Source organism: Podarcis tiliguerta, assembly GCF_965153285.1.
Source record: "Podarcis tiliguerta genome assembly, chromosome: 12".
In the NCBI taxonomy this organism is placed as follows: domain Eukaryota; kingdom Metazoa; phylum Chordata; class Lepidosauria; order Squamata; family Lacertidae; genus Podarcis; species Podarcis tiliguerta.
The window spans coordinates 18652783-18796961 of record NC_139545.1 but is presented as its reverse complement, the minus strand read 5'-3'; the positions used below and the strand labels follow the sequence as shown (position 1 = coordinate 18796961).

At 43.4% G+C, this 144179-nt stretch overlaps 1 protein-coding gene and 1 long non-coding RNA gene across 7 annotated transcripts in view; both read left to right on the top strand.

Moving 5' to 3' along the window:
* Positions 1 to 49075: 49075 nt before the first annotated feature.
* Positions 49076 to 117175, top strand: LRRC3B (leucine rich repeat containing 3B). Of its 6 annotated transcripts, none has more exons than XM_083405184.1 (3): positions 49076 to 49235; positions 110396 to 110567; positions 115922 to 117175. In XM_083405184.1, the coding sequence occupies exon 3, from the start codon at positions 116087 to 116089 to the stop codon at positions 116861 to 116863; it is 777 nt and encodes a 258-aa protein (XP_083261310.1). In that variant the 5' UTR covers positions 49076 to 49235; positions 110396 to 110567; positions 115922 to 116086; the 3' UTR covers positions 116864 to 117175. The 6 variants fall into 6 exon arrangements, with proteins under 6 accessions (XP_083261310.1, XP_083261313.1, XP_083261314.1 ...); XM_083405188.1 differs by lacking the exon at positions 49076 to 49235 and adding an exon at positions 49297 to 51241; XM_083405185.1 differs by lacking the exon at positions 49076 to 49235 and adding an exon at positions 49776 to 50255.
* Positions 117176 to 140000: 22825 nt separating this feature from the next.
* Positions 140001 to 144179, top strand: part of LOC310660543 — an 11994-nt gene continuing 7815 nt past the window's right edge. The window contains exon 1 of the long non-coding RNA XR_014503497.1: positions 140001 to 140068. This is a non-coding gene — a long non-coding RNA (uncharacterized lncRNA). The remainder of the gene's footprint in view (positions 140069 to 144179) is intronic.

Genomic DNA, 144179 nt, shown 5'->3' with positions numbered 1-144179 from the left:
ATGGCTTTGCAGCCCCCAAGCCAACAGTGCTGACTTGGGCCCAAGACTGTGGCCACACCCTTGGCCACAGTGGGCCCCAACAGAGGCCCCATGGTGGAGGCGCAGGCAGTGGTGGGTTGCGGCAGTGTGTGGCACATGGTGACAGGCAGAGTCACCCACAGCAAAAATAAAAATAAAAAATTGTGGGTGCCTGGGGGCCCCTGGATTTGACACCCGGGTCACAAGTCGTATAGGCTAGGATCTATAGAATCATGTGTCTATTTCAGACCACTCAAATTTGTATTTCTCATACAGCTGTTCCCAGTATCCTAGGGTTGCCAGTGAAAATCCAGACACAAAAGGTTTTGGTTTTGGCCAAAGTCTTGCAAAGTTTTGCAAAATCTCAAAAATACGTCTGAATTTTCCGAGACATTTTTTAGCAATTTCCATTCGGGCGTTGTTTACGAGGGCCGAATCCCAGTTATGTCTGGGAAATTCCAGACATAGGGCAGCCATACGATAGCCTAGAACAAACACTTGGTAGCTAGCAGGATTTGCAGAATTGTGATGATGTGCTTGTGGTGAAAGATCTATTCCTCAAAGAAAGAAAGAAAAATAATAATAATAATAAAGGCTTGAAGTAGCTCTTTGATCCCACCCCGAATTAGCACCTATTTACATGAACAATCATTTGTAATCAAAGACCATCAGTTATTTGAATAGTGGTATAACCCTGTTAGAAAACCAATTAAAAAGGGGTTAGCAATAAGGTCAGGAAAACATGTTAGAAATAAATACAGTGCTGTGCTTAAATTGAAGCTTTGTGCAAAGGTGTTCATACCTGCAGGCGGAACTAAGGGTTGCTTTTAACATGATGAAAGAAATGTCTTGGAGGGGGAAAGAAGTAGAGTGGTGGTGCTGGATAAAAAAAAGAGGGAGGGAGAGGCAGGCAATGTTATTTTCTTGTAAACAGTACTGCTTTTTGTTGTTGTGGCTGAAGGGAATTGGAGGATGCTGGTACCTTTTCAGTGTGGAGTATTTTGAAATGCTGAGGTGCATAATATCCCCTGCTTAAAATGGATAAGGTAAACCATAACAACCCTTTCACTGTTCTGCTCACCTCTGATAGCAGCAAACACAGAATTTAAAATAACAATATTCTGTTTGTAGCATGTGGATGACAACATCCATTTCTATCCATCTTATGCACTGTGGCGCCTGAGTCGAAACGTGAAAATGTTGTCTGTTGTCTGTTGCCCCATGGTAGCTCCTACAACTTCCTGACCCAGGTGCCCTTGCCTTCCTTGTCTCCTTTCTTCAAGTTGGATACCAGTGCTGTTTTGTCCGTGTTCCATCCCTGCCGTCCTTCTTCCTTTGGAAACAGCCAGCCTGCCTCTTTCCTTATTTTCAGGAACCTGGTGGGACACTGCTGCAGCAGTAGCTTCCCAGCAACAGAGTTGCAGCCCCGAGCAAGAGGATGGCTAAGGTGGTGTCAGGTTCAGAGTTGTATAGGTGGCACCAGATTGTCTCCACCACTAAACCTGCACAGCTCCAGCCTTACCTGGCAACCTCAAGGTTAGATTACTGCAATGCGTTATACGTAGGGCTGCTTCTGAAGATGGTTCGGAAACTTCAGCTGGTGCAGAATTCAGCGGCCAGGTTGCTCACCGGAGCCAGACGATTTGAGCATATTACACAGATCCTGGTCTGACTGCACTGGCTACCAATTAGTTTCTGGGCCCAATTCAAAGTGCTGGTTTTGACTCATAAAGCCTTAAATGACTCAGGACCGCAACACTTCAAGGACTGCCTCTTCCCATATGAACCTACCCGGACCCTGAGATCATCTTCTGAGGCCCTTCTTCATGTGCCTCCTTCTTGAGAGGTCCAGAGTATGGCAACATGAGAATGGGCCCTCTCTGCAGTGGCTCCCCATCTGTGGAATGCTCTTCCCAGGAAAGTTCGCCTGGCACCTTCATTACACACCTTTAGGCACCAGGCAAAAATGTTCCTTTTTAACCAGGTCTTTGGTTGATTTGATTTACATCCTATGCCCTTTTAAAATGTGTGTGGGGGGTTTTTTTTGGGGGGGGGGGATTGGGTTTCTGTTTTTATTTTTATTAGTTATTTTGTGGTTTTATATCTTGATTTTATTCTGTGAACCGCCCCCAGGTATAGGGCAGTATATAAATAACAACAACAACCAAATCCTCCCTGCCTTTTCTTCCCCAATAAATAGCAGGGATTCCGCTGCCAGTAGGCTAATGTTGCAGTACAGGTGAGACTTTTTTTTTAAAGCATCACTGTGGATCCAACAGAGTACATTTCAGTACTGTCAAAAGAAGGAATGGATTTGCCCCCTGCTCCTTTTATACCTTCTTTCAGCCCTGCTGCTCTCTTCATCCCAATATGAACTAACCATGGAATTTCATTTAGTAATAACAGCCCCATCCTACATGTTTACTCAGAGGAAAGTCATGCTGAGTTCGGTGTGTCTCACTCCCATCGCCTAAGAGTGAACCAAAAATCGTTAGTTTTCTGAGAGATTCTCCAAGGCTTCTATTTTTGTCTCCACCCATACTGTTGGTGAATTTCAACTTTACCCAGAGAACATCCGATTAAATGTCTCCCCCCCACCCTCTGTCAATTTTGATGTCCACAAATAGGATGGAATTTTTTCCCCAAGGCTATTTTTGTTCAGCCCTGGTTTCAGTATGGTTAGTAATATTCCTTAAGATGCCGTCATATTTTGAACTAAATTTGGGGTACCTGCCTGGGCAAAACATCCACAAGCTGTGGAAGGAAGCACACCAAGAGTTTCATTAAAGTTATGAAATATATTAAACTAACCAAGCATGCTTCATCAAATGACATCATTCATGCCTCTTGAGGGGCATCAAAGCTTAGTCCCAAGGAACTTCCTAGATGTATGCAGAAAACTTGTTTGTGGTCCATATGCAAACAAGGAGGTTGGAAGGATGGCTGCCATTTTGCTTTAAAAATATTACTTTATCTAAACCTGAATACGGTTCTGCCACAAGGAAGAATGCAGTGGGTGTTGTTGTTTTTTTTGTCACCAAAGGATACGGAATCTGTCCTACCTGGGACAAACTTTACTTATATTTTTTATCTATCAAATCTATTTTGCCTTCTTTTTCAAGTTGAAAAGCCCCGAGCAGCTGTGTTGCCAGAAGGTGAAAGATAACAACTGATTGCGCTCATTATTCATCGCAGTCTTTGTTTTATGTGCCATTTGTGAGACATTTCCTTAAAGAACCGCTCTCGCCAGTAGTAGGCAACAAAGCATGTTGTGCCACCTTCCTTTAGCTTTTATCCAGCGATACACTTCTTCTGAAATTTACGGTTCAAATGGGGATTAGAGAGAAGAGCGCAGTATGAAAAGGGATTTTCTCCTAACTAATGCAATGCCATCAGAAAGTCTTTCCACGGGATTCACTACTGCTGATATTTTTCAGCCTCCTTGCATTGTACCACAACACAACCGTATACGCTCCCTTCGTGCACCTGACCTTTCAAACACTCATTAAATTTAATGAGTTTAAAGCGAGAGTGATAAAAGGGAACTTGCCAAGCCAAACTCATTCGGATTTTTATTTGTCCAAAACACATATTGCAACCAAGGGAGACAGGGGATTTAAAGATTTATCTTGCACTTTCCCGCATGAACCTGATAGTGTCTAGATCTCCTGTGATATAACTGTTGCTGTTTGTTTGGTGTGTGTTTTTTTGCTTTGCTTTGGCCTTTCCCCAAAATGAAAGGGCAGCCAAATCTTCAACCCTTTTTCAAAGCTTTAAGCAGCCTTTCAGTGTCGTCCCTTAATCAGCTGGCTGACGGGTGGTGAAGTTTTCAATCCCTGCAGCACTCCAGAAAGCTCCATCCCTCTCTATCCATGTGTACCAGCCAGATCCAGATGGACAATGCAAACAATGCTAACTCTCTTTATTTCTTGTATTTAATTTCTTTATTTAACATGCCACCCATTAACTGACGTTTTCTCTGGGCAATTTGCACGTTCTCTGGGCAGTTTGCTAAAGGTAAAGGTACCCCTGCCCGTATGGGCCAGTCTTGACAGACTCTAGGGTTGTGCGCCCATCTCACTCAAGAGGCCGGGGGCCAGCGCTGTCCAGAGACACTTCCGGGTCACGTGGCCAGCGTGACAAAGCTGCATCTGGCGAGCCAACGCAGCACACGGAAACGCCGTTTACCTTCCCGCCAGTAAGTGGTCCCTATTTATCTACTTGCACCCGGGGGTGCTTTCGAACTGCTAGGTTCGCAGGCGCTGGGACCGAGTAACGGGAGCGCACCCCGCCGCGGGGATTCGAACCACCGACCTTTTGATCGGCAAGCCCTAGTCGCTGAGGCTTTTACCCACAGCGCCACCCGCTACATTAGAGCAATTTAGAAGCCTTGATCATGCCTCAACCAAATCCAGGGCCAGTCCTGCTGTTATACAGAGTGAGGCAACCACCTCAGGCGGCTAAGGCTGAGAGACATCAGCAGAGGTCGCCATCTGTTTTTCCTGAGGCATTTGCCTCTGTTGGATGGTAGAGCTCTGCATGGCCATTACTTGTCCTTGGCCCCCTAAACTGGTCTGGTGCCTTAGGGTGTGATGGAGGATGGCATCTGCATGTTGTGTGGGAAGGAGCCGCCATTTTGCCCTTTGCCTCAGACACCAAAATGTCTTGGGCCTGTTAGCATCTATCAGATGTTTGAAACAGTATTGGAGATAGGGTGATTGTATTAGAAATCATAGAGTTGTAGAGTTGGAAGGTCCAACCCCCTGCAATTATTATTATTATTTATTTGTTGAATTTATATACCGCCCTATACCCAGAAGTCTATATCAACTCATATTCCCCCATCCAATTTGAATCTTTACTGGACCCTGCTTAGCTTTGAAGACGTGCTAGCAATTTAATTGCATTTCCCATGGTTTGTTGTGGGAACCAGTTGCCGTTAAATAAATATAGAAACACAATATGTTCCTGTAAATAGGTCCTCTGAAGGAAAGAATAATAATGCCTTCTTTCTTTAGGTGTATCACATTCCATCGACAGCTACACTTTGAGAGGGATGGGGTAGAGACAGAATAGACTGGCCAACTTAAAGAAGAAATCGTGTTAGAGCCATTCTTCTAAGAATCTTGCGCAAATCCAGACAAAATTAAAATAACTGTGGGCCGATACAGAATGCTTAAAACATGGGGCCGAATGCAGAAATGCTGATTTGCTGTTTATTCATCAAATACACTTATTTTACCCCCCCCCCCTTTTTAGAAGAAAACAAATACTTCACCATGAAACTGAAAATAAACGATGCCTATGTAAAACTGCCCTAGAGTGGAATCCACAGCCACTGCTTTTTTAAGAGATTAATATTGTATGGGAAATGCAAATCACCAAGCTACAGAGATTTACAGCATTAGTTACTGGGGTAACAGATTTTTTTGTTTATATGGGAAGCAGAACGGAGTAAAGCCCAAACCATCAATTAATCAATTATTCTTCCAGTGTCAGCTGTAGCTCCTCACACTATTATTGGATTCTGTTTTAGCAATTGCCATGTAACCAGTGAGCTAAATCTGCTTCAGGCAGGTGAAACACCATTTTGGAGACTTCCCTCCCTAAACCCACCTGCTTCCTTTCAGTCAAGCCTGTGGAAGAGATTAGAGACAAGAGGCAAAAGATAAGAGGAATCCACCACAGCTTCATATTCAGAACTTGAAGGTGTTTTGTTTTTTTAAAAGGAGATTTTTCTTTCTGATATGTATCTGATCTGAGTTCTTAGCTGCTTGGTAAGAGAGCATAAAAAGCCAGTTTTTGTAAATGGAATGCTGATGGGTTGTAAAATGTACGTGAGGGGTGGTCATATGGGAAGCAGTCTGGGGGGCTCTGACATAAAATAGTGAAGTGTAGGTGGGTTCCCACGAGGCGAGATGCAATGATAACAGCATAAACTTTTATTGAACTAACAGAACTGGACAACAGGGGCAAAGCAACTGCTTATATACATTTCTGAAGGCCTGGGCCACTCCCACTCCCAACGTGATTGGCTGTCTAAACTTCCAAGCTGCGAATCATGACTCAGAGTTTAAAGGCCAATGGCAGAGGCCCAAATCCTGAAATGTTCTGTGATTGGATATCATGTATCGAATCAGAGCACAGGGGCTCAGAATCCTTAGTCCAGACTCAAGCTCAGGCAAACAAAGACCACTTGAATATATAACAAATACAGTGATACCTCGGGTTACAAACGCTTCAGGTTACAGACTCTGCTAACCCAGAAATATTACCTCGGGTTAAGAACTTTGCTTCAGGATGAGAACAGAAATCGTGCTCTGGCGGCGTGGCAGCAGCAGGAGGGGGACTAAAGTGGTACTTCAGGTTAAGTATTTAATTTGTTCTAGAGGTCTGTCCTTAACCTGAAACTGTTCTTAACCTGAAGCACCATTTTAGCTAATGGGGCCTCCTGCTGCCATTGTGTGATTTCTGTTCTCATCCTGAAGCAAAGTTCTTAACCCGAGGTACCAGTGGCGTAGCGTGGGTTGTCAAGTAATTTGCGCCCTCTGACCCGTGGATTTTAGCACTCGAGTTGGAGAGCTGCGAGTGCGAGCGCCCCCCCAGATGTTGCGGCCGGTGCGGCCGGGCCTCCCTGCACCCTCCACGCTACGCCACTGCAAGGTACTATTTCTGGGTTAGTGGAGTCTGTAACCTGAAGTGTCTGTAACCTGAAGTGTCTGTAACCCAAGGTACCACAATAGTATCTATTCTGTGGTGTTGTCTTGGGCACAATCTATATGCAAATGACTCGAAATGAATCCTTTCTATTAATTAACAGCTTGTGATCTGTCATAATTTGGGCTAGAAGGATCTATCAGTTTTGGTTTTTTACGGTTTCTCTTTTTTCTGGTCTTTAAGTCATTTCTCCACATTTCTGCAACAATTTGTGTGGGTTCCCCCCCCTTTTTAAAATAGTCATGTTAGCATGAATTTCTCCTAATTAACTTACATAGTGACCTGTAATTAAAACCTATACAGTAGTACCTCGGTTTACGAACTTAATCCGTTCCGGAAGTCCATTGTTAAACCAAAACTGTTCTTAAACCGAGGCGCACTTTCCCTAATCAGGCCTCCCACCGCCAGTGCCCTTCCACCGTTTGGATTCCATTCTTAGACTGAGATAAAGTTCGCAAACTGGGACACTACATCCAGTTTTGTGGAGTTCGTAAACCAAATCATTCGTAAACAGGACTGTTCTTAAACTGAGGTACCGCTGTATTCTCTAATGTCTCCGATGACCAGTCTTTCAAGAATATGGGCTTCGGTGCCAGAGTTATTGCATGCTAGCCCTATATTTCACAAATAGAGATGATGAAATCTTTAGCACAAAATGTTTTATTACCATTTTGGCTATGAGTTACAGATAAATCATGTATCGCAGGTGCAGGATGAACAGCAGGTAGAATTTATTAGTGGATACTTTGGAAGAAATACACAAGCTCAGCGAGCCGAGCTATTCTGCTGCCCAGAGAATTCAGTCCCGCTAATTTTGCAGACTAAGCTAGTTAGTCCTCTTCTCTTTTCATTTATATGGATACCATTGAAACAGATGGGGGATGACCATCCTTTGTTAAGCAGATGGCTTGTAGTAAAAAAATAAAATAAAAAGTAACAAAAGAGAGGCAAAGTTTCAGACTAGTGGCCAAAGCATGAAATTTTATTAAAATGCAGAATATGGCCAATGTATTTTGACATTGGTCTTCCTCAGAGCAAAACAACAAACAAGTAGAGGTGAAAAATAGTCTCCATTTGGCATAATTTTGGATCTGTTTTATGGGTTGTTGTATGGTTTTTATTGTAATGTGTTTTTTATTTTGTAACTCTGTCGGAGACTCCTTATGCGGAAAACTACTCATAAATTTAATGAATGTGTGTTTGTGTTTGTGTGTATGTGTGTGTATGCATACAGTGGTTCCTCGGGTTAAGAACTTAATTCGTTCTGGAGGTCCGTTCTTAACCTGAAACTGTTCTTAACCTGAGGTACCACTGCTGCTGCTGCTGCTCGATTTCTGTCCTCATCCTGAGGTAAATCTTAACCCGAGGTACTATTTCTGGGTTAGCAGAACCTGTAACCTGAAGCGTCTGTAACCCGAGCTACCACTGTATAGACAAACACAACATTTTCCCATTTTGAGCACTGTTTTCAGGCCGGGCGGGGGCTGGAATTGCCACCTGTTGCAGGTATATCAGTTTATGGCTATTTTGTTGCATTTTTGTGAATAAAGCAAATATTACAAATGCACATACATTTCCAGTGTTTCCTTATCCAAAGGAAACTTAAATTATATCTTCAGTCCCAGGAAGCGGCTTTGACTGGCCGGCTAAACCAGATGAGCGAAGCTGATGGGTCTTAAACCCTCAGTGAGTTAGGACTCCCCCTTCATGCGAAGACAGGCTCCAGGGGACTGAGTGGACCAGACCAATAGTGGGTCCAACTGTCAAGAAGGCGGTTTCTGAACATGTTGTAGAGGGAGATGAAGGGCAGATGGGGCTTGTCAACCAAGCAAGATAGCCCATCTAGGAGAAGGAAGAATCTGATTCTAAAAAATGAGATATAAATGTAAGAAAACAAATTACAAAATAAAATTAAATATATAGTTTTGGGGCTTCTTGGCGAAAACAAAACACTGGCTTATCTTAACCACCACTGTTGTGGTGCTTGTTTGAAAAGGGGTTCCTTCATTTAAAGAGTTTTGTAGTTAGGAGGACAGTTGACATTTCTTCTATTTGAGCAACAAGTCATAAATTTAATGGGAACTCAAGCCCCAAAAATGCCAAGAAAACACCACCCCCTGAAACCATCATAACCCCACTGGCATCTAAAACAGGAGTTAAGAAAGGTGTCCTAAAAGCTAACTACCCAGGCCATATGACCCCCTTGCAATTTAAGCAGTGGTAGAAGCTTTTAATCATCCATGTGAAATATGTTTGTATTTCCATAGATGATTTAGGAACACTGATTAGCATTTTCATGCAGGGATTATTATTATTATTATTTATTTGTACACCACCCATCTCACTGGGTTGCCCCAGCTACTCTGGCTGGCTTCCAACATATATGAAAACATAATAAAACATTACACAATGAAGAGAGTTAACAGCAAAAATAAGAAAGAAAGAAAGAAAGAAAGAAAGAAAGAAAGAAAGAAAGAGAGCAGTCCTTGCTCTTAAGCTTTATTGCTTGTTTCCTGACTTCTATCTTGCTGAGTGGTGCTTGGGCCATCTCAGAGCAGAAACCGCTGGAACACAGCTCTCCTGTAGTTCTCCATTTTGAAAAGTAAAATTGAGTCACAAATGATCAGGGCCTGTTTTATTATAAGAACACAGATTTACAGTAAAAGACATACTTCCAATATAGACTCTCTGCCTGTAGCGAGAAGCGGGGGAACAAATCAAATTCTAACAAGGCAGTCAGTAGATGAAATCTCAATTGACATTGTAGGTGATTTTCCTTGGGTTCCGCTTTGGTAAATAAAGTCATAAAATGTCACATCCTTTGCTGAGTTTCAGAAAATTGTGACAGAGACAAGTGCAATGCATGACTCACGTACCGGTGTACATTTCAATTCCGAATGTTAAAACTTAACGTTAATTAAGCAGAGTAGCTTTGTTTAAGCATTTGGCAAAAGCCCCTCCCCCCTGCTTCTGAAACTAAATGGCAGTGCATTGTTGCATGTTCTTCCGGCATTACAGTGGTACCTCAGGTTACATACGCTTCAGGTTACATACGCTTCAGGTTACAGACTCCGCTAACCCAGAAATAGTACCTCGGGTTAAGAACTTTGCTTCAGGATGAGAACAGAAATTGTGCCCCGTTAGCTCCAGCCAACCTGCCCAGTGGTGAGAATCAGATGCTGATGGTGGTTGCTCGTGAGTAACCAGGCAGGACTCCGACCTGTTATAGGTTTTATTGTGCAGACTATTTACAGTGCAGATCTACAAAGTTCATGTCCGTCTTAGTCACTTGCAGAATCCAGGAGTGGCCCCTTCCGGCTTCTCCCCCAACATAAGAACTTTGGCACCCCAAGCCCAGTGGCGTAGCGTGGGCTGTCAGCACCCGGGGCAAGGCAAGTAATTTGTGCCCCCTAACCCGTGGATTTGCGCCCCCTAACCTGTGGATTTGCGCCCCCTAACCCTAACCCCCAGATGTTGCGCCCGGTGCGGCCGGCCCCCCTGCACCCCCCACGCTACGCCACTGCCCAAGCCTCCTCCTCCACTCCTTGCATTTCACCCCTGTACGCAAGCTGGGCGCCGGAAGTGGCAGTGGCATGCGTCCCTCCTGGTCAGCCTGGCAAGGTGAGGTGCTGGGGCTCTCAGCAGCATCCTCAAGCCCTTTCCTCACTTGGCTTGCCCCTTCCCTCTCTTCTCCACTGGAGGTGTGGCTTTTCCCACCGCTGGAAGAGCTGCTCAGGAGTTTTGGAGGCTCTCTGTATCCCTGCCTCCCTCCCCTGTTCCGATGGTAGTCCCCTGACAGTGAAGTATGATGGGAGTTGTAGTCCTTCAATATCCAGAGGGCCACAGGTTCCTCCTCCCTGTTTTAGGGATACCTGAGTTCCATCAACTCTCTTTTTAGAAGCTTATTGCAGCCCACATGAATTTTTTAAAAAGGGAACTTTGGACTTGTGCCAAAAAAAAAAGTGTCAAGAAGAGGCAAGTATTTAGGAAGTATTCATATTTTGTGTTTAAACTGATCCAGCAGCCAGTTCATTTCCCCAGGGAGCCCTGGGAACTGTAATTTAGCATCCTCATGAGACTCCAATTCCCATGACAGATAAAAATGACACAAAAACCTATATAGTGCAGATATTTCCTTTGTTTACTTCTGGAAGGCTACTAAAATTTTGCCTTTAGGCAGCTGCTAGAAATAGTGCTGTAAAGATGGGTGAATATATGGGGGCATTGTAGTCTGCAGTCAGGGCTGCTGTCCCTAGAGAAATGACGCAAAACATAATATATATAAACACTTTGTCTCTTAAGCTGCATGGTAACAAGATTTACACTTAAGCAGTCGCAAGACACCAATCTAAAACATGTTCATGATCTGCATGGAGCCCACACTGGTTTTCTTGTAAATATTGCCCCCTATCTGGCTGCAGTTTGACCAAGGAGGTGTTTTGTGGTGTGTGTTTTTTTGCAGTAAACAGTATCTTTAAGTGCAAAAGCAGCCAGGAAAGTGTGATTTTCATAATTAGGTGATTAGGAGAAGATTCTAGATTAGACTCCGGTGGCTGCATTTTCTCCAAAATAAAATCAGGTTAAACACATGACTAACTTGATGTGTAGCTTGGCTCTAAAACATGTCTGCCCCCACCCCATTTCTGACAAGTGGTTTGTGTTGGAAGTGTAACAGCAGACATCATTCCATGTGCAATTTAAGGGTTAATTCTCTTTATACTAAGTCAGCTAGCCAAGACAGGGAGAAGAGGAGGTGTTGCTTAGCACTCAGCATGTTGTTTAGCATGATGTTTGCTGAGGTAACTCTTGCCCTGATTGGCTCTGTAGTTCTGAGGGAGTTTTCCCTCTGTATGTTTCATTGTATGTCACTCTACTTTGATGAAGGCATCCAAGAGAGAAAGGCAAAATCTCTTTGTTCCTTTCTCCTCATGTTATTGTTGAGTTTTCTCAGTACAGTGGTACCTCGGGTTACATACGCTTCAGGTTAAATACGCTTCAGGTTACACACTCCGCTAACTCAGAAATAGTGCTTCAGGTTAAGAACTATCAGTTTCTAGATATAAAAGACAAGAGCAAGAACTGCACTGTTCTGTAGTGTGTGTGTGTGTGTGTGTGTGTGAGAGAGAGAGAGAGAGAGAGAGAGAGAGAGAGAGAGAGAGAGAAATGGTACAGTGGTACCTCGGGTTACAGATGCTTCAGGTTACAGTCACTTCAGGTTACAGACTCCGCTAACCCAGAAATAGTGCTTCAGGTTAAGAACTTTGCTTCAGGATAAGAACAGAAATCGTGCTCCGGCGGCGCAGCAGCAGCAGGAGGCCCCATTAGCTAAAGTGATGCTTCAGGTTAAGAACAGTTTCAGGTTAAGTACGGACCTCCAGAACGAATTAAGTACTTAACCTGAGGTACAACTGTAAAGGGTAATCAGGATTCATTCTCTCTCTCTCTCTCTCTCTGTGTGTGTGTGTGGACTGTGTGTTATTTAAGTGACCCTGCTAATAGTTTGTACCATTCAAGCAAGATTGTAATGTGACAATCATATGCATGCTCACTTTGAAACAAGTCTCACTGAGCTTAGAATCATAGAGTTGGAAGAGACCACAAGGGCCATCGAGTCCAACCCCCTGCCAAGCTTAGTATGACTTATTTCTGAGTAAACCTGCATAGGATCACACACTGTCGGAACAACTGTTCTTAAAATAGCAGCCTGGCTTTTGCATTTCAGACAACATGAGGATTCACTGCCTGTAAGAAAATAAATGGTTGCTGAACTGTAGAAGTGCTGGCTCTGGATGTAATCTATTCTTGTAACTTCTTATAAACAACAATGACAAACTACCCTAGATTAAAAAATACTAACACTATTCTGCATACAAAGTTTTACATTACTTAAATAAGCTAAGCTCACAAGCTCTTTAATCATATATACTGTCACTGTTTTCAGAAAGCACATTCTCCAACAAAGACTGAAGGGGAAATTTTTGGATTCCCCCCCCCTCCCCAGACACATTATAAATGCAGATTGTGGGTTAATTTTTCTCATAACTGGACTCTAGTTCTCTGTTGATTTTGACATGTGAAAAGGCTGGTGGTTTTAAAGTGGTCAGAAGCGGAGCACTTCAAAAACAAACAAACTACTACCTGATATTCTTGTGCTTTACTTAACCACCTGTCATTTTGACAAAGCCATTCATAGTTACAAGCCATTGCAAAAAAAAAAAGAAAAAATGAAAAAATGAAAAAACAACAGTTCTCCAAACCACATAATGCTCTTTAGAACACAGTACCCAACCACATCCTTCCACGTATATGTTTCACTGGTATAATTATGGTTTTCTTATAATTTCTGTAATATTCACAGAAGATACACACACACACACACACACACACACAACAGTGACTGGGAGACAAGTGTGAATGGAGGCAAAATATTTGCATGCATCTCCTGAATTAATTTGGATAAGCAGGGATTTAGGGTAACTAAGCTTCAGGTATGTTGAATGCAAATTACTGGCATGACATTATATGCTAATATTCTTGGCTTTGCAGGCTTCAGGGATGTTGTGCTGGTGTAAACAATTGTTCTTTTAGAAAATGGGAATGTGCTCATACTTGAAATGTAAAAAAAAGTAGATTGTAAATCAAACAGGGTAATTGGGGAATGGAAGAGAAGCAATGGAACAAAAGGAATGTTCTTAGGTACTCTTCTTGTGTGATCAGTTTATACCTGAAGATGGAGTGGGATTGTGCAAACTGGCCACACACCCAGCGGCTGTACATTTGCTGGCTGTGAGGAATCCAGCTCCAGTTCATAAGAAATGGTGCAGAACAACCAAGAACAAAAAAACTCAACTCCAAGAAATCTATTTCCCATGCTGCACAGCCATGACATGACAATTTGACAAAAAAAACTTTTGTAAGTAGGTGCTGTCATGAAGAAGCCATGGTCCCAAATTCCTTTATGTCCCTTAATAATGGGTCACAGAGCAGACCTGTCCCGTTGATCAAAGGATGAGAGGAGATACATAAAAGGTTATCCCTAATGTACTTGGATCATGTAGAGCAGCAGTTCTCAACCTGTGGGTACCCAGATGTTGTTGGACTACAACTCCCATCATCTCTGAGCTCTGGCCTTGCTAGCTAGGGTTGATGGGAGTTGTAGTCAAACAACATCTGGGGACCCACAGGTTGAGAAAGGCTGATGTAGAGCATCAGTGGGCTCCTTTATGGTCCTCTAGATCAGGGTTCCCCAAACTTGGGCCTCCAGCTGTTTCTGGACTACAACTCCCATCATCCCTAGCTGGCAGGACCAGTGGTCAGGGATGATGGGACCTGTAGTCCAAAAAACTCTGGAGACGCAAGTTTGGGAAACTCTGCTCTAGACGTTAGAGTCCATTTTCCATCAGCACCAGCCAGTGTGGGCAATGATGAAGGATGATAGGAGTTTTGGTCCAAAAACAGCTGGAAAGTCAAAGGTTTCCCATCTCTAGTGTATGGCAACACTTTGAACTGGGCCTGGCAGCTAATAGGAAGCCTGAGCAATTGTGCCAGAATTGGAATGAACTACTTCCTGCATCCTATCCTTATTAAAAGACATACAAGCACTTTACACCTGGTATGGCTGGCGAGAGTATAATGCCAAAGAAGAAATCTTTGTAATTTCTTCCAAAGGAAGATATTTTGTGGATCTTAGTGAAGGGCTGTTCGCATTATCAGCCATCTTAAAATAACCCTCGAATAAAAGCCCTTTCGCTCTTTTCAGTCTCTGATACAATCTGGTAGATGCTCTCCGAACTGAATGGCTCACAGTAGTTATTAATATAATCACTGGCGTGAGTGACCTGCAGGTTCCTGTAGGGCACCTTGCCCATTCTTTTTCCTGTCTTCCATATTTTGGTTTCTCTCCTGGCTTCACAAATCTCACATTGTAGTTAATTCCTTGGATGCCACATACAAACTCAGTTATTAGATGTCTGGTGAGGGCTGATGAGTATTCGTTTATTGTGGCTCCTCCAGATGACATATTTATTTGAGCATTCATTTTAATTTGTTTGCCCAAAGCTTACAAGGAGGTTAGACTGTATTTGACTATTATGTTGTGCATTTGTTCTGATTTGTTTGTAGGGAGGTTATACAACAATGAGCAACCGTTCTGATTTGCTTGCAGGGTGTTTCTTTTAACCATTCATTCACCCCACACTTTTCATTCCTTTTCCCCATCAATTTCCTAACCACTACACGTTTGGGCATTTAAAAAAAAGGGGGGGGGAGTGGATTTTTTGGGCTGAAGTGACAGGGCAATTGAACCCCCTTTAATTCTGAAAACCTACATTTCTTGTATAATTCAAGTTAGCAATATATTTATCGTAATATTCAAATCAGATTAAGGGACATTGCAAAACAAAACATTGAGTCAGCTGTAAATAAAATTTGCTCCCCAAAGTTTTATGGTTTAAATACAACAGATAATGGGGTCACTTGTATTTCAAAATTAATAATTCCAGTCCAATGCAGGGCCTTTATGCTAGCCCGACTGAACGTTTCCTCCTCAGCTTTTGTCAAGGTCAGATATTTAAACATCCTCGGAAATGATAGACATTGTGGATGTTTTTTGAATGTGCTGGACACAGTAGAACATATTCTTTTGTGCGGTCCATTGTACAACCAGCTATGCAAATGTGTGCTATTCCCATTTCTTGATAGTCCAACATCACAGCACAATGAAAATACAGTATCAGATTCTATCTGTCTGACATTAACCCGGAAGTAACTGCAAGGGTGGCTGAGTTTTAAACAGTATCTTTTAGAGTGGTGAATGGCACTATTTAGTGGGAAGAAACTCCCAAGAAAATCCTCGATATTGCATATTTTTACATGGCTGTTTATTTCTATATATTTTAAAATGTTATATATGGATGTTTTATTTTTATTTTTTATTGCATTTTTAAAAATTACAAAGAAAGCATATATTAAACATTACATACAAATCTTAGAACCAGAAAAGAAAAAATACCAAAAAAGCAAGAAATAAAAATAAAATGAAATGAAATAATTTTTAAAAAGTAAGAAGGGGAAAAGAGGAAAAGGAGAATTTTTTAATTTTTTTTTTTAAATGATCAAGTACACTAAATTATTCAAAGGATACAAAGAGTGATTTGATTCTTCTATACACCAAGTTACAGGAAAGAGATTACATTTGTACTCCTTATTTTCTTTCTTTCTTTCCAGTCACTTCTGTTCCGGAAAACTAGTTTGAATCCCTTCTGTGTTGGTTGACTTCCCTCTATCTCTTTGCGGTTTCAGTACTTTCCTTAAGCAGCGAGTATTCTGTATTCATTTGTTAACATCAATTTATCCCATATAACTGTGAAAATAATCTGAGCACAACCAAGTATTATTTTTGGAACCATATTTTACCAGGTAGTTTTTGAAGCAATCCCATTCCTTTTTTACCTTATCGCCTGAGCGGTTTCTCATTAGGTCTGTCATTTTGGCTAGTCTGAGGTACTCGCACAACTTTAATTGCCAGTCATATTTTGTTGGTGTTAACTCACTTTTCCAATATTTCGCTATTAGCACGCTGGCTGTAGAGAAACACTCTCTTATTTTCGTTTGGAATGCTTATTGTTAGAATGCCTAATAGGAAAGCTTCAGGTTTCTTTAAAAATGTGTATTTAGTATTCCTTTTAGTTCCTCATAGATCATGTCCCAATTTTTTTACATATATGGATGTTTTATGATGGCCTATATTTGTAACGCCTAATAAAGGTTTGGCAAAGGAAGTACATTTCCAGTGCTTAAATCCCTCCCACAAAGACTGAAAGTCTGGAGGCAGCCTTGGAAGGCTTAAAACACGTCTGAGGCAGCCGCCCTGGGTGGCAGAATCCCCAAAGGCAGTGGCCCCATGGGTGCACTGGCCACCCCACCATTGGCAGACAATGGCAACTTTCAGTGATATCTCACCGGAACCTTCCACCACCATTTTGTGGGCATCGCCACACAATCTAGGCAAGGGAGGGTCGGGTGGCGGGGCAGCATCTTCTCATTTTACCTCAGGTGGAGAAACAGGATGGGCCGCCCTGCTAAAGATATCCCCACCCACTTGAAATCCACCCTTCAATTAGCCAAGCCTTGCTGACCCAGTATTTATGACAGATTTGAATTTTCTTTTTCTTTTTCCCGGAACACTAAGCTCTTTTCGATTTTAGTGGTAGTGTTAATTAAAAATTAAAATAGCTCAAGGTGTATGGACAAGCTGCTTGTAAAGCAATTCTGACAGATCGAAGGGCTGCAAGATGTAAATTATTGGCCAGTTCACTTTCAGAAAGAAATAAAAAGTGGAATGCTGAAGTCAGGTTCTTAAATTTCAGTTTTAATATACCTCAACAAAACGATCTTATTCCAGAGTTTGCCATGTATATGAAGTTCCCAGTGAAATACCGTAATTACTCTTACCTGTAACATTACATTTTTTTAAGACTAGTGGCTGACGCTGCAGCTTGCATTGCTCACCAACCCCACCTATCCCCCCACCCCCATTTGCCAACCCCCACCCTTTGCACACCACCCAACCCTCCCAGCCCTTTAGCTCCTTTGGCCACCAGACGTCCCCCAACAGGTCCTTCTTCCCTCAGCTGTCCCCATGGCGTCTTCAACCCCCAACCACCCCCCACTCTGTTGCCAATCCCCATCCCTCCACAGTTGACCCCAAATTCCCCCTTCCTCATCCCCTCACCAATCGCTCCAGTCCCATGATCCTGCTCCCAGTGCTACTTGCAGAGCATGAGGTAATGGTGAGGTGAAAGTTTTTGCCCCTTCTCTCCACGCCGCTGGCAGAAGGAACAGGGCACCAACACTGGGTGATAGACTTTCTCTTCTTGACTCCCCAGTACATTTCCAAGCACAATTCAAAGTGTTGGTGCTGACCTTTAAAGCCCTAAATGGCCTCGGCCCAGTATACTTGAAGGAGCGTCTCCACCCCCATCATTCAGGCCAGACACTGAGGTCCAACTCCGAGGCGGTTACGGGGGTTACCTCACTGCGAGAAGTGAAGTTACAGGGACCAGGCAGAGCGCCTTCTTGGTAGTGGCGCCTGCCCTGTGGAACGTCCTCCCATCAGATGTCAAGGAAATGAACAACTATCTGACTTTTAGAAGACATCTGAAGGCAGCCCTGTTTAGGGAAGTTTTTAATGTTTGACCTTTTATTCTGTTTTTAATATCCTGTTGGAAGCCGCCCAGCATCTTGGAACTGGGATGAGTTATGGGGTGATTGGGGCAAACTGTGGGTGGGGGTGGTGACAGTGATTAGAGGCCCTCTCTTAGCTGAGCTGCCCATTCATAGACAAAGAGTTCCCCTAAAAATGTGGTCCATGGACCACTAATGGTTCGCAAGCTTCATTCAGATGGCCCATGGTGTGTTTGGGAAGAACACTCAATCTGAATTCTATGGGATTGAAATTTTCATATGATAAAACAAAACATACAAAATTTAAGCAATAAATATACAATTAAAAGTCATGCAGGATATATCACAATACATTAAAATTGCTATAACAGGCAGAAAAATCATGAAGTGGTCCACCAAAACCCTCAAAAAGAACTAATGAAAATACGCAAGGATTCTCTTGACTTGAGATCCTGCAGTACAACCAACTACATGATGTTTTCAATTACATGCCACAGCAACTTAAAGACAGGTAACTTTATATGCACTTTGCTTTTCTATGTTGCGTGTTCATGTAGCCACCAATCTCATTTTTGAGCAATTGAGTAGTAAACGCCAAAACTGCAAATGGTACCTCAGAATCGACCATCCAAGGTGGACCAGCTATCCCTAAGAGCAAGGCCAGTTTGCAGCATCCTTTCTTCATGTCTGCAAGCCTTCTGAGAATGCATTCTTAAGACGGATGAACACAACTGACTTCAGTGCATATAATGCCTTTCCATTTGCAAACAACCTCTAGGATTTAGAAACGCCATCAGTCACCAGCTTATACGGCGTATTCTTCTTGATTTGTGTGTGTGACAATCTGCCAAAGAGATTTCTCCGTGGAGAAAGAGTGAGGTGTTCCGTGAAGGCTGGCTTTCTGCTTTATCCAGTTACTGCGTGTATAAGTGCAGTTTTTATTTTTAAATGCCTGTCAAGAAAAGCTCCAGCCTGCCTTGTGCTACTACACGCATCCTTTGATTTGCAGCTCGTTCTGCTGATATCTTTGCTCACTCCGAACTGAAGAAACAAACAGGCTGCTTTGTTAAACAGCATTAGAGAAAGGTCATTGTTTAATTGAAATAAAATATGGGCCCAGGGCGGTGGCCATCGGCACAGTCGCACCGGGGGAGCAGGCAATTTCTTTCATGCTCGCTGTGACTATTTTAGTATTCTCCTCCTGAGCAGTTATCAATGAGTTCTTGCTGCTTGTTTCCAACTCGGCTAGTTTTTGGATGAACAAAATCCACTGTTAGGTCAGATAACCTCACGGTTCTATGACTCTGGTTGCAAAACATGCACTTTCCTTGTTGTTGTTGTTTAGTCATTTAGTCGTGTCCGACTCTTTGTGACCCCATGGACCAGAGCAGGCCTGGCACTTCGGTCTTCCACTGCCTCCCGCTGTTTGGTCAAACTCATGGTGGTAGCTTCGAGAACACTATCTCATCCTCTGTCGTCCCCTTCTCCTTGTGCCCTCCATATTTCCCAACATCAGGGTCTTTTCCAGGGAGTCTTCTCTTCTCATGAGGTGGCCAAAGTATTGGAGCCTCAGCTTCACGATCTGTCCTTGCCTTTGTTGGCAAGGTGATGCCTCTGCTTTTTAAGATGCTGTCTAGGTTTGTCATTGCTTTTCTCCCGAGAAGCAGGCGTCTTTTAATTTCGTGGCTGCTGTCACCATCTGCAGTGATCATGGAGCCCAAGAAAGTAAAATCTCTCCCTGCCTCCATTTCTTCCCCTTCTATTTGCCAGGAGGTGATGGGACCAGTGGCCATGATCTTCGTTTTTTTGATGTTGAGCTTCAGACCATATTTTGCGCTCTCCTCTTTCACCCTCAATAAAAGGTTCTTTAATTCCTCCTCACTTTCTGCCATCAAGGTTGTGTCATCTGCATATCTGAGGTTGTTGATATTTCCTTAGTTCGCTAGAAACAAACGGCATACATGTAAATATGTTGCTTGATGTCCTGCTGCATTAAGCTTTGTCTGAGCCTGAAAAAAATGGACTCTCTTGTGCTTTTCCCCTGCTGTTCGCTCTGGCAGCCATGAAGGAGCCTGGCCTGGGTTCAGGTTTCTGTTTATTAAATCATAATCATGATAATGATTCCCTTTTGAAAAACCTGTTACAAATTAAAATCAGAATAGATTTCCTTTGCTGCGCTGCTAAGCCTCAGCTATTGCAGTATTGACAGAGTGCAGTGAAAACAGCGCAGCAGTAAATTAGTCCCATTTGCTTTCAAGCTGCCTAACGTAGCTCGCTTCTGGGGTAAACAAAGCTTGGAAAGATACCTTCAGTGGAGTTTAGAATCCAGTGACTGCCAACATCACCAACCATGCAGTGCAGAATAAAGTGCATTCTTGAGTATGCATAAAGAGACTACAGGCAAAAAGCTGTGTTCTCCTCTTCTGCTGCCCCCCTGCTACATATGTGGGGAGGGAATTGTGCAGACCTGCTTTCTCTTCCCAGAAAGGCCTTCCAGTGTACAGTGGTACCTCGGGTTAAGTACTTAATTCGTTCTGGAGGTCCCTACTTAACTTGAAACTGTTCTTAACCTGAAGCACCACTTTAGCTAATGGGGCCTCCTGCTGCTGCTGCGCCACCGGAGCACGATTTCTGTTCTCATCCTGAAGCAAAGTTCTTAACCTGAAGCACTATTTCTGGGTTAGCAGAGTCTGTAACCTGAAGTGTATGTAACCTGAAGCGTATGTAACCTGAGGTACCACTGTATATCTGGAGAAAGCAGACTGTGATCTATACACAGTCTGTAAGCCATCAAACTGGAGAACCAGGGTAATCACATTTTTAATGCTTCCTGCGGAAGAAGCATATACAAATAGCAGGAAGGACAACAGAGAATAAACTGGGCTGGACCATCTCGCCCTAACACACATTTTTTTATTTGCAGTGAACTCGTTTTCAGGTGGGTGTTGATTCATCCCACCCTTGACACCTCCTGTAGGGTTAAATGGCACAACCCACTCTATGGTCTTAGGATTCTTGCAACCTCATTCTTTTCTTTTTCTTTTAAACTCCCCCCCCCCCCATTTTATAATGAAACGAGTCTATCCTGTTTTCTCAGTTAAAATCACCCCAAGGTGTTATTTGTACAGCTAAGCAAAATCCCACGTACCTGTATGGATTCCTCCATGGGCAAACAACAGCTTCTGGGGAAATTTTAATCAGGAAAATGGAATGTGCGGGAACAAATTAGCCCTCACAATTCAATTTTGGAAGCCACTGCTGCTTTGGAAGCTATTTATTTTAATAACCATGGGAAATCTGGCACCACACCTAGTTTGGCTTTTGGTAACATCCAAAATATCACCAAAAAGTCTCATCTAGACTGCCCGACTCATGTCTCCTCACTTCTTTCTGTTCAAACGAACTATACTTTTAAAGTAAATTCTCCACCTTCCAGTTCCATGATTTTTGATAGAACATCATGTCTTCTATGCAATGTCTTTTTGAGACTTGGTATGCAAAATAGCTCCTTAGTCGTTCCAGAGATAAAGATCATAATTGTCTGCTCACCTTAGAGAAACAAAATTATATAGTATGACCAGCTGAGTGGAATGAGTAAGGTGAAGAATTTTGCTTGACTAAAATTAGAAAAATCTATGGCCTCTGTTATCAACAGGATGAATATAAATAAAAGTATTCAAATTGTTCTAATCGGAGGTGTTTTTGAATTGGATTTCATACCTTTTCTCTTCTAACAGCAAATTTATGGACAGCAACATCTTCCATTATCGGCATTAGTTTTTACAAAGATGACAGCATTATAAAATGTTTCCCACCCATTTTTTCTTTCCCTTTTCTCTGCTGAGTTCATTCTTTAGTTCCTATTGCTATTGGATCAGTTTGTCTAGACCACAGGAAGCAACAAAAACAAAATTACAATAAGAACAGAAGATAAAGACTCGCTTATCACAAAAAACCACTTTTCTCATTATTCTTTTCTCTCTGTTGGCTAAAAGAAATTCTGTCCCCAATTTGAGAAATAGTCAGGGTTCAGTGCAGAGACAGTACTGGATATATACAGCACTGAAGCAAGTAATACAGTAAATCTGCAACTATCTCTTACCACAAATACAGAATCGTCAGCAATAAGTTTCTTTTTTCCTGGTTGGGTATCCAGAACAAATACATTCTCCAGTGATGTGGAGTCTGTGACCCTTAAGATATTGTTGGATTCTAGCTTTCATCAGCTCCAGCCAGCATAACCAATGGTCAGGGATGATGAGAGTTAACGTAGGAAATTGCTTTATACCAAAGGCGCCTACAGACAGGTGTATTATTGCTGTTGCATGCAGCAACAAGTGTTTTACACTTCCCGTGTACACTGGTACCTCGGGTTAAGTACTTAATTCATTCTGGAGGTCCGTTCTTAACCTGAAACTGTTCTTAACCTGAAGCACCACTTTAGCTAATGGAGTCTCCTGCTGCTACTGGAGCACAATTTCTGTTCTCATCCTGAAGCAAAGTTCTTAAACTGAAGCACTATTTCTGGGTTAGTGGAGTCTGTAACCTGAAGCGTATGTAACCCGAGGTACCACTGTAGATTTGTACTGGACCGTGAGCTCCTCTTCCTGCTACATAAATGTTCACCAATACTCCTGCGTTATTGACGCTGCCTCCTTCGGCTATCCCAAACCATAGTTTCCATCCCTGCCATCTTCCCACTATTCTTTCAAACAGCAGAAGTTAGTTTTGCGATGATGCTATGCCGCCACGATGGAGGCAGATTTAGGGCGGTGTGCCCTATATGGGGAGAGGCAGTCCTTGGGATATTGTGGTTCCTGAGCTTTTTGTTTTGGTCACAAAATTAAGCAGAACACTAGGGGGAGAAAAGCCGTTAGTGAGGCAGGGTCTCGTTTGTGGATTAAATTTCTCGTTACTGCCAATTTCTCATTGCTGTTAGATAACTTCACTGAGCTAAGATTAACATTTGTCCAGAGAAAGACATATAGCCTTAGACATGTAGCATTAGGGAGATTAGCTTACACATTTATATTTGATATATGCATATTTTTGTCGAAGGAGCTAAATACTGTAGTCATTCGATTAAAAATATAGGAGAGAATTTATAGAAGGACATAGTTTGAGCACTGTTCCCATGGCAACGACATCGCTGGAAACTAACTTGCGCATGGTAAGAAAAACAGTTTCCAAGTCAGATAGTCAAACACACCTAAACTGGGTTAGATCAGGGAAGCCAGTGTGGTGATCTACCCCTGTATTAGATGATAGGTAAAGGTAAAGGGACCCCTGACCATTAGGTCCAGTCGTGACCGACTCTGGGGTTGTGGCACTCATCTTGCTTTATTGGCCGAGGGAGCCGGCGTACAGCTTCCGGATCATGTGGCCAGCATGACAAAGCCGCTTCTGGCAAACCAGAGCAGCACACAGAAATGCCGTTTACCTTCCCGCTGGAGCGGTACCTATTTATCTATTTGCACTTTGACATGCTTTCGAACTGCTAGGTTGGCAGGAGCAGGGACCGAGCAACGGGAGCTCACCCCGTCGTGGGGATTCAAACTGCCGACCTTCTGATCGGCAAGTCCTAGGCTCCGTGGTTTAACCCACAGCGCCACCCGCGTCCCTCTTAGATTATAGGACAGGACAAATAATTTGTTAAAGGTATATCTCATCTTTCTTCCATCATGGAATCTAGGTAACATATGTTTCCTAATTAGGCACTAACTAGTCCCAGACCTGTGTTGCTTCAGCGAGGGTGCTAACATCACATGTGCCCATCAGACTCTGTCGTGTTAGCAGAATCATAGAGCGATTACAATGACTTAACCCACCCCTCTTCTGCTAAGGCCTGGGGTCTTTGCTTCTAAGTTCTCAGGTGCTGTGCTGGACTCATTGCTCTGGGAAAGGTCACAGTACTCTCTTAGCTGTAAAGCCAGCGAGTGGAATGGCTCGGAACACAGCTGTAATTATTAGGAGACAGATGATATATGGGAGACAGATGAAAAGTGGGAGGACGTGTGCTGCCTCATTCCTCTCGTAATTTTGGCAGCTTTGTAGTCGCTACAGATCCGTTCGGCTTCCTTGGGCTCACTTCTGCTGGTTGTTCATCTGCTTTGAAATGTCTTGAAACTGGCGGTACTGATGGTGGACCCCTCATGTCAGTTTCTATTGCATTAAAAAAACAAAAACAAAACCCTTATGATTTCAAAATTATAGACCTTTCTTAGTTTGTATATGTTATTCAGAAGTCCCTTTCTGGGTATCTCTCTCTCTTTTGACAAGGTAATAATCATAAATAAATAAGAATAAAAATATGCACGCCACCGCCAAGACCATTCCATTGTAACTATCCAACCTCCCAAAATTTCAACACCTCTTGCAATGGTTTGACCCCTTTCTGTTTTAACAGTACAAATTCTAAAAACACCCTCCGTATCGCCTCAAAATCATTTCTCCTGCATATTCCCCATCTTACCTTAATGGCACATGTTAATTTATCATTAATAGCTATATCCCACACCTCTTTATGCCATTCTTCCAATTTATATTCCGCTTGCCCCTTCCATTTCCTAGCTATAATATAATTCGTGCAGCTGTCAATAAATTTGTGCCTGTGAACCTTCCACCCCATCATAAATTGATAATAATGCTACCTCTGGACTTTTGGTCAGCTTTAATCCGTTGGTATCTCTTTGGTCAGGTGGATGGCAACAGAGAACAGAATCTTTTCAGTGATGGTACTCTGCCATTGGAATGTACTTTCCAGGAAGACTTATCAGTCCATCCTGAGAACACCAATGCTGAAGGGCAGGATTAAAAAATAAGCAAACTAAAATCGATGGATTAAGAAATAGTCAAGGTAGACCCACTGAAATCAATGGATTTATATGGCTCAGCACTGCAATACCTGAAGGACCGCCCTATCCCCATATAAACTGTCCTGAACATTCATCCTCTAAGGCCCTTCTTCATGTTCCTCCTCCGTGTGAAGTCTGGAGGGTGGCAACACAAGAACGGGCCTACTCTGTGGTGGCTCCCTGTTTGTAGAATGCTCTCCCCAGGGAGGTTCGCCTGGGGATAATAATACTGACCTACCATAACGGGGGGGGGGATGCGGGTGGTGCTGTGGGTTAAATCACAGAGCCTAGGACTTGCCAATCAGAAGGTCGGCGGTTCGAATCCCCGTGACGGGGTGAGCTCCCATTGCTCAGTCCCTGCTCCTGCCAACCTAGCAGTTCGAAAGCACGTCAAAAGTGCAAGTAGATAAATAGGTACCACTCCGGTGGGAAGGTAAACAGCGTTTCCATGCGTTGCTCTGGTTCACCAGAAGTGGCTTAGTCATGCTGGCCACATGACCCGGAAGCTGTACTCCGGCTCCCTCGGCCAATAAAGCGAGATGAGCGCCGCAACCCCAGAGTCGGCCACAAATGGACCTAATGGTCAGGGGTCCCTTTACCTTTACTTTACCATACAGGGTTGTTGTAAAAACCACCGTGATGATGTATATTAAATGACCAGCTAATTCCTATTAGTGAGAGGCCTCAGTGGGACAAATTTGAGTGTGTATCTCCTGGCAGTCAGCCTTTGACAAGACCTCTAATAAAATAAGAATATTAAATACGTCAAGTATAATGCAATCATTATAGTGTAACAGACGCTGGTGGATTGCTTTTAGGATTTCACATAATGCAGGGATTTATCCTGGGACACATACATTCAAAGAATGATCCTCAAGTATTTTATTTGCTTCTCTTGCAGAATAGAATAGCTGAGGAATACAACTTAATGATTCGACACATAGATTCTATTGACAGGGAGCTGCAGTAAATTCCCAGCCTTTGGGGAGACATGCATCATTGAGATAAACAATGATTCGTAATCTGTGTGGGTGAATGGAGGAATCAAAAAAAATGAAGAGGGCCACCCGTCAGAGGGATGCACTATTAGTTTATAAAAACATACACATATAAATGTAACGTCTCTTTTATATTTCACTGTGTACATCATTTAGAATCACTTACACGAATAGCAAACCCAGGTGCCAAGTTATACCAATTACATTGCCAACACTGAATCAGTAAAAAAAAAAAAAAAAACCACACACACAAGAGAGAAGGGTTAGCATGCTCAGGGGACCCTCAAAATTTGCAGGGGAAGAGGAAAAAATGTTTCAGGGGGAAAACCCTTAATGGGGCAAAAAAATCCCGCTTAAGCATTTTGCCTCCAGGTATTTTTCTGTTAGGGACGCGGGTGGCGCTGTGGGTAAAACCTCAGTGCCTAGGACTTGCCGATCGCATGGTCAGCAGTTTGAATCCCCGCGGCGGGGTGCGCTCCCGTCTTTCGGTCCCAGCTCCTGCCCACCTAGCAGTTCGAAAGCACCCCTAAGTGCAAGTAGATAAATAGGGACCGCTTTATAGCGGGAAGGTAAACGGCGTTTCCATGTGCTGCACTGGTGCTGGCTCGCCAGAGCAGCTTCGTCACGCTGGCCACATGACCCGGAAGTGTCTTTGGACAGCGCTGGCTCCCGGCCTCTTAAACGAGATGAGCGCGTAACCCTAGAGTCGGACACGACTGGCCCGTACGGGCAGGGGTACCTTTACCTTTATTTTTCTGTTCAATATTACCCTTCCAAATCTGTTTTGTTGTTGTTTTTTTAATCTTGCAGGCGGAAACCCACAGAGAAGCTGCAGGGATCCTGTGTCTTTCCATCTGTGGATTAAAAAGTTCCTTGGAGCGGGTGGCTTTGAGCTGAAAAATTCCAATAGGCAAAGAATCAGAGCTCCTTCTCTCCATAGCCTTCCTGCTTTCAGATTAGCAGCCTGCCTAGGCTTACTTTGAATCTTTAAAAAATGCAAAGGAAAGGATATCGTAATTTGAGCCTATCAAACTAGTTCCTAAAGTGAACCAGTTTATGGTTTTGATGATGGAAACAGAGAACTATGTTTAATCTATGGCCTACCTGAAAGATGACCAAGCGATGAAATAAGAGGTAACTTCTAATTAGATGTTGTGTGTTGATAGAAGCTTTTAAAAATTATTCTTAAAGCTGATTTTACTGCTCGCTTGCTTTTTTCACATGGAGGTTGTTTGTTATGGGTTATTCTGCAGTGCCTACTGGGAGACTTCCTCACATTCAGTTTTTGCTGAATTCCAAATAGACTCCCAGGGGAGATGCTGAAGAGGCCCTGTTGCTTGAAACAATCAAATCATTTGACAAGAAGCATTGCCAAGTACCCTGTAGGCTACAGCCCTGTGCTAGCCAGGGAGCAAGAGCTGATCTGTTGGGTTTTTTCCCCCCATTGCTTGTTTCTGAAATTTCGGAAGACAGATTTGCATGAATAACGCATAAGGGGAGAAATAGCAAGTAAGTGCCTTGCTGTTGTGATACATTTTCTTTCCAGCAGAATTCAATGCCATGGGCTCACGTTCAAGAAAAACTGTCAGCGCTATAAGACAAAGGAGAAGGCAAGCGGGATTAGCAACAAAATGTGTTCAGCAGTGGTGTGCAGTCTGTGAACTAGGGGGAATAAGCTAGTCCCCTAAATGTTCCCCTGGTGCCTCTTTCTCACAGCCCAGGAAGCTTCTGCCCAACTTAGGAAAGGGGGAGCAATACTAACATGGGTCCAAGAGCCCTCACGACATCACACGTGCTTCTCCATCTCCCAAAGGTTTGGACTTGGACTTGATATCCCACCTTTCACTCCCCTTAAGGAGTCTCAAAGCGGCTAACAGTCTCCTTTCCCTTCCTTCCCCACAACAAACACTCTGTGAGGTGAGTGGGGCTGAGAGACTTCCAAGAAGTGTGACTGGCCCAAGGTCACCCAGCAGCTGCATGTGGCGAAGTGGGGATGCGAACCCGGTTCACCAGATTACGAGTCTATCGCTCTTAACCACTACAGCATGCTGGTGCCTCTGGCCCCAACTCTTCCCCTACGAAAAATTTCACTGTGCACCACTAGTGTGGAGTGCTCCACTTCAGGACGCCATCCATCCAGGTAGGCAGGCCCACTTTGAGGACACTCCATTCCATTCCATTCCATTCCATTCAATTCCCCTCTCTCCGCTTTTCCATTTCCCTCTTCCAGCTGTGGCTCACCAGGTGGGGCTGAGGAGCTACTTTGCTAATTTCCCAGCAAGTGGATCACTTTTTCTTATTGGGAGGATCAGGGGACGAGGCAGTCCAATATGGTTCAAATGCGCTTGCAGGAGCATCCAGTTGGCTCTGCTGTTGCTTTTGCGCTGCGCTTCACCCTTCTCTCTCCTGGTAAGAAACAGTCACCCACCCGCTGGGAAGCTAGTGTAGTGGTTTTGCCTCAGCCAGCAAGCTGCTTATGTCCAGCATTCAGTGGCTACTGAGCATGCCCAGTTCCCACTGGGCTGGTTTTGGGGGCCCTGCAACTCTTTTACTGTAATTTGGCAGTTTCCCCAAGTCTGTTGATGCCTCCCTCTTATGTGTGGGAGCTATTTTGGCTACATAATGATCTGCACTCTGAGAGCTGAGTTCACTCTTAGCATATATGATGTTCACAGAGAACAAGCCATTTTACACACTACAGAGAATGAGGTGCTAAATGGAGGTGATGGTACGCTCTGAAATTTACCACTCCAGACTGCATGTAGGTGGTCATATTTTTAAATGCCCCTCTACTTAAAAATCTCCCAGATGTCTCAAGTGGTAAGAATTTTTCCTGTGTGAGTCCACATTATAGAGAAAGACCAGTCACTGATCTTCCAACACCTTTTTGTGAACTAAGAACAGATATGTGTGTGGCCTAATTTAAAGGAAAGCCAGCACATGTTCTGAAGGAATTTAACCCCGTTTCCAGGTATAAATCAACCCCCACTCAAGCTGCTATTTGCTCGAAGGTGGAAAACACAGGGACTTGAATTATCGCTGCCCCCACTTTCAGAGAGCATTGTTGAGTATGCACCTGGTTTAGATTGAAAGAGTGGGAAAGGGTTAAACCGTGTTGCTTTTCTGATCAAATTGGCACCCCAGGACTGCATTTAGTATAAATAAAAACAGTGGGAGATCACTCATTGATCTCCTCTCATAGCAAGTAGTTAGCCCTTGCACTAGTGGTACAGGAGTCTGTTTGCCAGCAGTACATTAATTTGTACCCACTCCACCAGACCACTGTGAGATGCTTCTGACTACATGGGAGGAGCCTATGTTTCAATTTCTCCTCAATGCTAGTGTTGACTATTCAAATCTGTGGTGTGTAGTCAGTGGACCAGGTTCGTCCCATAAATGTTCCCCTAGCACCTCCTTCCCAAAGCTCAGGAAGCTTCTGCCCTGCTTATGGAGAGAGATGTGATGTTCACTCGTGTGACGGTCCTCCATAATCACCATCACATACTGACTCTAACTGTTCACCTATGAAAATCACTGCACACCACTGATTCAAATTGCCCTCTCTAGCTTTCTCCCCCTCTCTCTCTGCCAAACTTGACCATAAAGAGGGCAAGATGAGGCCATTTCCCCCCGCAATGAAATATCAATGGCATAGTGTGTACCAAGAACCGCTGAGCTTGTCCAAAGCTACTGAAATCATGGGATTTGGTGCAACAGACATATTTCCCAAGCCGAGCTCATAGAAGTTGGAAGTGGTACATTCCAACCTGTGAGACTCCAACAGGTACACAATTCACACACTTTTAACTTCAGGATTTGAGAAAATTATTTTAGTACACCATTCCTAGAATGGAACTTGGGTTATGTTCACATTACGACTTACTGTGACTCCAGCATGCTTCCTACCATTGGGTTTTTTTAAGTCAGGTTCACACAACATTAGCCACAATCCTTTAGCTTTTAGAGAAATACTCTACTTTGATGTGCTTTTTCTCAAACCAGTTTCCATGTGATTTGAAAATGGAAGCCGTGGTTTTGTTGTGGTGTGGGCAGTTCATGCAGAGCCAGTGTGGTGTAGTGGTTAAGAGCGGTAGACTCGTAATCTGGTGAACCGGGTTCGCTTCCCCACTCCTCCATGTGTAGCTGCTGGGTGACCTTGGACTAGTCACACTTCTCTGAGGTCTCTCAGCCCCACTCACCTCACAGAGTGTTTGTTGTGGGGGAGGAAGGGAAAGGGAGATTGGTAGCCGCTTTGAGACTCCTTTGGGTAGTGATAAAGCGGGATATCACATCCAAACTCATGCACAGATGATGGTGCATGCAGAGATGAATGTTTCACTGAATTGGAGGCATCGGGTGAAGCCTCTGGTGTGAACAGCAGTGGAAGAAAGCGACTTGGAAAGGCAGCAAAGGAAATCGACCTCACAGCTTTTCAAGCTGCCAATGTGAACATACACTTGGTTAGTTTTTTTTCTCAGCTGAATAGCACCAGCGCAAGATTTGGCTGCTAGAACGATACACTCGGGGCTAGTTCAAAGATACAGAAATTGTTCGCTAACATTTTAGGGGGAAACAGTGCATTCTGAATAGCAGATTTTTGCTATACCGCTTCCATCCACTTTATTCTGCCGTTCTTTATATAAAATCTAATTTATGTACTGGTACATAAGTACAAGTGCTCACGACCCCTTGTCAGACAATAAATTAAGGGGAAAGTAATTCCAAATTGAAAATTAATTCATTCAAAAATAGGCATGCATGTGCATGTTTGTAGGCTGTTACGGTTTCTTCAGAAAGCTTGCAGTGCAGAAGGCGAAAGCATTTTTTCATTCAAGTGACTGTCGCTACTTCTCCTAAACATTGCTTAAGGCTCCTCTTTTATTTCACTAGATTCCACTAGGATAAAAATATAATAGTTCACACCCTGGTATGCACTCTGTAATGAAAAAGGAGTTCATATTCTATAAATATAATTCATGTGCCAGGACAAATCAGTTGTATTCTTACAAACGGCCCTCTAAAGGCATGCAATATATCCCCAGTTTATTGTGCTTTTCACAACAGTGGGATCATAACTCAGAAAATGCGCTCCGGCATTAATGTTAAATATGAATATTTTGACCCCGCACAGCAGCCACCTGCTGCCTGTATATAGGAATGGATTAATAATGGTCAATCCTGCTGCCCGCCTCTTAAGATCAAATCATTAAGTCCTCACCCAGAGAATATTCCCGTTGAACACTATTGGGCTTCCAGAGTGTATAATAAATCCGACAGTACATTCTTGTGATTTGTTTATTTAATTGTTTGGGACAAGTTATATGTGGGAGGCCGGGATCAAGAATGAATACTCCCCCGTCCCAGCTAAAAAAATGTCCCTGCACGTAGAATACGTGGATGCTGCAGAGAAGGGCTTCAGAGTAGCCTCTCGCCCGATATATTAGTTTTCTATTTGCAAGGGAGTCATTTGGTATGAAGGAGCATTAACTCATGCAACCTATTACCTGTCGCTTGAAGTGATACAGGCCAGGAACAGGTTTAACCACTTCATCTACTGTGTGTGTGTGGGGGGGGCTTTGTTGCTTTCATGTGTTAGAACATGAACAAGAAGAAAACTTCACGTGTGTGGAGGAGAAAACCAAATCAAGTCTGCGATGGCACACCTAGCCAGCACTAACCTTCATTAGAAGGAAATTCCATGATAATGACCAGCAAATAACACACAGGGCATATACATAGTAGCAAGTCCACAACACAGTGGTGTAGCATGGGTTGCCTGTGCCCGGGGCCACGTGGGGGCAAGGGAAACGGACAGAGTACATATGCACATTCAGCTGCCTAATGGCATCTATGTCACCCAGGAGATCACAGCCACAGAAATAAGAAAAGAAGAGTTGTTCCATTGTCTGGAGAGGCCACTCCCTGGTTCATGTGGAGAAGCCATTTTCAATGCAGCCCAGCGAACGAAGCACACAGCTGTATTGAGGCAGCACTGGGTGTTGGAATTTGGTGCCCCTAACATTTTTTGTGGCGAGGGCAACCAACCCTGTGCTTCCACCACCACCACCACCATGCTAGGCCACTGCCACAGCAAACACAATCCAGCTTAAATCAATGTGTTTCTGCAGGGCTGGCACGAGACGTGTACGCACCCCACCCATTCCAGATGCAAAAACTGACTGCATTGGCAGTTGAATCTTACGCCGACAATAGGAACTGGGCAACAGCATCTAGCTGAAGGGAACTGCTAGTTTAGGAGGTACTGTGTAGGCAAAGGGAATGGCCGGTTGTGTGTGTGTGTGTGTGTGTGTGTGTGTGTGTGTGTAAGAATGCACACATAGCAAAGAGGCAGCTGCCTTACTCTGTTGAATAGTATGGTCAACACTGTGTTAATGCATGCCTAACACAGGCCACATTTACACTCTAGAGTGGTACCTTGGGTTAAGTTCTTAATTCGTTCCAAGTGTTTCTGGTTGTGTTTAGTTTTGATTCCATCACTTTTGAGGAACCATAATGCTGCTTCATATTTAGCCCCAAGTAAAAATAATTTGAAATAGTTGGGAAATTAATGGTATTCCTAATTAGTACTGCAACTAATGGTGTGATAAGCATTCATTTGAAACTACATTAATGAAAGACATCTCCTTCCCTCTAGCCCTCTCCTCTAGATTTCTGTCTGAGCTGACTTATAAAATGAAAGAATTAAAACCTCCTAGCAAGCAACCTTAATTAATCTCTTGTCTTTTTTTCCCTCCTAAAGGAGATGATCTGATTGGAGATGCCACAATGAAAAACAATCTTTCTTTTCTCTTGTGAAACTGGAAAGGTTTATTCTCTTCATTTTCAGAGCTAGTAAAGATTTTTTTTAGGAGCTTTATTTAAGAAGCCTGTTACCAAAATTACTCTGGAGAGTTTAGACTGTGGATTAGATTAATGAGGTTTTAACTAAAGAAAGAGAAACGTGTGTAGCTTTTCTCTCTATCACTGAAGTGACTTTTTTCAGAGGTTTCTTCCCCACAGAACACCAGAGGCTGCTTATCTTAGAGAGGAATTATACATCTATTTTTCCTCTCGCACATGCACACACACAAATGAACACCCCTGACCAAAGCATGTAAACCAATCTGCACTGAAGTTCTTTTGTGATGTTTACAAATAACCATTGGTTCAGTGCAATGCAATGCCATAAAACATAATGTTGTGCCAGCGTTGCAAGGGCTGTTAATGCTGCAGAGACGCTGCTGTTTGGTTGTTTAAGGGTTTTGTTGCTAGTAGGGATGATGCATGGTATAAATTCAATTAGCATTTAAAGACAAACCTACCCTAATTTGTGCTTTCTGAAACAATACATAAACTGAAACTCAACCGTCCTTTCAAATGGTCTCTGCTCCATCTTTTGCAATGCAGTTCCCCAGCTAAGCAATATGTCTAAAAATGCATATACTGGCATAAATGTGCATCAAAAGCATATATCAGTGAAAATAGTAGACAAAATGCATTGTATTAGAGGAAACTGCCTTGCAAAAATTCGTCTGTTAGGCAAAATTGCATACAAAAATATGTTTATAAGGAGAAATTTGCAATAAAATGGTGGCGAGGGTCAGGTCTTGACATTCTGCTTCATTGGGGTTCTTATTGTTCTGCCTAGGAACAGATCTGAATTCCATTGTGTGCATTGTCACCCAATGCACTGTAATTCAATGTAAGGGCACTTCCAACATTTCCATTATCTATGTTTTTATTTAATTAATTTATCAGAATATTTATTAGATAGATGCTAGATGATAGATAGATAGATAGACAGATAGATAGACAGACAGATAGATAGATAGATAGATAGATAGATAGATAGATGATAGATAGATAGATAGATAGATAGAGACAGACAGATAGATGTAGGTGTCAGCATCCTTCTCTTTTAGGAGACAATGGAAGAATGTGCCTTTGAGGGTGAAGTCAAGCTGTTGGAGAGTTACAGCGCCTGCTGTGGCTGTAGAGACTGACACAGGACAGACATGTTTTGTTGCAGCTGAGACAGAGGATGGCAGAGGTTTACAACAATATAAAAACATAAAACCAGACAGTAAAATCATAAAAAGTTAAAAACAAGAAGAACAAAAAATAAATACATAAATAAACATTATAATCTTATACTTTAATAACATGGACCAGACTTCAGTGGTAGACTATTTGCATTTCATGTAGAAGCCTCAGAGGCTGGAGCCTTGCAGGTAAGGCGGTGGAGTCCAGAAACGTCTTGCCAGTTGAAGCAGAGCTATTATGCTGGTTTCCTGGCAGCTGCGTCACTGTTGCTTATTAGGAGGGGGAGGCGCAGGGATGAGGCAGCACGGAGGTTGCTGCAGTGCAAACACATCTTGCAGAGCAGCAGATTGGCTTTGCTAGTGTGTTTGCACTACAATGACCTCCCTGCCACCCCTCCCGTGCCCCTCCTGGTAAGCAACAGTGGCCCAGCTGCCAGGAAGCTAGCGTAGCAGTTCTGCTCCTTGTATGTAGTGGAGAACATTAGTGCTGGCTTGGGGGAGGAACCTGATGAATCAACAGCAAAAGCTCTCACACCAAGCAGACATTTGCTCAGGGCGGGAGAACTGCTTGGTGGTAAAATGTACAGTGGTACCTCGCAAGACGAATGCCTCGCAAGACGAAAAACTCGCAAGACGAAATAGTTTTTTGTTTTTTGAGTTGCTTCGCAAGACGAATTTCCCTATGGGCTTGCTTCACAAGACTTAAAACCGTCAATGCATTCCTATGGGAAACCGTCAATGCATTTCCTATGGGAAACCGTGCTTCGCAAGACGAAAAATTCACAAGACGAAAAAATTCGCAGAACGAATTAATTTCGTCTTGCGAGGCACCACTGTACGTTAGATAGTAGGTCCCAGGGCTGATTTCTGGTAACTTCAAGTGGTGGTTGTTTTCCCTCCAAAAGGACTCAGTGGTATGTGATGTGAAAGACCTCAGCTTGATGTCCTGCTAGGAAACCTAGGAAGGGAGCAAATATTCTGGCCTGGTATACAACAGGCCCAACACTGTTTATTCAACGCCACTTCTCATTATCTGAACAACTGCAAGTTCCTTAGGCTGATCAAATGAATTACATTGCCCTGTGTTTTAAACATTAATCCTATGAATTTTCATAGCCAGTGGTGAGGTTCCAAATAAACATTAGAGTAAACAGGCAACCCAACCAAGTACGCTCTTAAAATAAGTGATGTGGCTCTCCAATTTCACTGAAATGTGTGAGAGGTGAAAAACTACAGATTGAAATGATTGGTTTATTTGTTGTTGTTTAGTCGTTTAGTCGTGTCCGACTCTTCATGACCCCATGGATCAGAGCACGCCAGGCACTCCTGTCTTCCACTGCCTCCTGCAGTTTGGTGAAACTCACGTTGGCAGCTTCGAGAACACTGTCCAACCATCTCACCCGCTGTCGTCCCCTTCTCCTTGTGCCCTCCATCTTTCCCAACATCAGGGTCTTTTCCAGGGAGTCTTCTCTTCTCATGAGGTGGCCAAAGTATTGGAGTCTCAGCCTTAGGATCTGTCCTTCCAGTGAGCACTCAGGGCTGATTTCCTTCAGAATGGAGAGGTTTGATCTTCTTGCAGTCCATGGGACTCTCAAGAGTCGTCCCAGCACCATAATTCAAAAGCATCACTTCTTCGGCGATCAGCCTTCTTTATGGTCCAGCTCTCACTTCCATACATCACTACTGGGAAAACCATAGCTTTAACTATACGGACCTTTTTTGGCAAGGTGAGGTCTCTACTTCTCAAGATGCTGTCTAGGCCTGTCATTGCCCTTCTCCCAAGAAGCAGGCGTCTTTTAATTTCGTGGCTGCTGTCACCATCTGCAGTGATCATGGAGCCCAAGAAAGTCAAATCTCTCACTGCCTCCATTTCTTCCCCTTCTATTTGCCAGGAGGTGATGGGACCAGTGGCCATGATCTTCGTTTTTTTGATGTTGAGCTTCAAACCATATTTTGCGCTCTCCTCAATTGCTTTTATGTGGTTTTATAGGAGGCTAGTACGGGTTCACACACAAGTACAAAAAACAGAACAATTCATCGGAGTCAATTTCTCTGTATTTCCAACAGAACTGCTGTATTTGACTGACAGCAGTAGTTCTCTTTTAATTCCTAAATAATTGTGAATGGCCTTGCAACCCAGCTGAATGGAGGATCTCCTTTTCATTCATTTCAGCGACAGCAACTGCCTACCCCTTTCTCTTTGATTTTGTTTTAATCAAAGCCACTTGAGACAAAGAGTGATAGAAAAATTGGATTTGCTGGCAAACTGATGGGTTGTCAGGCTCAACCCATTAGAAGGCTTTTTAATCAAGATCCAAAATGCTTTTCAAAATGGAAAAATGATTACAAAAATCCCCGAGAAGAGACAATGAATTATTAAAATGTATATTAAAAAGCACTTGCCTTCGTAAGGACACCTCCCCTATTTGTTTTATAATTGTGAATTATTATATAATGTTTGCCCTATGCAGTTGGAGAGATAAAAACATAAAACAAATGTGAACAGAATGGTGAGCTGAACTGCTGGCAGAATGACATTACTTCCTAGACTGCTACAGCACTTTTATTCTAGAATGTTTCCAATTATATTTCATTCATGAAAACCTTGAATCTTGATTTATTACACTGAATGAGTACATCTTGCCAAATCCTATACATATAAATTTTCTATGATATTCCAGCAGTCAAGAGGGGGGAAGTGTACATTCTGATATTTATAACATTTCCGAGTCTGTCGCAGTTTAGATGAAATAAGAAATTGCAATAACTATATAATGGAAATAGATGTTTCCCGTCTCCTCCTTTTAGCTGTGCCAGGGGAGAGAGGGAAGCATATGAGCCTAAAGCTCATTCATGTAATGCTAAACTATGGTTTGGTGTTCCAACCAGTTTTCCCAATGAGAGTCAACCAATCCACAACATACATAAAATATGGTGGACATCAATGAATGTATCAGGGTGCAAATCAGTCATTCCTTGTTCTTGATGGAATGCTAGTTGTACAGTTTCTGTATCACTGTACTTTTGCTCCTAGATTCCTCCTAGATTTTCTTCACTATGCCACATATTCCATTTGCTGCAACTCCTCTACCGACTTCCCAGAGCAATGACCAGTGCCCAAATCCTTATTTTGGCAAGGTTTATTCCATCCGTCTGCATCTTCACGGTCTGCTGCTGAATCTTTAGCCTTCTCCCCCATTTCCCCAGTGTCGTGTCAACCTGTCCTCGTCACGCGTCATTTCAATTCCCCAAGCACTTTAGAAGCACAGGTGTGCCTTTCTTGGCTCCTGCTTTGGGTTAACCACAGTTTAACACCCCCACATTTAGAGAGCCAAATTCATCTGTCAGGGAGTGTCAGTGCTCTCTGGCTGGCTGGCATGTTGCAGAAGGTGAAAGGCATCTATTGCAAAACTAAGCGGAAGGCATTCCACGGGTCTTTTTTTCAGTGGAAGTCAAGGAACCAAGCCAAAGACGACAAGCAATTCATTGAGATCTTAAAGGTTTGATTAATTTCCAAAAGAGAATGTATCCTCAACAAGAAAATTTCTATAGTTTCCACACTGGCAATATTAGTCAATGTTTTAGGGTTGCTGATTCTCCATAATGAAATGAGCTGTTTCATTATTGGCCTGTATGTTGTGATGTGCAACTTGCAGCATGTTTACTTAGAAGTAAGTCCCATTAAAGAAATAAGTCCCCTTGAAGTAAATCGGCCTTCCTTCGAACTAAGGGTCGCCTTAATTGATATATGCTCTTGGCATATATCTTAACAGTGTACACTAAGCGTTACACTTCATTATAAACAAATAAATAGTGAGGAGCGACATTGCTAATACCAACTGTTAGTGTTGTTTTGATTTTAAAATTGGTCTGCACATTTTCTTGGCTAATATAAACATCATGTCTCCCTTGTTTAGCCTTAAAAATCAAAACGGGAATGCAGAAAATCCAGCATCCCATTGTCTTAGATGATAAATTGTTTGTCAAGCCTTCAGAAACATGTAACTTTAATAAAATTGAATCAGTTTCCTTTCTATTTGTTTAAACACACATGTAATAATAAACTCCAGAAGCCAAGGAATCCTGGGGCTTGGTAGGGGGACACATTCACAGCACACTTCTATACATGTCTATCATCATCATCATTACTACTACTACTACACTACGAGTAGTAGTAGCTACTATTACATTTTTAATTGTACACTGCTTATCTGCCAAAACGAATTCTAAGCAGTTTGCAGGTTTAAAATATGCAATAAAACAAATCCACTAAAAGCACCCATGATTTAAAAATGCAATAAAGCAAGCCAGTTCAACAGCATAACAATTAAAATATTTAAACCCATTAGATCACAAGTTCAGTTGCCATACTTGTTCAGAATTAAGTCCCATTGGTTACACAGCAATCTTTGCATCTTTGTGGGAGGTGGGGAGGTTGATGCCTCCCCCTTCAGCAATCCTAATGCAGGAGGGGAAATGTTAAAGTCTGTGTGCATGTGAAAGGAAGATGAGAGTGGAGGGAAGGATATGCCATGGGCTTCTTTTTTTTTAAGCCGGAACTTACCAGAACTCAGTTCTGGCACCTCTCAGGTGGGTGCTGTTGCGATTCTAAAGCAGGCTTCCTCAACCTCGGCCCTCCAGATGTTTTGAGACTACAGTTCCCATCATCCCTGACCACTGTTAGCTAGGGATCATGGGAGTTGTAGGCCAAAAACATCTGGAGGGCTGAGTTTGAGGAAACCTGTTCTAAAAGAACAAAGGAGGTGCTCTGGGTAAGTTCTGGCACCTCTTTTTCTAGAAAAAAATAGCATTGAATATGCCTCATTGTGTATATTCAATGCTATTTTTCTAGGGGGGGAAGATGTCTCATTGTGTATGGTGGGACGCGGGTGGCACTGTGGGTTAAACTACAGAGCCTAGGACTTGCCGATCAGAAGGTCAGTGGTTCGAATCCCCTCGACGGGGTGAGCTCCCGTTGCTCGGTCCTTGCTCCTGCCAACCTAGCAGTTCGAAAGCACGCCAGTGCAAGTAGATAAATAGGTACCACTCTGGCGGGAAGGTAAATGGCATTTCCGTGCGCTGCTCTGGTTCGCCAGAAGTGGCTTGGTCATGCTGGCCACATGACCCGGAAGCTGTACGTCGGCTCCCTCGGCCAATAAAGCGAGATGAGCACCGCAACCCCAGAGTCGGCCACGACTGGACCTAATGGTCAGCGGTCCCTTTACCTTTACGCCTAATTGTGTATAGCAGGAGGGGGGCAGAGGTTTTGGTGAATGAATGTGTGTTTAAAAATGAGAGGGAGTCAGGGAGAATCCCAGCACTGGTCTCAACCACCACTGAGTTTTGCCCCACCCTTGAAAATGAAGCCTTTGCTCCAAAAAATGTTGCCCGTTGTATAGGTCTGCAGCCTCGCTTCCTTTGCACGTAGCTTTGCGTGGAAATCATTCTTTTTAAAATGCCCTTGTGAACTACGAAATGTGCGCCCACACAACGGAAACGCTGATCTGTGCTGCGTGTATTCTGTCTTGCACTGTTTATGCTGCTGTTTTAAAATAGCCATAGCCATTCTATTATAGACAACCTCGATAGCACCCCCACCCCCCGAAAAAAAGTCAAAGACATTTGCAGAGATAATGGGACTGCAATCAGCAGCTGTCCATAGTAGAGGCAGTATGCATTATCATGCCACCTGTTCCAATCCAAAATGTGATCCACGCGACGGTCACCTCCAGACTGGATTATTGTAACTCGCTCTACGTGGGGCTGCCCTTGAGACTGACCCAGAAACTCCAGCGGGTGCAGAATGCCGCGGCGAGACTCCTTACAGGGCCCTCTCTGCGGGATCACATTCATCCGGTGCTATACCAGCTGCACTGGCTCCCAATGGAGTACAGGATCAGGTTTAAGGTGCTGGTTTTAACCTTTAAAGCCCTATACGGCCTAGGACCCTCGTACCTACTGGACCGCCTCTCCTGGTATGTCCCATGGAGGACCTTACGGTCTTCAAATAAAACATCTTGGAGAAATCAGGCCACAGGGAGGTTAGGCTGGCCTCAACCAGAGCCAGGGCTTTTTCGGCTGTGGCTCCAATCTGGTGGAACGCTCTTTCACAAGAGACTAGGGCCCTGCGGAACTTGACATCTTTCCACAGGGCCTGCAAGACAGAGCTGTTCCACCAGGCCTTTGGCCAAGGCACAGTCTGACCCCCTCTGTCCTTCTGTAATCTTCATAGAAATTTAGCACAATGATTGCCATTAGATTCTGAACTGATTTTAGAATGTATTTCAATTAATTGACTGTGATTTTATGTAAACTGTGCTATTTTTACTGTTGTTAGCCGCTATGAGCCCGGCTTTGGCTGGGGAGGGTGGGATATAAATAAATAAATAAATTATTATTATTATTATTATTATTACTAAATGTTTTTCCTCCACCCTGCGTAAGTTGAGCGAAATACACACCCAATGTTGATACCTCCCAGGACATTTGCATTGGGAAGTTCTTACCACCGCACCATATTTATGTGCAGAAGAAGAAGAAGAAGAGTTTGGATTTGATATCCCGCTCTATCACTACCCGAAGGAGTCTCAAAGCGGCTAACATTCTCCTTTCCCTTCCTCCCCCACAACAAACACTCTGTGAGGTGAGTGGGGCTGAGAGACTTCAGAGAAGTGTGACTGGCCCAAGGTCACCCAGCAGCTGCATGTGGAGGAGCGGAGATGCGAACCCGGTTCCCCAGATTACGAGTCTACCGCTCTTAACCACTACACCACACTGGCTTTGCAACATAATGGGACCTGGCTATAGAGGCTAGGTTGAGTAATAAAAATGATTAATACTATGATTGATTGACTGAATCATTCTTCCATCTTATCTCTGGGGCTTAGCACAAATTGCAGTAGGGTTGGTGGGGTTTTTTTGTTTTATGTTTTAACAACCCAAAAGCCTGTAAAACTACTCCATATAAACCAACAGATAGAAATGTCACAGGAGCCAACCATTTGTTACAAATCCCAAGTAGCAGCTTAACCCTGGAATTGTAATCCACCACAGGCATGACTGAATCTCACAATGCTGTTGCCTATAAAAGCTCGCGGTGCAATAAATTAGGTGGTCTTTAAAAGCGCCGTGACACTTTTTGCTATCTTCTAAGACCTTGGAAGTCTCTAATAGAAGCAAAATACCATTCTATGTCCTTGTTATTTGGACACTTCAAAGATGTTCCTCCTGGACAAGTTCTATGGACGGCGGAGAACAAAGCCATAGGAGGGGAAGCCATTGCACAAAGCATTTGAGAACTGGAGTTTGGTGGGTCCAGAGGAAAGACAAATGGGCTTGATTCCTAAGCTTCTGGTCCACGAATGATGGGAGTTTCTCTTCATAATAGGTGAGCTTCTGTTCAGGGAAGATGTGGTTCCATAAATGCAACTCTCCTGCTCTACGCATATAGTCCCCTCCATTCACAGAGCCACAACAACATAGGATCCTAACTGTGCTCCCTTACAAAAATATACAGGGAGGTAGGAACCACCTGACTTTAGCGTGGGAATCATAAAGCAGTGTCAGTTCTTCAGAAGCAGCAATGTACCTTTGCAGCTCCCCAAGTTCTTTATAAAACTGTCCCCCCCTCCTCCCCTTGTAACATTCAAAAATATGCTCCCCCTTTGACACAAAATGCACTTTTGCTGGACAAGTACTTTTGACAGATTAAGCATGTTGCTTTCCCTTCTGAGATACATGTTGTAGGCAGATAAAAATATTGACATGGACTGAGGGTACACAATAAACATCTCTTTAATTACCATTGCAACTCTGGGGAGTCTTTCAAACTGTTCTTTCTTTAAGAAATTTTTAATACGTTTTCTTATCAAACTGTTCTCTCTTTAAGTAATCTTAATATTTTCTTATCAGCCCAAAGGGGCGATAAGCCTGGGTTGAAAGAGGACATCTTCACACGTATCTGACCCCAGGAAAGCACTTGAATGTGTGTGAGAGAGTCATGTTCTCTTACCAATATGTAGAGTGTGTATCCTGGATCCCTATGTGACTAGAGGGATTCGTCCCCCCCTTTGTGTGTGTGTGTGTGTGTTCGCTTGCTGCATATCTCAGAGGCGCTGTGTAGACGAAAGCACTCACTTTGTGCCTTCAGTGTGGTACCATGGTACGGAAAGATCCCAAGCTAAGCTGATGTCATGACCCTGTAATCTAACTATAAACTTCCCTTGTTTATTACCACAGACTAGAAGAATGTTAAGTGCACTCATATAATCCCTGCGTAACATCCCCTATCTATCATAGGTTGCCATGTTCTTGTGCTCTCTCTATCTATTGATGCGTATGTATGTATGTATGTAACTCTACACATTGTATGTAATATGTGTGACGCTTAAACGTAGCCCACGTGCATCCAATCAGCACCAAGCATATATGGTGCAATAGAGATAATATACAATAAAAGGGACGCTCTTAGCCTCAAGCTTTGAGACGCCTCCCACATGGACACCTTCAACTCGTCTGCCAGTTATTTCCAACCCAACACCAATACATGTGTTTCCACCCATGGATTTAGTCTGACCAAGCATATCAGCCATATGAATATCACTGGAATCTTTCTCCATATAAGATTATGGCCTAGGTTGATTTTATTAGATGGCCCCAACCTCTGCAGCTTTCTTCAGTGTGTGTGGGCTGGTCAATAGGAAGGGTTAGTTCATTAATGCATCAGCCAGCATATGAATTTTATAGCACCATTAGAAGTGAGCAGATTAATCCTCTATTAAAAAGGAATATAAGTTTAACAGCAAGAGAGAAGGTCATTTGGCTGCTCTTCACATCCTAGAGTATGGGCAATGTTTGCTGACTTCTACACACAGCCAAGGTGACTAAAATGAATGGACTGCACTGCTTAGTTCCTTAATTAGCCCATTAAACAATTTTAATGAATATTTATAATTTTTAAGTCTCTGCTATCATCGACACAGATACTTTTGCTTTGGTAGATAAAAAGTATTTATGGAGCCCTGATATTCCATTGAGCAAAAGTTTCATAATTGATTCTTAAATATTTATAAATTAACATTATCTTAATATTGAAAGTTGAAAACTGTGAGGTATATTGCATTCCTTCCTCATTTTTATGACTATGTGCATATTATTGCTTCTTACTACACTGAGAAGCCAGGTGACCTCTTCTTTTGACCTATTAAATACATATTCTTCTTTTTAAAAGGAGGATCAGCCTTTTCATTTTCTAACAATGGTGTAAAAATCACATGCTAGCTAGTGCGATACTGCACAGAAGCTCCCAGGTATGCTATCTACAGAACTGTCCTCAAAAATTAACTCACTCTTCCAGTTAAAACCCATTCCGTACTGAAAGAACAAAAGCACCAACAAACACTGTAATAAAAGAAGCAGAATTCTCATTTTTAATCTGAGGCATACACTTGGTCAAGCAACATGTGCCTTATTGACACCTCATGACGGAATGGGGCCAGCTCACACAAGCTGAAGTACAGAAGGTGATTATGCAGAATCTGGAGGATAGAGTGGTCATGTGATTTCTTCACATTGTGATTTCTAAGACATCAATGGACGCAGAGCGTCTTGGACTGCATACAGACATGTGTGGTAGTAAGCCCAGTGGAACATTCCTGATACTTCTATTACCAGGGCTTTCCCCCCAGCCAGAATTCACCCGAACTCAGTTTCAGCACCTCTCAGGTGGGCACCATTGTTATTATAAGAGAACATGGTGAGTTCCGGCACCTCTTTTTCTATTTTTTTTTATATATATATAAATTTTTATTAATTTTCCAATACAATTGTATAATTTTATCCAAATTTTAACAAATTTCTCTTTTTTGACTTCCTTCAGTTTCTCTGGTAATCGTCCGTAATTACTCTTCAATATGCATTCCCTTCATTGTATTGCCATTTATCTTCCCTCCTTTTTCTATTTTTGACAATACCTCTTAAACTTTTACAGTGCTTCTTGAAACCCCACTAGCGTTGTTGGCACCTCTTTTTCTAGAAAAATAGCACTGATTACTATCATTGCTTCTAGGGGCTTTAGAAGAACCTCAAAGGAAGGGAGGATGTTTAAAATGCCTTCCGGCAACTCCTGGAGTCCTTATCTGGCTGGGATATAAGCTTGTTTTCTGGGAGTGTGTCTTTTTTCCGTATTATTTTTTAAAAGCTCCTACTCACTCTGCTGAGGCTCACAGGAGACCTGCTTCAGGCGCCATCTTCTTTCTTCTTCCCTGGGTGGACTCCCCACCCTTTCACTATACAGTGGTACCTCGGGTTATATACGTTTCAGGTTACATATGCTTCAGGTTACAGACTTTGCTAACCCAGAAATAGTACCTCGGGTTAAGAACTTTGCTTCAGGATGAGAACAGAAATTGATCGGCGGCGTGGCGGCAGCAGGAGGCCCCATTAGCTAAAGTGGTGCTTCAGGTTAAGAACAGTTTCGGGTTAAGAACGGACCTCTGGAACGAATTAAGTACTTAACCCGAGGTACCACTGTATATGCACACATGTTGCCACAGGGAGTCTGTGAATACAGACAAATATATAAGTAAAATTTTGAAGGACCAAACACATTGTGTGCAGTATTATTATTATTATTATACTTGATTCATAGACAGAATATTTAAAATCCTTCCATTGTAGAAGAACAATTGTGTGGGAAGGTGAATTTCTTTTGATTCAGTAGCAAACACATTTGCCCTGGAGCCAGCTGAGAAGACACTTGATTTTTCACCCTTTATAATGGTGCTTCGGCTTCTCAACCAAATGTGGAAAACAGTAGCTTCCCAGGCTCTGCGAGAGAAAAACACAGAAGCTGGGCAGAGCTTCCATATCAAATGCATTTTGCAGTCTTTTTCTTTGTTTCACAATCTGGAAAACGAAACCAGATGCTCGAGCTAGATTTCAATGCTTGTACAGTATCCTATTGAACTTGCAACTGTGTTTTGTTTTTTAAGCAAATGTGTCCAGCACTCTAATACTGTATTGTCCCCATTCCTCATGAAAGTAAATAACTTTCCTTAACTTCTATGGGAGAAAGAGGGGCAAATCTGCCCCCATAAGAAACTGATGACCAGATAGCTATATTTGGAGAGGTAATTCCTGCACCCCACCTATTTATCAAAGGAGGGATGCCCTGAGAATTAGAAGTAAGCCCCATGCTTGAATTGTTTGCAGGACTGAAGCAGGTTTTGCCTGCTATAAGCAGTCCATCCTGCCTTGATTCTGCTTGCACATCCAATTCCCATTGCCCCCTGCTACCCCAACCCTGCTACCCCAACCCTGTGGGGACGCGGGTGGCGCTGTGGGTTAAACCACAGAGCCTAGGACTTGCCGATCAGAAGGTCAGTGGTTTGAATCCCCGCGATGGTCCCAGCTCCTGCCAACCTAGCACTTCTAAAGCACATCAAAGTGCAAGTAGATAAATAGGTACCGCTCCGGCGGGAAGGTAAACGGCGTTTCCATGTGCTGCTCTGGTTCGCCAGAAGCGGCTTAGTCATGCTGGCCACATGACCCGGAAGCTGTACGCCGGCTCCCTCGGCCAATAAAGGGAGATGAGCGCCCCAACCGCAGAGTCGGTCACGACTGGACCTAAAGGTCAGGGGTCCCTTTACCTTTACCTTACCCCAACCCTATATGCCAAAGGGAGGAAAAAGTATTTTGGGAACAGGAACATAGTAGTAGGAAGTGGAAGGCTGCCACAAATATGGAAAAGGCTTACCGGGCCTCTTTCTCAACTCCTGGCAAGCAAGATGCTAGCAATCTTTTCATGACCCATACCCACTGAGATTCCTAGTGGAAAATTACATTGGCCAGTGAGAGACGTGGCTCTCTCCCCTTGGAGGTCTTCAAACATTTGGAAGGAATGCTCCCACTTTATTTCATCCAGTTGCTCATCCATCACTAGTCCCATCTTCAACCTCTTTAACTTTTATTAAACTGAGAAAGCAAAATAGCTGCAATTGAGAAGACCACAGGGGGTTACAAACCTGTCTCCCATCTGACAGTAAGAGCTGTTTGACCGTGAAAAGGACTCCCCTTCATTGGTGGCTTTTATGCAGAGGTTCAATGGTCATCTGTCATGGATTCTTTAGTTGAGATTCCTGGGTGCAGGGGGCTGGACTAGATGACCCTCAGGGTCCCTCCCAAATCTACAGTTCTATGATCTCAATAGTAGGTGATCCACAGAAAGGACTTTTTTTTTGTCTATACCTCTGCCGCAACCCTATAAACCTCTTCTGCAAAAGTCAATGGCAGCCACTATGAGACTCACCCAAAGTGCTTCTTCATTTATAGAAGACGACTGGGGACTAGCTGTGAGTGTTTTGGATAATGAGATGAAATACATTCCACAAACCCAAGTAATTTTAGTCCTGCGGTATATGATGTAGCTTCATATTGTAGTACAACACCCCAGTCTCTGAGCAGTTTGAGATTTCAGGGTTTCCAGGATCTGTTTTTCCTTTTGGAAATGAGGCACAGCAGAAACTGCGGTGTCTTTATGATATATGGTTTATTTACACATATATACAACCTGAGCCTATGGAAGGGTTCGCAGCATTAACACCTCAAAAGGATCTCGTTTCTCCCATAGCCACAGCTTTGGATTCAAGCAGAAATCAAACATTGTTCTGACTTGCTCTCCAGCTCGCTGATTTTGCTTCTAGCTCACGTCACGGCAAAACCCTCTGCCCTCAACTCTGCCTCTGTCTTTCTAACTACCTTGCACATCATCCAGGCTATCACCTCACCAGGAGGCTAGCTTGGCTATTCCAAGAATCATAAGTCTTGATCAAATTTTAACATTTGCTAAATCCAGGGATTAGAAGAGTCTCAACATACAGCCTAACATCCCAAACTGATGACTATCTTTTCTTAAAGGTGCAGAAGAAGTTGTTATCTGTGCTTAGAGGATGGGTGAAGAGGATAGAATATTTGGACTAGGCAGATCATGCATTCCAGAGATCACCCACCTTGCATAATAGCTCTGATGTGCCTTAAGTTTTAATGACTTTGTATACTGGGTTTAGGAACTAATTAAAGGCAAATTGGGGGGTGCATCTGGTTCCCCAACCCCCACAACTGTGGCAAAAACCTCATTTTGACTTTGACCACGGAAGCAGTAACAGAATGTTATTTTGCCTAGCACAGCAGGATAGGACGTTGATATATAAAATGTATTTACCCAAAATAAAAATTATCTTGAACGCTACAGATAGCTGGTGAACTGCCTTAGCCTACATTATGTTAGATTTCTCCCTGCAATGATCAATATCATACTCTTGAACTGTACTCAAATACAGTAATTATGTTCCCAGCACGATAATTGGTTCCTGGGCAGTACAATATTTGTTGCTTGTAGTGCAGCGTGTCTTCAAAAAAGCTACCCTTTTGATTAGTAAAAAAACCAACCATTTTGCTTTGAAACTGAATCCAGCAGTTTACCTTTGAGAATTTCCTTCTGTCTTAAAATTCCGAGGATGCTAGTGTCTAGAAGCTACAGCGATCTGAAGGAACAGCAAAAATCTAAAGGTTATGACATCTAAATATCTTAAGCGCTCAAGTTGCTGCTGTTTGGGCTTTGATTGAATTGATTTTTGCGCCCACTTTTATTGTCCTTTTAACTAGTACTGTAATATTTTGTTCTTTTGTGAGGTCACATTCAGGGGTGCCAACTTGTATAAAATATTGGGGGGCCCAGACAAGCCCTGCCCTGTATCCTGATTGATCACATGACATGCGACACGCACACCACTTGAATAGCGATGCCCATCAACTTTTTCAGGGGTGGTGGGGGGGGAGAGCCTTCAAATATTTTATGGGGTGTGTGTGAAGCCCCTAGGAGTTGGCCCCTCTATTGGTCACATTCAAACCATACCTTTAAAGCCACATGGCTTCCCCCAAAGAATCCTGGAAACTGGTTTGCCAAAGTTGCTGGGAACTGCAGCTTCTTTGAGGGGCAAACTACACTTCCCACAATTCTTTTGGGGCGAAGCCATGTGATTTAAAGGTATGTTGTGAATGTGACCCATAGGAGTCAACTCCTGGGGTTGAGATCCCTTCACCCCAATAAAATATTTGAGCCGCGCCCCTCCCACAAGTTGATGAGCACTTTGATTCAAATATGATTTAAATGTGTGGCATGGTTGTGATTAGAGTCTTTTGGGGACGTTTTTGTTTGTGTGGCTTTTCCGTTTTTGTGACTGTAACTTGTTCTTCGTTTTACGGGACTCACTTGTGACTTTGTTTTTATGACTTGTTTTTGTGACTGTGTGGAACCCAGTACAGCTACTGATTGACTGATTGTGTGACTGCGGAAATGGATAAAAGCCCCCACCCCATCCAAACAATGACTATCATCAGTGCACGTAAGGGGGGGGAAATGAATTTTAATTATCATCATCTACAATACTCTTGGGACGCGGGTGGCGCTGTGCCTAAAACCTCAGCGCCTAGGACTTGCCGATCGCATGGTCGGCGGTTCGAATCCCCGCGGCAGGGTGCGCTCCCGTCGTTCGGTCCCAGCGCCTGCCAACCTAGCAGTTCGAAATCACCTCCGGGTGCAGGTAGATAAATAGGGACCGCTTACCAGCGGGAAGGTAAACGGCGTTCCGTGTGCTGTGCTGGCTCGCCAGATGCAGCTTGTCACGCTGGCCACGTGACCCGGAAGTGTCTGCGGACAGCGCTGGCTCCCGGCCTATAGAGTGAGATGAGCGCACAACCCTAGAGTCTGGCAAGACTGGCCCGTACGGGCAGGGGTACCTTTACCTTTACAATATTCTTATTTATTTTATAGTACAGTACATTGATCACTGCTTTCATTTTATGGATCAATGGTCTCGTTAGATAGTAAAATTCATGTTAAATTGCTGTTTTAGGGGTTGTTGTTTTTTAAAGCCTGGAACGGATTAATTTGTTTTGCATTACTTTCTATGGGAAAGCATGCCTTGGTTTTGGAACGCTTTGGTTTTGGAACGGACTTCTGGAACGGATTAAGTTTGGGAACCAAGGTACCGCTGTATCTGAAAAGTAGAAATAAAAAAATTAATTAATTAATTACATACGCCTGAGGTAATAATGCTATGCAGAAGCGAAGAGGGAGAATTTAGACCCTATTTGTCCTAGAAATGCTGACCCCGAGCCGGGCCTTATACCCCGCTTAAGCCCTTCCTCTAGCCCTCCCTCGTGGCGGGTTTTTGGTTTTCAGCCACTGGAAGGCAGAGTCTCCTTTGGCCCCACGAGAGCCTCGGAGCTGCTTCTTTCGGCAGGCAGAAGCGAACGGGATCCGTCCACGAGTAGCCATTTCTTCCCTTTGGAAAAAAAGCGCCCACTCCTTCTCTTCTGCTTATATGGTCAGGCGGGCAGGCGCAAGATTTGGGCAAAGGAAGGTAAGCCGCCGCCGCCTGTTGCATTTCCTGCCCGGGATTGGCGCGCTCTCTCCGCCGCCCCATGGCGACCATTGATTCCCAGGGAAGGGCTGGGGGGGTCGGTCGGGGTTGGGGGGAGCCTGACGCCTCTGAATGCATTATATAGACAAGCGGATCGGAATTCGTGGCAGGCAAGGATTCAACGGCGTCGTTGCCTAGGCGTCGTCCCCTCTCCGCCCCCCCCCCCCCAGCACCGTAACAACACGCCTTTTAAAGTTGATAAAAATGGAAAAACGCGGAGGGAAGCTTCGGGCGCAGTGCGCTTGGGCATGGTGCGCGCGGATTTAATCCGGTGCCCAAAGGATTGCGCACGAGGCGCCACCGCCACGGAACCGAATTCTCCCATCCGGCGTCAAATCCACCCCCCCCCCCACACATCAAAACCCCATTTCCTTCTCGCTTTCCTCCCCTCCCCCCACCCACCCCAACAACTCCCGTTTTTAAACCGGAATGGAACTGAGCCTCGATAAAGCTGCCTCATTGGGAAATGAGGCTGCTAAATCTACATTTTTCTGGCTGGTACCGATTCTATAGTTCGGTGGGCAGCACGTAGTGTTTTCCACGGGGATCTACACCCAGAGGGGACCGTGGGGTGGGGTGGAGGGGTGTTCCTGAATGACAAGGCTGCAAGTGCAACAGGAGCAGGAGTTTTTTTGGGGGGACGGGAGGTTGGCCTTAGCAGGTGCAGAAGGAAGAGGGTCGGACGCCCAACCCCAGCAGCAAGTCTCTTTACTTCCGAGGAGATCCTTCCTCCCACCCACTCACCCCTCGCCTCCCCCGGGGTGCCTGGAATGAAAACGGAGCTGCCCAGATTGAGTAAATCAGGAGTAACCGCGGAGTACATGGCAGCAGAGGACGTGATCTCGGAGAAGAGAGCGCGGCCGATCGGCGGGCGGGTCATGGATTGACATGCCCGGGTGGAAGAGAAGAGATCGCTGCCCGAGATCGAGAACCCTTTCCCGGGCTGGAGGAGGAGGAGAGGTAGAGGGACCTGGTGAGATCAGGTGCCCATTCAGGAAGCGGCACAACGGCCTCGCCTCTTTCGCGCCCAGGCTCCCAGGAGCAAGGCGAGGGCGGGGATCGCGCCAGACACCCGGAGTCCGTGACTCTCCGCCTGCACGTCCCAAGAAACTCTCGCGGCCGTGGAGCTGGGGGAGGGGGGGGGGATCTGGCCCGCCCAAAGCAAGTCATCGCCCCGATCGCGTCTCCAAAGCGCCCTCCCTGCCAAGGGCAAGAAGCCCCCCATGGCTGGGGAGGGGGGCTGGCTGCCCAGTGTAGGAGCCCCCCCTCGATCTCCTAGGCGGCAGCACCTGTAGAGCACGAGGCGATCGAGTCCACTCGATCCCACCCCTTTCCCGCAACCTCCCCACGGCTCCGCAGAGCGAATCGAAGTCGTGCATGTGCTCCTGTCTCTCGCAAGGCGCTGCTCTGCTTGGTTTGCCACGCCCGGGTTTGCAGGACGCCGCCGAGCTGCTGGGGCCGCCGCCGCCGCCGCTGATCAGCATTCGGGGGGCGATCGGGGAAAGCGATCGGGCGATCGGGACGTGCCCTCCGGCTGGCCAGCGCCGCGCACCATGAGGCGAAGAGCGAGCGAGCAGCCGGCGGGGAGCGCTTGGCGTTGCCTTGGGATTTGGCCACACTGAAAAAAAAAGGCTGCTGGTGGTGGGGGAGACCCAAAACCAAGCGGGGAAACCCTTTTAATCCGGATCGGTTGCTACGGAGCGGACTCTCCTCCGGGATCGTGGGGAGGAAAGGCTCTCTATCTCTCTCTCTCCCTCCAATGCCTCGCTTGCGTCGTCCCCGGGAAGGCGCGCAACAAATGGCAGCCAGGGCTGTGATCCGGGCTGCGGTAGCAGCAGCAGCAGCAGCGACTCCCAGGTGAGGCGCAAAAGGCTCGGCACGCTGCAGCTCTCCATGCCCGCCTGCGCCTCGCCTTCCACGCCGCCTGAGTCACCCCGCTGCACTCGGTAAGGCGCTCGAATCCCCCGTCCCTCGGGTCCCCCCACCCTCTGCCAACTTCACTTTCATACGCGGGGAGGGGGGGTAAGGTGTGGTGTGTGTCCCCCCTTTTTCTTAAAATTTGTTCAGTTCCCCTGCTAACCCCTTCTTCCCTTGGTTGGTGACGCCTGTAGTAGAGGAGGAAGGGTGGGGAGTTCGTATCCCAAAGATCAGAAAGGGGTGATATAGTGGCATGCCCTGGCTGGGACACTGTGGTCTTGACCTTAAAATGTGGCACTAGGGAGAGAAATTCTATGGCTGTGCATAGTAGAGGTTCTCAGCAAGTAGGAACTGGCTCTGTCTGTGTGTAATGCATTGCTATGTATGTGTCTCAAACTCCCCACCCTTGGTGTATTGATTATATTGGCACACAGCTAAGCTGTGCCAAATGAAATGTGTGCTTTGGTCCAGTGTTTTGCTAACTTGGGAGAGGTGAGCAAACTGGCAAACTACCTAAGAAATAGGGCAATGTAAAATAAAATCTAAAATGCCACACAAGAGGTAGTGGGAGCCTGTTTTAGAATACAAACAAAAGTATATTGATCCCACAAAAGGAAAACGTTAAACCGAAAACTTGAGGCAGAACAGATTCTGGTGATATTGTAATATTTCCATGTCTTGTGTGGTGCATGTTGTGGCCTGTTGAGAACTCGAATCTTGGAAATGTGTTGTGATGGGATACAGGATGGTTTGCATGCTTAACTTTTGCGTTTGACTTCCATTACTGGACTGTAAATTACAGATGTGAATAAGTGTGTGGTTTGTTGACAAAGACCAGAATATATAACCTGTTTTATAAACTGACTCTCTCCTACTTCAGCCACGACCAGTACAATATCAGTTTCTGATATTTCTGTATTAGGTCCAGTTTAGTACAGCCAGAATAATTGGAAGAATAATTGGACCAGTTCTGCATTCCCTATTGCTTCAAATAATATTTGATAGCGAAATATGTGTTCAAATAAGTTTGCTGGGTTTTGTTTTGCTTACAGAATCCAAGATCTTCTCTTAAAAGAGTAATGATATATTGTAAAGGGTGAAATCCAGGTTCCTAAATGTGAACGGGAGCTTTGCCACTGACCTCAAGAGGCTATGGGCTTACACTCAGAATTAAAGTTGGACTTGGTCCTTCTGACCTCTGAAAACAATGAGTAATATTCTGTTTGTCTTCCAGCAGAAAAAAACACACCAGCTACAGCATAAATTTCCATTGCCTTTAAGTTGCTAAGAACTTCTACCTCTTGGGAGACATTTAACATTTTGTGCTGTTTGGGCCTTGAGTGATCTATTTTCCGAGTGAGACTGCAGAAATCATAATTGTAGCTTTTTGATGTTGAGAAAGATGATTACTAGTAAGTCACATGTTGTGCCAGAAGGAGAAGGCAATGGAAATAAAGATTTAATTGCAATAAATGAAATAAGCATTTCTGATGAGCTTTGATTCAAATGAAGTAAGGATATATTCAGACGAAGATGGGATTGGTCAAGAGTTTCTCTTCATAGTGCTTTAAAAAAAGGCCTCAAATCTAACCTTAACTGCAAGAAATAAGTCTATATTCAGATGATGAACTGTGATTTAAGATGGAGTAAAATAAAGATGGGTTTGGAGTTTGTAGTGCTTTAAACAGGGAGTTGGCTCAAAAGTGTCAGGTGTCTTGGGCCAGTTTGTATCTTTTGTGCTTGTCATTGTATATTGAACCAAGCTAAAGCTGTAACTGCTTACCTGAGAGCAAAGCCTATTGAACTCAATAAGATGTGCTTCTGAGTAGATCTGTCAAGCAAACGTTTGGGGTATAAATAAATTAATAAATATTAGTATAATGATTATAGATTGCACTGCAAGTCGCTCAAATGGGAAGCATCTGAAACAGCTTTGGAAAGCAAGGCCATCTGTAATGGAGGGCTTGTTTATGTGATCATTTATCCTGGGATCACAAGCCATTAATTCACTTTAGCTCTTGGTTTGTTTACGCACTCAAGGGATGAACTGGAAGATAAAGTGAGTTGTGAAATCACATAGTCAGGAACTGTTGACTTCCTGCTCTTTTAACCCAGGATAAGCAATTGTATGAACAACAACAGAATCGTTATTTGTTCTGTGCAAACTCTGGTGGAGTGTTTTGCTCTGTGCAAGCCCCATGTTGGTGCATTAATAACCTGAAATTATTAGTGAGGTGTATTGCTGATTAGCTCAATCAGCAACTAAGGATCCCAGGTTAACAGTCCTAAGCCAATACCCTCAAGAAGCTCAGAAGCTTTATTAGCATGCCATCGGCGATTTGAAGGTGAACAGAAGCCAAGTGAAAATTTCAGTCCTTCCTCATCTGAAGACAAAATATTGGAAACTACTGAAAAATTAAAGATGATCACATTTCCATTTGACACTAAAAAAGGGTAGCATGCTAATTCATATTTAATGTAGTTTGCCTACTTTTGCAATCACATAAGTCTGCTTTGCCTTATTTATGGGGAAATTTCCTTGGCCTTGATGAGTTTAGTTACTTGACCAAAAAATGAAGGATATAGCAACTTGCCATGCATATCAAAAAGATACTGGCTCAGTTTGCACATAACACTAAGTCAAACTTTGGCCTAGTGTGAACGAGCAAGCATGCTTGTACACACTTGGACAATTACAGCCACTTTGCTACTCCTATGTTGCTGCTGCACTGGAGGGAACTAAGCCATGGTTTACTTAGCATGGCATGTAAACCCTGGGCTCATAGTTTGTTTTCCCCAAACAAGAACAAACCTTGGCTATCATTTGTGGGTTATTTGGAGCTCATTCATGCTATAAACCATAGTTTATAGCTCAAGATTATTTGTAAACAAGGCTAGTGTTTGAAAAAATGAAGGCATGATCCAACCAAGTGAAGTATTTTTCAGTCCCATTGATTTCAGTGGGAGAGTCAAACATATACTTAAATCATATGGGAAGTTAAAGTGTTTAGCTTTGTCAGGATTAGACCCTTGGTGAGGTTTTGTTGTTGTTGTCAAACTGCAGTATGGGGAAAGGGGAAGAATAACACTATAGAGTTGTTAAATGCCACTTTTGAAATATTTGTGTATCCCTTTGTCTGATTTCCTTGATTCTAGAGACCAGAACAATAAGAATATTTCCGCATATTTCACTGGGCTTGGAGTTTACTCCATAAAAAGAAAATGGGGAATTGGTCGTGTGAATTTTTTAAATGGTAGAGGCCCTACAGAATATCAGCTGAATTCAATGAAGTTTCTAGAATTTCTAGCAAGTGATTTAAAAACCATACAAGACAATTTCTAAAGCACTGGAATTTATTTAGCAAATGCATTTTGAAAGCTTTGGTAAGGCAAGAAGTCATTTGCTTTAATCTGATGAGGAAATATGTTTGTGTTCACCTAATTGGGTGTTCTGGGGACCAGTTTAAAGCATTCATCTGATTGATCCTTCATGGTTCTAAATCTTGTGGAGAACCTACACAAGACCAGGCATTTTGGTCTGCAGACATTTGCCTCTGAGTCAGGAAGGATGATGGCGAAGTTGGTTGAGGGATTGAGCTAGCAATCTCCTCCCCACTCTGTGATGGATTTAGAATGTCTGGTTGGAGCTGTCTCAATGGAGGAATGAAAACAGCAAACAGTAGTTCAAGTCTGATCATATTTATTTCGGAGCAGACAGCTGTTGCTTCATGGGCATTATAATTTGGCTCTGTACAGAGTGTGTCAGCAAGAGGTAGGGCCTCATAGACATTTATTTCTGTTGTAGATAAATGCGCTTCCTCCTAATGAAAACAGTTCTCTCCTCAGGCAACCACTTACCAATGAGGCCCTTGTTACAGAGTTCCATATCACTCAGTGATTTAAGCTTTGCATGTTCACAATGATGCAACATTAACTGAAACATGTTCTGCTTGAAAAATACATTGGGTTGGATCCCTAAGTTAGCTGCACTTAGTTCCCACTGACACCAATGCTCAAATAATTATCTTACATGGGAATTACTTCCAGGTAAGTGGGACAGGATTGCCCGGGTATAGAATTTTAGCCTTTTGTCTGGGCGCAACCTATTGCTCCTGGTGGTGCAGTTTTGCTGAATCATTGGGAACCGTTTTGCGGATGCTTGTGGCTTTCAGTGGATCCGGACTTTTCAATTATGCCATTCTTCACATTTAGTTAAAATAGCAACAAGATAGAAATCTTGGTTCACCCTCCCCAGCACTGTAGCCACCTGTTTTGGGACGAAGCCACTGATTTCCAGTCATCCTCTCTCCCATTATCCCACCGGTGAAAAGTTCTGTCAGAGCTGACAGCACCATCTGTTTGGCAGGGAAGACCCCTGCACGCGGCAAATCGTGTACAAACTTTGAATTGCCCTCCCCCACCCCCGTATTCAGAGAAAATACACAGAGAGAATAAATTAAAATACTTCTGAGGGTCAGTCATTTGTGACTACATATATGAGTGTGTGTGTGTGTTTACCTACAAATAAAAATTGATGTTAAAATACTGCTGCAAACCTTGGACAAGTAGAAGAAGAAGAAGAAGAGTTTGGATTTGATACCCCGCCTTTCACTCCCTTTAAGAAGTCTCAAAGCGGCTAACATTCTCCTTTCCCTTCCTCCCCCACAACAAACACTCTGTGAGGTGAGTGGGGCTGAGAGACTTCAGAGAAGTGTGACTGGCCCAAGGTCACCCAGCAGCTGCATGTGGAGGAGCAGAGATGCGAACCCAGTTCCCCAGATTACGAGACTATCGCTCTTAACCACTACACCACACTGGCTCTCAGTACAGCTCTTGACAAACACAACTTGGACCTGCTTTTGTTCAGGGAAATTCTTTGTTCATCCAGTCCTTACTGAAATATAATTTAAGCTGCATCCTGTTTGAATTTAAGCTTTCAGTTATTTGGGAGCATTAACCGATGTGAAAAGCATCTTTTTTCCTGATCACATTTCCTGATACAGTATTTGATTCCAGGTCTTGATTTAGAGAGTTGTCAAGCCAAAAGCTTGTTATCATCAACGACTAAGGGGGGGAAATGCCAATGTTCAGAGCATACAATGGTTGTTTCTAATTCTGGCCAGTGCAATTCTATGGGCTGAGCTGCACCCCAGGCGTCTGTATTTGGTTGAACAGGGACAGCGTTGGAATGATAGGGTGGGACCTCATATTTTTGGCTTCTACCTCTCCAGAAGGATAACATTTCCATTCTTCACATTATGATGGCTCTGTGTCATGAGTACGATTGTGAAGGCATGTCTCATTCATAGAAAATATGAAAGTGCCTTATGCTTAGTCACTCATTGGTCCATTTTGCTCAGTAAATGGACACCAGGTATCTTCAGCCTTTTCAGACCCGCCTTTAATCCAAGCATGCCTTTGGGGTCCCATTTCTTAATATTTGCATGGTGGCAGCGCTTCCGTTGCAACTCAGTTAGTGGGTCCCAACCCACCAGTTGAAAACCAGTGGTCTACACTGTTTGGCAGTGGCTTTCTACAATTCTGGGACGCGGGTGGCACTGTGCGTTAAACCACAGAGCCTAGGACTTGCTGATCAGAAGGTTGGCGGTTTGAATCCCCGCGACGGGGTGAGCTCTCGTTGCTTGGTCCCAGCTCCTGCCAATCTAGCAGTTTGAAAGCACGTCAAAGTGCAAGTAGATAAATAGGTACCGCTCCAGCGGGAAGGTAAGTGGTGTTTCCATGCCCTGCTCTGGTTCGCCAGAAGCGGCTTAGTCATGCTGGCCACATGACCCAGAAGCTGTACGCCTGCTCCGTCGGCCAATAAAGCGAGATGAGCGCCGCAACCCCAGAGTCAGCCACGACTGGACCTAATGGTCAGGGTTTCCTTTAGCTTTACTTTCTACAATTCCAGTGTGGAATCTTTCCCAGGCTCCCTGGAGATGCTGGGGGTGAAAGTTGAGACCTTGTGCATGCAAAGCAGATGCTCTCCTGCTGTGCTACATTCCTTCCCCTCCCCGCACAGAGTGATCACAACTCCAGAGGCAGATTTAGGGGAGCACGACCAGTTCCCCCACATCCTACCGGTAGCCTAGTAAGCAGAAGGAGGCATGAGGGCTCTGGCAGGGTCCTAGAGTCCTCCTGCCTCCATCTCAAAGCTTTCCCAGCTTTAGGAAGGAGGAAGGAGGGCTCTAGGATGCTGCCAGAGCCCCACGCCTCCTTCCCAAAGTGACTTTGTGGAGGCACCCCAAGGGCTATGGGGTGTGTGTATCAAATTTTGGCCTTGCACAGGACACTGTATTACCAAGGCCTGCCCCTGAGAACTCCAAACCACTGAGTCTCCCTACCAAGGGAGTAGTGGGCGAAATGACATCTACCAATACTCGTTCTGCTTTCAGGATAGAGATTATTTGAAAAGGGTAAAGGGGGGGATGTATGAAAGATGGGCAAAAGGAGGATTAAGTAAATGCTTGGCTAGGTAAGAAGAAAAGGGGGGAAATATGGCCTTTATGTATTGTGGCTAAGAAGTCACAGTAGCAATCGGAGGACTAGTCATCATAGTTAAGTAGCTTTCCCTTGGGATCCTGTGCTTGCAGTCAATTGTTTTGCTTAATTATCCTTCCTTAGATTGGGCCCCAGGTAGGTTTCTGCTAAAATCAAGTAAAAAAAGGAACAGCCACGAGCAATATTCTGGCAACAGCAGGGTGATATTTGAGGATTTCAGAGTAGTGGCTGGAGTATTTGAAGCCGCAGCACTAGCAAATGAAAGACGGGAGAATCTGTGTCACATTGGTAGATATGCCAAGACAGAGCCAAGAGACCTGTTTCCCCCAATATTGGATTTATTAGAAATTGAAAGCACAACCTTATGAGATATTACTTTTTTGTTTTTAACTGCTCTGTGGTGCACTGCTTTGGAGACCTTAGTTTGCACATTCATTCTTCTTTTTATTGAAGGATAAATTCCAGACAACAGGGTAACAAGAAAGCCTCAAAGCGTTTCTGACCTTCTGGAGTCCCTCGCCAAGAAAAAGGAGAATTCCGCCTGCTTTTGTGCCTTGGTTTTTCCCTTTAGTGCACAGGCTCAGCTCTGGAGCTTGTGGAGCAAGCACCTCTGTTTCCTACAGAACTTATCAGTTTTTATGCACTTGTAATTCAAACACAAAGCTTCTGGGTTAAAGGCGGTGGCTTCTAGGCAGACTTGCGCCCCAACACTGAAAAAGGAAGCTCTTAAACGCCGATGTGAATGTTACAAGATGTATTCCTGTTGCACCGCGCTTCTTAACAGATGGCTTACCCTTCAGTCACGCTGTGGCCGAATGACGGCATGTTCTGCTATTGTGGATCAAGTCATATTGCTGCTGGCTGGTGGTCACCCTGCCCAGCAAGCAGCATGTGTATTTTTAACAGTGACATAGAACACAGCCACATTTTATTTAATTTATGTATGTTGATTGAGGACAGCCGCAAAGGGCAGAGACTTTTGCAGCAATGGGGAAGCCTTGGGGTTTCAAACCAAGGTACACAAAAATTGGTGGGTAGGGAGGAGGGACCATGTGGTTTAAATGTTGCTCTCCCTGCTCTAGTCTCAGGCTTACTTCACGTGTGGAAAGCTTGTAAAATGTAAGGACCCACCAAACTGTTACTACCCTTGCCTTGACATGTGTCACTCTCTATATGGACTATGGCTCTGTGTTCAAGGATGAAGCCCTTATGGAAAACAAAACCAAAAAACGGGGTGGAATTTAGTGTAAATGTTCTAGGGGAATTATTTTCCACTGCAACCCTGGCTCTGTTCTGCTGGAAGAGAGGCTGCTTATATCAGGCATTGCTGGCCCAGATATTAACGCATTTTCCAAATAGGCAGGCATGCAGTGCAAGTACCGAAAGCAGCAATCCCTCTTGCTGTTCTGGCTTCTGGGATAGCTGCGCAGCCTGCATTCGCTCCATAAGACGCACACACATTTCCCCTTACTTTTTAGGAGGGGAAAAGTGAGTCTTATAGAGCAAAAAATACGGTAACTTCGGAATGTTTAGTCAAGGTAATGGAGTTCCCTTGTAAAGGACCGACTGAGATAGCATCAGAGCTTTTCTAGAAATGAACTCTTGGCAAGGGACTTTGCTGTGAGTCCTAGAAGACCTGCTGCCTGCCTTAGAGGCCTTTTCCCATCAGGCTTGGGAAGGCAGCCTTGACTGACTCCAGCTACAAAAGCAGAGACTGCTGAACAGAGTCTTGGGCTGGGGTTTTGTTGGGGAGTGGGTTTGTTGCTGTTGCTGCTGCTTTTTGTATTTTTGTTTTGGATCTTATGTTTTATGTGGAAATGGTTTGATTTGGTTGTGTACTTCTGCTATTTTGTTTATTGTTAATGACTACTTTTGCTACCTTTGTAATTATGTAATTGTTTATATGTTGTAAGCTGCCTTGAGTTTGGTTTTAACTTTGGGAAAGCAGCATCATAATAATAATCAGGGCTCCTTTTTTCAGCTGGAGCTTACAGGCGCTCAGCTCTGGCACCTCTCAGGTACCATTCTAAGAGAACAAGGGATAAGTTCATGGTGAGCTCTGGCACCTATTTTTCTAGAAAAATAGCACTGATTATAATAATTTGCTATTGATATGGCATACAAATGACATGATTGATTGATTGATTGATTGATTATTGGGAGAGTATAGCAAAATTCCAGTGTGATAGTTGATTGTGGACAGTTGACTGTGGAGGCTGTTTTGGGGAAAGAAAAGAAGCAAAAGTGATGCTGTATTTAGCCACAGAGGCTACAGGGGAAAACTGGATTGGGGGGGGGGTATTGCATAGAAACTGAAAATCCATCAAGAGAAAATGAGGGTTGTACCGTTCCTTCCATATGCTCTGTCCAGTGCAGGAACTATTCACATTAGGCTAAGCTCCAAAAGAGAAAGTAAAAAAGAGGAGACTGTCATTGGCTACGGCAAGGCTTTCCTGGACAGTGTCCGCTGGAATGGGAGTGCAGAAAAAGAGAACCAAAGCCAGGATTCCTGATTCAGCCAAGCTGAGTTTATTCCAGCTAGATCCTTTTGTGGGAACACCTGGACTTCAAGGTTTCGGAGATAAAAGGCCAGGCACCCATCAAAGAAATATAAAACTGCTTCTGAAATCAAGTCACTTCTGCTGCCTTGTGGAGTTTCTCTGGGAATATCTAAGGGGAATCTTGGGGTCTGAGAGAGACCCAACTATAGCTTTGATGACAAAGACTCACCATAGAGTAGGGCAATCATGCCATGCTGATTTCTAGAGGCGATTTTCTTCCTCCTGCTTAACAGAGGGAGGGTCTAGGCTTTAGATGGAATTAAGTTAGTCGCGCTGTGGGTTAAACCACAGAGCCTAGGACTTGCCGATCAGAAGGTCGGTGGTTCGAATCCCCGCGACGGGGTGAGCTCCCGTTGCTCAGTCCCTGCTCCTGCCAATCTAGCAGTTCAAAAGCACGCCCAAGTGCAAGTACAGTGGTACCTCGGGTTACATATGCTTCAGGGTACATACGCTTCAGGTTAAACACTCTGCTAACCCAGGAATAGTGCTTCAGGTTAAGAACTTTGCTTCAGGATAAGAACAGAAATTGGGCTCCGACGGCATGGCGGCAGCAGGAGGCCCCATTAGCTAAAGTGGTCTTCAGGTTAAGAACAGTTTCAGGTTAAGAACGGACCTCCGGAACGAATTAAGTAGTTAACCCAAGGTACCACTGTAGATAAATAGGTACCACTCTGGCGGGAAGGTAAATGGCATTTCCGTGCGCTGCTCTGGTTCGCCAGAAGCGGCTTAGTCATGCTGGCCACATGACCTGGAAGCTGTACGCCGGCTCCCTTGGCCAGTAAAGCGAGATGAGCACCGCAACCCCAGAGTCATCCGTGACTGGACCTAATGGTCAGGGGTCCCTTTACCTTTACAAAACATACTAGAGATTTCAGGGCTCTTCATAGCTAATCAATAGGTGATAAAGTGTGGCTTTTACTAGATTAGGAACTGGAGGAATGCTGGTCATTAAGCATTTCAGGATGTTTCCTGCTAATGTTTGCTTGTTTCTTAAGTATCTTCTTTAGCTTACGCTTCACAAAGTGCTCCTAGGATTGGTTGCAACATAATTGAAACAACAGCAGCAAGAACAACAAGAACAACTTTTTATTTCTACCCTGTCCATCTGGCTGGGTTTCCCCAGCCACTCTGGGTGGCTTTCAACAGAACATTAAAAACAGAATAAAACTTCAAACATTAAAAACTTCTCTAAACAATTTTAAGTTAAATGCAGGTTAAAAACACAACATTTAAAGTTCATCCATACAAACACCCAGAATCGTGGCAGAAGCCAGTGAAACAGATTGGGCATTTGGGCAACGGGAGAAGACCTAGGTGTTGACTCCACTCATGTTTCTAGGTATGGAATGGGGAGAAAATTCCTTAGTCAGGATGCCACCACAGAGTAAACCCTACAGTGTGACACCGCCTGGTGTATATCCACTGTGGTAGGGCAAAGCAAAGGACCTGGGAAGGCGGATACAGGGAGATACGTTCCTATATCTGGATCCTAATTTGTTTTTCAGTATCTTAAATGAATAGGAAGCCACTGTGTATCTTTCAGAATCAGTGTCATGATCCCTGCTAACTCTTCCAGTCAACATTCTGGCAGGTGTGTTCTCCAGTAACTGTAGCTTCCAGACCATTTTCAATGTGTAAGGTGCATCTTAGTAAGCCAAGTGGGAGGTTATCATAGCATGGGTCAATCTGGCTAGGTTATCTCAGTCTACAAATGGCCATAGCTGGTGAGTCAGTCACAGCTGGTGCAATGGCACTCTGTACTTCGGAAGCTACCTGAGTGACAAGCCTGGATCAAGGAGTACTCCTAGTCTATACACCTGCTCTTTCAAGAGGAACTCAGCTCCATCTAGAGCAGCTCTATCTATCTCATTGGGATTCAGCCTCAGTTTATTACCCCTCATCCAGCCTATTACTTCCTCCAAGTACAGGCCCAGTACCTGCATTACTTCATCTGACTCGCATGACAATAATAATAATAATAATAATAATAATAATAATAATAATAATAATAATAATAATTTATTTATACCCCACCCATCTGGCTGGGCTTCCCCAGCCACTCTGGGCGGCTTCCAGCAAAATATTAAAATACAGTAATGCATCAAACATTAAAAGCTTCCCTAAACAGGGCTGCCTTCAGATGTCTTCTAAAAGTCTGGTAGTAGTTGTTCTCTTTGACATCTGGTGGGAGGGCATTCCACAGGGCGGGTGCCACTACTGAGGAAGCCCTCTGCCTGGTTCCCTGTAACTTGGCTTCTCGCAGTGAGGAAACCACCAGAAGGCCCTCGGCGCTGGACCTCAGTGTCCAGGTAGAACGATGGAGGTGGAAACATTCCTTCAGATATACTGGACCAAGGCCGTTTAGGGCTTTAAAGGTCAGCACCAACACTTTGAATTGTGCTCGGAAACGTACTGGGAGCCAATGTAAAAACCAGACCCCAATGGCCTCTCCAATTTCAGTAGAGGGGTTTGACAGGAAACTTTCAAATGCACCTTCTCCTACTTTGCTAGGTCCTCATGAGTATTTGTCTTCCTGGGCAAAATGCAGCTTTTTGAGTAAGGTGCTTGGGCGAGGACACACAAAATGACACTGCAACAGTGCTCTCCAGCAAGAAAATTGAGCCCAACCCACCAGCCTTGCATGGTGGCCTGCCACCTTGACAGCTGTCTCATTTTTGTAGTTCTAGGTATGCAGCAAAGCAGGAGGATTAGTGAGGCCCTCAGGCAGCTTGATGGACCATATGGTTGTTAAAGGTATGCATCTAAAAATGAGGAAATGCGTTGATAGGTGTTTTCAGCTCATACGCAGAAAAAGAGGTGCCAGAACTCACAATGAAGGTATACAAAGAGTAGAACCTCATCCAGGTTGATGAGGAACTCAGAATGAACTTCTCCCTCATTCTCTTAGAATGGCAATGGCATCCACCTGAGAGGTGCCAGAACTGAGTTCCGGCTAGTTCTGGTTGGGGGGGGGGGGAGTCCTTCTTATGTGCATGCTTGAATCAGGAGAGCTCTTATACCTGTATAAGGTGGAGAGCCTCAGGCCCAAGGCCTAGAAGTGGGCCTTCAAACTGCTTTATCTGGCCCTCAGGCCTCTCCATAGGCCACATCACTTTTCCAGGTAGCACCCCTCAGTTGTGCTCTGCACTCAACTTGAACTTCTCTTGCCTGTCTGGAATGGAACATTGAGCTTAATAATGCCTCTTGCTTGCAGTGTGTATTTATATCTGTAGAAAGAAGCCTCTACTTTTAGCATGGTGGGAATGTATCCTACTGTAGAAAGATAATAATAATAATAATAATAATAATAATAATAATAATAATAATAATAATAATTTTTTTATTTGTACCCTGCCCTCCCCGGCTGGAGCTGGACTCAGAGCAGCTAACATCATATAAATAATACAATATGCATAAAAACAAGCAACCAATCAATTAAAATGCACCCCAAAATTAATTCAAATAAATTAAAATTAAAGTTAAAACTGAACAAATGACAATCCTCAGGTTAACACTGAAAGCTGTTAATACTCGCCAGGACCAACTGTTTCCACTGGTATTATAAGGACCCGTGAGCAGGCTGGGAAACCTCCTTCATGCTTGTTCTTATACCAAGAGAAAATGAGTCAGACTGACCCCTGACCAAAGGCCTGGCAGAAGAGCTCCGTCTTGCAGGCCCTGCGGAAGGATGTCAAATCTTGCAGGGCCCTGGTCTCTTGTGAGAGAGCGTTCCACCAGGCCGGGGCCACGGCAGAAAAGGCCCTGGCTCTGGTCGAGGCCAGTCTAATAGATAATAGATGCAGTGGTGTAGCATCAGTTGCTGGCATCCGGGGCAGGCAAGCTGCCAACGCCACCTGAGCACCCCCACCCCCCCACCCCCCCACCAGAGCCAAGGGAGCCCAACCAGCCGATGCGGCCCTTGGCAGGTGAATCCACCCAACGTCTGCATAGAGGAGCAGCAGGCTGCGCCATGCTGGGGTTGCCCCTTGCTTACCCCCACTTGTGCCCGCTCACCGTGGGCCTGAGCTGCTCTGCTGCCTTCGCTTAGGTGGGGTGGGGATCCCTGTGGAAGTCAGTGCCTGCATGGGGGCACCTGGTTGTGCCCCCTCAGAATTTTGCACCCAGGCCCATGGTCCCCCTGTCCCCCCTCCACTATATTGCTGAATAAATGTGCCCATTGTTCTTCCCCAATTTTGACACTGGTTCTTCCCATCACCAGAATGCGGTCCCTGCAAGGTTTGCCACAAGGAAATGTGGCCCTCAGTCTGAACAATGTTTCCTACTTGTGAATGAATGAATGGATCTTTATTTGCGTCGGCCATCGGCCATAGCAATAAAACAACAATGTGGTATACAAATAATAGAAATAAAAAGTCAATTATATAAAATACATTTTAGGGTTTTGAATCAATAGTCACATAGTGAATCTAATCAGTGGCGTAGCGTGGGTTGTCAGCACCCGGGGCAAGGCAAGTAATTTGCGCCCCCTAACCCGGGGCAAGGCAAGTAATTTGCGCCCCCCCCCCACTGCACTGTCCCTCCCCCAGATAGTCCCTCGCTCTCTCTCCGCACCGCACGCCTGGCACCCTCCCCTCCACAGTGGGCGGCGACCCGGCGGCTCGGATCGGATTCGCACAGCCAGCACTGCAGTGAGAGAGAGTGAGTGAGCCAGCTGGGGCAGAGAGCTGCGAGTGCGAGCACGCCCCCCCCCCCCAGATGTTGCGCCTGGTGCGGCCAGCCCCCCCCTGAACCCCCCACGCTACGCCACTGGATCTAATTCTAATTGCCCCAACTAAAAACCTTGCAACCTTTGCTGTCACCTTCTCATCTTGATCTGCCAAGAGACAGGACACCATGGCAGTGGTTGGGCGACTCAGAATGGACAATAAAAGAGGGGTGAAAATCTCATTCCTCAAGTCTTTATAAAGAGTGCAAGCCAGAAGGGCATGCGCCACCGATTCGGGACTGCCATCTCCACAGGAGCATAAGTGTTTTTCGTGTGGAATCTGTTGGAATCGTCCCTCAAGTACAGCCGAGGGCAATACATTCAATCTTGCGAGAGTAAAAGCGCGTCTATATTTTGGAATTGCTAGGTTATGCAGATAGGGTGCCAGAGAGTCAAAATGGGAAGGTAGAAAATAGTCATACCATGGGCAAAATTTCCTTATTGTGGCCATGTTGTCCATTGCTCCGCAGATTTTAATTGAGATTTAATAGTTTTTCCTACTCATGTGTTACACGTTCCGTTTTTGGAAACTAGTTTTGGGGAGGAGGGGATCCTGTCTGACTTATACATATACTGGGACAAAAGTAATGCATTTGTATTATATATTTCTTGGCACTGAATATTAACACTGTATTGTCTCGTGTTTTAAATAAGCATTAGCTTGCTCTTACTGCTAAAACAAAACAAAATCAAATTCTTGGGTGTTATTGATTCTCCAGCAGACATTATGTGGGAACACTGTTTTTGGTGTTTTTAAAGGGTATGGATTTTCAGTGCTCGATGTGCTTCACGTACATCATCTCTGTAATTCTGGTAACAAGAATTGGAAGGCCAAAATTTGCAGCTCCATTTGACAGATAGTAAAAGTAAGAGGAAGTGGAGGTCGAGTTGTTGAGTCCGCAGCTGAGTGGAGTTTAAAATGGCTGTGGGAGGGGAGGGCATAGACCTAAAGCTCATGCTGTAAAGCACCACAAAGTAGATTAATCACGATTAACGAATAATTGTCCACGCTTAATTGCATGCAGATTGTACAGTATGGTGTACGTTAGCTGAAATGTCAACCTGGAGTGGTTGTCTGGCCTTTGAATATGGTTGCTTTGTTTGGCAAAGATGAGCTGATGTTGTGAGGGAAAAGGTTGGCCTTCATTTTCTTATAATTTATTCAACCATTCTTCCCAATAATTGTGTAGGCCCTTATTTGTGGCAATCTGTGATGTGGCCAGACAGGATGCCGGACTAGACCACTGGCCTGATCTGTTCTTATTTAGAATTGCACACTGGAACAGTTCAGCTTTTAGAACTGTAGAAACCTTTTGTTACAGTTCCTATTGAACTGTGAATCTGTCGTTTTAGACTTTTGAATGTGAGGCAATAATGAAAAACATGGAATTTGGCCAGTGTACAAATTCTCCCTTGCAAGAGTCTACTGCTTTGTTAATTTTCAATTTGAGCCAGTCTGCAAGTCTATCAAGAGTTTTCTGAAGACTTCTTTTACACCAGCTTAAGTTCCAGTTCCCTGTCAAACCCCTTTCTCCCCCTAGAGCTCGGTTTATCGCTTTCCATTTCCTCATTATATTCTCATCAGCTGTGCCTTAGCTGCTAATTGGTCTCTAGGCACAAACATATCCAGCAGAAAAGTCCCACAGAGGGGTAGGATTGGGCTGTTGAAGGATCTTTTCTTAGTATATGCTCTCTTGGAAAAAAAAAAATCCCCACCTCCAGTCAGAGGGGTTTTCAGTAAGATACAGGAGCACCAATATTTGACTGTTTACCCTGGGGCATTTAAATGAGGATAATGGGGAAGCTCTGATGGTTCTGTAAAGTAGTAAAAGCACACGAGAAAGGTGAGGAAAGAGGAGAAAGAATAAAATAGCAGAGAAGAAAGCTTCTTAAAGATAATTGTAATGGGCACAATTCTACTAAAAACAAACACTTCTAAATCCTGTTGATTTTCAAAAATTACATTTTTAAATGTACTTAAACTTTCCCCTAAATCAGTGGGGCTGGAAAATGTTTAACTTTGACTTAATAACAATAACAACAATAAACTGCCTTTCATGTGAAGATCAGTGGGTAGTTCACAACATACTGTATTTTTCGTTCTATAAGACGCACCAGACCACAAAACACACCTAGTTTTTGGAGGAGGAAAACAAGAAAAAAAATATTCTGAATCTCAGAAGCCAGAACAGCAAGAGGGATCACTGCGCAGTGAAAGCAGCAATCCCTCTTGCTGTTCTGGCTTCTGGGATAGCTGCGCAGCCTGCATTCGCTCCATAAGACGCACACACATTCCCCTTACTTTTTAGGAGGGAAAAAGTGAGTCTTATAGAGCAAAAAATACGGTAAAAATACAAAATGGGAACACAAAATACATAATACATAAAATACATAATAAAGACATAATATTTTTTTTAAAGCTACGGCTGTTATTTCTGATAGGTGACTGCAGTATGTATGCTATGGGGCCACTGCTTTTGAATGTCCAGTGTCTAGTCTGTTTAAAGTTTTTAGGACAGGCAGCAGATTTCTGATTAGCATACTGCTTATGATATTCTAAAGATATTTTAATAGGAGATTTATATATCTATAAGAATATTTATAAACTGTCAAAGTCGTGTACATTAAGATACCATATTTTTTGCTCTATAAGATACTCTATTTTTTGCCATCCAAAATGTGTGTGGTTTTTTTCCAGAGTTCATTGCTTTTTAGAAAGATCACTAATTTTAGCTTCTTGAAGGTTCTGTTCTGTTGATGAGCCAGCCTTTTCCTCCTCCCCCACGTTCCTTTTCGCTCGCCGCTAAACGAAAATCCAGAATCTCCAAAGTAATTGCAGATAAGTGTAGGATAAATTGCCTTTTTTGTGTGTGTTCAAGAATGAGGACGGCTTCACACATGACATTTGTGTGTGCCATCTGGGTGAAAACAGTAAAAACATTTAATTAGCAGAATGTACAAGTCTTGGAAGTTGCTGCCAGTTGTAGATTCCTGTTGCGTGTATACCCAGTGGAATTAATCTACAGTGGTACCTTGGTCCTTGAACTTAATCTGTTCCCGGGAGTCCTTTCAGCTCCCAAAACCATTCGAAAACCAAGGCACAGCTTCCAGTTGGCTGCAGGAGTTTCCTGCACTCAAATGGAAGCTGTCTCGGACGTTCGGCTTCCAAAAAAACGTTCACAAACTGGAACACTTCCGGGTTTGTTTGGGAGACGATTTGTTCAACAACTAAGCCATTCGAGAACCAAGGTACCACTGTATGTATGTTTCCTTAAAGACTGTTTACAATACATCTTTAACATGTGGTTGTTTCTTGGCCCATCCAAAGGGAAGCGAGAACTGTGTAAGAAAAATCCTTCGTTAAGTGCCCTTGACAGAATTTGCCGACCGAGTCTGCTATGCTATCTGGTATTGAAACTCTGCAGGCCAAGCAAATGAAAGGAATATGGCAGTTTATGAATTGACCTGTACTGGGGTTTATGGCCTGTGGCAGTTGCTAATCAGTTCATAAAGATTTTTAAACTGCAGTGGTATTTGACTGTTGGATCTGAGCGAGTCTAATCATGCCATAGCTTTAGTGGGAGAAAGAGCTGATTAAAACACACACGCAGGAAAACCGTAGATGTTCAAAGTACTACATTTGCGTTAATGTTGCGAGTTATTGGAGTCTGATTGAGCCTGTCCTCCCACAGCTTAATTGCATTAATGCAGGCATAGGCAAACTCGGCCCTCCAGATGTCTTGGGACTACAACTCCCATCACCCCTAGCTAACAGGGCCAGTGGTCAGGGATGATGGGAATTGTAGTCTCAAAACATCTGGAGGGCCGAGTTTGCCTATGCCTGGATTAATTCAACTGTAATGTTGACTTCCTGCAAATCGTGGTTAGCCTTCCTCATAGCCTATTGATTTAGCCGTTCATTGGCACCAGTGTTAATTGAAGGCAAAGTTAGCTAGGGTTTAAGTCAGGGCTCTGAACCTGCAGATTGATATCAGTCAAGCTTCTGTTGAGAATATCTGAAATATTTCCTCTTTTTGTATGTAACGTTGTGATAGCTGTTTGTAATTTTCATTCTGTTTGTTTACCAATAATGTGAGTTTTGTATGTTTGGCAGTTAATGTTTGGTACCATTTGGGTTACCGTAAAAGCAAACTACAGTGGTACCTCGGGTTACATACGCTTCAGGTTACAGACTCCGCTAACCCAGAAATAGTGCTTCAGGTTAAGAACTTTGCTTCAGGATAAGAACAGAAATTGGGTTCCGGCGGCGCGGCAGCAGCAGGAGGCCCCATTAGCTAAAGTGGTGCTTCAGGTTAAGAACAGTTTCAGGTTAAGTACGGACCTCCGAAATGAATTAAGTACTTAACCCGAGGTACCACTGTACAACAGTTGCATAGTTCTGCTTTGTGAATAAGCCCACAAAAGTTTTTAGCCTGCTGGGGGCTGACAGAGGAGAGGCAGAGATCTCATTTGCATTCATCCACTGCCTTTCTGTGATGGATACAAGGGAAGGGGCTTTCCTCTTCTGGCTTCCTACTTAGTTTTTGTGTTGGCCACTGAGAGAAAATAGAACACTCAATTTCTGCCCCGGTGGTTTGCTCACTCGGCTGCATGGAATTCCTTGTCGCCTATGGCTACCAGGCCAGGGCTTAAATCCAAGGTTGGCATTGGTACTGCAGCTCATATGACCTTAATGCATTTTTTAAAGTGCAATTATGGGGCTTGGCAAAGTCATAGCAGATGAGATGACAAACTGCTGCAGAAACGCCATGATCTTCCTGGTATGAAAATACATAAAGTATGAGCTTCCAAAGGTTTCTCTATTCTGAATTCTATGCAGATAAGCCACCAGCTTCTTCAGAAGGTTCGGAACTTGTCTGATTGAAATATAACTTTACCCTTGAATAGAGCATCCTTTCCCCCCCTGTTATCGAGAGTACTATTTTTTTAATAAAAAAAACATAGTTGGTTTTCATTGATCATGATATATTATTGCATATTTAAGCGGGGGTCAAATTCTCCCTGTCCTTGTCCTGTTTCACTGTGCATCTTGCCAGCAAAGCTGTTTTTAATTAACCACAAGTTCAGCAAGGTTACTCCAATGCAGAGAGGTTCTCTGGAGGCAGCCAGCCATTTGGATACAAAGAACTCTATCTGGGATTTATGGTAACCAATTCCCATATAGCCCAGGATCTATGTGTGCTTCAGCTTGATTTGGGGAGTTGATGTAGAATGAAGGTCAAAATTGGGTTCATGTTGTAGCTGGAGGGTATGCATGCTATTTTTACTTTTACTTTTTTTGTTTACTTTTTTAAAAAAATTACCTAGCCCACCTTATCTCAGCAGGACAGATTTCAGCAAATCTTCTACAGCAAGCAGGGATGGACTTGGGGTAGAAAACCATGTATAAGCAACCTTTCCTGACCTGAGGCTGGTGTAAAGTCAGAAATAAATTGCATATAATAGCTGAAAAACCCACTTTCTGCGAGAATGATATCTCTTTCCAAATCCATCTTCTGTGGACCATTCCTTTCCCCTTCCCAATAAGCCCAATAAGTAAGTTCCTTGATTCAATAGGTCTTATTCCCTAGGAGTGAAAGAATGTGCTTAGGATTCCAGACTTAACTTCTGAGCAGCTATTCAAAGGATTGTGCTGACTGGCATTTTCAAATGCCATTTAGAACTGTGAAGCATAGAGTTGTCTTGTCCTGTCGGAAACTGTGGGCGCTTCGTTCTCGCCTAAATTACCCGTAGCTTATTTCAAACGTCTCGTATCGTTGCGCCACTTCCTTTCGGAGTTTTGCTTTCGTATGAGGAGATCAGCCGTGCATTAAACGTCTCCTGCTCTCTTGAGTCAAAATGGCATTCTTCAGTTTCCATGGATGGCGATCCTGTTCAAACAAACAAGACTTTTGTGAAGGAAGGTGGCGAAGTGAAACAAAGTGTAATAAGATGCAACATCTCAAAACTGCTGGTACCAGCAGGAATACTTTTTTATCTCCTGTATTTTTTGAAAGACATCCAAAAATTTGTTTCTTTGTGCATTCTTCCTCCCCACCCCCCCACACTCCAGCTGAATCCATTTATATAGTGAACTACTTTTTTTTACCAGCCCTTAATTAAACCTGCGGAACAGGGAATAGAAATTGAGATCTGTATTGTTTTTATTCTCAGTTTTTAATTGTCAGTGGGTAAGAGCAAAGGAAGACAGTACAGTGGTACCTCAGGTTACATACACTTCAGGTTGCATACGCTTCAGGTTGCAGACTCCACTAACCCAGAAATATTACCTCAGGTTAAGAACTTTGCTTCAGGATGAGAACAGAAATCGTGCTCTGGTGGCATGGCGGCAGCGGGAGGCCCCATTAGCTAAAGTGGTGCTTCAGGTTAAGAACAGTTTCAGGTTAAGAACAGACCTCCAGAACGAATTAAGTACTTAACTTGAGGTACCACTGTATTTAAAAACTGCCATATTCACAGAGTTGTCGCAAGGATTTACAGCTAGATAACACGTGTGTGAGCTGCTCTGAACACTTCAGAGTTCTTTACAAATCTTGAGGCAGTTGGAAGCATGATCAGGGGATTTGTACCTGCGCAAAGGCTTTTCGTGTAGTTGGGAATGGGGAAAGCATGCTTTACTGTTTGGAAAAATATATATATATTAGTAGATGGAACTGGTTCCTGATTCAGATTACTTCAATTCGTTTGTCGATTCTGAACATTCTGTTTAAGGTTTTGTCATCACTTCCGCTTCCTCTCTGTAGACAGTTGCACCACAAGGATACTGGCAGCCTTATGAAAACGTGAGATATGAAATGAAAAGGGGCAGATTCCACAGTGAGCAGAGGAGAGCAGGCAGTTCATCCCTGGCAGGAAAGCAAGCGTCATGGCAGCAAGAGGAGAGGCCCACTGCTATTTTCACTAGGCGGAACAACCAAGAGGGCCATTTTGTTTCACACAGCCAGTGTTGGAGAGGTTGGACTGAAACGCAATAGCAGACCTTGAGCTTTAGCCCTGTATGGGGGGAAAACCTAAGACCGTGTCTTGACAGTGGTCTGGCGAAAGGTTAAACTGCTGCATGCAGACCCAGCCCCAAACATCGCCATCTGTATCTGCGGCTCTTTTAGAGGGTCTGAAAGAGCATACAATTGAGCTGGCCCTGGCTTAGGGTCAGAAGAAGCACATTAGGTTCAATTTGGGGCCTTTTATGCATAACGAATGGGACGTGGGTGGCGCTGTGGGTTAAACCACAGAGCCTAGGACTTGCCGATCAGAAGGTCGGCGGTTCGAATCCCCGCGACGGGGTGAGCTCCCGTTGCTCAGTCCCTGCTCCTGCCAACCTAGCAGTTCGAAAGCACCTCAAAGTGCAAGTAGATAAATAGGTACCTCTCCGGCAGGAAGGTAAACGGCGTTTCTGTGGGCTGCTCTGGTTCGCCAGAGCATGCTGGTGACATGACCCAGAAGCTGTACACCGGCTCCCTCAGCCAATAAAGCAAGATGAGTGCTGCAACCCCAGAGTCGGCCATGACTGGACCTAATGGTCAGGGGTCCCTTCACCTTTACTATTCATAACAAAGCACAAAGCTGGCATAGGCACTCTCCTGGGCTTCCGCACCAACAGTGCCTAGCTCTAGGGCAGTGTTCCCCAAATTTCGGTCTCCGGCTGTTTTTGGACTACAACTCCCATCATCCCTAGCTAGCAAGGCCAGCAGTCAGGATTGATGGGAATTGTAGTTCAAAAGTAGCTGGAGACCCCAGTTTGGGAAACACTCCTGCAGGAGGTTTCACCAGAGGGAGACATTATTGGGTATGGGATCCTATAAAGCCTTTACACACCTATACTGACTGAGGGGTGGATTATATTTCTATGCCGCATTTCATTCAAATGAATCCCAAAGCAGCTTACAAACAATAAATAACAGCAACAAGATAGAACATAACAGAACATCACAAATATAGAATCATTAACAAATCCTCTGTGAAACATTTACAATATAAAACACTGTTAACAAAGCCACAACTAAGGAATGAGCTAAACATCACAATTTTTTTTTTAAAAAATATATTTTTATTAAAGATTTCTTGGTTTACAAAAGTATGTGCAATATCTCATTTTTCAAGTTACATTTTCTACAGATCAGTTTCGTTTGTTGAGACATTAGTGTTACATTAGGAAGAAAAGGGGGAAAGATGTGGAGGGCGAAATGGTGACTGGGCTGGGGTCGGGTGGCAATGCTTCTATTCTGCTTAGTGTATGTGTGGGGTTTTGTGTCAGCGTCACTTCTGTGGGTTCTCTTTACTATTCACTTGTATTCCTTTGGTGGTGAGAGACGTTGGGGTTGGTCTAGGGTGTGGTTACAGTGGTACCTCGGGTTACATACGCTTTAGGTTACATACGCTTCAGGTTACAGACTCCGCTAACCCAGAAATACTACCTCGGGTTAAGAACTTTGCTTCAGGATGAGAACAGAAGTCGCGCGGCGGAGGCGCAGCCGCAGCAGGAGGCCCCATTAGCTAAAGTGGTGCCTCAGGTTAAGAACAGTTTCAGGTTAAGAACAGACCTCCGGAACAAATTAAGTACGTAACCAGAGGTAGCACTGTATTTATTTGTGATTGGCTGTAGTGAACTTTGTTTTCATGTGTGAGTGGGGTGTGTGTGTATGTGTGTTTGGGTCAGCTTAGCCAGATTGATTCGAATGCTGTTGGCGGGTTCTTGTTGTCTTGTTGGGCTGTGTATGTGATAAAGGGTAACCATATCGGGGTGAAGGCATCCTCTTCTATTTGTCCCCATGTCAGTTTCAATTTATTGGTTAGTTTTTCTAATAAGGCTGTTTCCCATTCTATTTGATACCATTGGTCCATGCTTACTCCTGACAGGTCTCTCCAGTGTCTGACTGCCACCAAACATCACAATTAAAGCAAAATTCTTATGATACGATTAACAAATCAATAGGGCATTTATAATCTAACAATAGTACACAAAACAGCTGCCAAAGAATAAACTAAGCCCCGTCAAGTTCATACACACTCTCCCCCCAGCCCTGTGACTCATAATCTTTCATTCTATTCAGCTCACTAAAACACACATCCACATAATGCTTGTGGCAGCAACTCCATTCTGAAGGTTCCTCGGGTTGGAGTAGTAGTGCAGCGACTGATGGAGCCGCAGCAACAGGGGGTGGTCTGTGTATGGGGTGGTGGTGTCTAGGGCAGCAGGTCTTCCTTGGGCAGTAGAGAATGTCTTGCTCCGGCAATGTGTGTCTTCAGCAAACGCAGTATACAGCAGGCTTGGAGAACCTAGAATCATAGAATCATAGAGTTGAAGAGACCACAAGGGCCATCGAGTCCAACCCCCTGTGACCCTCAGATGTTGTGGGACTACAGCTCCCATGATGCCTGACCATTGGTCATGCTGGCTGTAGCTGATGGGAGTTGGAGTTCAACAACAACAACAACTTTATTATTTATTATTTATACCCCGCCCATCTGGTTGGGTTTCCGCAGCCACTCTGGGTGGCTCCCAACAAAATATTAAAAATAAAACAAAACATCAGACATTAAAAGCTTCCCTAAACAGGGCTGCCTTCAGATGTCTTCTAAAAGTCAGATAGTTGTTTATTTTCTTGACATCTGATGGGAGGGCGTTCCACAGGGCGGGTGCCACTACCAAGAAGGCCCTCTGCTTGGTTCCCTGTAACCTCACTTCTCGCAGGGAGGGAACTGCCAGAAGGCCCTCGGAGCTGGACCTCAGTGTCTGGGCTGAACGATGGGGGTGGAGATGCTCCTTCAGGTATACCGGGCCAAGATCTGGAGGGCTGTAAGTTTCCCATTCCTGGTGTAGGGAAACATGAAGCATGGGCATAAATGACATGGGTGCCTAGTGTAATACATTAAAAGTTATCAGAGCTTCGATGCTATTTGCTTCTGTTTGTCTTAAATGAAAAATGTGGGGATGTTTTCAGTTGTTGCCACCTCTGCAGATTAAAGTTGAAGTTACAAATAATACGTCTCTTTTTTAAAATATAATTTTATTGAGACATTTCGACATGCAACAAAAAACAGAAACAAAACAAAAAATAGGGAAGACAGAGGATCTCCAAATTATAGTGTTGTGATATTGCAGAAGCAGCTGTGATTTGAGACCAAAGGCAACTTGATTTATTTAAATGAGGTCTAGAATTTTGCCCAACTTGGTTTATGTCTGCTGAAAGATGCCATCAAGACTTTTTTTTGTTTATGACCTCTGCCATATCTGTAAGAATTAAATAAAAGCTTTGATGCCTTGTGTACAAATGCTTCTAAATAACCATTCATTTTTAATATATTCAAGGCATCTTGGTAAGAATGGAAGCATCTGAACAGCAGATTTTATTTAAGTTGGTATCTTGCAATCAGCATGTAGTCGGAAATAATTATTGTAAATGCGCTTGCAGCTTCAAACACTCAAAACGTGCATCCATTTAAAGTTGTCTTGCCTGCAATCCTGAAAAGATAATCCCTTTATCTTTTGCATGCTTTTTTTTCAAGTTTTCATTTCTGAGCTTTGTTATGATTGATGTTGTAATAAATGATTTATTTTTTTTAACAAGAGAATATGGGAATAAATTCAAATACAGTCAACCTAAAATCCTCTGGATTCTGCTTTGTTCCATAAGCTTTCCCATTTCTATTCTTTGGTGCTCAGTACCTTACAATAGTAAAGATGCCCGCAGCTGATATTTTTCTGGTAATTTGGCATACTCGTTTTATTTGAAGCGGCAAGCAAAGATTTTGTTAGGAAATTTAAGTAATTAGGTTCTAGGATTAGCTCTTCCCTTGAAAAGGGAAGCAGCAACTGGGGGACAAAACGTGAATTAGCTTGATGGAAGCAACAGTAGTAGCTGGTAATGGGAAAGCATAAACCAGGGTTCAGACAGGATATCTGTAAAGCCCTAAAGCTCAATCCCTAAACCATGTTTTGCACTCCATATTTAGGATGTGCATCTAAAAAGTAAAATGTGAATACGATAAATGCTTGCATTGTATAAGCACCCTCATCTAAAATCATGCTTGGCTGCAAACAGTGTGTAGTGGTTCTAGGGGTTGCTCGTGCGTAAGTTGCCGTTACTCCTGGCTAGGTTGCTTGGTTGAACCCTTTCTGTCTGGACAGCCTCAAGTTCCGTCGCTGCCTCACTCGCTGGCAGAATCCGTCAGTGGGCGTCTCTTAAACCCCTTCCAGCATAAAAGCTGTTTGACGCTCAGTCTCCTCCCCATTTGCCTGCGCGGAAGTTTTCTGCGCAAGGTGGGTGTGGGCAACAGAGTACTCGTGCCCTCTCCACTGGTCTCCTGTGAAGAGTCCTGGAGCCACCTCTCCGATTCCTCCATCTGCCCCCCTTCTCCACTGGTGTTACGCTGATTTCCTTCCCCAGCTACCCCTCCTCCTACTTGGACCCTCTCCACCATCGTCTTGGAGCCGCCTCTCCACCTCCCGCTCCGATGGCAGTTCCCTGACACAGTGCTATTTTTCTAGAAAAACAAATGTCAGAGCTCACCCTTGTTCTCTTAGAATGGCAGTGGTGCCCACCTGACAACTGCCAAGACTGAGCTCCCACTGAAAAAAAGCCTTGGCTGCAACTATCTGTTAGAATTCCTGCTCCATGATTGCAGTCATGGGATTTTTGTATATCACATGACGTGGTATGTTTTGACTCCACAGAGTGGGAAGTGACAGAGACAGGATGTTTGTGTTACTGTGTTCCGTGAAGTGGGACTAGTGTCCTTTGTTCTCTCTCTTTGCTGTCTGATGCTAGAGAGGGAGCCATGTTGCAGTGCTCCGTGTGTGTTTATATGTAAATAAAGTAGATTAGTCAAAATGCTGAGTTCTGTCACGCGAGATGCGAAGACTCTGCGGATCCCTAAGTGTGCCGATGTCTGTTGGCATCGGTCACTGTGATGTTCGGGCAGAAGAAAGCCTTTGAAGCTCCCGAATGATTGACCGGGGGGAGGGAACATGCCAGTCGGGCATGTGTCTCTACCAAGGTCCTACTCAAGTGTAGAACGAGCTCCTGACAGGATGTACATGGGTGGGAAACTTTTATTTGCCTCCTGTGTTATTACTCCTTACTCAAAAGAGAACAGGTCTTCTTTACCTTTATTATTATTATTTCTTAAATTTGTAAACTGCCCTTTATCCGTAGGTCTCAGGGCGGTTCGCAACACAAAATTACACGATATAAAAGCACAAAATACATTTCAATATAGCAGTTGACCATAGGTATACAAACAAATAAAAATACACTCCCCGACAAAAGCCCTAGATCATAAATAAAGGTAAAGGTAAAGGGACCCCTGACTGTTAGGTCCAGTCGTGGCCGACTCTGGCGTTGCGGCGCTCATCTTGCTTTATTGGCCAAGGGAGCCAGCGTATAGCTTCCGGGTCATGACTAAGCTGCTTCTGGCGAACCAGAGCAGCACAAGGAAACACCGTTTACCTTCCCGCCAGAGTGGTACCTATTTATCTACTTGCACTTTCGAACTGCTTTTGAACTGCTAGGTTGGCAGGAGCAGGGACCGAGCAATGGCAGCTCACCCCGCTGCGGGGATTCGAACCGCGACCTTCTGATCAGCAAGTCCTAGGTTCTGTGGTTTAACCCACAGTGCCACCCACGTCCCAACAGCGCCACCCGCATCCCAACAAAAATATACTCCCCAACAAAAGCCCTAGTCCATAAATACAAACATCCAAATTAGCACCCAACAGTTAAAAACCCTCTCAAATAAAACAACACCAACCCAAGTTAAAACCCCATGCCCCATTAAATAATTTTAGCACAAGAGGGCTGGCCCATACCTTTGTTCTGCCCCTGAAGTGCCACCTCCCAAGGGACAACTCCCCTTCAGGAGTGGCCTGGCTGGGGGGTGCCCCAGCCCCCAGGACAGGCAGACTTTATAGAGCTGCCCAGCAACAGGTCATGCCTAGCTAGGGCAGCAGGTGTTTCAAGTGCTGCTTTAATATCTTGAATTTACGACAAACTGTACCCTTCTACACAATTATTAGAGTTGCAGAACCCTGACATCTTTTGTATTTTTTGGGATAACATTTTATTAATTTTCCAGAAATAACAGAAATAAAAACAACAATCCAAAAATGAAAAACCAAATAGATTGACTTCCCGCTAGTTCCTTCCTTGGTTCAATTATATATCCACATACTGCATGTCCATTGTTAAATTTGAAACCCATTTAAATTACCAGCTATTATCCATTCATAAGACGCGGGTGGTGCTGTGGGTTAAACCACAGAGCCTAGGACTTGCTGATCAGAAGGTCGGCGGTTCGAATCCCCGCGACGGAGTGAGCTCCCATTGATCAGTCCCTGCTCCTGCAAACCTAGCAGTTCGAAAGCACACCAGTGCAAGTAGATAAATAGGTACCGCTCTGGCGGGAAGGTAAACGGCATTTTCGTGCGCTGCTCTGGTTCGCCAGAAGCGGCTTAGTCATGCTGTTTTAGAGAGGGGATATTTTGAAAAAGAATCTAGATTTCAACAAGAAATCTTAAACAATGAAGTGAAAATTTTATCTAAAATGTATAAAATATTGTTGGAATGGAATACTGTGGACGAAGAGGTTAAATCTGTTATGATTAGTTGGGCTAGAGATTTCGGATATAATATTGAATTTGAGAAATGGACTAAATTATGGAAGGATGGGTTTACAGCTTGTACAACGATTAAGGAAAATGTTATGAAGATGTTTTATAGATGGTATATAACACCAGTAAAACTGGGTAAAATGTATAAAGTGTGTAATAAATGTTGGAAGTGTAAGGAGACAGAAGGAACATTTTATCATATGTGGTGGGAATGTAAGAAGGTAAAAAGCTTCTGGGAGATGATCTATAATGAGTTAAAGAAAATGCTGAAATATACTTTTGTTAAAAAACCAGAAGCTCTCTTGTTGGGAATACTGGATAATGAAATTAGTAAAAAAGATGTGAAATTAGTTTTGTATGCAGTAACAGCAGCCAGAATTTTGCTGGCACAGAAATGGAAACAGGAAGAGATGCCCACGAAAGAAGAATGGAGGATGAAACTGATGGAATACGCAGAAATGGACAGATTGACGGGGAGAATTAGGAACCAACGTGACCAGAGATTCTCCGAGGACTGGAAGAAATTTACAGAGTATATCAAAAATTTCTGTGATGAGCAAATAAAGTTCGTTGGCTTTCAAGAAGCTCTGTGAAATTACTGTTAGAAATATTGTTTTAAAAATATGATGTGATTAAGAGTATTTGAGTGCAATATAATATTGGGAAATGTGAGACGAGGATAAAAAATAAACGGAAAATTATCAGACAAGCTGAGGGAAGTTCTGGAAAAAAAGGGTTTAAGTTAAAAATGGATGTATAATTTTGTAAAAATGTTTTTTTTTTAATGGAAAATCTAATAAAAATATTTATTACAATTCCTGTCAGAGGCTTGGCGCAGTGTGCACAAGAAACACCTTTTGAAGATGATGGGTAACAGAGGCTTGAACAAAGAAGTGAAATACTGAGAGAAAAATCTTGTGCTTCTTGATAGAATCACAGAGTTGGACACACACGCCCTCCTGGAAGGGCCTGCACATATTGGACAAGAAGCCTCCTTCAAGTATTTGGGTCCCAAGCCATTAAAATACAGTTGTACAGTGGTGCCCCGCAAGACGAATGCCTCGCAAGACGGAAAACCCGCTAGACGAAAGGGTTTTCCGTTTTGGAGGTGCTTCGCAAAACGAATTTGCTATGGGCTTGCTTCGCAAGACGGAAATGTCTTGCGAGTTCCTGCAATTTTTTTTCGCTCCCCACCCCCTTTTTCTAAGGCGCTAAACTGCTAATAGCCTTTTAGCAGCTAATCCGCTAATCTCTTATGCCTTTAATAGCCGCTAATAGCCGCTAAACCGCTAATAGCGCTAATCCGCTAATCCGCTAATAGGGCTGCTTCGCAAGACGAAAAAACCGCTAGACTCGCGGAACGGATTCTTTTCGTCTTGTGAGGCACCACTGTACCTTGCTTTTAGAATTTAATCCGGGAGTCCATTCGAATCCCGGACGAGTTTGAAAACCAAGGTGTCCTGCAGCCAATCGGAAGCCGTACGAGACGTTCGGCTTCTGGAAATTGTTCGAAAACCGGAACAATCACTTCCGGTTTTCAATTGCTTGGGAGCTGAAATGTTCAAGTGTTCGGCTTCCAAGGTTCTACTGTACAAGTTTCAGAACCTTAAATTGGGCCCAGTTCCCAAAGACATGGTGTCACATGATTGCATCTCAGGATACTGTACCCCTAAAAAATATTTCAGTAAAGCATCATGAGCATTTGACCAGGGCTGAACACCCCTAATTCAAATGTGTGCATCCAAGGTGAGCACAGCCTGCTCATCTCATTCTGCTGCCTCCCCATTCCTTGGCCCCCAAGATAAGAACTTGGTTGAGCAGTAGGGAAATGGTACATATTCCCATATCCTTAGAGGAGCCTCTCTCATCATCAGAGATGGGACTTAGCAAGTCTTCTCCCTAGTAGAAGTAATATGTAAGCAGCAGCGTTTACTATCTGGAATTATCTTCTGGGGGTAGGTTGATCATTGCTTTTCCCCTTTGCTGCATTTGGTGGCAAGTCCTTGGTCTTTGGGGGTGGGGAAGGAGAAGAAGGTGGAGCTTATTCTGAGTGCCTTTAATTTAATTTAATTTATTCTTACATTTGTATCCCACTTTTCCTCCAGGGAGCCCAACATGGTTCCCACCCTCTTCATTGCATCCTCACAACTCCTTTGTGAGGTACATTGGGAAGAGAGACAGTGCCTGGCCTAAGCTCACTTGCTAAATTTCATGGCCAATTAAAGCATCTGAACTGGGTCTCCAAGGTCCTAGTCCGGCACTCTAACCACTATACCACACTGTCTCTCTGCATGAGCCTTTTTACAAGCTTTTTGTCAGCACTTCATGTGAGCGCTCACGAAACTCAAACTTTGGGGGGGTTGTGTTTCTTAAAAATATATTTTTATTAAACAATTTTAATCAAACAGATTATTCAAATAATCAGTTACATTATTCCCCCCCCTTTTTATTCCCCCCCCGCCGCCGCCCAGGACTTCCCTCAGCTGCCCTCTCTGATTTATTTGCACATATTGCTCTTTGCATGTAAAAAACTGTACATATCATTACATCATCTGTCCTATATTCTATTAATAAATGTGTGGGTGTTTATTCAAAATCTGCCACAGAGTCCAAATCATTTTGTTGTTTTTTCTAAATAGTCTGTAAAAAGTTCCCAATCTTCTTTGGAGTTCTGATTGTCCTTCTCCCATAGCTTATTTGTCAGCTTTGCCAACTCTGCATAACTCATCAATTTTTCTTGCAATTGTTCTTTCGTTGGGATTTCCTCCTTCTTTCATCCTTGTTCTAATAAGACTCTTGTCGTTGTTGTAGCATACATAAATAGATTCTTTAATTTTTTGGGCAGGTCTCGTCCCTAACAAAAATGCTAACGGTTTCTTTATAAATGTCATTTTAAACATTTTTTTCAATTCATTATATATCATTTCCCAATTTTTTAAAATTTCTCTACATTCCCACACAAAACTCAAACTTTTGGGGGCCACATATTTTGAAAGCGCACTGTGCAGATACATCACTGCAGCTGAGAGGGTCTGGATCTGTCCAATGCCTTAATACAGAGACAATCAGGCAAGGCCAACGTCAAAATGTGGCATCCTTAGGTAGCTTCCAGAGCTCAAACGCTGATGCTTGCTCAGTGCCCCTATTTAAAACAAAACAGAAACAGTCCAATGGTTTGGGCGCTCCAGACAGACCTGACTTCTCCCTGCCACTTAAATTTAACAAAATGCTATCAAAGCATGATATTGGGAGCCAGGTTTCCGGTAAATTTAAATACCAGCAAGACTGGGTTGCTTGGAGTGCTGCTGCTTGCCTCCCCCAATCACCAGGTAAGCCTGCCAGGGCCCATTGATGGAAGAACGAGCCCAGCAGAGGGCACTTTGCTTAAAGCCAGAGATGCTATGCATGCCCCTCCCAGTGATTTGGAAGACAGACACATAATACTGTTGCAAGGACTTTGGTGCAGTAAGTTTGATAGCACACACTTCTGCCAGGCCTATTGTAAATAGACGTACAGTGGTACCTCGGGTTAAGAACTTAATTCGTTCTGGAGGCCCGTTCTTAACCTGAAACTGTTCTTAACCTGAGGTACCACTTTAGCTAACGGTGGCTGCCGCCCCCCGATTTCTGTTCTCATCCTGAAGCAAAGTTCTTAACCCGAGGTACTATTTCTAGGTTAGCGGAGTCTGTAACCTGAAGCGTCTGTAACCTGAGGTACCACTGTACTTGAAAGGAAGTTGGGAGAAAATTGGTTTTCTGGTTCTCTCCCGCGGTACCTGGAAGCACAGGCTATATCCTTTTACATGATACTAAAGCTCCAATAATAGCTGCATAAACCTGTACCATTGTGTCACGATGTTCTTGGCTGCGCCTCAGTTTTTAATTCACAAGAGTATCCTGAAAGGCTTACTGGGTTTCTTATTGGTAGCAATTCACATCTGCTGTAGACTTGTGCTTTGAGGTCATGTTTCTGCTGTTCAGTGACAAAAAACAACAGCAACCCTTGAATGAACATTGACTGCTTATTGTGACCTTCGTTGTGTATTGCTTGCAAGATCCGCGGTTTGGCTTCTTTACTTTTTAATGGGCTGGACTGCTCTTCGTGAAACTGTATTGAATCTCCGAATGAAGACATTTGATACGTGAAAGGAGAGTTTGTCTCATCCTGTTTTATCATTAGCAGTAGGATGCTGGAATCATATTTTTGGATCAAGATGAAATTAGTTGCCTTTAGGCTCCATTTCAATCAATGGAATCAATTAGATTTATTCCGTCTCGTTTTCGCAGATGGGTAAGATGCCTAAAGTGTGGAATTCTGGAGGGAAACAGCTTTAGAGCCTGATCTGAATCTCTGTGCTCATTTTCTGCTGAATGTCTCCCCCTACTTGGTTACCCTCAAGAGGCTGTTCATACCAAATGTCACTTTCAGAGGCAAAAAACATCCCAGAGGGAGCAATTTTCAGCAGAAAAACTGGTGCAGGGGCCCTGATCTAGATGAGGAAGATGTTCCAGATTGGGGGTCTACAGCTTTCCCCAAAAATAAAAGCAGTTAGGTTAAGCACACACTTAGATGTGCGACGAGCAATGTGTGTAGTTCAATGTCAATTTCAGGCGCCAATACCAGTGCTGCAGTCCTCCGTCTTGTGGGCTTCTGCTACCTGAGGCAGCCGCCTCAAATTGCCTAACGGCAGAGCCGGCTCCACCTCAACAGGGAGAGAATGGGAAAGACTTATGCAAGCAGGTTTCTCTTGAGCTCTTCAGAATTTTATGGGAAATCGTATAGAAATACAAATCATATGGGAAATTTCTAAAACGTTCACGGCAGATTTTATTTTGCGTGGTTTAATCCTGGGCAGTGCGCGTGTTATGTTTATGTGTTTGCTCTCTCTAGATTGCTTCCCCAGAGGTGTAGTTTTTATGAACTGGTTTTTCATTCAATGCAGTGCTTCATTTGGTCTGAAAATACAGTGTGGGCTGCTATTCAGCAAGCAGACTGATGACTCACCCCTTTGCCTTGCTGACTTTTTGTAGCTGATTCTATCGCTTAACGTACCTAAGGTCTAATAGGTTTCTAATGAGATGTTAACAGCATCCAAGGGTAGATCTTGTACTGCCACAGAATGATTTCTTTTCCCTGGAACACCACCAACTCTGTTGCTCTTAGATCTTCTGCAGCGTGTCTGCTGTGGTTGTTTACACTTTAGACTTCGGGTCAAAATGTGTGTGTGACAAGCCCTCAGCAGCCCTACTATTTTTGTCTGGGGAAAATTGGGCTCGCCACATGGGCAGCGTGTACTGAAGTTCTCACCCTGGGCCAGCAGGGGGATACTGTAGCTAGTTTTCACTCAGGTCCACATATGCAAATCAGGGATTGGAAGTGATGTTCAGTGATTGGATAGTTACAGAAAGTTGTTACTGTTGCTTTGTAGTTGAGCTCTATATAAGCAGGCTGGCTGAACCCTTCAATTAAGTTCTGTTCTGGCCTGTGAATAAACAAGATCTCTTTTGAAGAATCTCAGTGTCGTCTGATATGTTCACCCACAACTTAACAGTGCGCTTGTTTGCTTAAAACATTTCCCTGCGTACTGCAGTTCTCGTCCACATCTCTCCCCTCCCACGCAGAGCTGCTTTTATGAGGACCATTGCTCAGTGATAGATAGGGCTGGGTGATCTATCAGAATACTGTCCCAAACTGATTTGAAGTCCATATATGTGATATCGGTTTCATAATGACCGATATATCACGAATCATGATGTGTGTATGTTTGCTTTTGCAAAAATTACAATGTGAGGGAAACTGTGAAGCCAGCCAGTGCCTGGACATAACTCCATCATTTCAGACATTGTGATATATCAATATATTGTGATGTTTAGCTGGTGATATATCAGTGTGGAAAACCAGACATCAGCCAGCCGTAGTGGTGGACCAGATGCCTTGCATGGAAAAGGTCCCAGGCCCAACCCTGGGTGTCTCTATATAGGCCTCTGAAAAGCTCCATGGAGAACCTTTGCCAGTCCAAGTAGATAACACTGAGCTTGGTAAACCAAAGGACTGACTATATATATGTGTGTGTATACAGACACACACACATACAGTGGTACCTCGGGTTACATACGTTTCAGGTTACAGACTCTGCTAACCTCAGGTTAAGAACTTTGCTTCACGATGAGAACAGAAATTGTGCAGCGGCAGTGCAGCGGCAGCAGGAGGCCGGATTAGCTAAAGTGGTGCTTCAGGTTAAGAACAGTTTCAGGTTAAGAACAGACCTTCAGAATGAATTAAGTTCTTAACCCGAGGTACCACTGTATAGTAAATAAAGAAATGAATAAAACACCATATATGTGTGTGGTATTTTATTCATTTTTTTTATTTACTTACTTTCATTTACAGCAGTGTTTCCCAAGCTTTGGTCGCCAGCTGCTTTTGGACTACAACTCCCATCATCCCCAGCTAGCAAGACCTGGGGTCTTGGACAAGGATGATGGGAACTGTAGTCCAAAAGCAATGGAGACCCAAGTTTTAGTAACACTGATTTACAATATCCCCCTATGTTGCTAGTTCCATAGCACCAAAGACAACACAGTGCCAGCATGCCTGCTGATCTGTTCCAGTTGGTGGTGTGATGTATGCCGGGGCCCCACAGCCTTCTCTGGTGCCCACAGGGTTCTCCCCCCCCCCCCATTGTCCCACCAAAATTAGACATGAAAGCAGCACTCTGTTGTAGCCAGTAGAATAGTTTGCAAGGTAAGAGGATTGCTCATGAACATTTTTCCAGTTTGCAAATGTAGGCGCCCGTGAGCCCCCACTGCTTACTTCATGAAAGCAACCACACATTTACCAAAATGGGTCCCTATCATAGCTGTCAACTGTCCCTTATTTGGCAGGAAAGTCCCTTATCCCAGCACTGTGTCCTGCTGCTGTCCCTTATTGATGATGGCCCTTAAATTTCCCGCGTTTCAAAGGAAGCAGCTCCTCTCCCTTCCTGCCTGTCAGCCAGGGAGGAGGGAGGCTCCAACTGTGTTGCTTGGCTGCGTTGCTCACCCAATAAGGAGTCTAAGAATGACTGGGGGGTAGAGCTTGCATGCCTTTTGCTGATCAAATCGGCTGTGTTGCCTGGGGACTCACCTTTGCTCAGCGCTTCCCAGCGGAGAGGTGACGGTGGTTTTCCTTGCTTCATCCCCTTTACTGGGTTGCTGCACTGTGGGAACCACCGCTTGAGGCTTCGTTTGGCTGCTGGCTGGGCTTTCTGCCTTTGGCTTGGAGGGGCTTAGAAGTTAAACATACCTGTGTTGGGAAAATCCCTTATTTTGGCTACTGATCCCTTATTTTCGAGGCTGCTGGTCCCTTATTTTCAAATCTGTAAGTTGACAGCTATGGTTCTGATGTCATCTTAGTTTTACCCTGTGTGCACAGGATTGCAAATGCATAGACAAATCCGATGTGCTAAGGCCTATTTTATTCAACTGGTCTTCCTCCAAACTCAATGTGCCATAGGATTGCAGTCTTAAATCTGCTTTAATTGGGCATAAGGCCCATTGAGCTCTGGAGTAAGCAATGGAATAAGCTCTGTTGAATTTTGAGCATGCACATGTAGGCTTATATTGTTAGTCATCTTCAGGTTTCTTAATCACAAAGAATTACAAATTGTACAGTATTTAAAACACACACCACCATGTGGGCCTGTATTCTGTAGACAAAGAAGTGCTTACTCAAACAGTCCTTTCAGGTGCTATTTTCATGAAAAGCGACTATACGCTTCATTGCTTAAACTAACAAAAATATGAACTTTGTTTATTTTGTAAAGCCATGTGCGGATGAAAGCATATAAAGGAATTTTTGTTAATATTAAGTTTCTGTATTTGTATGTGTGGGCTTGCAGACCAAAGGTTTTATTTTTACTCTATTTTTTTACAGTAACATTTTGGAAGATCTTTAATTGAAAGATCAAAATAATTCATATTACTTGCTTCAGTAAATTTTAATTTCATTCCCTTGCCTGGCGCTCCTCCTTAGTTATTGATGTTTGACATTGCAAATGGTCCTTTTTCATTCTGCGGTCATTTGCTAGCTTCCTTCTAGTAGTATCAGATGATGACTGAGAGAGCCAGTGTGGTGTAGTGGTTAAGAGCGGTAGTCTCATAATCTGGGGAACCGGGTTCGCGTCTCCGCTCCTCCACATGCAGCTGCTGGGTGACCTTGGGCTAGTCATGCTTCTCTGAAGTCTCTCAGCCCCACTCACCTCACAGAGTGTTTGTTGTGGGGGAGGAAGGGAAAGGAGAATGTTAGCCGCTTTGAGACTCCTTAAAGGGAGTGAAAGGCGGGATATCAAATCCAAACTCTTCTTCTTCTTTCATGACGGACGCCTGTATCCTCTGAACAAAAGGCATCTGTGACCATGTGAACTGGTTATCTGTAATTACTGACCATCCATCCAAAGTGGACTTGATGTACCAGTCACTAATGTTGTTGTAGACATAGTTGTGGAGTGGGGGAGTTGGATAGGGGTGAGAGAGCAGGAATCTCCCCTGCTCTTAATAAGGGTTTGCTATCACATAAAAGTGACGCGGGTGGCACTGTGGTCTAAACCACTGAGCCTCTTGGGCTTGCTGATCAGAAGGTCGGTGGTTCGAATCCCCGCAATGGGGTGAGCTCCCGTTGCTCTGTCCCATCTCCTGCCAACCTAGAAGTTCAAAAGCACACCAAAAAGTGCAAGTAGATAAATAGGTGCTGCTCTGGTGGGAAGGTAAATGGTGTTTCCGTGCTCTGCTCTGGTTTCGCCAGAAGCGGCTTAGTCATGCTGGCCACACGACCTGGAAAAACTGTCTGCGGACAAACGCCGGCTCCTGTAAAGCGAGATGAGTGCTGCAACCCCAGAGTCGTCTGTGACTGGACTTGTTAGGGGTCCTTTACCTTTACTTTTTTTATCACATAAAAACAGTGGTGAGAGTCTGGAGTCTCCAGTGAAGGACTTTGTGGGTGTCCAATTGGCAACATCTGCTGTACAGTGGTACCTCGGGTTAAGAACTTAATTCGTTCAGGAGGTCCGTTCTTAACCTGAAACTGTTCTTAACCTGAGGCACCACTTTAGCTAATGGGGCCTCCTGCTGCCGCCGCCCGATTTCTGTTCTCATCCTGAAGCAGAGTTCTTAACCCAAGGTACTATTTCTGGGTTAGCGGAGTCTGTAACCTGAAGCGTATGTAACCTGAAGTGTCTGTAACCCGAGCTACCACTGTATGGTGTACAGTCGTAACTTGGAAGTCAAATGGAATCCGTTCCAGAAGTCCATTCAACTTCCAAAACATTTGAAAACTGAAATGCGGCTTCTGATCTGCTGCAGGAAGCCGCAGAAGCCCCGTCGGATGTTTGGCTTCCGAAAATAGTTTGCAACCCGGAACAGTCACTTCCGGGTTTGCGACGTTCGGAAGCCAAAATGTTCAGGAACTAAGCTGTTCAAAAAACAAGATTTCTGTCTACAGAGTATGAGAATCAAACGTCCAATGATGGACATTTTAAAATAACCCAACTGCATATTCAACTGACCTAATATTCAGAAAAGAAAGAGAAAACTTTTTCAGGTCTATCAACTTCAAATAAAAGATTTTTTTCCAGTTAGAAGGAATGGGGAATTGGAATGTATGCCAAAAAAGGAAGAGAGGATCTCTGTGGAATTGACCTAGTTCTTATGGCGAGAAAATTTTCCCTTGCAACCATTGCTAATTAATGTATTTTAGGTTGAGATTCAGCTTACCTTCACCATGAGGTAGGTAAAAGTGAGGTAGTAATTAGTTGCAGGCTCTCCAATGAACTTTGTCAAGGCAGATCTTGGAATATGAATCTCCCAGTTCTTCCTCAAATGACCTCACAGATACCAGATCCCGTTTATATTTTGCTCTTCCCTTGAATGGCTCTGGGGAATGATTGTAATTGCAGTGTAGAAGTCTTTAGATATACAAAAACATGTTAATCTCTTTTATTCTCCCCCTCCTTCAACCCCCACAACATCAAGGCCAGACAAATTAAATCATATTGTTTGCACTTGCAAGCCTTTGCCATATTTGTTTTCCTAGGAAATTTGTTCGGGTTTTTAGCACATGTCCAAAGTTGCTTTTGTACATTTGAAGAAATGCTATGGTTGAGTGGAAACAAAATCCTTAATAAATGTCTGCAAATTATGCTGTGAATAAGTGTGTCTCGTCAGCTTGCAAACACTTGGCATAGCCTCTTGTAACATTTATGTTGAATAGATGATTGACTTAATTTTTTAATGTAGAAGATCAGTGAATGACAGCTCATCACTTCAGATGTTTGGAAAACCCACTTATTTTTGCCTGCTTTTTCTTCATTTTGTTCTCCTGAAACTTATGTATTCTGGTATTTGGGGGCTTGATGTTTCTAGTTTATTTTTGCTGACTTTTAATGGGTTTGTTGTACCGTATTTTATTTTAATTACACGCCACCTTGGGAGGGGGGTTCCCTGCCTTTTCAAGCAGCTTAAAATAGTTCAAATGAAATAAACTGCTTTTATCATAATGAACATTCATTCTGAGTTTAAATCTCCTGTTAAAAAGAATTTCTGAGCCTTTTGAGCCTTTCTACTTGAAAGATATTCCTATTAAGGTGAAGAATTCATCGTTCCTTTGCTTTTTCATAGGTGCGTCACAGTTTCTGCTACTCGTTATTTTTCTTGCAGTCCTGGATGAAATCTTTCATTGTCATCTAATTTCATAGCAATACAGTATCATAGTTCGTTTTGCACCCCCACTCCTTATGGAGGCTGTTGCTCCTTATTTCAGCTTAAATGTTTTGAGCACAACATTACGGAAAGCATGAACTTCGCATCACACAAAGTGTTGAAAGCTCATGCCAGGGGGCGGAAAATCAAGTCTCGGAGCAGATAAAGTTCTGTTGTTTTGGACACTTCATATGGATGGTAGTTTGCGGACATTTTGGCATCCCCTAGCATTAAACCAGGGACACGGGTGGCGCTGTGGGTTAAACCACAGAGCCTAGGACTTGCCGATCAGAGAAGGTTGGCGGTTTGAATCCCTGCGACGGGGTGAGCTCCCATTGCTCGGTCCCTGCTCCTGCCCACCTAGCAGTTCAAAAGCACCTCAAAGTGCAAGTAGATTAATAGGTACCGCTCCAGCGGGAAGGTAAACGGCGTTTCCGTGCACTGCTCTGGTTCACCTGAAGCAGCTTAGTCATGCTGGCCACATGAGCCGGAAGCTGTTCGCCGGCTCCCACGTCCAATAAAGCAAGATGAGCGCCGCAACCCCAGAGTCTGCCACGACTGGACCTAATGGTCAGGGGTACCTTTACCTTTACCTAGCATTAAACCAACTGATGCCTTTGGATTTGCAGATCAGATGTATCTACACAATACCTATTACTGCAGGACATCAGAAGCTACATTATACCAAGTCAGATCTATGGTTCATGTATCCCTTAGTACAGGGGTACCTTCTGGAGGTCTGTTCTTAACCTGAAACTGTTCTTAACCTGAGGTACCACTTTAGCTAATGGGGCCTCTCGCTGCCACCACACGATTTCTGTTCTCATCCTGAAGCAAAGTTCTTAACACAAGGTACTATTTCTGGGTTAGCAGAGTCTGTAACCTGAAGCGTCTGTAACCCGAGGTACCACTGTATGGTGTACAGTCATAATTTGGAAGTCGAACCAAATCCATTCCGGAAGTCCGTTCGGCTTCCAAAACATTCAAATACCAAAACACGGCTTCTGATTGGCTGCAGGAAGCTCCTGCAGCCAATTGGAAGCTGCGGAAGCCCTGTCGGACATTCGGCTTCCAAAAATAGTTCGCAAACCAGAACAGTCACTTCCGGGTTTACGACGTTCGGAAGCCAAACCATTTGGGAACTAAGCTGTTCGAAAACCAAGGTATGACTGTACAAGATTTCTGTCTACAGAGTATGAGAATTAAACGTCCGATGATGGACATTTTGAAATGACTCAACTGCATATTTAACTGACCTAATATTCAGGAAAGACAGAGAGAACTTTTTCAGGTCTATTAACTTCAAATAAAAGGTTTATTTTTTTCCCCAGTTGGAAGGAATGGGGAATTGGAATGTATGCCAAAGAAGGTCTGTAACCTGAAGCGTCTGTAACCCGAGGTACCACTGTATTGCCCTAATTGACTGGCAGGGTGTCAGACAGGGATTACTCCCGGGCCTACCTAGAGATCCCAGGGGTTGAATCTTGGGGTTTTTGTATGAGATGCAAATGTTCTGCCTTTGCGTTTCTCTATACAAGCAGACTGTGGGTTGTTGTTGTTGTTAATTATATTTTTGGCATCAATAGATATGTTTGTACTTCTTAGGAAGACAAAAATAGCCCTTTCAGTGTAGAGTCAAGGATGGATAGGTACTGTTGATGAACCCCATGTGCATATATTTCCATGAACATCAACAAGGCTAGTTATGAGGGCTTTTTGTTTAATTTAGTTAGAGACTTCACTGTAGAGCAGTGCACAAAAGTGTAATTAAGCTTCTATTCGTAGAGGAGAAATAAATCCCACTATATTCAGTGTGACTTATTTATAGCTATGATCCTTACCTGAGCATAAACTTGATTAGACATGGCATAGCTTCTTATAATATAAAATAGTACATATTAAAGTATAACACGCACATGTATACATAAATGCTGCTTTTCTGAGCAAATGCAAACATCTTTTAAAAGATTTATTTTTAAGTACAAATTTTAAAGCTTTAGAAATTTAACCCTGCTATTCAATCAAGTAAACATGCATAGGATTGGGCTGCTCAGTCTTTCTCAGCAATAGTTTCTTTTGATCACTGATTTATGCATTGCAGAATATAAACACCTTTCCTCAAGGCTGCATGCCTGCTGCAAGAATATAATGTTTTCTCGGAAAACTCTTCACCCAGTTAGTTGTAAGGTAGGCATGGTTCTTCCAACTAGGTCTGAGAGATGTCTGGTTTTCAACATTGTGATATATCACCAGCAATATACCAATATATCATGACGTCTGAAATAAGGTTGTAACTATGTAGAGGCAAATAGGATAATGTTCTGGCAACTGCTACTACTTGGCAGGTCTAAAACTGATACATTTTTACTTAGTGTTTAACATATTGTTACAACTGTTATTTTATACTGTAGTATAACAGGGGCTCCAGGAATCATGAGACGAGTGACGAATTGCTTCACTGTTTTCCCCACATCACGATTTTTTACATAGCGCACACACATCGCGATTTGCGATATATAGCCATGTCGAACATTATGAATCCATTACCACGACATGGACTTCAAACCGATTTTGGGTGATGTATTGATACATCGCCCAGCCCTACTTCCAACCGGTGGCGTTGAAGAAACAGACCCATGTAAATGTTGACATATAAACCAAACAGCAATTGCACCAAGAGTGTCAAACAAACCACAAATGCACTGTAAACTACTGCAGGCTCCCGGGTTTACAAAATGGCTAGGGATAGCACCCGATCTCCACATTTGAGGAATATCTTTATTAGGGCTGACAACAGTGCAAGAAGCTTTCAGTATTGTGACAGGTTTGCCACATTTCTGAGACTTCATTTGATCCTCCCAAATAAAGGTAATACCCAAAGTTAGAGTTGGTTTTTTTTTTTTTTTTCTTGTGGACCAACTCGGCTCCCTTTTCCTTTTTATGAACCCTGATTGTTTGCGCATTTGCTTAGAAGGATGCAGGTGTGGCACTGTGGGTTAAACCACAGAGCCCTAGGGCTTGCCGATCAGAAGGTCGGCGGTTCTAATCCCTGCGATGGGGTGAGTTCCCGTTGCTCGGTCCCTGCTCCTGCCAACCTAGCAGTTCAAAAGCATGCCAGTGCAAGTAGATAAATAGGTACCGCTCCGGCGGGAAGGTAAACGGTGTTTCCATGCGCTGCTCTGGTTCGCCAGAAGCGGCTTAGTCATGCTGGCCACATGACCCAGAAAAACTGTATGTGGACAAACATCGGCTCCCTCAGCCGATGACTGGACCTAACAGTCAGGGGTCTCTTTACCTTTAAATCTTACTCAACTCTGTTAGCTTCCAAGGAAGCATACCTAGGGTAGGGTTGCAGAGTTCCTTGGAACACGCACCACCTGAGCTACCTGCAAGTAAGCCCTGCAAAGTAATAAGGCCCCCAAGTTGCGATAATTCAGATGTCGCAATGCCAGTGCCATTCCGTTTTAGCCATTCTTTTCAACAGCGTCCTCTGATTCAGTTTTTCCCTCTTACGTTCGCCTGAATTCCCTCTTGGCAGGAGATCCTCAGGTGGCTGGTAGAAGCATCTTTCTTAAACGATTTGTGCTGCCGCGGCGAATTAACCTTTTGTAGGTACTATGTACTAATGTGTTCCTTGCTGAATATATCCCTTCGTTGTTTACGTCTTTTCCACCTCGCTGACCTTATTATCAACAGATCTTCCTCGGGCTAATTACCCTGATGCTTTCTTTGGTGTTTCCTGTTTTGAGTTCCTGGTATGTGCAGCTCGTTCATTATTCTTTTCAAACAGTCTCACTGTATAAAACATGTGTTAATTAGGGGAGGCTAGCAGGTGCTGAAATGTTGCGCTCTGCCTTATTACTTCCCGAGGCTTCCTTGTTTATGCATGTTTCCCTATGTCCCTATGTAAAAGGGACGCGGGTGGCTAAGTGGTTTAGACTCGCTGATCAGAAGGTTGGCAGTTCGAATCCCCGCAACGGGGTGAGCTCCCATTGCTCTGTCCCAGCTCCTGCCAACCTAGCAGTTCGAAAGCACACCAGTGCAAGTAGATAAATAGGTACCGCTCCGGCAGAAAGGTAAACGGCATTTCCGTGCGCTCTGGTTTCCATCACAGTGTCCCATTGTGCCAGAAGCAGTTTAGTCATGCTTGCCACATAACCCAGAAAGCTGTCTGTGGACAAACGCCGGCTCCCTAGGCCTGAAAGCGAGATGAGCTCTCCACACCATAGTTGCCTTTGATGGGACTTAATCGTCCAGGGGTCCTTTACCTTTTACCTATGTCACACAACTATGGGCTGTTTATGTGACTTGCTGCATCCGTTGGTAGGCTTTGCCTTGCAGTTCAATACAGGTGGAATTCCCTTTCTTCACCCCAAGCAGTCCATTCCCAAAGACCTCTGACATTTCCCCCTATGTGCTGTATTCATAGATCTATAAATTGTGCAGTACAGTGGTACCTCAGAAGTTGAATGGAATCCGTTCCGGAAGTCCGTTCGACTTCCAGAATGTTCCGAAACCAAGGTATGGCCTCCGATTGGTTGCAGGAAGCTCCTGCAGCCAATCGGAACCCGCGGAAGCTGCTTTGGACATTCAGGTTCTAAAGAAGGTTCGCAAACTGGAACAATCACTTCTGGGTTTGCGGCGTTTAGGAGCCAAAACGTTTGACTCGCAAGGCGTTCAGGATCCAAGGTACCTTTTACCAACCTGATGTTTGGTGTCACAACTCCCACCAGCTGGTTTTAGAGAAAGCATGAGGTAGCTTTGAAGAGACCCAGAGAAGAAAGGAAACAACTGTCACAAAAATAAAAGGGGGGAATTATTTTTTGGTATGGGCTTGTTAAACTCTTGTTTTCATCAATGCAGGCTATTAAAACTAGACTTCAAACTTCATTTTTAAAAGATTTGATTGCTGATGGTATGTGAATATACAGTGAATTTGCTGATATGATGTAGCAACAGAGAATTGATACTCTCTGCCCCCTGCCCAATATAGACTGAGCTTCATCTCTTAGCAGTGGCCCATCCTTTGCGTAGAGCTGTGAAAATGTACACATCACGTCACGTCTCCTGTCTTGCTGAAAGCATTAATCTTATGCTCAGACACTCATTAAAGCATAGCCAGGGAATCTGTTTGCCACTAAAAGCCTGGTTGGAATCTTCATGCACAGAAAGGAGTATCACAAAAAAACCCTACCTTACAACACAACACAATATATGTTTACTAAGGAAGCAAGCTGAGTTCAGTGGAGTTGATTCCCAGATATATGTGCATAGATTTTTACCGGTGCTTTTTCCCTAGAAAAATAGGTGCCGGTACTCACCGTGAAGTTGTTACAGTAAGTGCCACACGTTTTAACAACAACAAAAGAGGCACCGGTACTGCATGCCCCTGAGTACCCCCTGAAAAAAACACAATAGTAATGCCTTTTACCCTTATTGCCGTTGTCTTCTATGTTAGCTGCCAAATAACAGCCTGTAGATTATTCTGATAGTGATCAAAACTTCTCTCTCTCTCTGGCCTGTGGCAAATGGACTAACTAGTTTTTGTATTTTTCCTTTTTATTTGCAAAAGGTTTTCTTTATTTTCACTTGCAATTCCCCCCCAAAAAAAACAGCAAATATGGGCAGTACTGACATAAAAGAATTAAAGCCTCTGTATCAAATAAGCTGGGATGCGGGTGGCCCTGTGGGTAAAACCTCAGCGCCTAGGACTTGCCGATTGCATGGTCGGCAAGTCGAATCCCCGCGGCGGGGTGCGCTCCTGTCGTTCGGTCCCAGCGCCTGCCAACCTAGCAGTTTGAAAGCACCCCCGGGTGCAAGTAGATAAATAGGGACCGCTTACCAGCGGGAAGGTAAACAGCGTTCTGTGTGCTGTGCTGGCTCGCCAGATGCAGCTTGTCACGCTGGCCACGTGACCCGGAATTGTCTGCGGACAGCGCTGGCTCCCGGCCTCTAGAGTGAGATGAGCGCACAACCCTAGAGTCTGTCAAGACTGGCCTGCACGGGCAGGGGTACCTTTACCTTTATCAAATAAGCTGGAAACAAAATTTGCAGTTGATGCAAATAAAATAGGTGCTATAATATTGTTACATGCCACCCCCAATCTGAGCTGGAGCGAGATTCCAGGGTTTGCGTTCCTTTGGAAAACTAGACACCACAGAGGCCACAGTGTCTTTGTTTTCATTTAGTGTTCTTTTATTATGTATTTTTTATTGTATTTTTATGTTGTGAACCACCCTGAGATCTGTGGGTGAAGGGTGGTATGCAAATTAATAATAATAATAATGTGGTTTATTTACATATATACAACCTGAGCTTACTTATGGAGGGGTTTGCAGCAGCAGCACCCCAAAATACATCAGCTTATTCCATAGTATCATCATCCCTCCTCTGCAGCCTCTCTCTGCTTCCTGGTTAGGTAAAGGTAAAGGGACCCCTGACCATTAGGTCCAGTCGCGGCCGACTCTGTGGTTGCTGCACTCACCTCGCTTGTGGGGAGCATGACTAAGCCGCTTCTGGCAAACCAGAGCAGCGCACGGAAACGCCGTTTACTATCCCGCTGGAGTGGTACCTATTTATCTACTTGCCCTTTGACGTGCTTTTGAACTGCTAGGTTGGCAGGAGCAGGGTCTGAGCAATGGGAGCTCACCGCGTCACAGGGATTCGAACCACCGACCTTCTGATCGGCAAGTCCTAGGCTCTGTGGTTTAACCCACAGTGTTACTTCACCTTGGTTACTTTACTTTAACCTTGGTTACTTCACTCTTAACACCAACCCCATTGCTCCTAAGCTTTCCTTTTCTACCTGGGGAGAGGCCTCACATTTGCATTCTCACCCTATGTCCTTTGATCCTGTGTTGTATTAATGCATAATCCTTTGATTCTCTGGACTCCCTAATTATTTATCCCCCTAAGCGGTCACCTTACAAAGAAGTCTGTCATACTTCCTTAACACTTGTTGATTTAGCTAAGATTACAGTGTCCAACAAACAACCCAAGAAGTGTGCTTAAGTTAATTTACTCTTCACAGATGCTAATTCCAGGGGGTTAACAGCAGCTAACCCACATCATAAATGCACATCAGACTGGCTATTACTGGTCCTAACAGTCTAATTAAATCCTAACATTTCTTTAACCAAATCATTTAGCATCTACAGATTGATAACAACAAAGCAAGTTATGGACTGATGCAAAACACTTGTGTGTGTGTGTGTGTAATTGGTTATATATATATAATTGGTGTTATATATATATATATAAATAAAATTGGTTTTTGCATGTTTTCCAAACATAACATCCCATCTTATACAATATAACAAACCTTTGGCTATCACAGTCTAGGATTTCCGTCAACCTCGACTAATGGTTTTCTAACTTTCTTTCTGATTTTGCATTTTATTTTAATAGTTATTGCTATAAAATCCAAATCTTAAATAAACTCCTTCTTAGTTCTTTTTCACAATAATTCATATAGTTCTCCTTACAAAACTTCTTGCAACCCTACAAGCGATATCAGTTGACTACAATTGTCTTTCAAATACAGTCGTACCTTAGGTTATGAACGCTGTGGGTTGCGTGTTTTTGGGTTGGGGACTGCGCCAAACCCGAAAGTACCGGAATGGGTTACTTCTGAGTTTCGATGCTCACACATGCACAGAAGACCAAAGCGCGTCACTTGCGTGCGCAGAGACAGCGCTGTGGGTTGCGAACGTGCCTCCTGCATGGATCACGTTCGCAACCCGAGGTATGACTGTATATCATAAATTTCTTCCAAACTTTTTTTTTTAATAATATTTATTAAACGTTTTATAGTTACAAAAGGGAAAAAAGAAAAAAGCAATAAAGAATTTAACAAACAATACATCAAAAAGAAAAAGAAAAACTAAAAAACAATACATCAAAATAACAAAAAATACAAAAACATTTTAAAAACACATCCAATTTCCATATGTTTACCTTTCATTTGCTTGTTTTATCGACCTCCTCACACCTCCCTTTTTTGTATTCTAGTTCAATTTAGCTATTTCAGCAAATCCTTTCCATCTTTCTCAATCTTTTTTCCCCCCCTATAATTTATCTTAACACACTCTAACTTTAAATTTTCCACTGTAACCCATTAACAATCAGCATCTACTTAATTCTTTATAACATTTCTGCAACCCAAGGTATGACTGTATATCATAAATTTCTTCCAATCTTTCAGGAAACTCTGGTTTTGCTGGTTCCGAATTTTCCCAGTTAATTTCTCCAGCTCGGCATAGTCCATCAGTTTCATCTGCCACTCTTTTTTTGTTGGTAGTTCTTGCTTCCATCGCTGGGCTAATAGTATTCATGCTGCAGTTGTCGCATATAAAAAGTATTTTTTTATCATGCTTGTAAATCTGCTTACCTACTATACCAAGTAAAAGGTCTTCTGGGGTTTTTTTTGCAAATGTATATTTCAGGATTTTTAAAATCTCATTATAAATCATTTCCCAGAACACTCCTAATAATGAAAGTGAACTGCAGAGTCAAGTCAGGGGTAGAAATTACATGGTTTAGCGATGAGTAAAGCTGTGTTTTTAAAAATATATCCTCTGTCTTCCTTGATATGAGGTGAGCAGTGGTGTGCAAAATTGAAACTTCTGCTTGTGGCAAACATCATCTGGTATTGTTAATTGCAAGAAATGAGCTGGCACTGTACTAGATGATGAAAAGCAGAGTAAATTGGGTGCCCTTGCTTATATGCCTTTCTCTATAAAAAATGCAGGCAAGGAACGAGAAAGCGAAAATCTGAAATTCTCTGTTTTCTGACAAAGTGATGGGGCTTCATTAGAGAATGGTAAATCAGCCTAGCTCCAGTCCATGTCGGGTTTGCATACATTCACTCATTGAACTTGTTCTGTTTTTACCATTAATCTGATTTTTTAAAAATGCACATTTTAAATAACCCTTATTTCTAAATGCATTTTCTCTCAAAATACACATCTCTAAACACATTTTGATGTGTTTCTTTAGCTGAGAAATACATCACAATGTTTAGAAACTGTGAAAGCTCGTGAAGAGCCAAGCGCTAATTGTTCATTAGTCCAGAAGGCTAGAATCAGATTTGTTTCAAAGATCAAATTCTTCAAGCACTCCTAGTCTATATGCTGCCTACTAAATGGGGTATAGAAAAGAGATTTCCTGAACCCTTTAGTCCCTTGCGCATGTCAGCTAGCCTTATTCATTTACGTTATGCAGGAGAAAGCTATTGTCTAAACAGGAAGAAACTGTACAATGCAGTGGGCAGTTTAGCAAACTATTAGGTTTCTTCTGCTTATGTGCTGGTATGTAAACTGTGGAATAAGCTCCTTAAATAAAAATACTTTTTTCATCCACAGTCAATAGCATTTCAGGACGTTTTCAAACATTAGAATGGTAGTGGCAAGAGCATAATTCAGGCACATGTGCCACAATAAACTGGTCACAATAAACTTCTCTTTTATGTGACTTAAACCCAACTTTGTCAGGTACTTTCTCAAGCAGAACTTGGTGGCCAGCACCATAGGAAATAAAACATCCTGTGAACAGTCACACAACTAAAGACTACTTGGGAGAATCTGAAAAAACAGACTGGAACAAAGTAGACACTATTAACAGGTACCAGGACAGATATGAAAGACCAATGGATTACTATGAAGGTGGAACACTGGGAATGAAATACTTAGGTGAAGAATGTTATGAAGAAAATGAAGATGACTTAGTTTCACATGTAGATGGCTCTGTAATATCTCGAAAGGAGTGGTATGTCTAAAGACCACCTTCAGGTCTTGACTATACATAAAGCTCCTTCATTAGCTGATCACTTTCAGATTGTTTATACTTTTTCTTGAGGAATAAACAATCAACTTCCTGGAATAGTGCCTCCTGCCTTAACTGAAAACGATTGGTACCCAGTCCAGTTGCTTCCCCTTCTCAAGTGATGGCTGATGGTCAAAGAACTCCTGACTGATGCCAGAAGTGTCCCTGCGCAACATCAGATTGGTGTGTGTGCCTTTGCACTTCAGTATTTTGCTCCCCGGTGGTCTCTCAGACCACTAGGAAATGGAGACAGTGGCCAACGCTCTTGTGTTATCATGGACACCAAGAGGAACGTTCCAGAAACTTGAAGAAGCACCAGAATTTCCTCAAAATCATCAGCCACATGTTGTAGACCAGTGGCATAGACCCAGGGCCGTCTTTACTCAGGGGTGCAAGGGATGTGGTGCACCCGAGCGCCAAATTCTGGGGGCACCAAATGTATTCTGGGGGGAACCAGATGTATACCTCTTGTATACAAGTCCCTCTCGATCAATGACAGTGAAAAGCAATGGAGCGAAAATCCCCGCCGCCTCCTCCATCACTCTGTTACTCCCTAGCGTCAAATATTCCCGACAAGTCAGGAAACAAAAGGAGTTATTTCTGTTGCGTCGTTGTTACAGGTGAGCGATCTTCCTCCCCCCAAAACGGTCAACAACTTTGGCTTTCCCCCTCCCCAAAAAACCTTAACAACTAAAAAAAATCTGAGGGCGGCTAAACTAAATTTGGGGGCACTGGGTGGATCTTTTCACCCCGGCAGTGCGTATGCTAAAGATGGCCCTGCATAGACCCACTCCTTCTAAGGCTTTGTGGGGGCTCCTCCTAGACCTAGCCCTTCCTCAGCATAGTTTGAGGTGGAGCATGTGGGACAAGCAGAAAGTGTGTTTCCTCTGAGCATGTTTGGAGTGTTATTTTTAATAAATAGGTAGCAGCAACTCATAGCTCAAAATCTTCTTCTTTGGCGATCACCCGTAGCCGAGTAAGATTGTCTTCCATTAACACAGTCTTAACAGTGAGTCCATGAGTGACTGTGGAGGCCAATTCTGGATCCACACGTCCTTCCACAGTGGGGACATAGGTTTCTGGACAGGAGTTGATCACAGTGAGGGTTCGCCAAACGTGCCTTCCTCTTAGTATGCTTCTCCCTTTCATCCTAAGTTCGAGCATCTTCAAAGTCCATGACACCTTTGGGCTCAAAATACACTGGTAGTGGGGCCAAGGACATACAAAAGGAGAGGCCAATGGGCATGATTCCTGTTCCTCTTAATGCGTGTTAGGAATATGCCATGAAAATAAAGTCTGAACAGAGAGTCTAGAGATCATTATATTCAACATTCAGAACCCACATTTCTTGAATTCAGGGCAAGGTCACGACCATGGTATATTTATCTTTAATTCTGTTTCTAAGTGTGTAAGGGAAGGACAGGATAGAAGAAGAAGAAAAGGGAGGCAAAGAAATTGAATGGCAGAAATTCTGAACTTTTAGAAACGGAATAGCAATTAATTTTCAAAAAGTCCTTTTGTGATCTGGAATGCTTTCCTTTAGGGCTGTTCATTATTTTTAATGGCTGTTTCTTATATGAAAACCAGGCTTTCACTTAAATCTACTTATTTTTATTTAAGTGGCACTTTGAAGGACAAAACATGTTGAAGGAAAGAGGCTACTCCCTGCCTCGCTCCAATTCTTGAGAATGCGAGATTTGGGGGCACTTGCACAGTCAAAGAATGAAGTAATATTTACTCGATAATTTTGACTCGAGAGGAGGGAAAGCAGAGTTAAATTCATTTTTAGCATGTCGTGCACCCATCAATTGGAGAGTGCTGATTCACTTACACACAGAGTATAATTAAGTAAGTCTTTAATCTGGAATAAGGAGCAATGCATTCAATGACTGTGAAATCATAGCATAATTATGGCTATAAATGTTCATGTGGCTCTCCTTAGCATTTTATAATTCCATAATTGTTAAGAGTCAACGGTTCATAGTGTGAGGTCCTTAACTCTATCCGGCCATTAGCCCTTTCAGACGCTAGGAAAAACCGTCGTAAGTAAAGAAGAATTTACAGAAGACAACCTGGCAGTTTCCCCAGAGTCCACAAGTCTCCTTTCTAAATGTGACTCCTGATACCAGGGGTACCAGGGGCTATTTCATTAGATAACAATGGTATTACATAATTTGAAGGTGAGGCTTACTGTTCAATGACGACATCTCTATTATTCATTGAATCAGTGATCTTTTGAACTTCTTTCTTTCTGCCTAATCTGCTGTTCACTTCTAAAAATTATTTTCTCCTATTCCATTAGTGTTCCGTCCTTCAAGGTGTTTTGGTCATACATTAGGAATTGATGGCACTCTGTGCGTTGCCAGGTGCCACTCAGAACTGAGGCAAGACACTAACATCCCTTTGCACAGCATATGAAGAAAGAGGGAAGCGTGAAAACTTCTTGTTAAAATTCTAGTTTTCTATGCATTGCACTATCTTCGTTGTCCTTTTGCATTACAGAAGCCAGACTGGCCTCCACCAGGAATCAAACATTTAGTGTTGCCAGTAGGGCTGAGCGGTGTCTGGTTTTCAACATCATGATGTCGAACCAGCTGAACATCGTAATATACAGTGGTACCTTGGTTGTCAAACTTAATCCATTCCAGGAGTCCCTTTGGCTCCTGGAACCGTTTGAAAACCAAGGTGCGGTTTCCGATTGGCTGCAGGAGCTGCCTGCCCTCAATTGGAAGCCGTATCAGACATTCGGCCTCCAAAGAACATTTGCAAACCAGAACACTCACTTCCGGGTTTGCGGCGCTTTGGAGTCGATTTGTTCGGGAGCCAAGCCGTTCGACAACCAAGGTACCGCTGTACCGATATATCACAAAGTCTGAAATAAGGATGTAACTGCATAGAGGCAAACAGGGCAATGTTTTGGCAACTGTTACTATTTAAGTAACAGTTAAATTGAGTCTGACCAAACTGCGGGAGGCAGTGGAAGACAGGAGTGCCTGGCGTGCTCTGGTCCATGGGGTCACGAAGAGTCGGTCACGACTAAACGACTAAACAACAACAACAACACACTATTTAAAACTGATGAGTTTCTACTTACCTTTAGTCAGTGGCGTAGCGTAGGTTGTCAGCACCCGGGGCAAGGCAAGTAATTTGCGCCCCCTAACCCGGGGCAAGGCAAGTAATTTGCGCCCCCTCCCCGCTGCACTGTCCCTCCCCCAGATAGTCCCTTGCTCTCTCTCCGCACCGCACCGCACGCCTGGCACCCTCCCCTCCACAGTGGGCGGCGACCTGGCGGCTCGGATCGGATTCGCACAGCCAGCACTGCAGTGAGAGAGAGTGATTGAGCCAGGTAGGGGCAGAGAGCTGCGAGTGCGAGCGCCCCCCCCCCCAGATGTTGCGCCTGGTGCGGCCGGCCCCCCTGCACCCCCCACGCTACGCCACTGCCTTTAGTAGATTAAGACAACTGTTATTTTATAGTACAGAGCAACAGGGGCAGGTGGCATGAGAGAAGTAATGATTGGCTTCACAGTTGCCCCACATCACAATTTTTTGCATAGCACACACACACACATCGTGATTCACGATCGATCGCCATGTCGAAAATTATTCAAGCTGCTTATTGACGATGTATCAATACATCGCCCAGCACTAGTTGCCAGAGCATGGAACACTCCTCCACTGGAGATTTGAACACTACAATCTTCATTGGAGGCCCGTCTTTGGGTTCCCCCTCCACAAGAGGGTGGCAACACAAGAACGGGGACTTTTCCATGGTGGCTCCCCATTTATGGAATGCTTTCCCCCAGGGAGGCTCACCTGGAGCCATTGTTATATATCTTTAGGTGCTAAGCAAAAATATCCCTCTATAACCAGATGTGGTGTTCGTACAGAGCCCCCGGTCGTTTCACAGGCTATTGACCTGTACACTACTGCTTTATTCTTCCGCTGCCACCAACCAGGTTTCTTCTGGTGAAATACTGAGTCTCAGTCAGGTTGTAAGTCAACAACGAAGATTAAAGTTTATTGAAGAACAAACAAGTTTTAAGTATGTTCAGAACGGGTTTCTCAAATGTGCGCCCTTAACCAGATGTGGCACTATCTCACACTGTCACACTCTTTTCTCTCAGTTCTATCCCTGTCTCTCACTCTACTGTCACAACCACTATGTTCAACTGTTAACTGCCTCTGTCTGACTCTCACTCCTCTATCTCTCCATGGTTAAACCCCTGGGCTGAGCCTCAAAACCAGGTAGGCTCCTGGTTTTGGTCAGTCTCCATTAACCATTTCCATCCCCCTGTACAAACATAATCACAAGGAATGGGCAAACGCCACACCAGGCCTTTAACTATCTGTGGCCTTTTAGAAGTAGGTGGGATGTTTTTAATGTATTTCTTTTTCCTCCTGGTTTTGATGTATCTGTGGGGGAAGTGCGTTGTCTGGTTGGTTGGTTGGTTGGTTGGTTGGTTGTAAGTTGCTTTGGGTTGCCCTGGGCGAGATAAAGCGACTAAGAAATACAAAATAAATAATAATTCAGCAGGAATCTTTGCTCTCCACCTTCAGGCATCTCTTGAAGACTTTTTTTATACCTTTAGAGGTTGTGTGTGTGTGTGTGTGTGTGTGTGTGTTTGATTAGCCATTTGCCTTAATGATTATTTCCTTTTTTATTTTTTAAGTTGTGTCTTTGGTGTAATGTTATCGGAAACAAAATTTACAAGGTTAGGTAGTGGAATTGGCACCTTGATAGCAATTAAAAAGCTGGATATCTGGCAGTGAAGTTGGAAATTCAGCTTTTGATGAACCTGATTACATGGATTCAGCTTTCCCAAATTATGCCAACCATTAAATAGCCTCTAGTGCTCTTGTTGTACATGAAATAGAGCCCTTTTATTACACTTATGTGTGTGCTCACAGACCATTACAATTCTAATTATTTCTCCCTGGTAAATGGTAGCCGAATAACAACTCAGTAAACATAGTTGGTTTTTTCCATTGGTAACAATAAAATACTTAATAGTTCATATTGTTCCTGTTTTTCATAAATGCACTTGATACAGTGGTTCATCTTGCTTTGTACAGAGGTTCCATCTTAGATTTTTGTTTCTTTAAATATAGAATGTTAAATATATTATATGCATACATATCAGTAGCGTTTAAAAAGAAGCTTAGGCTGAACTGTGGACCACAGTGGGAGAACAGCATGGATTCCTTTCATGATACAAAATTAACCATGCAAATGTCCCAAGAGCCAGTCTGATGAGCATTGCAATTTGTGAACTCCCACACTGTGTCTTAAAGGACCATGCATGGGGACAAAGGCCCTCTTAGTCACCAGGCAGAGGGCCTTCTCGGTAGTGGCGCCCGCCCTGTGGAACGCCCTCCCATCAGCTGTCAAAGAAATAAACAACTATCTGACATTTAGAAGATATCTGAAGGCAGCCCTGTTTAGGGAAGTTTTTAATAACTGATGTTTTTTTAAATGTATTTTTAATATTTTGTTGGAAGCCTCCCAGAATGGTTGGGGAAACCCAGCCAGATGAGCAGGGTAGAAATAAATTACTACTACTACTACTACTACTACTACTACTACTACTATGTGTGGTTCAGCTGTATTCTACAATTTGGAAGAAGAGTTTGAAGAAGAGTTTGGATTTGATATCCCGCTTTATCACTACCCTAAGGAGTCTCAAAGCGGCTAACATTCTCCTTTCCCTTCCTCCCCCACAACAAACACTCTGTGAGGTGAGTGGGGCTGAGAGACTTCAAAGAAGTGTGACTGGCCCAAGGTCACCCAGCAGCTGCATGTGGAGGAGCGGGGACGCGAACCCGGTTCGCCAGATTACGAGTCCACCGCTCTTAACCACTACACCACACTTGGAGTGAGCAAGGCCTAAGTATTAAGACTTTGTGAGGCCAAGTATTCCACAGTCTTATGCCTCTTTCCCCATGTAACAAGGGCAGTTGCAGGCAGGAATGCCTGGCGTGCTCTGGTCCATGGGGACACGACTAAACAACAACAAGAAGAAGCATCCACAAGTATAGCTCTGTATAGCTTTGTTTGTTCCCTTTGTTTCTGCACCGCAGTTTATTGTGCCAGAGCACCAGTGGCCACCAGCACGGCCACCACGTCTTGATATTCTTAAAAGACCATGATGAAATAAGAGCTACAAGCACTTCATGCAGTAGCAGGGTGATAAAACTTACCACCAAAGAGTGGCAAAAGTGAAGGGGATAACTCCCATTCTATAGCAGAAGGAATATATATAAAAATGCTACAGTCACACCTTGGTTCCCAAACGCCTCTGTTTTGGAACGTTTTGGCTCCCAAACACCGAAAACCCGGAAGTAACTGCTCAGTTTTCAAACGATTTTCGGAAGCCAAACGGCTTCCGATCCTCGTTTTTCATTTTCCCCTCCCCCATTGACTTTGCAGCCAACCCATTGATCCTCAATTTTTGAACTTTTTGTAAGCCGAATGGTCTTCTGGAACGGATTAAGTTCCAAAACCAAGGTTCCACCATACCATGGGTAGGTAAACTAAGGCCCGGATCCGGCCCAATCGCCTCAAAATCCAGCCCGCGGAATTAGTGTGTTTTTACATGAGTAGAATGTGTGGTTTTATTTTAAGTGCATCTCTGGGTTATTTGTGGGGCATGGGAATTCATTCATATATATTTTTCAAAATATAATCTGGCCCCCACAAGGTCTGAAGGACAGTGGACCGGCCCCCTGCTGAAAAAGTTTGCTGACCCCTGCTCTTTACCATTAAGCCTCAAGATAGCCCTTCCTTGGCTTTGCTTCACTGCATAGCAGCCAAGTACAGGCACCCCCAATATTTACGGTGAAAGAGCCCCCAAAGTTTTGTGGTGGCCACACAGGCCTACCACGAGGCGTGCTGATGTCATAGGTGCATGCCAGTTCCACTGGACCCCAGGCCCCCTCAGTCTCAGGGGCAAGGCAGCAGCCCTGCTTCAGCGCATGTCTGCTTCACTGCTTTTCTTGTGTGTGTATGTATTTGCATTTTTATTATGCACAAACAAACTAGGTAAAGCTAAAGGGACCCCTGACCATTAGGTCCAGTCATGACCGACTCCGGGGTTGCGGCGCTCATCTCCCTTTACTGGCCGAGGGAGCTGGCATACAGCTTCCGGGTCATTTGGCCAGAATGGCTAAGCTGCTTCCGGCAAACCAGAGCAGTGCACGGAAATGCTGTTTACCTTCCTTCCGGAGCGGTACCTATTTATCTACTTGCACTTGACGTGCTTTCAAACTGCTAGGTTGGCAGGAGCAGGGACCGAGCAACGGGAGCTCACCCCGTCGCAGGGATTTGAACCGCCGACCTTCTGATCAGCAAGTCCTAGGCTCTGTGGTTTAACCCACAGCGCCACCTGCGCCCCTAACTAACAAACAAACTAAACAAACATAAAAATGTACCAGCATCCCAGGAAGGAGGGACTTCCCTGCTTTCCCTGCTATGAGCACACAGTACAGTGCAATACACTTCTGGAATTGTTCCTCTTTTGATCATTAACCGAGGTGTGTGCCTGGGTGGGTGTGTATGAATGAGAATTTACTAGAATGCACCAGTTTAGGTTCTGAATTGTTGGTTTTGAATTTCTTCCAAATATCTAAGGGTTCCAAGCTGAGATGTCAAGCACAAATCCTTTGTAAACTGATTCAAGATTTATTTATTAATTTGTGTAAATGAAAAACTTACTTTGCTGTTTTTCAAAGCACTCCCCAAAGTAGAATGGATTATCTATTTAAAAATTAAATAAATGAATTGGGGGCATGCATTCTCCCCAAGCCTCCATTTTGATGTTCTTAACCGGTCTCTGTACAGTTTGTATGTGTGTTACCTCTCCTATTAGCTGCTTTCTAACTGGTAATTGGGGACCACATACCATTCTTTTATTATTCCCTTTTCTGAAATTATATCTTCTGTGGTTGTTTGTTTTGCAATTTGCTTCCTAAGAGGGTATTGGATTTAATTGCATGGCTGTGATTGTTACTAGCTGTTCAGTTGCTCAGATACTTCCTGTGGAGATTTGTATGCCAAGGCAGCAATGGTCTCTCTTGTCATCTCCTGCCTTAGACAATGGCTACAAATCTTATAATTGCATCCTTCTAAGTTATGTTTTGCCAGGGACTATTACGGTGGCTTGAAATATTGCCTTCCTAATTGTACTTGTTGGTGGTTTAGCCTTTCTGCCTTTCTTTAAAATTTCAGAAGTGTTCAATATTGTGTTTAGATGGTGACTATCTATGTTCCTAGGGACGCGGGTGGCGCTGTGGGTAAAACCTCAGCACCTAGGACTTGCCGATCGCATGGTCGGCGGTTCGAATCCCCGCGGCGGGGTGAGCTCCCGTTGTTCGGTCCCAGCTCCTGCCCACCTAGCAGTTCGAAAGCACCCTTAAGTGCAAGTAGATAAATAGGGACCGCTTTATAGCGGGAAGGTAAACGGCGTTTCCGTGTGCTGCTCCGGTGCCGGTTTGCTGGAGCAGCTTCGTCACGCTGGCCACGTGACCCGGAAGTGTCTGCGGACAGCGCTGGCTCCCAGCCTCTAGAGTGAGATGAGCGCACAACCCTATAGTCTGTCAAGACTGGCCCGTACGGGCAGGGGCACCTTTACCTTTTATCTATGTTCCTATTGCCACACTTCTTAATGATGCAATATATGCAGTGCTTTTTTTTCTTAAAAAATGTTTAGGGGTACTCTCATTTTCCTACTCATATTGAAATACTGCCCCTCAATGAGGCCAAACTTAGATTCACAAAATGTTTAGGGGTATGTGCATCCCCCCAGAAAAAAAGCACTGAATATATGTCTCAAATATATTATCTGGTCCTCTTTTGTTTTAGCGCATTCGTCTCATTTGGTTCTATTGTTCCCTTTAACAATATGATCTGCTCTCATGCCTGCATAGATTATCTTCATTCAAGTGACTTCTGATGATGTTCTTTAATAGAACAAAACATTCCGATTTAGTTGTCTTAATCACTTTAGCAGTGATACCTTTAACTAGGGATGTAATAAGTAAAAACATTCTTAGTGATTTTCCCCAATCCCTTAATGTTCTTTCTCTGTTTGCATTTTTCAGTCATGGAGTTACTACATAACAATGTTTTCTCCTTTAATACATACACACAAATTTTATATTTATGTCATATTCTATGTTTCCACAAAATGCAATTGGTTGCCTTAGCAGGATAGAGCTATAGGTAGCAGCTTTGTTCAGTTTTAACTCGGAGTTGGTATTTTAGGCTGCATTTCTGTACTTCCTTACCTGCAAGTAAGCCTCCTCGAATTCTGAAGATATGTGTAAGAGCTATATAGCAACTAGATGAGTGTTTGTGGTTGTATTCATGCATGTATTTACACACAAACACATGTATGTGTGTGTGCTAGTTTGCAGAAGAGTGTGTTTCCATCATGTTATGTTCTTCAAGCCCCATGTTGGCCAAAAGATTGCTGCATTGCAGGGCATGGGGAAGATAACCCTCATGGTCCCTTCCAACTTTATGATTCAAGGACACAAATGTCGGTTGCCATCTGCGGAAGTGGCAACCATTTTGTGAGACAATGCTCCCTGGAAAAAAATACGGCCTAGAACTTTTATAGTGACTCACAGAACTTGTAATATTTTTTTCAGTTTACCACCTGTGTTTTCAAGTACAAATTACTCTTTTACCCATTTGCCTCTATATAACCTTGCCAATATTTTGCCCATCTCTGCAACTTCCTTGCTGGCCCCAGTTGCCAACGTTGGCTCTTTTCTAGTACATTCTTCATATATCATTTTATGATTGGCTGGCTTTAGCCAACCCTGTCTGTGGCTGGGAGTGCTTTTCGTTTTCTTTAGGGATTTTTGAATTTTCTTTAGGGTTTTTGAAATGCATGGTTAAGAAAACAACACTTTCTCTACAGTGAGGGATTTTTAAAAATAAAACAACAACGACAGCATAAAAGCACTGTTTTTATCCTATCAGGATAGCTCCTCACTTTGTGTTAAGACAGACCATTCAGGAAGATACAGATTCAAGTGTAGAAATGTTTTGTTCAGAGAAGTATATGGCTCCTTGGTCGTGAATTTATGGGTTTATATAGTATTGTGGATTGTTGCTAAATGTAGCAGATGGTGATTAATGGCTTCCCTGTGCATGTTCCTCAGCCAGCTTCTGCTGTTTATAATATAACTGATTTGGAAAGACTATAGGGGTAATTCAGAATCTCTGATGCTTGGATATTAAAGGCTTAAAGGTTTGATGCCTTTGAAATGTTGTTTTTCAGTGAGGAGAACTATGACTTTGGTAAACTTTTTAAAGACTTTATAGAAAGCTTTCTTTAAAAGGTTATTGTCACGATTTTAGCTTAGGACATATTCTTGAGATATTCCTGAATTATGGAAACGGAAAATCATCAAATGAGATGAATTCATAAGATTCTGGGTCTTACGAATCTTTTGCAAGGAAGTCTTGCAATGAGCTTCAAGATCTCCATATACTTTTCCTTTTTTTATTCCCCCCCCCCCCCAAAAAAAAAGTACGCCTAAGAGATGAAACTGGGGAACAAGAATGGATAAATTATTGTTCTCGGTATGACAACAGTTTTACCCCTGTTTCGTTATGTAATGCTTAATGTATGAATGCAAGAATCAAATCATAAAAACTCTGTTTAAAAGTGAATTTACTCCTCACAGAGCTACAGAAATATTTTGCTTCATTGTTGAAAATTTGCAAACGCACATTGTAAATGCACCCTTAGTTTCTTCAGCATTCAACTTGCTATTTTCAGTATCCTTTTCAAGGCTGTTTTCTCTTACTATCAAGTTCAGGAAAGTCATTGCCAAAATTTGCATTTCACTTAAGATCCCCACTAGAAACCTCTCATTGCTTAGAGATATCTTATGGACTAGCACTATACATTTTGTTAATCAAAATCAGTTTTCATTGCTTCAATTTGTCTGCAGGGGTATTCATCCTTCCACATTTCCTCAATCTAAAAATATTTAGAACTGTTCCACCCCATCACCTCCTTTACCATCATCATTATTAGCGACAGGGATAAGGCACAGTCGATTTTTGTTTGGCTTGATTGCTTTGATAAGTTCCAGATTATGAAATTAGAAGGAAGAGAAGAGTAGTTTTTTAACATTAAATAAACATTTTTGCACAACCTTTTCTACAATCATTTTCTTTCTTTTTGTCCCCAAGACCTCTCGCCCATAAGATATGAGATGGCACCATGTGATTCATTCAGCAAGATCTCTTTCTACCTCTTTGTCAGAAAAAAGCAGCACCCTATGAGGATATCATCAGATAGGAGGCTACCTGGCAACCTTCCAAGGCTTCTCACCAAAACATCAAAGCTACGATAAGTTGGCAGGTTCTTCAGATTTCTTTTATTACACACTGTGTCTCTGAATTTCCTCAACCCCAACCCTAATTTTTGAAAAGAATATTTAGATGGCATAGCAGCTACTTCCCAAAACTCAGAACTCAGGGGGGTTTTTTAACATGAGAACCAACAGTTTGAATTCAGCCCCACATGCATACATCACTGTTAATTTTATTTATGTTGTTATTTGTCATATTTGTAAAAATATTTTAGAGCTCAGCTGAGCCAGAGCTTTGACGGAGATGAATTTTCAGCTCAAAATGGTCGAGAGGGAGTCATATGGGGAAGTCGTAAAAGTGTTTTCACACAATTGCTCTCCCTCACTTTTTCCACTGCCATCGCTACCTGGTGGAAAAACAATTGTGCTCCTAATTGGTGCATGGCATTGTCATGAAGGCAGATCTGAGTTAAGGGTAAACACAGTGCTTCCTGCTCCTCTGGTGTCTTCTGAGTAGAACTGTAGTGAGAAGTGTGAATGGCACCAATGGTAAATGTATGCTTGTACAGTGGTGCCCCGCAAGACGAATGCCTTGCAAGACGGAAAACCCGCTAGACGAAAGGGTTTTCCGTTTTGGAGGTGCTTCGCAGGACGAATTTGCTATGGGCTTGCTTCGCAAGACGAAAATGCCTTGCGATTCCTGGGTTTTTTCCCCCGTGCCCCCTTTTTCCCCAGCCCCTAAGCCGCTTAACAGCTGATCGCTAAGCCGCTTAACAGCTGATCTAAGGCGCTTATCAGCTGATCTAAACCGCTAATAGCCTTTTAGCAGCTAATCCGCTAATCCCTTAAGCCTTTAATAGCCGCTAATAGCCTTTTAGCAGCTAATCCGCTAATCCCTTAAGCCTTTAATAGCCGCTAAACCGCTAATAGCGCTAATAGCGCTAATCCGCTAATGGGCTTGCTTCGCAAGACGAAAAAAACCGCAAGACAAAGAGACTCGCAGAACGGATTCTTTTCATCTTGCGTGGCACCACTGTACTTGATCTCAGCCCCCATACCCCAACCGCTGAAAAGAGTCCCCAGCTTTTTAGTCTTAGTCATAGTGGTGACATTTCCCCTATGAAGAAAGGTTGCAACATTTGGGCCTTTCTAGTTCTTTCAACTCTGGCTCCGGCCTGGTGGAACGCTCTGCCTCATGAGACCAGGGCCCTGCAGGATCTGATTTCTTTCCACAGGGCCTGTAAGACAGAGTTGTTCCGCCTGGCCTTTGGCTTGGAGCCAATTTGATTCCCTCCCTCTCTTTCTTTTTTCTTTTCCTTCTCCTGCAATGAGGCTACATGTTAATATTTTAATGTTTGAATATTTTAATGTTGTATTTCAATTTTGTTTTTAAGTTGTAATCATTCAACTTGTTTTTATTATTGCTTGTAAGCCGCCCGAGCCCGGCCTTGTCTGGGGAGGGCGGGGTATAAATACAAATTATTATTATTATTATTATTATTATTATTATTATTATTCGTTTACCAATAATGCAATTAAGGAGGGGCATGACACAGGGCACAAGGAGAAGGGGATGACAGAGGATGAGATGGTTGGACAGTGTTCTCAAAGCTACCAGCATGAGTTTGACCAAACTGTGGGAGGCAGTGGAAGACAGGAGTGCCTGGCGTGCTCTGGTCCATGGGGTCACGAAGAGTCGGACACAACTAAATGACTAAACAAGATGGTTTATCAGAAAAAATAAAGAATAAATCAAAACAGGAATTTGTTTCTAAATGGGAGGTTTTCAAAGAATATCTGAAAAATAAATATAGTAGTTTAAATTCTGTTGCAGCATTTGAGGAACTTCAGTAATAGTTGTAAGGTAGATATAAGAAATTAGATTTAATGAGAATAAGTTTAATTATAAAAAAAATGTGTATTGGCAATAAGTAATATGAATTTGAAGTATGGAATAGACGGGAGGTTGGGTCTTTAGTGTTAAGACCAATAGATGTTTTATTGTTTGCTAAGAATATTATGTGTCTATGGTTATTTTTGTAATTTGTGTATAATTTGGTATTTGTGTTTTTTTGTTTGTTAGTCCTTCTTGTTGTATAAATAAAAAACTTAAATAAATAAATAAATGACTAAACAACAACATGACACAGGTGTATACAATTTTGCACGATGTGGAGGAAGTGGATAGAAACACACACACCCCCCCACATACCCCATAATACTAGAACTCAGAGCCATCCAACGAATCTGAATGCTGCAGAATTCAGGTTCGGCAAAAGTAAGTACGGCTTCACACAGTGCATAGTTTAACTATGCCATGCTCTCCCACAAAATGTAGTAATGGCCACCAACTTTAAAACAGAATTAGACAAATTTGCAGAGAATAAGGATATTGTTGGCTGTGTTCCACCTCTGATGTTCCACCTCTGAATATCAGATGCTGGGAATCACAAGTGGGGAGACCACTGTTGTGGCCAGGTCTTGCTTAAAGGCGTCTGGTTGGCTACTATAAGAATAGGATTCTGGATCCTGAGCCATCCGGCTTTTTCCTATCTTCTTATGTTGGGTGGTCTGTTTTGGCTGAGCCCTAGCAAGTATCTCAACATCCCTCCAAGGAGCTCAGGGCTGCTTCCTTGTGATTTTCCTATCTTAGAAAAACCATGTGACATAGGTTGGGATAAACCAAGATCTATCACATTTATATCCAGTACTATCTGATACAGTGGTACCTCGGTTTAAGAACAGCCCTGTTTATGAACTATTCGGTTTATGAATTCCACAAAACCAGAAGTAGTGTCCCAGTTTGTGAACTTTACCTTGATCTAAAGAATGGAAGCCGAATGGTGGAAGGGCACCAGCTGCGGGAGGCCTCATTAGGGAAAGCACGCCTCGGTTTAAGAACGGACTTCCAGAACAGATTAAGTTCGTAAACCAAGGTACCACTGTATTCCATAAAAGCTCTCATGCAGTTGTTCCAAACTAGTACTAGGATTCAGTATGCAGAAAGCAGAACTAAACCCATTCAGTACCGAGATTTGTTTAAGCCCTATTGATGAGATTCTGAAATTTCTGCACCCAAATTCAGATGGACAATCACTAATGTGACCCCATCTGTGTCTGTGTGATAACCTACATCTATGGATTTATAGCCACAACATGTACTTTGTGAAATTTTGAGACAGTGATTACACCACTGAAATGCCCACATGGAACCTTCAGTATTGGAATGAGTTGAGTCCCTCAAGGCAATGGCTTTCTGAAGTATAGAGTCATTCTTTTGACATCTAGTTGACTTTAGCACATCAATGGACTTATGGGAGGAAACAATGGAAGCTCAAGAATTGGGGCCAAACTACATGTGATTTGGAACTCCATGTTCTGACGTCTTGGGAAGATTTGTCTTTTTGCCCAAGCTTTCTCCAACCCATAAGATTGGTCAATTTTTTTTACATGTTTTCTCTGAATTTTTGTTTTATTTGCTTTTATATTGCTTGTTTACTGGTTTTAGGTTATAGGGGTTTGGTTTTTTTTTAGTGTTTTAATGATATTCTGTTTGTTTGTTTGTTTGTTTGTTTGACTGTACACCATTTAGAGATTTTTGAAACATTAAGCACTAATTAAATGCCTAAATAAATAAATGTTACATTTCCTTGATTTTTTTTTAATTAAAAAGAAAAGCAGTCAGGCGCCAAAACACACACACAAAACTCATGGTTTTTCTGTTGAGGTGCTTCCACAAAACTAAGTTGTGCATGGTTGGTATTTATTTAAAAATGGCCTTCTATTAACTTATATTGTAGCAGGGATTTCAGAATAGAAATGCTCTACCTTGCAACACCTTCATGGGGGGGGGGGGGAATCAAATTGCTAATACCTCCATATTATATAGCATTTTAGGTGTGCAAGTTGGGTTTGTTCCATTTCTCTTCTTCTATCACTGCTCTTTAAGTTGGGTAATTATTGTTCCCATTTTACAGATGGGAAGCAAAGACTAAAATGTTGGGAGTTGCCAAAATTCACAATATCTATAGCTAAATTCTTAGAGATTTCTCATTTGCTTGTCCCTCACTTTATATCCAGTATACTGCACCCAGTCCTTAATTAAGAGAACAGATGATATGTAAATTATCCCCAAATTTAGGAATCAAAATTGAAGATGATTCACACAGCTTACATTCTAGGAATTCAATTAGCAGTAACTTCCCTTTGTGTATAAAATAAGAATAATTTATATGTAAATATAGCTTGGAAGGTGGGCAAATCTCTCAGCTTCTGCATAAAAGAAAATGTCTGTATATAAAGAACCTGCTTTGATTTATAAAACTGGACTGTAGTTCATACTTAAAGGACAATAAAGCAATTGTGTCACAAAATATTGTATGTTAACATTTCACTGTCTGCTCTCCTGTTCTGTTCAAATTTAATTAAGGGGAGACCATTTGAATATTTTCATTTTTCTTCAGAGAGTTCAAAGACAAAAATTCATTCATTTGTTTTCATTGTTACACTTAGATACTGTAAAATTGTAGAGAGCTTTTTAATTATTACAGTGGAGTGTATTCCATCATTTCTGTTATAGTGCTAGGGATAATTTAAAATAAAATATATTATTGTTTAAGATCTTTTATTTCCAGTGTCCCTGCCACAAACATGTAGCAAAATTCCTTTTCATGCAAGTAGATTGAAATATTCCAAAGGAAAAGGAAACTGGGCAAGAAAGCTTGTATTTGTGCCATGAAATCCAGCAATATTTTGGTTTGCCTTGAAAAGGAGTGTGTTCTTCTTGTGAGAATGTGTCCTCCTTTAAATAGTTTTATTTGAATTGAAAGCTATACGGAATACTTTGTTGCAAGGCCATTAACCACAAAAATGCTTGCCTAATTTGTTACTGCTGCTGGAGACCCACTGTAAATCTTATTAATGTGTCTGCTACTGTAAAAGGAAGAAAGTAATTAAGTTTTATTACTATTGTTCTAGAAAACCTCTGTTTTTTTAAAAAAGAAAAGGGGGAAAAACAATGTCCCTCAAGAATGGTAATATTAGATGGGATGACGTCTGTACTCCGAAGGAAATACATATGAAACTCACGTTGGCACTGTGCGTTAATAAAATAATAGACTATCCCATTGAATTTTTCAATTAAGACTATATTCTTATTCATCAGGGATGGGGAACCTAGAACTCTTTAGGTGTGTTGGACTCCCATCATGCCTGAACACTGCAGATGATGGGAGTTGGAATACAGCAACGTACCTGGGAATAAGTCCTACTGAACCTCATTGGGGCTTACTCCTGAGTAGACATGCCAAGGATTGCACCGTAAATTGCATTTGTGCCTTGTTGAAATGAGTCTGTCTTTTCTAGTCTGATTGGTGGTTGTTGTTCTTTTGTTTTGATTTTCCAGGAATGTTCTTTCGAAAAGAACACCGGCCATGAGGACGCCCGCGCATTAACACATTTCTGAGCAACGTCGCCGAAGAGGATGAGATTGGAGTTTTGTGCCTGAGAGCCTTTGCCACCACTGTTGGGTAAATGAGAAGTGGTTGTGTGATTATGCTGACATCCCAGCATGCATCTGGTAGACCTGTGGTTAACTCGCTCCCTCTCCATGTGTCTGCTCTTACAAAGCTTTGTCCTCATGATACTGTGTTTTCATTCTGCCAGTATGTGCCCCAAAGGTTGCCTTTGCTCGCATTCTGGAGGTTTGAATGTCAGCTGCAGCAATGCAAACCTCAAGGAAATACCCCGAGACCTGCCTCCTGAAACTGTCCTCCTTTACCTGGACTCCAATCAGATCACCTCCATCCCCAACGAAATCTTCAAGGACTTGCACCAGTTGAAAGTCCTCAACTTGTCCAAAAACATTATCGAATTCATAGACGAACACTCCTTCAAAGGGGTGGCCGAAACCTTGCAGATGTTGGACTTGTCGGACAACCGGATTAAAAGTGTCCACAAAAATGCGTTCAACAACTTAAAGGCCAGGGCTAGGATCGCAAACAATCCCTGGCACTGTGATTGTACTCTGCAGCAGGTCTTGAGGAGCATGGCCTCCAACCACGAAACGGCCAACAGCATCATCTGTAAGACTTCGGAAATCGACGAACACGCCGGGAGGCCGTTCCTCAATGCTGCTGACGCCGACCTCTGCAACCTCCCTAAAAAGACTACTGATTATGCTATGCTGGTCACCATGTTTGGCTGGTTCACCATGGTGATATCCTACGTCGTTTACTACGTGCGGCAAAATCAAGAGGATGCTCGCAGGCACCTCGAGTACTTGAAATCCCTGCCAAGCAGGCAAAAGAAACCAGAGGAAGCAGATGACATAAGCACTGTCGTATAGTGCCCCGGGTTCAGTGATTGACTACGAGGTGGAAATAGCACGGACGCCAGGTGTTTACTTCTAACATTCGTTGTAAACCTGTAAGACTCCCCCCCCCCCCAATTAAGCTGAATTATACCACTGTCAAAACTTTCTAACAAAACGATTTCTGTTTGGGGTGATAACAGTACACCTTTATTGTTTCTCTGGTGGTATTCTCAACCAAGTAAAACTAATATGTAAACATTAGTTTAGACCCATTCCACTCTTTAATAATGAAATTTATTTTTTTAATTTAAAACCAAATAAAAGCTTAACTTTGAACCATGTAAATGCAGGCTAATTTATTGAACCAAGGTCTGCCTGATGTGTGCGTGTGTGCGTGTTAATATGAGAGAGGGTGGAGGAGTCTAGAATGGCTGTGGTATATGATTTATTTTATTTATAAGAATATTTGTAAAACACTAACTCATACAAAATATCAAGGCGGTGTGCAATTAATAGGGTGATTTTCATCCTGAAAAATCCTGCCACTGTTCAGCATTATCTTATAAAAAAAATTATTTGTACAATTTCACAGAATTGGGCAAAATCTGTAATGATAAGAACAGATTGTGACTGCTTAGTGCTATGAGTGTGTGTGTGAGAGAGAGAGAGAGAGAGTGCCAGTCTTTCTGTAATCTTTCGCCTCTCTCCCATCCCTCTCCAATTGGCATTAAGCTTTAACTTAAAGTATCAAGGGAAACCGATCATGTTGCTGAGAAGAGGGAAGGAAATCCAATAACTAGCTGTTCTTTCAAACCTCCCCAGAGAATCTTGCAGCATCAGAGGGTTTAAAACACACACACACTCAGAGAGAGCGAGAGAGAGAGCAAGAAGGCTTTCTTCTGTGTAGAGATTAGAAATTGATGAATTTGTCAATTTCACTTTGTCTCCGATTCTCATTTTTTCCATTCTTTAGTTCTGCACATTCCCACAACAGTTTGCAGTTTATTTGTGTTGTTTTCAAAGGCCTCGTGAAAATCCATCAGTTATTTTAGTGCAAATTTATCCAAATATACACATTATTATATGCATTTTTTTCCTAATATGCAAAATTTCCATTTCATTTTTTCCAAAGTGCATTTTTGTATGTTATTTGCACTAATATATACATATCTTTCTGCACACTACCCTAGTATCTCTGTTTTTGTACATATTGCTTGACTGAAGAACTGCATTGCAAGATTGGGAGAAGTGGGGATTTCAAAGGATGACTGTGTTTTTATAATATTTTGGAAAGGGCAAATTTGACAAGTTTGCCTTTAAATGAGTACTGAATTGAATAAGAGGGGCATTTTCTTAATCTACAGGAAGATTGGCACACACATGACCCCATTCGGCACTATGCACCCCCAAATATTTTGTATTATTATAGGTCTTGCACAAGTCTGCTCATGGAAGGAGAAAATGGAAATTGGATGATAACTTTAGATGCTGTCCAATCACACATCGCCATGCATTTGAGAAACCATCCATTTAAAGGGGAAAAAACAGCAACCAGCACTAAAGATCTTCTACACCAGCTGTGGATGCAGATGTGTAATGGGTTATTTTTATTTATCATGCTTCTCCATTGTAAGGTATCAAACAAAGGGAAAAGTACCAACTAGCAATTTGATTGTGACATTGGGTGGACCCTGCAGAAACAGTCCAGCATGGAACCCACCATAAACTCTTCTGTTTTTTTCAGATCAGTATTCCAAAACATGGTTATTGTGGCAGCACAGCAGCGTGCAGTTAAAATGCCTGCAAATCCGTAGACTTTCTGCTTTGCTGAGCAGAGATGGCATGACTTACCGGCTGTTAGCTGTCGTCCTGCCATTGCAAGGTGTGGAGCTCAGAGCCAAGCAGCTATACCAGACAGGTTTCCTTTACTATGCTAGCTGTGTTTCTTGGTTCCAAATAGAACACAGAGCGCAACATCAGCACCAGCTTTCGTTTTCCCTATACCTCTATACAGTGGTACCTCGGGTTACATACGCTTCAGGTTACAGACTCCGCTAACCCAGAAATAGTGCTTCAGGTTAAGAACTTTGCTTCAGGATGAGAACAGAAATCGGGCTCTGGCGGCACGGCGGCAGCGGGACGCCCCATTAGCTAAAGTGGTGCTTCAGGTTAAGAACAGTTTCAGGCAGTGGCGTAGCGTGGGGGGTGCAGGGGGGGCCGGCCGCACCGGGCGCAACATCTGGGGGATAGGGTTAGGGGGCGCAAATCCACAGGTTAGGGGGCGCAAATCCACGGGTTAGGGGGCGCAAATTACTTGCCTTGCCCCAGGTGCTGACAACCCATGCTACACCACTGGTTTCAGGTTAAGAATGGACCTCCGGAACGAATTAAGTACTTAACCCGAGGTACCACTGTACATTACTCTGTACATTTTCTCTATATGCCCCCATATAACAGAGGGGTAGTGTGTGCTCTGTGGCATTTGTATAAAGTGGGGATTAGCAGGAATGCGCCCTAGGACGTGTGGCATGCAGTTGGGATGTTTTCAAACAACCAGGAAACCAGAACATGGGATGCTTCTAAATATTTCTGGACTTGTCTCCAAGCCACTGCATCCTTTCCCAGACACTGTCCGCTGCATCAAGATCTGCAAGGAGAATAGCCTCTTATTGTGTTCCTAAATGTCCTGCCTATGCCAGCCTCATGAGAGGTGGAGATCTGAGGTGGGGAAGCCAATATGTACAGGGTTCCTTGGATCCTGGAATCCCATGGAATCATGGTCCTAGGACCCAGGGAAACTGGCATATAGGCTTGCTTGTCTTCCTCAGACTCTCTAAGTTAATGTGCAGATATTGCGGCCCAGTGAGGGGAGCTTTCCAGAGGTGGGACTTTAAGCCCCTTTCTATAGACAGAGCTATTCCGCCTGGCCTTGAATATGAATTCAGCCTGATCTTTTATTTCCCTTCTCTTCCCCTCCCCTTTTATGAAGATTACCCGCTCTGGGATCCCACAGCTAATTCTCCCCTGGCCTCCTTGCTGGCCCAAGTAGGACCAATTCAGCCAGCTAGTCCTGGGGATTATCTAATGCTTATTTCCCCTAAATTGAATTTTGAATTTTATTGTTATTCATGTTTTTATACTGTATTTTCTGCTGCTTTTACAAATAAGTGTTTTAAATTTGTTATTAGCCACCCTGAGCCTGGTTTTTGAACTGGGAAGGGCAGGGTATAAATATATTATTATTATTATTATTATTATTATTATTTGCTTTTGCTCCTCCATGTAACATAAAGGTAAAGGTACCCCTGCCCGTACAGGCCAGTCTTGACAGACTCTAGGGTTGTGCGCCCATCTCACTCAAGAGGCCGGGGGCCAGCGCTGTCCGGAGACACTTCCGGGTCACGTGGCCAGCGTGACATCGCTGCTCTGGCGAGCCAGAGCCGCAGACGGAAACGCCGTTTACCTTCCCGCTAGTAAGCGGTCCCTATTTATCTACTTGCACCCAGGAGTGCTTTCGAACTGCTAGGTTGGCAGGCGCTGGGACCGAACAACGGGAGCGCACCCCGCCGCGGGGATTCGAACCGCCAACCTTTCGATCGGCAAGCCCTAGGTGCTGAGGCTTTTACCCACAGCGCCACCCGGGTCCCAGTGTAACATACAAAGGGGCTAATGTGTATGGCACAGGCTGTTACAAAGAGCAGTTTTCAGAAAGGTCAGTGCTCTTTTTCTATAGAAAGAGGTGCTGGAACTCACCATGAACACCTCCCTTGTTCTCTTATAATGGTAATGGCAGTGGCGTAGCGTGGGTTGTCAGCACCCGGGGCAAGGCAAGTAATTTGCGCCCCCTAACCCGTGGATTTTAGCACTCAGAGAGCTGCGAGTGCAAGCGCTCCCCCCCCCAGATGTTGCGCCCGGTGCGGCCGGCCCCCCCTGCACCCCCCACGCTACGCCACTGGGTAATGGCGCCCACCTGAGAGGTACAAGAAGTGAGTTCCGGTAAGTTCCAGCTGGGGGGAAAAGCCCTGGATATAGTCAAAAGAAAAGTGGCTTTTCCACTTGCACCGTAGAGAGGTAATATATCACAAATGGATAATTTGCAGTTAAGAAATGGAATGAAATCCAACATTGCCTCCCCCTTCTCTTTTGTTACCGTATCATATATTTGAAACCTAATGCTATATTCAGTGGCTGGTGTCAGTTAGACATATCTCTCTTTGCCAGCCTCGGGATTTAATTAAACTATTCTAAAATAGAAACAGATGAGCTTTTCGTATTGTGTGAACGAAATTGAAAGGTGCTTTTTTCCTTTAGAATAGTGAAAAATGTAAGTTGGGGGGGTGTCCCCATTTTTTAGCTATATTGAGTATAAACTACTTGAAGAATTAGAACGATGCAATAATTATTAAGTATTACAATGTGTCCTATTTGATTAAAATGATCCTATTTCAATTGATTTGTCAATGGATTTTAAAATGATTTTTAAAAAAGAAGTGATTTGATTCTGACTAAACAGCAGGAAGAACTTTTTTACAGTAAGAGCTGCTCAACAGTGGAAAGGACTTTGTCAGAAGGTGGTGGACTCTCCTTCCATGGAGGTTTTTAAGCAAAGGTTGGATGGTCATCTGTCATGGATGCTTTAGTTGAGATTCCAGCATTGCAGGGGGTTTGAACCAGATGTTCTTCAGGGTCCAACTCTACAATTACCGTATTTTTCGCCCCATAGGACGCACTTTTTCCCCTCCAAAAATGAAGGGGAAATGTGTGTGCGTCCTATGGGGCGAATGCAGGCTTTCGCTGAAGCCTGGAGAGCGAGAGGCATCGGTGCGCACCGACCCCTCTTGCTCTCCAGGCTTCAGGAAGCTATCCGCAAGCCTTGCAAGCCTTGTGGGAGGTCCCACTGGCTCACAAGGCTTGCGGGCAGCAGCCTGCCGCCCGAAGCACGGGGAGCCCTCCGGAGGACTCCCCGTGCTTCAGGCGAGTGTGCGCAAGCCTTGCGCGCCCGACGGGAGGTCCCGCCGAGCGCGCGAGGCTTGGGGCGGCAGCTTGCTGCCCGAAGCACCGGGAGCCCTCCGGAGGACTCCCCATGCTTCGGGCGAGTGTGCGCAAGCCTTGCGCGCCCGACGGGAGGTCCCGCCGAGCGCGCGAGGCTTGGGGCGGCAGCCTGCCGCCCGAAGCACGGAGAGCCCTCCGGAGGGCTCCCCTTGCTTCTGGCGGGTGTCCACAAGGCACCCAAAAAACGAGGTGCGTCCTATGGGCCGGTGCGCCCTATAGGACGAAAAATACGGTATATGATTCTGTGATACAATTTTGAGTGTCTTTAGTTTTTTCATTCCATTTTCATGGAAATTCAAAGTACACACAAACACACACACAATTTGTCATATATGCAAAAGATCTAATTTTTCCAACACTAAATTCATTTCTTGATATTTCCATGTCAGTTTGCATTTTTTTTAAAAAAAAAAAAATCTTCATGAAAATTCATCAGCATTTTAATGCAATATACATGTTTGCATGCAGTTTTGCCTTATATGCACATACAAGCATTTACAATACATTCTGCCTAACGTAATGAATTTTTGTATGTTAATTTTGCTAACAGCTTTGTTGACACTTTACCCCAGTATTCATTTTTGTAATTATTGTTATAAAAAGCAAACAGTGTGCTAGAAGGAGTATACCTGAAGGAGGGTCTCCACCCCCATCGTTCAGCCCAGACACTGAGGCAGACTTTAAAGCCCTAACTGGCCTCGGTCCAGTATACCTGAAGGAGCGTCTCCACCCCTATTGTTCTGCCCAGACACTGAGGTCCAGCTCCAAGGGCTTTCTGGTGGTTCCCTTGCTGTGAGAAGCCAGGTTACAGGGAACCAGGCAGAGGGCCTTCTCGGTAGTGGCACCCGCCCTGTGGAACGCCCTCCCACCAGATGTCAAAGAGAAGAACAACTACCAGACTTTTAGAAGACATCTGAAGACAGCCCTGTTTAGGGAAGTTTTTAATGTTTGATCTTTTGTTGTGTTTTTAATATTCTGTTGGGAGCCACCCAGAGTGGCTGGGGAAACCCAGCCAGATGGGCAGGGTATATTATTGTTATTATTATTATTATTATTATTATTATTATTATTATTATTATTACATCCTACCCCTTCAACTAAAGGATGAAGAACAATAGCAAAATGCTTGAGTGAATGGGAGCATCTCTGTCTGTTGCCTTAAAGGTTGATAGTGATGGTGCTAGAATATTTCTCCGTGGGGAGCATTCCACAGCCGGTGAGCCACCATTCAGAAGATCTTCCGTCATATTTTTCTGATGGCTCTCCTAGTCAGTAGCTTATTGCTTGCTCTTTGTCTAATGAAGGTATCCTGTCCCCCTGTCCTCATTTCCATCTGTTCCTCATAGAGAAAAGGAGGAAGACAGACAAATGTGGTGAAGTATTTTAAAGTTCCAGGTTGGGATCAAAGGTCTGGTCAGGTTTAAGAACTCACTCTGTAGGCCATGCCTTTTTCTTCATGGGATCCTGATGGAAATTTAAGTGAGGCCGAAGGATTTATATGATCTGAAGAGAAACCAGAGTAAAATTAGTGAAAATGTATAAAGTTAATAATAAATGTTGGAAATGTAAAGAAAAAGAGGGAACATTTTATCACATGTGGTGGGAATGTAAAAAGGTGAAAAGCTTCTGGGAGATTATATATAATGAGATGAAAAAAATATTGAAATATACATTTCCAGAAGCATTTTTACTTGGCATTGTTGGGAAGGATATAAATAGAAAGGAATGTAAGCTTTTTTTATATGCAATAACAGAAGCAAGAATATTACTGGCCCAAAAATGGAAGCAAGAAGAATTACCGACGATTGAGGAATGGAGGATGAAGCTAATGGACTATGCGGAACTAGACAAACTAACAGGAAGGATTCGAAACCGACGGGACCAGAAATTCACGGAAGACTGGAGTAAATTTACAGATTATCTGAAAAGTATTTGTGAAGAGCAGATGACGTTTGTAGGTTTTCAAGAAGTTTTGTGAGGAGTATTAATGGAATTACTGCAAAAATGGATAAGGGGAAGGATGATTTGTCAAGAGATGTAAAGGCAATATAAAGTTTAGAAATGAGAAGTGGTTAAAACGGTAGATCATCAGAGGTGCTGATGGAAGTCTAAAAAGATTGTATAAGTGATCAGTGGCATAGCGTGGGGGTGCAGGGGGGGCCGGCCACACCGGGCGCAACATCTGGGGGGGCGCGCTCGCACTCGCAGCTCTCTAACTCAAGTGCTAAAATCCACGGGTTAGGGGGCGCAAATTACTTGCCTTGCCCCGGGTGCTGACAACCCACGCTACGTCACTGTAAGTGATAAGTTTTATGGTACACCTTATAATTTATATGTTAAAATTAATAAAAATTATATATATATGAAATTTAAGTGAGGCTGCCTCTCGGCTGAGGAAGGCCAAAGGCCTCTGCCGTTCCTTTGCTGCTTCTCTCCTCCCCCTGACTTGTGTCTGCTGTGATAACAACCAAAATGATGACTCTGGCAGCCTTTGTCTTTCAAGGCTAGCAGGAGAACAAATGCCTCAAGGGGCCGAGCTCTTCCGTCTTCAGGCAGGCGAGCAACTTCTAGCTGAGGACTGGGAATAAGCCAGGAGGCTCCTTAGCTAATCAACTGCTTCATCTCGCTACCTTGGCAGCAGCTTTCCGTGCTGTGTGGCATTTCCCTCCCTGATCCTCATCAGTCCCTTGGTGAAGTGTGATTTTTCTCCATTACCTTCTTAGCCTCAGGTTTTAAAAATTGTAATGTTCATGCTCCAGTATTCCCATCAGAGGTGTTAAATTGGCTGTGTGCTTTTATAAAAGAGTTGGCTTCTGGGGATGTGGGTGGGGGAAAGTCTACAGGTAGATATATCTACTCTCTTTTAGCTTCAACTTTCCCTTGTCCTTCTGTTCAAATTGCAAGGCCTCTGCAAACTGACTCTGCAGCATCCTTGGTTATTTTTGCCTGGAAACCATCTCCTAAGGGATGCAAAAACAACAGAGTTCGACCAGATGTGGGGGACCCAAGGCACAGGGCTGAATTGCCTCCGCTCAGGATGCAGCCTGCAATCCTAAAATGTCTACCATATTTTTCGCTCTATAAGACTCACCAGACCACAAGACACACCTAGTTTTTGGAGGAGGAAAACAAGAAAAAAAATATTCTGAATCTCAGAAGCCAGAACAGCAAGAGGGTTCGCTGCACAGTGAAAGCAGCAATCCCTCTTGCTGTTCTGGCTTCTGGGATAGCTGCACAGCCTGCATTTGCTCCATACGACGCACACACATTTCCCATTACTTTTTAGGAGGGAAAAAGTGAGTCTTATAGAGCAAAAAATACTGTACTTTTTAATGCATTCAGCAATTTCTATTCAAGGCCTGTGGACACATTTGGATTTTTCAGTGAGTGTTGTGGGCACCAACCTTTCGGGAACCTCTCCCCTCCCCCAGATCATCTTCCCCTACCAAGCACACAGAAAGACAAAAAAATGCATCACACAGACTTCATTTTTCCAAGGATCTGACTTCTACTCAGATCCAGTAATATTAATCTGAGCCTTAAAAAAGCTTTGACAGATGCCAACAACAACAACAAAAGGCACACAGAGCTGAAAGAGGAAGTGGGAAAGAACATCACTCATTGTTCACTGAGTGCCTCAGGTCTATAAGAGGAGAAAATCAGTGCTTTTGTATAAACATAATATTAACGTTTCATTTTGTATCAATACAAAAGACTAAGTCCGTTCTTGAGAAGAAATGTATTGTGATTCACTTTTAAAGGAAAGCACAATGGATTGTGAAAGTCTTTGCATGGGACGCGTATTTGCTTAATTTCCTCCGGATTCATTCATGATGCAAATCGCTCAATTGAAAAAAAATAATGCAATCAACTAAAGTGGTGCTTTGCTTTGTTTTGGAAAAAAAAATCAGGGCTACTGGAGGGATTTACAGCTGGATTAGTCAGATCAACATCAAATGTCTGGTGGTGAAAGAAAGAGGGCCAGAGAACATCTAATTTCAGGAAAGTTGCTGGTTAGGTAATTAGAAAATAGGTTTCCGGTTCTGCTCTGCCTTAATGGAGGCAGCCTCCACAATAGCAGATCCTTGGCAAAGGAAAAACAAGGATGATCGAGGGTAATTATCCTTGCAAGTTCCCCCCAGGGACGGGGCCCCTGAACGGGCTTCAATTGCAGTTCGCCTTGGTACCTGGCTATCGCTCTGGCATTGAATGTGGGGGGGGGGGCAGGGAGGTGCTGAGTACAAAAGCACTTCGCCTGGCAAAAACCCTCCCAACGCCGCCATTAAGAAGCAGAGGTTCTCCTGTTAATTAGAGCGTAATTGGACCGGCACGTGCTAGAAGAGATGAGATCAGAAACTGTGGAACAAACCAAATGCAAGGACTTTAAGGTTTGAATTTGAGATAATACTTCATTTGGTGCAAAAGACAGTGGGGGGAGGGGAGCCTACAGTTTCTTTATTTAAAGTTTTCTTCTCTACATTTATGATTCGGCAACCCTCCTCTGAATGTTAGTTCAAATTATATTTGTACAAGCGAAGATGGAAGAAATTGGATTATAAATACGGAATATAACATCAAATGAAACTGTGTGTGTAAAAGAAAAAGAAAAGGGGAGGGAAGCTCAATTTTCAAAAGGTTTATGATGGAAACCTAGAGCTGACCCTTCCCCATCCCTTATTGTTTACGAAGTGACCTGAATAACTTTAAGAGGACTTGGAATTTAATTTAATTGGAAGAATAATTGCTCATATATCTTCAGTTGGAAGGAAGGATGAAATGAGTCTGTGAACTGCCAAGGAACTGATAAGGTTCTTTATTGAGTCATATGCAGTTTGACAGACCATTCTTCTTCCCAGGCTGAGAGGTAAAATGGTGACAACAGGTAATATTTACTGGGACGGAGTGACTTTTGCAGCTGTTAAAGTTGCAAAGCAACAATGCATAGAACAGAGCAATGGAGAAATTTCTGGAACAATAATGGAATATCAGCACCACCCATAACATGACGGATAACAGCAACAACCAGCGGGGGGAAGACATAGCATCTTACAAGGACAAGAAGAAACACCACAGACAGAATAATTGCCTCACAAAGGAAGAACAAGGATATAGTTTGAGTTCCTCACTTGTAATTTTATAAATCATTTAATGTGTCAACACGAATAGAAGTTATTAATATTGCAGTTGTTGTATGAGGGATTATTATTATGACCGGAATGTAATTTTGGAACGCAGAAATAAAGAAAATAATCAAACCATCAAATCTAGCATGCGGGGTGGCACTTTATCTAAATTATATAATTTGGTATTTGAACAATTCGTATTAATAATTGTATTATAAATTGGTATTGTTATAATGAGGCTATTATTGGACTGTAATTGAAAACTAATAAAAATTATTATTGAAAAAAGTTAGGTAGTTAGACAAATCCATAGAACAGCAAAGGGATGGATGTTTTCCTAAAGTAAGAATGAAAACATATTGGCAAAGGTCTGCGATGGAAGTTTTTCTGGTACCATATTTTTCCATGGTTTCCCCCCCCTGTTTCATAAGTTCATTAGTAACAATGAACAGATGCCAATTGAAAATATGATATTAGGCAAGCTTGACAGTTTCAAAAGATTTTTAGCTTTGTTTACTAAATACAAGTAAAATAAACAAGCTAAATGAGATCAGTCTCTTAAGACATCTGAAAAATTTCTGATGTAGGCTGTAAACTTTCTGAGGCAGATTATCCTAATTTTTTTTTTGTTATTTTTTTCAAGAGCATTTCCTCATCACTTTCCTTATCACAAAAAGTCTGTTCTTTGAGGGAAGCAGTTTGTTGTGGAAGACCTCCTAATCAATGTAACCTATTTTTTTTCTGGGATGTGATTGGATCTCACCCAAAATAGCAACAGTCTAGAAGCACCCTTTGTGCTGTCTAGTGCAGCATAGTCTACTTTGAAAGACTATGTCTCTGCAGGGTCTCAGGTAGGAAGATTTCCCCCCACCCACCCCAGCACGCCCTACCTGATTTTTTTCCAGCAGGAGATAGGATTGAACCTGGAAACTTTAGCATTAGAACAGCAGGTATATGGTGCAACTGAGGCCAAGGGCACTTCCATATGGGCTGCTTGATATTTCTAAATTGCTATCCTACACTCTCCATCCTGTCACTTGCCTGAGTGAAAAGTGATGGGGAAATTGCACTGAAACCTGGCAATGTCATATCGCCTCTGCATGAATGTATCAGGGTGGATGCTCAGGAAACAGGCCGTGTTGTATAACTTCTCCGGAGGTTTTGTGCAAACCTCTCTGCAGGAACGCTCAATAAACAGCTACTCCAGAAGATCCCAAAATTAGCTCAAATTATCATTTCTTTGTTTGTTTATTACAGTGTAGAGATTCTGTGTTCTATAGCAGCCACAAGTTAAGTCAATTCAAAACGGTTTCAGACTAATCTGCGGTTCTTATTCGAGGGTGTTAATGAAAACTTGTTTTGTGTTTGGGGGTATCCAGTTCTTGTAAGAGCTTTTGAGATTTGCTGGAGCCAATTAGAAGCAGCGTAAGAACAGAAACAGCAACTTTCTGAGCAGCAAGCTGCTGTTCCTTATTTAGCTGGTATGCCACCACCAAAAAGACCCTATACCATTCTCCAATTGTCTTGCTTCACGGGGACACAGAACAGCCTCAGAAGCAGACCTTAGCTTCTAGGTGTGGGTGAGAGGAAGAAACCTGCAGTAAATTGTATCAGCAGCATCAGCTCCCACTGCCCCTTATATTTCACGGTCCTTTATTATGATGGCTCTTGCCCTTGTCTCTTGCTGCCAAGTGACTGCTGGGACCTTGTGCCCTGCAGTTCTTAGGAAACGAGGGAGCTTCAAACATCCCTCTTCTGCTGTGTGTGTACTGAACTTCTGGAGAGGGAAGTAGAACAATACTTGGTGGCCCATTCCCTAACTTCCAATAACTTGGGAATGGTGTTTCTGCATAGTTCCTGGGCACCTAGAATAGGGCGAGAAACCTCTGGCCCTCCAAATTTTATTGGACTGCAACTCTCATCAGTGGCTGTGCTGGTTTGAGCCAATGGGGTTTCAGCAACACCTGGAGGGTCCATTTTGGGTTCAAAGCAAAGTGGGGGAAGACTTTGAAGAATCAAGAGGCCGATGGGATGTTAGGAGAATTGAGGTTGCTGGGTCGGAGAGAGAAAGAGAATGACTAACTTCCAAAGTCAGGTTGGCTTGGGAAACAAGCTGACTTTTGCAGAAATAGCTTGCGTTTATTTCTGTGCTGATCCTGTTTGAGCTACTGCTGGTGGCAGGCCGTCATGAGTTTTTTATGTTTTCCTGCTGTTTTACCACTTGTTGTATTGTGGTTTTTCATCTTCTCCGAGAGCCTACAGGCTGAGCGCAAGCAATGATTTGCCAGCAATCACACAAGAGAGGAAATGAGTTAAGCCTCTGGTCTCGAGAGTGTATGGAAGATACCACAAGGGACAGAGAACAGTGTCTAAACAGCATTTTTTCAAAAACCAACACTTGTGCATAATGAATGTAATACAATCTGTGCCGCCGTGGCTAGTTAAATATACAATTTGGGGCATTCAGAAATGTAAGGCGCTTAAGTGGAATTAAAAGCTAAAGGTCACCAATCAATCCTCTAATTTTTCAAAACAAACAAGGAGGAGGTGTGTTTTCTAAGTTTGTACCTGGCCAGAGTAATGAGGCTTCCACATTGCTTATCAGTGAACCTACATAGCCTTTGGCTCAACCGAAGCAATATGAAATGTCCGCAGCTTTCTAACTGCTGAGAAGGGGTCAGCCGAACGATGCTGACAAACAGAACAGCTGCTCATCCCCTGGGGCAGGGAAACTTCATTGCAGAGGCGGTGATGGGCTGGATCTGAGCCAATAAATTGTTGCTGAATCCCGAAAAGGAAGAGGCGTTATATATTCCGAGTTCTTGAGTTCAGGAGGTGGGAGGCAGCCAGTTTTCGATGGAGCTGAGCACTCTCTAAGAAGGAACAAGTCCTGCCATTGGAGATCACCCCCAGTGGTTTGCCAGCTGTAGTTCCCCTTAGACAGAGGTCACTTGGTCACTGTGGTGTAATGGTTAGAGTTTTGGACTAGGACTTGGGAAACCAGGGCTCAAATCCCCACTTGGCCACGAAGGCTGCTAGGTGACCTTGGGTCAGTCTCTGCCTCTCAGCCAGTGTGGTGTAGTGGTTAAGAGCGGTAGTCTCGTAATCTGGGGAACCGGGTTCGCGTCTCCGCTCCTCCACATGCAGCTGCTGGGTGACCTTGGGCTAGTTACACTTCTCTGAGGTCTCTCGGCCTCACTCACTTCACAGAGTATTTGTTGTAGAGGAGGAAGGGAAAGGAGAATGTTAGCCGCTTTGAGACTCCTGAAGGGGACTGAAAGGCGGGATATCAAATCCAAACTCTTCTTCTTCTTCTTCTTCAGCATGACTTACCTCACAGGGTAGTTGTGGGGATTAAATGGGGGGGGGGGGGATCACCATGTACTCCACCTGGAGCTCTTTGGAGAAAAAGGAGGGATATAATGAAACATTTTTTAAAAAATGCTATAGTAGCCTCCAGATTGGACAACTGCAATGTGCTTTACAAGAGGTTGCCCTCGAAGATGATTCGGAAACTTGTTGCAAAGTTATGGGTTCCATTCAGAGATCATATAAACCCTGCTTCAAAACAGCTACACAAGTTGCCTGTTTGTTTTTGGGTGCAATTCAAAGTATTCATATTAGTAATGCTGGAATGAAGCTATATGGTTTTAGCAGAAATGTTATAAAGAATTAAGTAAGTACTGATTGTTAATGGGCTAAAGTGGAAAATTTAAAGTTAGATTGAGTTAAAATAAATTATAGAACAAAAATTGAGAAAGAGGGAAAGGATTTGCTGAATTAGCATTTGAACTAGAATACAAAAAAGGGAGGTGTGAGGAAGTCGAGGAAACAAGTAAATGAAAGATAATGATATGGAATTTGGATGTGTTTTTTTACTTTTTATTATGCTGTTTTGATGTATTGTTCTTTTTTTCTTTTTCTTTTTTTCTTATTTTTGATGTATTGTTTGTTAAATTTTTCATTGTTTCTTTTTTCTTTTACACTTTTTTTGTAACTATAAAACTTTTAATAAATATCTTTAAAAAAAACAAAAACAAAGTATTCATATTAGTGTTTTAAATCCTTAAACACTATCCTCCTCTTGGGTGTTAAGATCTACAGAGTGGGCTCTCTTGTTAGTTCTGCCATTCTCAGAAGTGTGGGAAACAGGAGAGACCTTTCCCTGTGGCAGTCCCAAAATTGTGGCACTCTCTCCCTACAGAGTTGTGTCTGCCAGTTTCACTGTACAGTATTGCTTTCCCCATTTGCAGAAGGCACCCCTCTTTACCCTGGTCTTCAGCAGTTAAGATGTTTTATTTTGTTGTACTCACTTCTTTTGCTGAATTTATTCTGGGCTTTTTTCCTCATTGGTACAGTTTTACTTTTTTTTTTTTTATAATTACACCTGGTTTTATAAGTCTATATTTTATGGTTGTTGACTTGCACTGGGACATTACGGTGAAGGGCAGGTAAGAAATATTGCATATAAAATAAACCAGGGATGCCTAGCATTTGACAGAAAGGGACAAGGGACACACAGATATGTGGTTAACTCTTTGGGGGCTTCAGTAGGTCTTTTTTTAAGGGTATTTTGGGAGGGCAACAACAAATCACAGCAGGAAACACATATAATTTTATTTTATTTTTAAAAATGGACAATGGGGGGCACAAAAAACCTTTTGACATTACATAAAGTGTATCCCTGGGAGCAACTAATGAAACTTTTTTTTTAGTTTAATTCTGTAAATTAAATTTGGCAAATTAGGCAAATTTGTTGTTTTGAAGAACCATAGAAAAATTTGGATATGACAGTACAATAGCTTTGGAACCTTTGGGAAGAGTCAGTAATTTTTTTACAGGGAGCTTGTGGAGGTGTTTTCACAAATAATAATAATAATTGTCGGCTGGATGTGACGTTCAGCCCATGGTCTGTTCAGACCTCTGTTCTAAAGTGAGTGTCAAGCAGCAGGGCCGATGATGATGTCACAAAGGCTAAGATCCTAGAATGCTTTGCATATTCACTGATGTGCAGTGTACTCTTTTTTGGGATCGCCATCAGGTGTTACAGTTATGCACATGATAAGTATGTGTATCAAGTTAGTGGGTTATACAATACAAGCCCGCAAGAGATTGCTTGGAAAACGACAAATGTACAACCAGAGAAGGCACAGTGTAGGTTGACTCCTAGTTTATTATAGCACAGAGCCTGAGGGCAGGCTTTAGGGGAAATATTTCTGCCTCCAGGTGCCTGGCAGTTATGGATTTCGCAGCTTAAAGATCTCGCTTGTTTCCTTGCATTAGACACAATGGTTTGAAGGTTCGGTGCCTGAGCAGCAACGTTCTTCAAGACAGCTCGAGCTTTGCAAGAAACCTAAAGCATTGCCTTGTTACGCCCTTTCTGTTCAGTCTGTGCAAGTACTCTGTGCCTGTTTGAAAGCTTTGAATTTAAATCGGGTGAGAGGGAGGACTCTAGACACATAAAGAAGGGTAATGGCAGCCCAGAGCAAAAACAGCCACCGACTGAAGTGGCCCTTTGTCTCTCATAAAGTGGGTACTTTTGCTCTCTTCCCTATCATTTGGAGCACTGAGAGCAACACCAAAAAAGGGGGAGAGGAAAATATTTAAGAAGTGTAGGCATAGGAAATATACAGTGGTAAATAACCTACGGAAATAGAGGGATGGGGAACGATGTTAGAATTCCTGCTCCATGATTGCAGTCATGGGATTTTTGTCTTTCACATGACGTTATATGTTTTGACTCCACAAAGTGGGAAGTGACGGAGACAGAATGTTTGTGTTACTGTGTTCTGTGATGTGGCACTATTGTCCTTTGTTTTTTCTCTCTCTTTGCTGTCTGATGCTAGAGAGAGAGGGAGCCATGTTGCAGTGCTCCGTGTGTGTTTATATGTAAATAAAGTAGATTAGCCAAAATGCTGAGTTGCTGAGGTCTGTCATGCAAGGTGTGCAAACTCTGCGGATCCCTAAGTGTGCCGGTGTCGGTTGGCATCGGTCGCTGTGATGTTTGGGCAGAAGAAAGCTTTTGAAGCTCCCGAATGAAAGACCAGGAGGGAGGGAACATGCCAGTCAGGCATGTGTCTCTGCCAGGGTCCTACTTGAGAGTAGGCTGAACTCCTGACAAACATGTGGCCCTCCAGATGTTGTTGGATTCAAAGTCTCATCTGCCCTAGCCACTATGGTCAATCGGGGAGGATGGAAGCTGTAGTCTGGCAAAGCTGGAATAGCTCAATTGGTAGAGTATCAGGTTCTTAATCTCAGGGTTGTGGGTTCCAGCCCCACCTTGTGCAAAATAATTCCTGCATTGCAGAGGGCTAGACTAGATGACCTGCATGGTCCCTTCCAGCTTTATGATTCTGTGATTCTAACATCTGCAAGGCAACTCATTCCTCAGTCCTGTTGTTTGGCACCTTCCTAGACGTGACTAATGGCGACCACGTGGCACATTACGGTCCAGAATAGAAATCAATCCAGCGACTCCAAACCGTATTTGCTTCTGCTGTTGTTTTCAGCCTGCTAACAATACACAACTGATTGCATTCCCCCACCCTGCTATATAAATTGTTTCCTTTGCATTGGAAGTTATGGTGTGGAAATAATCACATCATGGATTACGTTGATTATCTGTATCTTGCATAACTCATTACGGAAATTTCGTTAAGTAGTGGACAGGAAGATGAATGTGGCATAAACTGCAGAAAAACTGAAGCAGCTGGTGATGCCAGAGGCAGAAATCACAACCAGTCTATAACTCTGATGGCCCTTTGGCACCCACTAGCTAATAATCCTAACGTGCATTTCTCATTTTGAGGAAGGAGGAATTGGGGGGGGGGGCACCCTGCCTTGAATTCACTGTGATCAAAGGTTGGCTTTTGAAAATTCAGCCATTGCTGGGTGGGAATTAAAAACTAAAACCTGTAGGAAGATTGGCAGATGAAGATGATGGACTTTTCGGAGCTAGCCGACCTGGCTGGAAGAGTCCACGACCAGAAGGAGGAGGATCACCAAGAAGAATGGAAGAAATTTAAGGACTATTTAGTTAAATATGTTAAACTAACTTAACTGGGGAAAGCTTGCAAAAACCAGATAGGCTTAGGATTTAAATATGTAGGGTGACGAAATAACATGCTCAAAGTTGAACTGCAAAGCAAGAAAAATGTTAAGTGAATAAGTTAATTTTTTAAGAATTTAGGTTTTGGAAAACCGTTAAAATGATTTACACTGAAATTCAACCAGGGGGATACGAGAAAGTCACTTAATAATGTTAATTGGATTAGTTTTAATAAGGTTATGATTTATGTTTGTTTGTGTATCTGTTTTGTTTGTCTACAAAAAAAATTTGTGGAAAATTAAAAAAATGAAAAATAAAATAAAAACTAAAACCTGTAGTTTGAGGAGAAATAAACCCATATTGTTAAAAAAGCGATGCGTAGGAGAGTAAGAAACAAGCATGAGATTTGGGAGGACTGGGCTACCTTGGTACTTGAATCTGCAGTGGTTTTATATGATTAGAAATAGTACAAGACTTCAATAAGAGAGAAAGCTGGATTCAAACCTCATAACCCTATATATTCTCTGCCCAGAGAATAACATCAAATAGAAGGCTGTGGTAAAGTAGGCCACCCAAGAGAAGCAATGCCTTATGAACTGCACTCTGAGTCTTTAGCAAAGGAGCCATTGATAAATGGACATGGTGGTTTTTATAATATGAATATTGCAAGGAAGTGGGTTGTCTTAAAAAAAAAAATAGCTCAGATAACTGAGCTTCCTCATCCAGCGGGTACCCAATATTTAAATAGAATATGTGAGCAGTGCATAACAGCTTTCTGTGATAAGTTCTCAAATGGAAGCAGAGCTTTTACTCTTGACTGAGGCATGAAATGTCAGCTCTTGGAGATTAGGATTCTGCAGTAGGATTGGCTTAGGAATTGCCAGAGTGGAAAGCAGCGCTTTCATTCTAATATGGGCTTGTTCCCTAATGCGTAAAAGCAAAGCTTCCTTCTTCTCTTGCTTGCAAAAATGCTAACCCGACTCCACATTTTCTGTTTGTATACTTAGATGCAGCTATGGGGTGAAATTCACCTGCCTGGATTAATAATAATAAGTCACAGAGAGGAGCTTTGGACGAAGGCAAATAGAAGCACATTATCTCAGTGAACCTGGTACACTAATCCTGAAAATTCACCACACTTGGAAAAGCTACTAAAATACACCTACACAATCAGCCAAAAAGATCAGCAGAACCAGCAAGTAGCAATCAAGATAAAAGACAGCAAGAGCACTTCTTGCCTGTTGCTATTTTGAGTTGGGATTCAACCACAAACTTAATAAATTCAGGTTGCACTGTTATAGTTAATATTGAGGTTCTGGATTTTTTGCAGTAAGGAAAGTGATGTTCTGGAAAGTGTAGACTATCAATTGCTCTAACATAGCCTCATCTAACCTCTTGCAATTAAATCAGAATGAATGCTCTTTAAATAGTCTAATCTCCTTGCGAACAAATCAGGATGAATGTTCAATAAACAGCTCATATGGAAGCGCTCCATGTGAAAGGTAATTTAGATGGATCATAAAAGCCATCAAAAGCTGTCACAAGCACAAAAGTGCAAGATAGACTTTGCCTGCTGCCTAGAAGATAAGAAAGTTGGCACCAGCTGAACATGTCAGAGCAGAGTTCCAGGAGACCAACAGTGCTGCGGAAAAGGCCCTTTCTCTGATAGTCATAAATCCAAACTTCAAAGGCTTAAGAAGAGGTCTAAAGAGGCAAGCAGGTTCATGGGAGAAAAGGTCTCTTAGATCTCTCCGTGAGACAACCACTTTGAATGATGCCACAAGGACAGAACTGGTGATGAAGGCAGGACTTAGCATAGTAGCACTGAAACATCTGATTGTGCTGCTGGGATATTTTTCAGTGCCCCTGAAATGGAAAATGCACCCCATGAGAAAGGCATGCCCTTAATGGGAAGGGTGATTGCAGTGAGAAAACGTGGAGGTTTTTTTGAAGTGCATGGGGATATATTAATTGACGTGTAACATTATTCTATAAGAATGTCCCTGGGAGACATGCTATGTCATGACTTAACATTGTTCCCAGGAGTATTCTGACCTAGATTCCTAGGTCAGTGGATGTTAAAGTTTAAATTTAAGTTTGAAAAGCAACCTTATGGAATTGGTCACCTTATGGAGTTAAGTAAGCTAGGGCTCCCAGTACATTTTTGAGCACAAAGCGTTGGTGCTGACCTTTAAAGCCCTAAACGGCCTCGGTCCTGTATACCAGAAGGAGCGTCTCCACCCCCATCATCCAGACACTGAGGTCCAGCTCTGAGGGCCTTCTGACAGTTCCCTCCCTGTGAGAAGTGAGGTTACAGGGAACCAGGCAGAGGGCCTTCTTGGTAGTGGTGCCCACCCTGTGGAATGCCCTCCCAGCAGATGTCAAGGCAATAAACAACTACCAGACTTTTAAAAGACAACTGAAGGTGGCCCTGTTTAGAGAAGTTTTTAATGTCTGATGCTGTATTGATTTTTATATTCAGTTGGAAGCCGCCCAGAGTGGCTGGGGAAACTCAGCCAGATGGGCGGGGTATAAATAATAAATTATAATTAGTGTAGACAACCACTACCACCAAAATGTTACCAAAATTCCAGGTACGCCCCCCCCCCGCCATGAATGGCACAACACCCCCATTTTGCAGGTGAGAAAAAGTGAAAGAACCTGCAAGTGTGTTTGTGTTTTTGGCCCACCTTTACTTACCATCATTGGCAAAAGGTGATTATTGTGGTAGAGGATCGTATCCACATTTTTCTGGGGCCATATTTGCTGCTGAGAAAAAGGTGAGCCTTTCCTGAAATGCACTTTGTCCTCCTGTTTGGCGCAGTTTAGCATGTGGGCCATTCTTGCACTGTCACCTTCTCCATGAGTCACACAGATTCCAAGGGATGCCAGTCTTGTGTTAGATTCATTATATGATTGGCTGGCTGCTTTCAGAGCTGCCTGTTTAGTATGCAGTGTGGTGGTCCCCATTTCACATGGCTATCTTTGATAAGGACAGGCACAGCTCTGCAGTGTTTGACATATCGGATCAGGCGTTCCTCTGGTCCAGCCATCTGTTCCCAAGAGTAGTCAGCCAGACACTTTTTAGGATACTTGCAAACAGAGTGAGATGGAAATAGCCCTCCCTTGCTGTTTGTCCCCAGCATTTGCTATTCAGAGTGTATTCCTGGTCTGTGTTGATCTCAAATGCTCATAAGTGTGTTCTGTCTCCTTTTCCCATCAACCTGATTTTCTTTAAAATCCATATAAATATCTGTTTTCAAATATGTGTTCTATCACAAAAATCCATACATAAATGCATGTTTTAGCTCATCATATGCATTTCCAAATGTATTTGATCCTAGAATACTTACATTCTGGTATTTTTTAAAAAATTGAAACTTGTATTATAAAATTCAGGAAATTGTGAAATCCAAAAGACAATTACACCCTGAGCCATATGTTAGCAGGGGAGGTCCAAATTTCGTATGTTCAATGGGAAAATATGGACCAGATGAAGTTATTCTCCATCCTTAATTTCAGATTTATCATTTAAAATGCATCGTTAGGGAGTCTTCCTGTGAATTTAGTCCATGGGTAGGCAAACTAAGGCCTGGGGGCCGGATCCGGCCCAATTGCCTTCTGAATCCAGCCTGCGGACGGTCTGGGAGTCAGCATGTTTTTACATGAGTAGAATGTGTCCTTTTATTTAAAATGCATCTCTGGGTTATTTGTGGGGTCTGCCTGGTGTTTTTACGTGAGTAGAATGTGAGCTTTTATTTAAAATGCATCTCTGGGTTATTTGTGGGGCATAGGAATTTGTTCATCCCCCCCAAAAATATAGTCCGGCTCCCCCACAAGGTCTGAGGGACAGTGGACCGGCCCCCTGATGAAAAAAGTTTGCTGACCCCTTATTTAGTCTATTTCTCTCTCATTGTATGGAACCATTTAGGGGAGGGGTGTATTTGAAGCTCTGTGGACTAATAATAAACTTGAGCCGAACCAAACTATGAAATTAGCAGCCGCATCATCTGTACCCTGCAGACACCCACTACAATGAGACTGCAAAACTTCATTGTTGTTGCTTGGTGCATTTATTCTGAATGAATCATTGCTTTCTTTGGCATGTGCACATGGTGAACATGTGGTGAAGGGGAGGGGAAGATGGGCTGTGCTTCCATATGTCTAGCGTACATCACAGATACAACATACTGTATATCGACTTGTAGCTGCTGGTTTTGTAATATGCATGAAGGTCCTTGACTTTTAGAAAAAGAGTCACAGGTTGTACGCAGTGTGAGCAATTCCAAAATCTAGAAGGTTCCTCAACCTAGATACAGTTCCTCCCAAGCTACTGTTATGAGTTGGGGGCGTAGGTTGTATGCAGAGACCCTTTAAATTCCTGGAATAGCCAGGCTAGCTTCCTCGTGATATAATGAGTGGGCACCCTTCGCACAACTGGCTGGCAGTTAGAAGGACAAAGGCCAGAGTTGAGAGTGGAGTTATGTGAGCAAGATGCTAGAAGCAAAGCTGAGCAGGGCAGCTGAGCGACAAAGCCATGCCTAATTTCTGCTGGAATCCAAGGCTGTGGCAAGACTCTCGTGGAGTGTTAATGCTGGGAACCCCTCCATCGTAGGTTCAGGTTGTATAGATGTGTGAATAAACCATATAGCATAAAGACAACACAGTCTCCCCCGTACCTCATTAGAAAGGAAACACAAACCCTGGAACCCCAGGAATCTCACGTCAATCGGAGATTGCAGTTAAGGTTAGGGTATGATCCAGTTCATATTTAAAGGCAAACCTATCTGACTGACACTTTCTGAAACCATACGCGAGCTGACACAAGCAGCCATCTTGCAACACCTGAATTTTGCAAAGCAGTTCTCTAGCCAAGTAACGTATGCAAAAATGCAAAATACTGTTGCCTATATACTAGTGAAACCATAATACAAAAATGCATTCTGTTAGGGAAAATAGCTTTGGGGAAATGTATAATCAGGCAATAGTGCAAATAGCTTTGCAAAAACGTGTGCATTAGGAGAAATTAGCACTAAAATGCTGGTGCATTTTCAGGAGGACTTGGGAAAATGAGTAACAGAGAGCAATTGACAGATTTGTGCATCCCTGGTAGCCAGTATCTCCTCCAGAACAAGCAGGACGCATCCCATTGGCTACCAACTTGCATCATCTGGAGTGGGAATTCTGTTTGTTGGAACACCCTTTGCCCTATTCAGAGGGTAATTTCAGGCCCACCACAGATAGGCTTAACCCGCAGGGATGCCCTGTGTGTGGTCATGCAGTTTTTAACAATCATCGCTGCAGACAGATCCACCACTCATCAGCTCAAGGATTACCCTGTTTGCTAAGTCTTGTTTCAACAGCTGCTGTTTCAGAAGCACTGCCTTCAAGCAAAACATCAACACGAGCAAATTCACTTTACTCCTTGTAACAATGCTGCCACATTTCTTCACAAGATCATGTATTTGAAATGTTCAGTCTATGTGCCGTTGGGATGAACTCGCAACCTGTTTAGAAGACTGCCAATTATAATGCTAAGGGGTCTCCCATTTGCCTTGGCTAATGTTGCCACCACAAAGGCTCTTTTTGACTCTTCTTCACATGGACACATTGGCTCAGAGGCTTAGCGGCCACAAACACTTTGGTAATAAAGACTTTGACGGGGTTACGTTGTTCAAAACTCCCTGGAAACAGAGCAGCTAGCCTAGCTTGTGTAGAGGCTGGATGTTTTCCTTTTGTTCTCTTCTATTCTTAGCATCGCTACTCAGTTTCCATCCAGTTGCACCAGTAAAGTCAACACCTGTCTTTCTAAATATAGATAAGTGTCTTTTCAATCCCTTCCCCCTTCCACTGTTTCCTTTCCCTGGAACAGATTCCAGTTTGTCTCTGTGACTGGCCCTCACTGTCACGTTTCCTGAATTGACCTTTTTCATCACACTCCTTTTTAGGATCTTCTCTCCCTATGAACTGAAGGGCTTAGCAGGAATGGCGGATCTAGGCTGACATCAGGGACAGGTTGAGAAATCTGATTTTGTCTGCATTTTAATGAGAAGCTTCCTAATCCACACAGTCCAAGCCAATATGCTAACCGAAACATAGCTATTCTCTTAATTTTGCACATTTCCAAATTTTGCACTAGTTTGATTCTTATTGTAGTTTATCTCAAAAATTCTCAATAATACTTTTTGGATGAAATTTGCACATTTCCCATTTTTGCAATGCACTTCACCAGCAACCAAGATGTACAAAAGTGCATACATTAGGAGAAAGCATGCATATGAAAGAATACATTAGTGAAAGCAATGTCAGTGTGCATTAGATAAAAAAGGTAAAGGGACCCCTGACCATTAGGTCCAGTCGTGGCCAACTCTGGGGTTGCGGCGCTCATCTCGCTTTATTGGCCGAGGGAGCCAGTGTAGAGCTTCCGGGTCATGTGGCCAGCATGACTAAGCCGCTTCTGGCGAACCAGAGCAGCGCACAGAAACGCCGTTTACCTTCCCGCCAGAGTGGTTCCTATTTTTCTAATTGCACTTTGACATGCTTTCGAACTGCTAGGTTGGCAGGAGCTGGGACCGAGCAACTGGAGCTCACTCCGTCATGGGGATTCGAACTGCCGACCTTCTGATCAGCAAGCCCTAGGCTCTGTGGTTTAGACCGCAGTGCCACCCACGTCCCTGTGCATTAGATAGGTTGGCCCTAAAATGTGAACTGAATCAAATTTCTTCTCCACCCCCAATCTTGAGATCCTTTTTTAAAAAAACTTGGAAATACCATGGAGCAAAACCAGGACCTTCTGTGTGCACAGAATGTACTCTGTCATTGAGCTATGGAACCTCTCCCCTCATTCTTGGAGAGGATGACGGAGAAGGAACTGCAAGTGTTCTTGGATGACACAGCTCATCTGGTTCAAACTTCAGTCTTGGTTTAGGCCTGGTTTTGAAAGTGCATGTCAGGCGTCAGATACTCCAACCCTCCACAGGGTAGGTTGCCAGGAAATGATAAGACAAGGAAAGTTCTTACCAATGTTGTTTATTCAATATTTACAGAGAGAGGCTTAGAAATGCAGCCTCCTGGAGCAATGGCATTGCTCCAAGTGAAACCCCACCCCCTCCATCTCTCCCATTATGCGTTATCCCTACGGTAGCTGAGCTGAGCTTCTGCCTCAGAGCTCTCTGCTCTCCTACTTTCAATGCCCGCCAGGTTCTGGGAGGGGGGGATCTGATAGATAGATGATGATAGATAGATAGATAGATAGATAGATAGATAGATAGATAATTTATTCCTGTCGGAGACCAGCTTATAAAACACACTTGGGGGTACAGTCACAGAAGGAAAACAAACAATTAAAACAATGTACAACAATAAACTACCGCAGGGAGCTGACCCAAAGTCACCCATAGAACTGAGTTTCGGGATTTTCTTAGCAAATTAGTTTGAGTTGGGAGATGGTCTGCACCTACAGATCTGTACACAGAATCTGGCGACCATCCGGGTCATCTTCTGATCTTTGCCTAACAGGAAAAGGTTGAGGTTTTGCTTTTCCGTGAGGTCGGCAAGCCTCACCAGTAGGGGATCAATGGTCTTACTACGTGCCTCTTCATAAAAGGGACATCTAAAGAACAAGTGCTCTGGACTTCCTATCTCCCCCAATGAACAGCGCAAAGTCTCTGAGCGTATGCGGGGGGTCTGGAATGCTTTCTAAAGACACCCAGTCTGTCAATTTTCTCTCCCCTGGTGCTTCTTCCTCCTCCTCCTCCTCCTCTCCCATTATTTCCCAGCTTTCCCCCTCATCTGCCTCAGAGTTGTGATCTCCCCCAACCCCCTGTTGTAATTCTGAACTGTCTCCTTTTTCTCTGGAAGGGTCAGGCTGAGGAAGCGGTCTCCACTATTCCTCCTCTGCCCAGTCCCTGACAGTGAATCAACCTTGGTTGCTCTGACAGATGACCTGTCTCGGGAGAAGGTCAGGGGGAATGTGAGCTTGCTAGTATTACTCAGTTCCTCAGAGGCTTTTGATATCATTGACCATGGTATCAGAGGCACTGTATTGCAATGGTTTCCTTCCTAATGACATGGCCAAGTCCAGAGAGTTGCATTCGGGGTCCATGGGACACTATTTTGTCTCCAGTGCTATTCAACTCTATATGAAGCCACTGGGAACAGTCACTAGGAGTTTCGGAGCATGATCACACACAACTCTACTTCTCCATAACATCTGACTCAGGAGAGCCTGTGCAAGCCGTGATCAGTGTCTTAATGCAGTGGTGGACCAGCTGAGGACCAATAAACAGAGTTTAAATCCTGGGAAGATGGAGGCTCTGTTGATAGATTCTTCCCATGTCTGGAAGATGGGTCAGTTGCCTGTCCTTGATGGAGTTGCACTCCCTCTAAAGGAGCAGGTGCACAGCTTGCATATGTCCTGAATACATCTTTGTCAATAGAGGACCAAGTGACCTCAGTGGCTCAGAGTGCATTTTACCAGCTTTGTCTGGTATGCCAACTACGGCCATACCTGGATTGGGATAATTTCCTCACTGTAGAGCATGGACTGGTAACCTCAAGGCTGGCCTAGTGCAATGGGCTTTGTACAGAGCTGCCCTTGCCCCTGGTTCAGAACTCCCACTGGTGAAGAACACAGAGCCCAGACTGGTGATGGGAACAGACAACCGACAGCATGTAGCATCTTTGCTAAAACATCTGCACTGGCTTCCCACATCATACTGGGTCATGGTCAAGAGTCTTGTGCTGGATATACAAAGCCCAGAACAATTTGGGTCTGGGCTACCTTAATTCAGCTCGATCCCTGGGAACATCTGGAGGAGCATTGCTAGTTGTCCACCTGTGTTACAAAGGCCCAATGGTCCTCAACTAGAAGTCAGGTACTTAGCGTTACGAGTCCCATGTTCTGCAACATTCCTCCAGCAGAGATTCAGGAAGCATCCTCACTTTTCACTTTCAAGCATCTCCTGAAGAGCTTTTTATGCTGGCATGCCTTTGCAGTTGTTCAAAATGTCCCTTGCATAGCCAGTCATTTTGACAATTGCTTCATATTGCTTTTAAGTCTTTTTTACGTCATTGTACACCACCCTGATGTTTTTCATGAGGTCAGTATAAAAATACTTTTATAAATAAATAATTTCTTTTTCCTCTTCCTCTTCCTCTTCCTCTTCCTCTTCTTCCCAACTGCTTCTTGGTCTCCCCAGCTAAGTCACGGACTGACTAGTTTTCTATAAGCTACATTAAAAAAACAAACCGAAAACCAAAGTATATTCCCTCCCTGTCCTCCCATTGCATCACCTCCTGGTTGACAAATCCGAATAATTAATTTTTTATCATTGTGCTCCTAGGCTGACATTTCCATCTTAAAAGAAAGAAAGGAGCATGTTTAATTAAAGAAGAAAGTGCTTGGGTTTAACAACACTTCAATCACACATACACAGTTTAATAACATGCTGTCCTTTCAGAGCAACACAGTTGCTTTTCAAGCAATATTTACTCTCCCCCTCCGCCATTTCTAAAGTCTGTTTTCTCTGAATCGTCGCAGCAGCAATCTGCCAAAAGCTGAACACAATTAGCAGAGACCAGAAGCATGAAATTTGTACACTCAAATGCTTTGGGAGTGACTGGAGCCATTCATTTTGGGCTGTATCACTCAGTAGCACACATCGGCTTCTTGTTCCACCAAAATTATTGCTGAATGACTTTGAATAAGACCCTTAACTGGGTTTAATTCTGTTTGTATTTGTGTGTGTGTGTGTTGGATTGGTTGGATGCAGAGGAATGGTGGGAGGAACCAGCTGAGGAACCACCAAGGGAAGAAGACTCAGAGCCCAGTCAATGGTGGCGGGAGACAATGAGTGGTCAGAGGGGAAAGCTGCAGAGGTAACAGGGCTTCGTGAGCTGGGAGAGTCTGTGGCAGAGAGAAGCCCAGTATCAGAGGCAGAAGCTGAAACAGGAAAGGAGGAAGCCAAGAGGCATAGATGAGTCAGGCTGGTGAAGAGTCCTGCTGCGACCAGCTCCCATTCCCCCCTGACTCCCAGAACCAGAAGAGGCATGAAAAGGGAGGATCCAAGGCAGACAAGATAGGCTCAGTCTTTGATTGCTTGGAAAAAGCCCTGGGGAGGAGTAG

Bases quoted from the DNA above. Each gene is read 5' to 3' on its own strand.
- LRRC3B (XM_083405187.1), top strand. From the start codon at position 116,087: ATGCATCTGGTAGACCTGTGGTTAACTCGCTCCCTCTCCATGTGTCTG.